Here is a 144,179-nt window from a genome sequence, read left to right on the forward strand (position 1 = left end):
TGAACCCAGGCTGTCCAGCCTCAGGACCCCAAACATGCCGCCATCCTGGAATGGACTCCTATATTCCATCCCTCCGGGTGTGCTGTCCCCCGCCCCCGTCCATCCCTCTGAGCCAGGACCTGCCTTCTCCTGCAGTCTTCCCGAGTCCTGTTCTGCCCTAGAAATCCCTTCTTAGGCGACTCCAGTTCCCTGAGGCAGTTCCCTGGTGGATGCGCTGTCCACCTCCCATACACCTTCCTGCTGTCCTCCGTCACCCGGCCTTGCCTGGGGAGGCAGCCTCCCTCTGTTTTGCCAGCTTGAGAGACCCACCCCACCACCTCTACAAAGTGAGCCTTTGCCTCTTGCTGTCAGCATCTGGTCCCCTCTCCTGTCCCTCTGCCTTGCACACATCAAAAGTAATTGACTGTAAAGACAGGGAGGCCTCAGTCCTGGGCCCCAGGCACTCCCCTGATGCCCAAAGAGAGCACAGGTGCAGGGTTTCCTTCTCCCTGAATTAACCCTCCCTGGTGGCTCTGCGCTTTCCTTTGTCCTGCATGGCCAGCACTTCTCTCGCCTGTGTCGTGTGTGTGTGTGTGTGTGTGTGTGTTGTGTGTGTGTGTGTGTGTGTGTGTGTGTGTGTGTCCCTGATACAGACTCCTGCTCCATCTCCCCATGCCCAATGACCAGCACAGTGTGCTGGGCAGAGGAGGGGGAGAGGATCAGCAGACGGAGAGCAAGGCCTATAGAAGGACCCAGTTTCGTTTCCCTGACACTCATTCCCACACAATTCTGTTTCAGCTCCAACTCCGCAGAGTGGGGTGGGGTGGGGGGACACTGAGGAAGTGGTCGAGGGGTGGCAGGAGGCACTTCCTTTCACAGAAATCTTTGGGGCAGAAGCTAAGGGTCATGACGTCTTCATCCTGCAACATAGTCTGTTTCGTAGTCTACAGACACCTATCTTCTGTGTTCTCTGTTTTCTCCTCACCTTTCTACGTAGACTTGTGAACTGCTTTCCCTTCTGTGTTCAGAACTGGAAGCGGTCCCAGGACTCAGGCACGTGTCCACCCTCATTCACTTCCTCTCTCTGTATCTATCATGCTCCCCTGGGCCGGGCCTGGACCTGACTCAGCACAGCGTCATCACCCACTCTAACTTTCTCACTGGCCAGGAAACCTGAGCAGCAATGACGTTCCCAAACCATTATAGTTGGCAGCCTGTCACTCCCAACAATGAAATGTCTCAGGGCAAACAGGAAAAGATTAATATTAAACACGCTAAACGTAGAGGTTTCTGTACACAGGTATGTTTCCTACCCACCTCATGTTCTCTGGGCTCCAGGAATTGAGAGGGTACTGGACCATATGCTGGTGGGCAGCTTCATGTCACAGGGTCAGCAGAATCTCAGCATGATCCACACTGGATCTGAAGCCATCATAATGTCCCAGCAACATCTCTTTTCCTGAAAAAAGGGTTAAATATTATTGTCACTCATAATCTCCTCCCTGAATCAAGTGGAAAGTTTTTTTTTTCTTTGTAAATTTTATTTAATCCTTATGTCACCTAAGCCTCCCCCACCTATGGCTCATCTCTATTGCCATGGTAGAGACGAGCAAAGACGCAACTCAGATGATGATGAGTTTTGAGTGTCTGCTAAAGAGATCAAACTGTTTAGAAAGATCACAGACTACCCTGAAGAGAGAGTATTGAGAGCAAAACTTAATACTGGGGCTCAGCGGTAGCATACTTGCCTGGCATGTGTGAGGCACTGGGTTTGAACCTCAGCACCACATATAAATAAAATCAAGATCAACAACAACTAAAAAAAATATTTAAAAAAACCTTAATACTGAAGATGAGAAAACTGAGACCTGGAGAAGAAAAGTAGATTCCTCAGACGCAGCCAGCCTGCCTGTGCCTTGCCAGCTTTAGAAACCCACCCCATCACCACTACTGTGATCAGGTTGGGCATGGCAGGGCGGGGTGAGAACCTCCAGTCCCCCAGCACTGGCAGAGGCCCAGCGCTCCCCACAGCAGCTCCAAGCACCCCGATGGCCCCGGAGGTGGGCCCAAGCCACTTGGAAGCTTGTTTGCCTTCAGGTGAGTCTGTGATGTTGTCTTTTCCCCAGCTGATGAGCTCTAGAAACTTTATGTCTGAGGAGCAGAGATTGGGCTTCTTGATTTCTCTGGACTGCGGGGAAAAATTAAGTCCCATTTGTCCTCTTGATGATATCCATTGAGGATTCTTCAATGTGAGACTGTGAAACTGCTTTTGATGAGGTTTCACCTCTCTTGACTCACAGCCACATCTCTCCATTGCCAAAATTCGACTTTCCTCCATCTGTAATGAACATCTGGGGCTCCACCAGAGAATATTATATTTAAAAAATAGCACTGCTTCTCTGTGGTGTGGGGACATGGAAACCCCGTCTCAGGAGCCAGGTGTCAGAGCTTAGGTGGAGAGAAGGGAGTGCCTGGAGGAACTCTCAGACCCCTCATGGAGTTTCTGAACCTGTGTCCACGGTTTTCAGTAATGATCGTTCAACTTTCTTGGAAGAGCCCCCTGTCCCTGCTCTCTGTCCATGTGGGGTTACAACTGACCCACATGGACTCCCTCCTACTCAGGCATGGGCACAGGGCCGGCCCCGTGTGGTCCATTAATGCCATGAACCTTACTAGCCCAGGTGAGTGCATGAGAGCGACACCATTACTGCAGCTCTGGGACCTCTGCGGCGGCTACTGAGGAACAAAGTGCTCTTGTTCAGCTGGGCTTGTTGATAACACAAACAGGAGCCCAGACTGCCAGTCCCTTCACCCACGTGGGAGTGTCCCAGGTAGCAGAGATCAGAGACGGACGACGGCGGGCTCCCGTGGATCGCATCTGGGCATCTGGTTCTGACTGGGCCTTCATCTGGGAAGTACCTCCCTACATTTCATACATTGTGAAAGTCACATCATTTTTTTTTTCATTTTTTTTCAGGGTAAACCTATTTGAGTTGGGTCTCCATTGTCTACCAACCAAAAGAAACCCAACGTATACCCCCAATGGGACGCCGAGTGGATGCCTAAAGAGAACAGGGTTTCCGTGAAAAAGCAGGAACAGTCCTTTGGGCAGCTGTGGTTCTGCTGGTTCCCGAGAAGAGGAGAGTCAACCCCACCCAAAGGGCCAGGGTGCTCTGGAGGCAGGAGAGGAGAGCTCATCCTGGCTGACGTCTAGTCCCCACCCACCTAACATTCCACTGGGTTTCAGTGTGACAATGTGAAACTGCTTTTGATGAGGTTTCACCCCTCTGACTCCCACAATGCTTTCCAGGTCCCCAGAATAAGGCTTAATTTAGAGGTACCCCAAAATGCCTGAAATTGGAGTTCCTCAGCCACCTTTCTCTATTGCTAAAATCTGAATCTCCTCCAACTGTCATGGACATGTGGGGCTCAGAGTCCGCCCTTCCCTCCAACTACCGAAGCTAAGTTCTCACGTAACAGCAACTACACTACAAGACCCGCGGTGGAAAACACTCAGGAAGCCTCCAAATCAGTACTGGGTTGAAGAGGAGAGAAAGCATATTTGGACTGAGGCTAGAGGGATGGACAGAGTTGGGAGCTGAGGAAGTGTTTCATGGATGAGATGAAATTTGAGATTGGGCTTAGAGAATCATTATCTCTATTTATTTTAATTTTGTATTTGAATAAAAAAAAAAAAGAGAGACTTTGGCCCATTCCACTGGGGGGAAAATCATACGAAGCAAATAACCAGTTCAATAGAAGTCGTAAATCTGAAAAGCGACTGGATCCTCCTTCTTAAGGTTGCTCAGAACCTCTGGGCATTCCCGCCAGCCTGGTTTAGCCTGCTCACGGGACTGTCACCCCCACCCCAGTGCTCCTCTCAGGAGGTAAGGCCCACAGGCGCCATGCCCCTTGCCTCACTTCTCCTGGGCCACCTTCCAGGGCACTTCCCGGGCTCTTCCCTCTTGCCTGAGGTGGCTCCCCTCCTCAAGCAGGGTCAACCCTGGTCACTTTCTTTCAGGGAGCTCTGACACAGCTTGAAAGTCAGGGTTTCCAGAGATGAGACAGATCAGAGGCTGATCTGCCCACAGCACCCTGTGGTTGGCTCAAGAGCTCGGGCGTTCCATGCGCAGCGGAAACGTGTGCACTCCACAAGCAACAGAAAGTCAGCCTCATCTTGTTCCACAGGCCAGCGACACACAGGGCCACGGAGCCCAGCCCTGGGCCTTCTAGAAAACCCTGCCAGGCTCTAGGCATACCCACTGGGGTCCTCAGCACGGCAGACAAGGTTGAGGCCACTGGAAACTCAGCAGCAGGAGCCAGACAGAACCACAGAGCTGGAAGTCAGACGCTGAGCCAAGACAGAGCCGCCCCAGAGCAGCTTTCCTGTTTGCTGCCGTCGGTTATAAATCTGCACCCTGCTTACCGCCTCAGACACAGGGACACGGGGTTCACATGGGCATGTGTCTAGAAGGACTATACCACTGTCTCACCACCAGGCGAAGGCGGCCTGTCTGACATAAGACAATATTTCACACTCATTAAGAACCTGCCCCCAACCTGAAGGACACTCACAATGTCCCTCAGCTTGGTTTTCCAAATAACCTCACGCACAGTTCTGCATTTTGACAGGAGGGGAGAGAATCTTCCTTACTGCAGAAAAGAAAGAAGAAAACTACCCAGGAGAATTTTTCTCTCACCAAGCAGGCCCCTCCCCGAAGACCTTCCCAACGAGGATTTTCCTCTGATAAACAATGATTCCCGGGAAACAAGGAAAAGCAGAAGACCTTAAATTACTCGCTATCTCGTGACATGAACTTAGAGCATAGGTATGTCCACGTGGAAAGAGTAGGCACAAACACCTGGAAAGCAAGACGGAGGGGCACAGCTTCCACACTGGGGGGAGGGGGTGGGGCAAGAGGATATTTCAGAGGTTGTGACACTTAAAACAAGCCAAGTGACAGGTAGGAGGTGGCTACCCTGAAAGGAGAGGGTCATTCAAGGCAGACAGAAGAGCATGGCGTGCCACCTGCCACGCCCTGCCACCTGCCACGCTGGGGCTCAGCTTGCTTTGACATTTTCTACAGTTATTCAATTATAGATTGTTTCCCCCAACTAGAATACAAATCCCCAGAGGTGGAGACTTTATTTTGTTCTCTACTGTATCTCCAGTACCTAGAACATTCGTGGCACAGAGGAACAATCAATAAATACTTTCCAGATGTAGGCCTGGTGAACAGGCCTGAGAACTGAGGCTGGGTGGTCAGGCAGGAGAGCCCCTGCTGGCCCCTGTGTGCTATGCTGATGAGCCAGGGCTTTATCTGGGAGATCTAGAGCAGTGCTCACAAACTGGCAGCCTGTGGGTCCTGTTTTAGACTTTCCTACTCATACCTTATCACCTGCCTGTTTCAAGTATGTAGATGAGTTTGTGACCTGAAGCCTGCGTTCAGAATGTCTGGCTTGAAAGTGATAGTGAGCCTCCAAAACACCCTCCTAATGAGTCAGGCCTTCCAGAATATATTTATATCCTCTCATGGGAAGCTGAGCTCTTTGTGGTCCCCACCTGCAAGGGAAGGGACAATGATAACTCACAAGAAGCCAACCATCCCATAAGAAATCTGACTGCCCTGGGACCTCCATGCTGTGGGGAGGCCCAAGCCAACCATGTGGAGAACCACATACAGAAAGAACATGATGCCGGCCAGTTCCCAAGTGTCTGGCCATCTCGTCTGATGTCCCACATGTGAAGCCCATCCTGGACACCCAGGCCAGACTCCACCTAACTGCTGCCATATGCAGTTGTGGTAGGAGAGATTCCAAGAGAGACCTATTCAGCTGAGCCATTCAACCCACAGAACTATGATAAATAGTAATAAATTGCTTTAAAGCACTGCATTTTGGGTGGTTTGTTATATAGCAGTTGATAATCAAAACACTTAAAAATTAGATACATGATGCAGTGTCTTTAAGCTTCAATTTCCTCACCTTTCAAATAAGGGTAACAATAGGACTGATCACAGAGATTATTGAAATACATATTAGATCCCAACTGGAATATACACGGCCTTGAAAGTGGAACAAGTACTATAGATAAATCCTAAGTGCTCAATAATTGCTAATCACCATTTCTCGATGGTTCTCATTATGATTGTGGTTGAAGCTGGCCCATTGGGTGTATCTCTCAAAACTAAGATGCATAAAAGGGAGAAGAGGAGAGAAAATTCCAGAGAGGTATGGAGGAGCAGATCAGGCTTAAGGGGAGTGTACATGGGGAATTAGCTTCTCAATGGGGTATGAACATCTCAATCTCCCAAGTTTGGGGGGCCAGGCAACTGGCTGTTGACTCCATCTCAGTGTTCTGCAATAAGAATTTTGGACGCTCCTCCCAATACACAATTTCTTATTTCATAAGTCACTCAAAATACGTATGGAGCACAGATTGCCTATGGCAGGCATTGTTCTGGGTGCCAGAGACAAAGCAGCAAATAAAGATCCCTGCCCTCAAAGCAGCCTCCATTCTACGCCAGGGAAGAAAAAACAAATGATTAAAATATATAGTCTGGTAGATGGTGATAAGGAAAAAATAAGCAAGGCTGATGGTGATTGTGGGGTGGAGGAAATGGGGTTGTGATTCTAAGTAGGTTTAGGAATTCCTCTCTGACCCAGCAGAAAGGAAGAGGTACCTGAGTAGGAAGGTCACGATAATGCACATAGGAGAATCTAAACAAAAAGGAAGCTGGTGCATCAACAGGGGCACATACTGTCTATCATTCTGTTGTGTATTTTCTGTTTGCTTGGTTCCTTTTTTATCCTATTGTGCTCTATTTCTCTTTTAAAACTCCTTTACATTATTTTTGGAACAAGGCAAGACAATGTATTAATCAGGTTAAACCATGTTAGGGAACAGTTGCAAAACCTCTTCCGTTTAACCTAGTGACGGTGTACCTGTTGTTGACATGGGGTTCATGGTGGGTGGCCTTCACTCAGGGATCCTGGCTGCCTGTGACCTCCCCGTCCCTGGTGCCAGTCACAGAAGCAGGGAGGAGGAAGGGGGAAAGTCGGTACCAGCTCTTAAATGTTTCTGTTGGAAGGGGCACAAGTCATCAACTCTCCTAGTACTTCAAGGGCTGAACAGGTGTTTATGACCCTCCTCATGTCTGGAAGAAAGAGGAAGTAGATGTTGAGTAAGTTCATGTCCACCACGAGGAGGCAGGCGGACAAATAGAAATGACACTTAATAATAAATGATAGAAAATGGGCTGTAGAAAGACAGATAATGGGTTGGTGATAGGTGCTAGATACATGAACTGAGGCTTAGAAATAGTATATAATTTTCCACTTAGCCAAGCACATGTCAAAAATATTTGAAAAGAAAAATTGTGTGAACATCTGCAGATTTAGGGGATCCTAGAATCAATCATCCACAGATTCTGAGGAATGACTGCACTTTTATTTATCAATTAATGTACCGAAATATTCTAAAGGATGCATTATAACATTACTGGTGAACAGCCAGATGAAGTGGTTCAAAGCTGAGGCCAGAAAGAGTTCCCAGTGCAGAAGCTCCTGTCCCATGAGGTAGGAACGCGTCACCCTGGGGCAGGTGGATGCTGTTGGCACTCTGTCATTGTTACTTAGGCATGACTGACTACATCCTTGGCCACGAACTCCACCTCCAGCTCCCCTTCCGCCCCAGAGGTCCGGGGAAGGGCTGAAAGTCCCCACCTGCTGGTCAGGCCTTGGTGCTCCTGGCAAACAGCCCCCACCCTGAAGTCATCTAGGGCTCAGGGACCAGTCATCTCATCAGCTCCCAAGGGACACTCATCGCTCTGGTGATGGCATGGGTTTCAGGAGTTGTGTGCCACAAACCAGGAAAAAAATCAAATATTTATTTTATGATATCACATTTATCTTTCTCAGGCTACTTTTATTCCAGAGTATCCAAAACTTTTAGCTCAATGTGGAAACAATGATTAAATTTCAAGAACTGGACACTAAAGGGAATAGGAGACATCTGAAAGAAACACATGTCCTCAATGTTTTAAAAGTTGTTCAATTGAATTGATTCTGGACATCAATATCTGAATGATTTTTATAAAGTTTGCTTCTTTGTTTCACAGAGTTGAGAATTAAACCCAGGGCCTTGTGCACACTGAGTAAACACTACTACTGACTTTCAACCCAAGCCCTGAATGATTTTTTAATAGGTGGTGTGTGCATGGTTTTACTTTGTGTGTTGTAGAGATCTGAATTATATATAAATACACAGATCTATGTATGTGCATACACAGATTATGTATCTATAATATATATCTGTAATCTGTTTTTCAAAAAGATTTGAGTTTTTCATAACTCATTGAACAGCAAAACCTAAATTTACGTACAGTATTTAAATCAGGGTATTTACAGTGTTTTTCCCACTAGCATAAATATTTACATAACAGTCCAAATGGGAATTTTGATATCAGTTTGATCCTAGAGAGCTGATCCAGATTGGCAGTATTACACCATACGCAAGATAGACACAATACACTGAATGTGTTCCCACCAAAATTCATATTTTGAAGACCATCTTTAGGTCATGAGATCAGAGCCCTCATGAAGGGATCAGAGGCCTACTAGCTCGCCTGCTTCTTGCAGTGTGAGAACACAGTAATAAATCAGCTTCTACAGCCAAGGAGAGCCCTCCCTAGGAACCAACCCTACTGGTGCAATGTCTGTCGACTGACTGGCAGAACTGTGAGAAGTAGATATTAGTTGTGTAAGCTCCCCAGTTTGTGGAATTCTGTTCCAGAAGTCTTAGCTAAGGCATCACTTTGTGTATCAATCCAAACCCAGAAAGTGCAGAAGGAAAAAGGACTTTATTTGGGGTCTTGGGAATTGTAATTTGGAAGACACCGGTGCAGCAAGTTCTGAATTGGTTTTCCAAAGAAGACAGAGAAAGTGGAAGCTTAAGTAGAAAAGTGATTTATGGTAAAAATCCCTTTGTAGGAAACTTCCATTGCAATGTTGAGGAAGAACAGTGTCTAGCTGGGTGCTGTGGCACACACCTGTAATCCCAGCTGCTTGAGAGGTTGAGGCAAGAGGATCACAAATTCAAAGCCAGCCTCAGCAACTAAGCAAGGCCCTAAGAAACTCAGAGAGACCCTGTTTCTAAGTAAATACAATTTTTAAAAAAAGTGTGTGTGTGTGTGTGTGTGTGTGTGTGTGTGTGTGTGTGTCTGCGTGCTGGGGATGTGGCTCAGTGGTTAAATGCTGCTGGGTTCAATCCCTGGTACCAAAAAACAAAAACAAACAAACAAAATGGTGTCTAATGATTGAAAGAAGACAAAGAATGTATAAACAAAATGGAAATGTCCATGAGCCAGCTGAGAGTCTGAGAGCCTCTTGGCCTCTGGGCACACACAATCTGGTCAGTTTGATCTTTCCAGACAGCCCCAGTAACAGACTGGAGGTGACCAAAGCACCCTTCCAGGTGGCAGCTGGTGACTGCTCCCTCCATTTTCAGAAGCTCTTGAAGCCTGCTTTTATCATGATCTTTCCTTTCATTTTCACATCCAGTCTGTGATGAAAACGTTTTAAAATTCTGAAACACATTCGGCCCCAGAGGCTTGAAGCAGGCATTGTGACCTAGATTTTTATCATCTTTCCTGCTGATAAAATTGTTCAGACATTGAGCGCTGGGGAGCCCCCCCCCCCACCCCTGGTAATGACGTTCTGCTTCCCTGCCAGTCTGAGATGGGGTGTGGTTATTCTTCCTCCTCTCTGTCAGTGAAGCTTCACTTTTCCCAAATGTCTTTCTCTCTCACTTATTTATCTTCCTCTAGAGAGAGACCCTCTTAGTCACCTGGCAAGCACTGCCTCCTCTCTCCTCTGGCCGCTGGCCTATAACACTCTCCTATATGTGGACATAAAAGCTCGTGCCTCTGCGCGGGTTCTGTTTGCATCTGAGCTGGTGTAGAAGTGTGGGCCTCCATAGGTGCTGCCTCTTCATTTCCTCCTCAGACAATCGGTGATTTATTGCCCGAGAGGCTGAGGCAAGGTTGAGAAGAGTCAGATAAAAGTTCTGTCTTCCAGATGTCTCTTTGAGCACTTGTCGTGCAACATCAAAGGGAGGTTTCCTGTGCCTGGTGCCCACAGAGGAAGCCAGGACTCACAGTGTATCGTCATAAACTGAGAGGTTTAAACCTGTTGGGGAGTGACAGAGCCCTTTGTAAAATTGATGAAAGACTCTGGTGAGCATAAGATTCCTAGGAAAGGCTCCAAGAAAAATAAGAATAAATTCAAAATTTTGCATCTTATTTCACGTTTCTCAGTGTTTCATCTGCCAAACATCATCCTGAACTTGTACTTCTCCAAGGGGCCCTGGGAGGTACAGCAGATCCTGGAGCACACTGCACTTGCTACCTCTGGGCTTCTGAGGAAGAAAGTCCTCCCAACTCCTACCCTTCCCTGACGATATCCATCACCACAGGGTCATTGCCTGGTGAACTCCTATTCATCCTTCAAGACCCAGTTCAAAACACAATTCCTTTCCAGGAGAATCAAGCCCTCCTTGCTTCTTAGCCTTGAATCATGCCACTACTAGAATACTTACGCATGACTTTATATTAGTAGCTGTTTATTTGCATGTCTTTTGTCCCTCTTCACCAGGCTATGGGGTTCCTGAGATTAGGAACTCTTTTAAATTGTAATGTGACACTTCAACATCTTGGCCTGAAGCATCTGCCTTGGTCTTGGGGAAACGCAGGACACGTGGGTCAGAAGTTTTAGCTGAACTCTCACATCTTTTGGCATGATTCTTGGCCTTTGCTCGCTCAGGACCCTCACGGGACTAGTGGGGAGGGGGAGAGTTGGACCTATTAAAACAGTCCAATTAAATGTTAGAATAGAGGCAGGTTGGGAGGTGAAGAGGATCAGAACGACTTTCTTAAATGCGCTTTAGGCAGTGTGAAAGTCATGGGATATTTTCTTGCAAGGCAAGCGTCCACGCACAGATGGGTGTCTGCAAGGACCTGTCTGAGCAATGCATGTGAAAGGGGAAAGCTGGCCCAGACCAAGGCTGTGGCAGGGAGCCTGAAGGACTCAGCTGGGGCTGCATCCTGAAGGAAAGCGGACCAGACCTGACCCACCCAGCCGGCCCCAAGCCCTCTTAGAACTCTGTCTTATTGCACACTGAAGTCTTTGAAGGACAGGGTTGAGCGACGGTGGAAAAGTTTTGCAATGGGTCAGGAAATAAAAGGTTTGCTCTTGAGGCCTTTTTTGAACTTAGGGCAATGAGTCAGTGACTAACAGTCTACAATTATTATTAGATTCCATAGAGAAAGGCCCTGGGACCTACATGACACATAGAGAAAGTCACCAGATTACAGATTTTGGGGGAATTAACTCACCTAATTGGCAGCAGAAGTTTGTGCCCCTGAAATTCCTCTTAGAGCTATGAAATGCAGGAGCCATCGATGTTCCTCAGTGACCATCCTGGAGATGATAAATCATTTCATTAAGTTCCATTTGATGGATTCTCTTTTAGTCATACGTCTCCTTTCCATAAATATTGCAGAATGGAAATAAAAAATGCACAGCCACTTTTCAAACATGAAACAATGGGTGATTTCTTCATCAGAAATAACGATCTGTGAATCACTGTGTAGAGTCACCAGGGGATCCACTAAAAGTGGTTGAGTTAGCACTGGGCTCACTTCTGGAATCATGGGAAAAGGCTAAATTTTCAAAAATAGCCAGCAGAAATGGCTGTAAATGAATCTGTATAAAGTAAAGAAAATAAATTCTGTAAAATGCCCAGTTTTATTTCATACATTAATTAGGGAGTCAACAATGTGCTAGACCCAGTCCAGGGTAGGCAGTATGATGGTGTGGCTAATTTTTCAGTTATTTCTGAACAATTTGATAAGCTCAGTTGCTCTGAGCACAGAGACAGGCCAGATTTAATGGAGCCCAGGTGGGCTCACGGGACCCTCGTGAATGGTGTTCTGGGGCTCTGGGGGGAGATCAGAGACTCTCGGCAGAGGAGAAGAGCCACAGCTTCCATTCTCTGCTGGTGCCGCCAGTTGTTTTTTTAAGGTACAGCCTCTTTGATCTGATGCATATTAGCATTTCATGCTCCCTCAAATCAATATTCTTTTTCATGTGGGGATTCTGAGTCATTTTTGTACTTCCTCTTCTAAAGTTCCATAAACCCCAATAAATAAGAATTCTGATTGCCTGCTCTTGGGGAGAGCAAACTTCACTGTAGTATAAAAACTGCTCACTCTGGCTGCTGCCTGGTTCCTAGAATCTGATGGTGCAGAATTCCCAAGCCTTCAGGTTAGGAGATGTGGCAGCCCTGATCCACCAATCCTGCCCATGAAATAAATACTCACTTCACTGGGAAAATCACCCCTTTGAAAAGAGGACCCACATTCTCACTGAAGGATTAATTCCCCGCTCTACACACTTTTTTCTAAATTGGATGTTTTCTCCTTAAACACTTTCTTCAGACTCCCAATACCCCACACTAGACATTTATCTTCTTTTAGAATTTTCCATTAAGAATCTTTTTTCTCTATTGTGTGCCTATAGGACTATGTGAAACAATTTCCATCCTTATGTACAACTATAATGCACTTATAAAAAATGTGGAAAAAAAAAGAAATTTGGTTCCCATAATCTGTTCAGAGAGCATTTTTTTCCCCCAAAAGCACTACTAGGAAATATAATTTTGGAACTTTTCTGATATTGAATTTTTTAAAAAAATAATACTCAGTGTAACTCTCTGCCCCAAGAAAGTATGGAGTAAAAAGTTAGTGCATTTCTGAGTTCTAGCTCTCACTGGGGTCTTATTTTGAATACAAATTAAGAACTTTATGGGACAAGTTCCTCTGACCCAATGCCAGAAAGATGCTGTGAATGGTCCACCTGAGGAATTCAAGAATGCAGTCTGCTGGACTCTGAATACCACCCCAAACACTTTAAGTCCACAGAAAGGCTACTAACCACTCTGAGAGCGTGAGCAGAGCGCCTACCACATCAGTCAGGCCTGGGATGCATTCTCAAGGATTGTGGGCCAAAGATGGATGGTCTCTGGAGATGAAATATGCACCACACAGGAGAACCTTCTGCAGGGTTGGATCCAGAACACTCCAAGGAGCAGTCAGGACTCTTGCAAAAGCAGCTGGACCCTGGGAGCTGGGAAAGGAACAAAGGATTAGCCAGGTCTTTGTTTAGGGAAAACAGGTGAGCTTCCTGCAAAAACCCCCATCAGTATCCATGAAGAAAAAGGAACACAAATCATCTTTAACTGTCTGCCAGATTCAGAGAATCTGGAGCCTCCCCAGGACAGCACCAGGCAAGGAAGAATTTTGTCCTTTGCCTCTCTTCTCCCTACTCCAACTCTAGAGGTGTCTGAAGCTTAGTTAGCAAGTGAGGGGACCAGGACTGGAAAAGGAGCGAGAGGTGCCGGCCTGCTACCTGTCACCAGGCTCCTCAGTTCTCCCCCTGGGATTAGAGTAGCTCAATGCAAAGGAAATGGAAGTTTTGCTTATTGTCTGGGACTGAGCATTCTAAATGGGGAATTGGGACTGTCTGTAACTTAAAGAAGGCAGAGCAATAACGAAGCCTGCCTAACTTTTAATCTAGAAGCCACGGAAGAACTAGTCTCACTGAGGAACTAGTAAACAAACTTGCTGTTTTGATTACACTTTTAGTCCTGCTTATTAAGTATACTACTTAAACGTAAGAATTCACAACTTTCATAAGAGGTGGCAGCTGAGAACTTTTCAAAATTTCCTTCGGTTGCTTACTAGCGTTCACCTTTACTCCCAGAAAAGGGGTCGTTTGGTGAAGTTCAGGATTTAATTCCTTAAGAGCTAAGAAGGTGAGTGGCCTCCAGAGGATTGTCCCAGATGTAGCACTTCCCGACTTTTTACTAAAATACCTACAGAGTTATAGGAAAATGTATATAGATTTGTATCTCCCTGGATTCCAGCATCAGTTTATCTGCCATTCTCAGTAACAGATGTATATTATCTATATAGTGTCCCCTTACCACCATCTATATGGCTAGGAATAATTTAAACAGAGACTACATGGAAGAAAGGAATTAGTTGTAACATACCTTGTAACTCACCCATTTTCTATGGGCTCACATAGAGTCAGTGCTATTTGGCACCTTTGTCATGCAGGCTGCTTTTTGAGATTGCCAACCACCTTTACACATCTGTTAGAGCATAGAAAACACCTGGAAGGGAGCATATGATACACTTCCTTCTGGGAGGTAGAGAGCAGCGCATAGTGGAATCAAAATTTTTCTCATACTACATTGATTCAGAATAATCAATTGATTTAGGCAATCCAATAAGGAAAGATACTGTTCAGAGGAAAGCATCAGTGGAAGAGTATTGGGAAAAGGTATAGGTCTGGGAGCTTAGCCACACTGTAATTGTAAAAAGAGAATTTGATACTAATAGACAAAAAGAAAGGCCTAACAATATAAACACTCAAAATGTTAAAATAACTGATTCTGAGTGTATCTTCTCTCTTAACAAGAGTTAAGAGGAGTGTTTAATGTTCTGCAGAGGAAGGTAAGGAAAGAGTATCATGAAGATGCAGATACAAAATACATCGGCAGAAATTAAGCCCCAAACAATGTCTCAGGAAATTGTGAAATACATACACACTGGCTTCCTACTGAAGCACTCCCGAGACAGAAAGGCTAATCGAAGAAGGACCCAAAAAATCTGTAGAGACAATGACGTGCTCACCATGCTCCTGGGCATGACGGAAGGCTGTTTTCCAGATTCTCTTGCATTTGGTCAGGACTGTGTCACTAACTTTAGCATTGATATGTGTCAATAATGTGTCATTCTATACTTGAGGGAGTTACAGCAAGGGAGTCTTTCCTTGCCCTCTCTCCCTTTTCGGGTGGGTTTGTGAGTCCTTGTGTTCCAGATGGCATAATCTTAAGACTAATGAGAAGGGTCAGCTGCTGATATTAGACTTCACGCAAGTGAGAAATAGATTTCATCGTGATATTCCACCAAGGCTTCGGATTTGATTACTTATAGCCCACCTAAGCTGACTAATACAGAACCAAAAACAAAATAGCAGATTTAAAAACCGAGTTGATTTACTCAAAGAATGTGATTGAGGATGGTTGAATATTAGACAATCTATCTGGTGCAACAATAACTCTTATGTAATTCATTACACAAGACAGATAATACCAAAATTGCTAACTCAGTAGATGCTCAAAAAGCATTTGATAAAATCTAACATAGATGCCAGACTAAGGAAAAAAGCTTTTAGTAAAATAATCAAAATATCTATCTTAAACTAACAGCGATTACTCTTAATAATGAACCATTATAATATTTCCTATATTTATAGTTACTAACAAGAAAAGGATGTCGGCTAATACCAGTAATACTTGCCATTATGAGCAGTGGAATCCCTGGTAAATGTAAAAAGAGACGTGAATGGAACCAAGGGTTATCGAGGATAATAATAACAATAAATATGAGAAATAAACAACACAAATTACAGCACCTCAAAGAAGCTTTTAAAACTTCAAAAAGTGCCAACGATGGTACACACCTGCAATCCTAGCTACTTGGGAGGCTGAGACAGGAGAATAGCAAGTTTAAGGCCAGCCTCAGCAACTTAGTGACACCTTGTCGCAAAATAAAAAATAAAAAGGGCTGGAGGTATAACTCAGTGGTGGATCATTCTTGGGTTCAATCCACAGTGCCCTCCCCAAAAAGAAAAAAAAAAAAAAAAGACCAGTAAAAGGAGACATACCATAATCCTGGATAAAAAGATTCAATATTGTTTAACATAAACATTCTCCACATACTGATTTATATATGTTCAAAAGTCCAAAGGAAATCCTGGGGAATTTAGACAAAGTATTTCTCAATATATTCATTCTGATAGCAACTCCATTGCAGGAGGATCCAATTATTAACATACTTGACTCCACTCTGTCTCTCCATTGCCTGCCCCTTTCTAAGTTGATCTTTCCCTCAGTTTAATTCAAGGATCCATAGGTCTGAAAGATAAATATCCTGCAACACTTCCTTGGTGTCCAAAAGACTGTGACCAGGCCCAGGACAATGTCCACCCAGATTTCCACCTGACTAGAATCTCTAGCTATGCAAGCCCATTCAACTTTCATCTTGTCCTTCCAGGAGTAAACTCAAGGAAACTGCGGAGCCCACCAAGACAGTTCTTAGCCCTGTCTTCCCAGTTGTGGACAGAAGGCTGTGCCCTAATCTGAGAAGAGAGTTTCAGGCTATGCCAGTGTCTAAGTTATTGTATTTTGTAAAGCAGTAGTTTGCCAAAAGTGACTCCATTTTTAGAACAAATGCCATGGTACAATGACTCTATACTTTGTTAATTCAAATAAACAGTCATCATCTTTCCAAGTACAACCATAAGGCACAAATTGATAAATAACTTTTTTGGGCCAACTTATCAAACTAAATCAGGAGCACCTGGACACATGGCAGTCCCACATCAGAAACACCAGACACAGCAACTTACAAATATCTCCCCAACATAAACCCCTCATTTACGACCCATAAAAACGAGGACTACTCCTGCAAGATGGACATGGTAGCACTGTGACCCCCATCATCTGGTCACTCCTCATGACCCTTGCCCAGGAAAATCACCACATTGAAAAACCCCCAGTTACCTGTCTCCTGGCTTCGGCTCAGTGTTGTTCCTTCTGTCCATGACGACATGCATAGCCTGCTCCAAACTGACACCTAAGCTCATACTCTGAAACTGCTATGTCTGAACCTTCGCCATAGCAACTCTGCAGAGCTGGCTGGTTTAAACTCTTATCTAACCACCTCTTGTTCTTGGCACAACATCTTGTAAACCTGAGGCCACCTTAACCCAGATATACCATTGTGTAAAGCATGTGTGATCTGAGTGTTAATAGAATTTAAGATTGCAACGGAAGAAAAGAACTTGAGATTTTCCAGTTTACATCTATCAGATGACCCATGAATACTTGGTGAATAGTGACCAACGATCATGGTGTAGCTTGGTGAATAGTGACCAACGATCATGGTGTAGCTTGTGAAGTCATTGCTATTCAATACATCTGACATTGTGGAAAGACACAAATGTGTTTGGTCTGTTAGTATTGGTTACTAACACCAATGTGGCTGCAGTGAGAATCAATTCCTTTCCTACCATCAATTTTTCCATCCTGCTTTCTTATAGGGCAAGTGGCCAAATCTAGTCTGTTGGGATCTCCAGAGTCAGGCCTCTGGCACAGAACTTGAGTAAAGTAAAACTTCTGTAACACCATTTTTAAGGGAGATAATTAAATGAAGACATTAAGAGTGAGCATTGGCTCAGAAAAAAATATCAATTGAATAAAAGAGAAAACCCTGAAACTGAGCTATAAAAATGGAGCAATCAGCATAGAAGTGAGCCACAGAGAGCAGACTTCCTACAATGGAGTTTGGGCACATCCACATTATGCCCTCTTACATGATTGAGGACTTATTTTTGAGATTTGCCCCAATTTGAAAAAACTCCCAGATGAATTGCATAGTCTGGAAATATGGGGGGCAAAAAAAACTTAGGATGTCAGAAATGCATAACATGATTACAGATAGTGGTCTGTCTTAAATCATTTATTGCCATAAAATATAGAAATATGTATTATAAAGTTAAAATTATCAAAACTCACACATGCACAAACTGTACGTGCTACTAATAAGCTGAGAGAAACGTAGACAGATGTAAAGATGCTGCATTAAGTCATTCATAATGGCATAAAATGAACTGTAGAACATATTGTGCTACTGTAATAACTTTGTAGCCACCTCTGGTTGTATTAAAACACTGAGACTTCTAAGTACATGCTCTTAAATGGTGTCAATAACCACATCCTAGGTAAATGACTTCTTTGAACCATTCTTGGGCTAAAACTTTTGTTTGTATTTTACTATTTAATCTACTTGTCAAAAAAGAAAAACGAAGATTTGGTAGTCCAGAGTATGTGATTTCAAACCAGAAGTGATATCAACTGTGTTGCAAACAAATAATCTAAAGACTAATTTTGAAAGTAATGTTTCAAGTGGTGTATAATGCAGGCTATGAATATATGCCTCAACGGGATGTGGGCTGGGATAAAATCTATGGTGATGTCATCATACCTCATTCAGAAAAGCTGAGCGAAACTGAAATGGTTTAGATGAAACAAGTATGGCCCTTACACAAGGAAAATAAGACAATCAAGAAGCGGTCTACTTTTTGACTGAACCCTGGACCAAAAAAAAAAAAAAAAAAAGTCTAGAAGGGCTGGCAACTGGGGAAATTTGACTATGGACTGCATATCAGTTATTATATAATTATTAATTTTCTTAGGTGTGATATTGGTATTATGGTCATGTAGATGAAAGTCCTTTTCCTATAAGAAAATACACACTGAAGTATTTAGGGTACTAAGTCATGATGTTCTTTCAACTGGTTCACCCCTAAATGTACACTATATACACAATACATATTTATGTAATATACAGACATATGCACACATTTAGACATACATATATAAAAATATTCATGGAAAACAAAAATGTTAACTGGTGAATCTGGGTTAAGGTACATGAGTGTTCAAACATTCTATGGATCTGAAATTTCTTAAGGTATGAAACTGGAGAAAAGTATGTGAAGTTTTTAATAACAATCCTTACAAAATGTAGTTTAAAAAGTTTATATTTCTTTAATATCCTGTGATTTTAAGCAGATTTATTCAGCTAGGTTAGCAAATACAAGTTTGTATCTATTTAAAGTTTGTGCCTATGTATTCAAATTAGGCCCACATCTAAAACTGGAAAATTGATAAGCAGCATTAAAAAGGTAGCACAAGAATTAGAGATGCAGAATCCAAAGAGGCTGCTGCTAGGGAGCAGGAATGCTTGGTGGGGAGGGGGGCATGAGCAATGGGCAGCAGCAGAGTGAAGAAGTGCTGTTTCTCAGAACACACCTTGTAGAACTAATTCTTTGAATGGTCTGCACGTAGAACCTCTAAAACCCTCCATTAAAAGAACTTTTACTTTGTATCCTTGTCCTTTCTAATCCTTCAGTTTGGGAAATTTAATGTAGTTTTAATGCTTTACCTAACATTGAACTAGAAATAAAATGAGGTTGGCCACTGGGGGACACTGAAAACCCATTAAACACACACACACACACACACACACACACACACACACACACACACACAACCAGGTTGAGTACTCCTTACAAAAAGCTCAGGACCAGAAATGATTCAGATTTTAGAGATTTTCTGATTCTGGGAATATTTATGTTTACTGAGTGGACATCCCTAACCTGAAAATCCCAAAACCAAAGGCTCCAAAAATGGTATAGGGCTCCAAAGTTTTGGATTTTGGTTTAGTGATACTCAACCTGAACAGTTTTGCTTCTTGCCAGACACAAATCTACTAATGGTAAGAATTTTCCAATGTATAACTAATTAGAACAAATAAAAAAGTTTTCACTCAAGTTACTTTTTTCCCCTTCATGTAGTTATATTCTGAGATGAAAAAATAAACCCCAAATTACAAAATGTTCTACTCTATTTAGATATAGAAAAGTTAAAAATTAGTAGTTTGCACCTAATAAAAGCACACACATACATCCTACTGTAGATTCAAAGCTATCATTTTAGGGTTTGAAAAGTAAGACTGGGGCTATATGGGAACAGATGCTTATGTGAAGAATAATCTGCAGGGGCTGCCACATGAGCAACAGTTAAAGAATGCTGTTATAATTAGCTTCAAAAGTGTCAAAACCTTTAATCTATGTTCAGAGCTTAGTAATACATTTGAGCATTTTCTTTCAAAGGATGGAAGAGCCAGTAAAATTAATAAAGACAAGTGTTCAGATTTATTTGGAAATTCACAGTTTCTAATGGCACTACAGCTCCTGTAGTTACAAACTGAAAGTCCTCTTTCTACAACAGATGGTGTGACTTCCCACTCTGCCTCTGTTCTCATCTGGACCTTTTTTCAAGGGCTTCTTTACAATCTGGCCCTCTTGCTCTGAATGGCTAATTGTGCAGACTGGACAAAAACAATTTAATCTCCTAAAACATACTGTTAACCTAAAGCAGCAACTTAAAGAAACAAAAAAGGCTTTAAATAAGTCACATTACAAACAATACCCCAAGAAAGGTATCAAACAAGTTTAAAAACAGTTATTACTAAAAGTGCTCAATAAGTTATAACTTAAATCTCACAATACAAAAGGTCAATTCTCTCCCTTTCAAAAAGAAACGTGTTCCACTTTCACTAGTTATACAGGCACACACTATGAAATCACTTTATTCAAATACAGTCACTGCCAATTATTTTTTAAAAGAAAAAAACACAAATGAAGACAAACATATTGACATAACACAAACATATCTCTGCACCTTGTGGCCAATACAAAGCAAATATCAAGGAATCACAATCCCCCAGACTTGACCAGCCAGATTCGTGGGACAAACCCACTGGCAGCTCTGTGTGCGTGCGTAGGTGTGTGCACAGACGGTGACCATGCCTTAATGCACTTGAATTCAGCTGCCAAATCTGCAGTTTCTCATATATTTGTACAAATGGAAAACAGTGATGTGAAAGTTTGGAGGATTAGTGTTATTGTAATATCTAATGAAATCTTCACAAGTAGTTGTGTTTAAAGGCAAATTTATAAAAACATTTGCAAATACTAGTAGTTTGCATGAAAAGAACTTGTTGCTTTTTTTCCCCCTCATTGAGTTTAGTAACTATGGAAAAAGGAATCCAGTCCAAATAAGATAAATGAAAATAACGTCAAGAGCATCACTATTTACCTAAAAGAATAGACTTAAAGTTCCAGCAAGTGTTTATTTCCAGTGAGTTTGCACAACAGACCTAGCTGGCAAGTCTTTAGGCTCTTCACACTGTCTGACCCACACTGCTGAGCTTCAGGCACAGACCACCCCAAAACCTTGTAGTGTTTGCAGCTTCAAAAACCTAAAAAGTTATAAAAGAAATCAAATGACAGAAAAAGTTCTCCCTCCTCTTCCAGTGGCATTATAAATAGACAAAAGGCACATAAATATGGGGAAGGTGCAAGAAATAGGAACAAAGCTAGAGGAAGAGGTTTAGGCTTTCATTCCTATCCCACCCAAGGAACTGGGCTTCCAAATTAATTTGTCCCAGTAATTAATCTGTGAAAAAACATCTTTATAAAATGTTTACCATTGTCCTTGTAGGAAGTGATCAGCCTTGTAAAACTGTAGCTCATTAACGAAGATTGACACAATCCCATCTATTTTTTAAAAAGGCAGAAACCATAATTTCTGAATACTTTTCCCAATGTTTCCTCCCCCCAACCCTTCAAATACCACAGACTGTTCTTCAAAGAACAACAACAAAAAAAGTCTTCAGTATGAAAAGTTTGATTAATTTAGATATGTCCCGAAACTGCTGTAACCCCAAATGTTCCCACGGCGAGCTCCTTGTTTCCTTTGATTATGTCGTGCAGGCTCGGCAATGATCCTGACTTAGTCTGTATGAGAGTCTTTATCAATTTCCCTTGGTCTTGGACTTTAGACCGCCTTCGTTTTAAAGCCCTCTTCTCAGTTTTTGTCTTTTGGGACTGTCCATTGCACAGACTTGTACAAGCTGAAATGCCACAAAAATAGGACTCTTCTGACTGTGATGAAGTTTCTGAGCTTCCCTCAGAGGGAGGGCCCTTATAAGAAGAGTGATAAACTTCTCCCATATTAGAAAAATCTCTCTGGTTCGTAAAAGGCCTTCTTCCTTTTATGTCTCCATTGGCGATAGGGTGCAATGGATCTGCAGGTTTTATGGTCTCAATTTTTTCAGTTTTATACTTGCAGCGTTTCTTCTATAACACAAATGAAAGGATAGGAATTAGACCGCCAACAGTTACCTTATTAAACACTAGAAGAGCAAGCTAATGGAGGAAAGTGCCACCACCTGGTGAAAAGTAAAACAATATTTTTTATGCACACACACACGTTGTGTATAGATATTATCATTACCTTCCCATTTTATAAATACTACTCAATCAAAAAATTTTAATTGCTTATCTGCCACCGGTGAATACAGATTTAGGGAGTGACAACTAACATCTGAATATCTACTATGTGCCTGATATTTCACATATATCTTACTTACTTGTTTATCCTTGGTTCCTAAATGAGAAAACCCAGGTTCAGAGATTTGGCTCCTGCCCAAGTTACACAGCGATGCCCAAGTTACACAGTGATGCCTAAGTTGGAATTGAATCTTAAGCTATTTGATTCGAAAACCCAAGTTCTTTCACCCAGAGCCAATACTGCCAATCAAAATGAATAGATTTTCTAACCAAAAAATTCTAAATGCATTCTGAGTTTTGCCACCTATCTAAAGGGTCACTGAGAAATCAAAACCTCTTCAGTTTTGTTTTCTCAGAAGATGGGGATATTGGTCTGGGCACATAGCTCCATGGTAGTGCTTACTTAGCATTCTCAAGGCCCTGAGTTCAACCCAGGTTCAACCCAGTGGTATTATCATAATCAACTTTAAGCTGATGCGAGGATGAAGGCACAGTGACACAATGTGCCTGACAAGCCTCCAATGCTCAGGAAACAATGACCACACAGGGAGTAGCCAACTTTTCCTGTAAAGTTTTAAGCTTTGCAAGACTCATACCATCACTCTTACATATTCTTTTTTTATTTTATAGTCCTTTAAAAATAAGAAAATGCTTCTTGGCTCCCAACTTCAGGCCACAATGGCCTGAAGCACATTCAAACCATAGATAGTTTGCTGACCTCTGTAAACATTTATTTACACTATTACCATAAATGAAAATAAACAGTAAGTTAGGGACCACCTAAAGGCTATGTTAAACCTTTCAATCTATTTCTTCATTTACTATTACAAAAGTCACCAATAAATTTCAAAAGAAACAATATTACCTTTTTTTCTGGAGAGAACTTGAGGGGCTCTACAATGTACAAATCATTTGGGTCCACTACAAGAAAAGAAAAGAAAAGCAGTTATGAAATTTAAAAGGTGGGTCATGCTATGATTAAACCCTAAAAAATATATCATTCCTTAGTGATTACTTTATTAAAAAGAACCAGTGGATTTATATTTAAACCAGGTTAACTATATATTTATGCATTTAAAAAGTCAAAAGAAGCAAGGCAGGAGAAGGTATCATTCTTATTATGGATGTGGTCAAATTATTTGAAGGTAACAGCCTTCAAATTAAGTTTTTAATTAATAACTGGCTATCAATCAGCAAAGAAAGGATACTTCTCTGGGGCCAGCCCCTCTTACCTGATAAAAAATATAACGTAAGTGGTAAGCTAATACCAAACCAACAGAGCATTTTAAATTTTCCTGAAAAGACTAAACTACACTATGTCACAAAGGTGGGTTAAAAATGTGCAATAAGCGTTGTGACCATGTATAGAAGCTAGTTAGAGGAACCTATATACAAAAAGAGATTCAAGAAATATTGTTCTAATTATCACTACTAATTATAACTCCAAAATCTAACAGCTTGAACATGCATCACATATATATATGAATATGAATGTGTGTGTGTGTGTATCTCCAAGCAATAGATAAACACTTCTAAGTTTATAGTAAATAAATTAGATCTAACTTTTAGATTGAAGTTTCTAAAATTTCATTATTCAAAGCACATTCAAGTTACTCCTAATCCACCTCTATAGTGATAAGCATACATATAAGGTAAGTCCTATTCAATCAGTTAAACCAATTTAGGACCTGACAGAGACAACTAATTTATAAGAAACAAATTCACTGTAAATCTTCTACTGATTGATGTCTAATAATGGTCATTATATTCCTAAGATCAAACTCTCCACTGAATGCAAGTAAATATGACGGGCAAAACAAACAAACAAAACCACTAAAAGCAATGAATAGCTGCCAAGACAGTAAGTACTACCTCTGGGCCAAAAGTAAAGGAAAACTAAGAGCCCAGATAGCCAAGTGGAATACAAGTCATTTTTGTCCTGAGGGCATTTGCCAATACACAAATACATGAACTTTGGTTCTGATGGTATCACAAACAAATGAAACAGAAATCAGATCCCTGGGCCAAATGGAAGTAGTAGTCGTGAGTAGTAAGGTGGGAATAAAAAGGACCATATCTTCAGTTAAAGAATGAATTTGCAGTTTGGATGGGAAGTTCTCAATACCTGGTAGCCCAACAAACTTCAAGCCATGAATATAAAGCAAATACAAACACGTTACCTCTTAAATTAGCCTGACAAATCATTTTTCAAATTGGAGTAGCGCACCAAAAACAACCAAATACATGAACACATGTGATCAAGAGCCTACATAGATAATTTAATGAACAGATTCTCAAATATTTAATGTTAGAATTGGCACAAACAGATGGTAAAGAAGCTTATGCTTACTATATTTAAATTAAAAAAGCCTGAAAACACCCACAGGAAATATAAAAGAAGAAAAAAAACTAAGATATTTTTAATGACGCACTAAAAGAACTCGTAGAAAAATGCAAATGTAGTAACAGAAATTAAAAACTCAATGAATGAATGTAAAGATTGTGTGGCCTGCAAGTCAGATCAGGAAAAGAAAACAAAAGACAAGTAAAAACAAAATACAGCTAGAAAGGCAAAAAGATGGAAAGTTTACATGACAAGACAAGATGTGGGGAGAAGTGCTAGTACATTTGATTAAAAATCTGAGGAGAAAAGAGAATGGGATAGACATAATATTTGGGGGCGGGGGGATGACTGAGAACTTCCCAGTACTGATAAAGGACAACAGCAGTTCAGAGAAACAAAGAGCCCACTAACTCTCAAATACGATTAAAGGGGAAAAATGGAGATTAGTATTTCAGAGGTTTAAGGGGGAAATGATGATAAATGGAAGACCTTAGGGAAAAAGGAGTGAAGTCCAAAGAACTTAGTAAATATGTATGTAAATTTAAATAAATATTTAATGTAAAGCGCACCCAAAACAATGGAATTAAAATACACAAAACAAACATAAATCAAGCTGGAGAAAAGTAAGTTTTACAAATCTTTGTACTGTTCAGAATGAGGTAAAGATATTAATTATAGACTTTGGTATCTGTCATTTCTAGGGTAATCAATAAAGAACAAAAACTGTACAATTTCCAACCTAATGGCAGAAAAAGGGAAACAGTCTGCTTCTTTCTCATCACCATACCATAATGAAGGAAGAAGGGGGAGCAGAAAGAACAGGAAACAGACAAAAAGGGGAGCACCTTCATACTAATGCATTCTCATGTTTAGAATAAATGAACAGATTCTTGAAATTTGTAATTTAAAATGATGAGAAAAACCTCACTCCTATACACTGAGCTAAAGGTCCAAAACTCTTGTTACAAAGAAAATTCTATCTTCTCCAAAAAAAAGAGAGAAAATTCTAGAACCACATAACTTTACTGATTCAAAAAGAAATACTTTTAATCTTAAACTCTTTCTGAGAATAGTCTTACCCATCTAATGTTTATAAGCCTTACATACCAAAACCATACACTTTAAACACATATCAAAAGAAAGCAAGAATAAATTTCAGACAGACCAGACTTTTTAAAAAATATTTTTTTTAGTTGTCAATAGACCTTTATTTAATTGATTTACTTACATATTGTATGTGGTGCTGAAGATTGAACCCAGTGCCTCACAATGCTAGGCAAGTGCTCTATCACTAAGTTACAGTCCCAGCACCTAAAGCAGACTTTAGATAAAAGTAATGCATTCTTTCTCAGGAATAAAGAAGAGCATTACATAATGATAAAGGGGTCAAAATTCTGAGAGAGAAAGATCCTTTGTGTGTATGCACTTAATGACAGTATCAAAAGACGTGAGGCAAAACTGGTAGAAATGTAAAGAGAAATGAAGAAATCCACTATTACAGAGAGACAGAGAGACTTTACACCACACCTTTATCAGAAATAGATCTGGCAGACATAAATTTAGTAAGGACATAATGGAACTCAATTGTACCAAAATCTTTTATTTCTACCTACCTGCAAAGCACATACAGCTACAGATACCAACAGAGATGTACTGTTCCTTCCCAAAGTAATCTGTAGAGTCAAAGTAACCTTAACCAAAAGCTTAATACTGTCTTTTTAATGAAAATAATCGGTGATTCCCCCCCCCCCCCCGCCCTGGGGATTGAACTTAGGGGCCTTCAAACACTGAGCTACAACCCCAGCCCTTTTTTGTTTTTTATTTAGAGACAGATTCTGAGATAAGTTGCTGAGGCTGGCTTTGAACTCATGATCCTTCTGCCTCAGCATCTGCAGCTGCTAGGATGACAGGCATGCGCTACTGTGCCCGGCTTAAATGGTGATTCTAAATTTCATGGAAATTCAGAGAGCCATTAATGGCCAAGAAACCTGAGCTAACTGAATTCCATGTAAAATTGGTACCACACTACACCAAACACAAAATACCAATTTCAGGCAAATTAAAGATCTAAAAATCAAAGATAAATATTTAGAACCTTAAGACTACCATCCATAAACGTGAAGTTAAAAAAAAAAAGTTTAAGAGATAAAGAAGTTAATTCCATAAGGTAAAAAAATTCAGATTTGATTATAATAAACTTTAAGAGCTTCCCTGTCTCATTTAATATAACAAGAGTTTAAAAAAAAAAAAAAAGTGGCACATGCTTGTAATCCCAGCTACTTGGGTGGATGAGGTAAAAGTATCACAAGTTTGAGGCCAGCAATTTAGGCCCTGTCTCAAAATCCAAACCAAGGTGGGGCGGGAACAAGATAAGTCTCAGAGTAAAATATGATACCTACTACATATCTGACTGACCAACACACAGAATCCAAATCCTAAAAATAAATAAAAGCCAGTCAGAAAAAGGCAAACAATCCAGTAAAAGAATTGGTAAAAATTTTAAAAGGCCCAAGAAAACCAAATAATCAAAAGGCTTAAGATGCTCAATTTCTTCAGTGATCAGGTAAATACAAATTACAACTGCAAAGAAGTTAACAAACACTTTAAAATTTAACAATTTCAAGTGTTAGTAAGAATGTAAAACAACAAAAATTCTCAGTACTGGTAAAAGCATAAGCTAACAGGATCACTTTGGAAAAATTTGCCATTATCTCATAATTTGCCAAGAAACATACAGTACAACCCACAATTTTATATCTATGTAGTATTCCTAGGGAAACTCAAGCAACTGCATTTTTTTCCCTCTGGGTCAGAAAACACACTCAGGCTTTATTTAATATAGTTGTTAATATATGTGTCTGCCTGATACCCTTTCTCCTCCTCCTCCTCTTCTTTTTTTACATGAGTTCTCTTATTATTTATTTATTTATTATTATTATTTTTTAACCTAGTGCCTCACAATGCTAGGCAAGCGCTCTATCATTAAACCACAGTCCCAGCGCCTAGAATCTATGTAGTATTCCTAGGGAAACTCAAGCAACTGCATTCTTTTTTTTTTCCCCCTGGGTCAGAACACATTCTCAGGCTTAATATAGGTTAACATTTGTGTCTGCCTGAAACCCTTTCTCCTCCTCTTTTTATTTTATTTTTCCCACGAGCTCTCTTATTATTTTGACCCAGTACCTCACAATGCTAGGCAAGCGCTCTATCACTAAGCCACAGTCCCAGCGCCTAGAGCAGACTTTAGATAAAGGTGTATTAAGAATTGTAAAGCAACTTCATTCTAATATGCAAACATAGAAAACATAACATAGCAGCATTATCTATAATAGCCCAAACCATACAAAATAGTAGAATGGATACCCTGTGATTTAATCAGTTACTGAAATACTAAATAATACCGGAAATGGAATGCTATCATATATGAGCTGTACAAATACAATGTAGAATGAAGGGGACCCCCCCAAAAAAAGTACACTTGATATAACTTCATTTATCAAAAGTGCTGGGTTGGGGACATAGCTCAGTGGCAGAGTGCTTTCTTAGACAATTTGAGGCCTTGGATTTGATCCCCAGTAGTGGAAGAAAAAAAGCAAAAACCTCAAAGCCAGGCAAAGATCAGATTAATTATTGAGGAATCCAAATGCTGATGGTAAAGCTATTAAGAAAATGAAAAATATGATTATTTCAAAAGTCAAGAAACTAGTTACCTCTGGGAGAAGGAATCTCAAGGATGCTAGCTAGCCATGTGCTATTTCTTGATCAGGGTAATAGTCACACTTTATAATGTTCACTTTATAATCATTCAATGCGTTGTATGTTAGTTTTACAAACTTTTATGTATTTCTCATACTTCTCAATAAAAATGTGGTTTGAAATAAAAGTAACTTTGGTTGTTAAGGCTGGGTCAACAAAAGAAATAGTTAAATATCAAAGTGTCGGGGCTGGGGCTATGGCTCAGTGGTAGAGCACTTGCCTAGCACAGGTGAGGCACTGGGCTCAATCCTCAGCACCACATAAAAAATAAATAAATAAAATAAAGTTATAAAAAATATATTTTTAAAAAGTCAAAAATGTAAATCTGAGGAAGACAAAAAAAAGACACTAAAAGGTTTCATTCAAACAGGTGAAGTAATATGTGAATTAACTAGTCAATAGCAGATTCAGGATTAAAGTTAATCTCCTACCTACTGGATTCAACTTTTTTTAAGCCAAGATAACATCATTGCTTAAAATAGAAGTAATTCTATTACCAGAAGCAAAGGCTCCTCTATTTGGCTTTAAGAATTAGACACACACACAGAAAAAAAAAAAAAAAAAAAGCCAGAGTTTCACTTAAGACTTTACAAAAAAGGAAAATAGCACAATATATTTCCTAACTGCATGAATACACCTAAAATTTGCATAAATTCCCACCAGAATGGCTACAAGACACAAAATACTAAACATTTACTGGAATGTGGAACAAGGGGACTGGCAGACGGAAGGGAAAATTCACAAAGCACTCTGGAAGACCGAGAAAGTAGTTACTAAAGCTGAAGACATGCATACCCTGCTCCCCACCATGCATATACACAGCAGAAATGCACACATGTATTTGCCAAAAGATAGCGCAAAATGTAAATGAAAAATGTGTGGTCAATTTCTGTAATAGAAAACCTCACAGCAATGAGAATAAACAACTATACTCAATGGCACAGTGAAGCTCATAATAGTTAGAAGTCAAATACTAGCTACCTAGGGAGGAAAAACACAAAGAAGGTTTTGAGGTGCCTCTTAATCTCATATGGTTTACACAACACAAGTGTGTTGAGTTTGTGAAAATAGGTCAAGATATACTTAAAAAAAGAAAAAAAAAGACATATTAACCAAAAGAAAAAAAGGTGGGGAGGAGAGGGAAGCAAGCATGAAGAAAAAAGAGATTTACTGGCCCTAAGTAAATACACACATAATGGTTAAGCCTGGAAAGCATTATCATAATAATAAACTAATAAAGCTCATGAATGAGTACTTGAACAAGTCAATCAACTAACATGCTGCTCAGTTACTAAAATCCTAACGAAAGGCAGAATGGCCAATGATTAAGAAAGCACTCCTAACTGTAATATATAATTAATTGGTTATTTTAATATTGGTATGAAGACAAGTTTCTACGTTTCTTAATAGGCACTAATTATGAAGTAATAAAACAGGAAAACAGCCACTCAATATACATCCATTCACTTAAATGTAAGTATTTACTGAATGTTAGATAGAACCCAATTATAGACTCAGGCTATAAAGACAAAAGATCAGCTTTTCTTTTAGAAAGTGCCTCGTAGTCCTAAACTAGAGACAAAAGGGGTCCTACCTGTACAGGAAGAGAGGCAGATAAGCACAGGATGCTATGGGAGCACATTCTGGTCTCCATATCTGTTGAACTTTCTCAAACATCCCTTTCTAAAAAGAAATACTTCTAAACAGGAGCATGTGCAAACAAAACTACCAGTTGCTAATTAAATAAACCAGGCCCCCCCCCCACCCTTTGGGTTTTTAAAGAACAAAGAGATATGTGAAAGTATGATAAAGTGGTTTTGACACAGCACAAACACAAAGGTTACTTGTATTCATTTTTGGTTGCAGGTGGTCATGAACACATTGACATTATATATGCCAGAAGCAGCTAGTCTCTTATTTACATATACATATTACATAGTCACAACAATCTACCTTCTTTGCCAGTTAACTGTAAAGACTTGGATCTGATGAGTGGAAATGAAGTTCTTCTTTTCAAATTCATATCATCGTAGGAAGAGAAACACCTAACACATTAAGAAAAATTAATATTGGGCACAATGAGTACACTACAGACATAATTTTCTTTGTATTTGAGGTTAAATAGAAGCTACTGAGAACTGCACATACTACATGGGACTAAGTCTAAATTAATATACCAATTATTGCTTAGGTTAAAAAATTGTTTAGGTTAAAAAATTCTTGTCTAAAAGTTATTATATTAAAAAATTAGTAAAGTTAAAAAAAAAGTTATTATATTGAAATATCTATTCTCCTCCTCCTTTGAATTCCATTTCTGAGTACCCTTCTCAACCAAAATATTTCAAGGGTTTTATGCATTTACTATTAGTGTTTTTCTCCATTATTAAGTCTATAAAGCTATCCAGGCACAGGACTATCTCAATGCCCTCAATGAGGTTTTCAACATTTTGGTTTTAACATAATCATATGGAGAAAGAAATTACCTTAGGGTCCCTTCATTTGCTGAAAATTTTTCAAAAATATAAAAAATACAATGAAAATTGTGAAATATAATGCTGGTATTACCTTTTAGGGCTTGGATATTGATTACTTTTAGGAAGTTTTGACATATAATCTCCATCAAATTGAGAAGTGTTTCGACAACGTTGCATACAAAGCATTAGTCCCAATACAACACAGAGAACCAAAGATATGACAAGATAGCTTTGTCGATCTGAAACCTGAGATGAGAAGAGGGTTAAAGAATAATAATTATAATAATAAATCATATTATGAATAATATAGTGTAAAACTCAAAGAAGAAATTATTTGTTTTTCAATGTGCTTTCAAACTATGAATGCAGGGTGTTCTCTGAAAATGAACTATTAAAATAATGGTTGTTTGTTTTCTGCTTTCTCCCCATCCAATTCTTTGTCTGAATACCGTAAACTTATGGAATAGTTTTAAAAACAGTACAATGAAAGAATTATGTCTTTCATCTGTGTTCAACTATCATTAACATTTTGTTACAATTGGTTTATCCTTTCATTTGCACTATCTCTTTCTCAGGGAAGGCAGGGGGACCAAACAACATGTGGGGTTTTTTTTTGTTGTTGTTGTTGTTTTTTTATCCAGTCTTTCCCATCATATAAAACAGAATCACTAGTCATCTAGGTATTTAAGCCCAAAACCTGGAGATTATCCTTAGTTCCTTGTCCTCACATACCAATATTTTAGCAAGGTTTATTACTTTTCCATATCTTAAATATACCCTGAATTCAATAACGACACACCCTTCTCTACTTCAAGACAACATCACCTCACTCAAATTACTGTAACTGGCTCTTAACTGATTTCCTCTCCATGCTGCAACAAGTGGGGAGTTTCTTCCACATGTCAAACAATAATCCATACCATTTCTTTACTTACCACTTTCCAATGAATTGCAATGAGAATAAATTTCAAACTCTAACTTACCTACAAAGTTTCACACAACCAACAAGCAGGTTCCTGCCAACATCCTGAATCCATTTCTTAGCCTCACTTTTCTCAGTCACTCTGCTCCAGCCACCAGCTTTCTTTCTGCCCTCAAATACATCACACTGTTTATAATAATAAACCATATTATAGTTTATAATAACCATATAAATATATTATGGTTTATAAACCATATTATGGGTTCTTTGCCCTAGTTCCACTAGTACAGACTGCTAAATATTTTGAGCTCTCAGTTCTAAGGCCACTTTCTAAGACTTCCAAGAACAGCCTAGCTAAAACAGCATGCTCTACAACTATCACCACCCTACACGCCTACATTTCATTCTTTTCACAGCCCCTGTCACAGAGATTTATCATCTGTTTACATATTTACCATTTGTATTCTACTCCTTCACCAGAAAGTAAACCCTGTGAGGCCAGAAAGTACTGCATCAACACAGCACTGTGCAGCTAATGCTGTTTACATACATTGATCATTCAATAAATAGTTGTTAAATCAACCAAGTTTTGCTTTATTGAACAACTTTATAAACCTTTTTGAATTGAAGTATGTGTTTTGACCATGTTGAAAAGTGTTTGAGAAGTGTTTCAACAACACTGCAAACAAAGCATCAGTCCCAACACAACAGAGAACCAAAGATATGACAAGATCACTCTGTCAATCTGTTACTCTCATTTTTATAAAAGGCCTGCCAGAATAGTCCTATTACTGATAGTATCTAAATCACAAAAGCCATGTTTTACAAAAATTTTGATAATTGATGTAGTCCCAAAACTCTGAATGCTCTATTTTGATGTCTGAAAAAGTTCTGCATGACAGTTTTGTCTGGTTAAAGTTTTTAGTTCTCATGTTCATGTTTATAAGCTTGTATTTATAATATCCACATGGTGTACTGTGTCTTACAAGAGCAGCAATAATAATTACCTCCCGTTTTAATTCTGCTACTGTTGTTGATAAGTTTGAAACAAGTTGTGTCATGTTGGTCAGTTGTGCCTGTAGCAACTGGATGGCCTCAGTTTGCCGCTGATCCTATAATAAAATATTAAGTATTATTTTTCCTAGTTTGTAATTAAGTAATTATAAATTCAAATAAAACTTATAATCTGGAAAAAATGCCAAGTTCTTCTAAAAAAACATACTAATAAGGTCTTAATAGATATTATAAACTTTGACCAAAGAACACTTCAAGAATCTGGGACTGTGTTCAACCATCTCCCTCAAAAACACTTTTTGTCAACTCACTGCTGCAATGTCAACTACTGTGTGACATTAACAAATCACTTTTCAACACATGTGGGCTCCATATGTATAAAGCAGCATGTAATACAAATTATCAATGTCAAATGTGTTTTTAAAGCAAAATGGTAGCAGAATGATATGCTGAAGTATCTTTGAAGAATGTTTCTGGATACAAAGTAAACTCAAAGAGATTTTAAAATTTCCTTATATCACACCAATGAAAAAAATTCATCAGGGGCTGGGGATGTGGCTCAAGCGGTATCGCGCTCGCCTGGCATGCGTGTGGCCGCGGTTTGATCCTCAGCCGATGGATCAAAACGATGTTGTGTCCACCAAAAACTGAAAAATAAAATATTTAAATTCTCTCTCCTTTCTCTCTAAAAAAAAAAAAAGAAAGAAAGAAAAGAAAAAGAAAAAATTCATCAAAATTACCTATCTTTCCATAGTTCTGAATTTCAGAAACTTTCATCATTAACAAGTATGTTTTTAATAAAATAAGTTTGCAACCATATTTTAGGAAATTATGTATCACATAGTTAAGAATCTTTGCTAGGTAGACTGTATAGAAAATTTGAAGCTATTAATAATATGGGGAGGAGGAAAAGAAGGCAGGAAGAAATCAAGGAAATCTAAAACTCTAATTTATGCCTAATGCATCTACAAACCAGACATTATTCTAGACCTAAATTTTTCAAATTGGTTTTAAGTCTTAGCTGTATATGTGGGGGAGAGGAATGTATAAATAACAGGTTTCACATTCTTTGCTGTGATCCACTGTGGTAACTTCTATCCTATTTTTTTTTTAATGCTAAGGTGATTCATTAAATCATTTATTTTGAATTCTGACACCGATAAGTTCAAGACAGTTATAAACATGTAAAGGCCAAACTCTAAAATTTAATAAGATAGTTAATAGTTCGAAGCAAGATTTACTTCCAATGGTTTTAAACAGTAAAATCGCTGAAAAGTACTTATGTAAGTTTGTGAGATGCAAGATATAGCTGTTACAAATTAAGCAAAAAGAAAATGTCAGAAGAGAAATCACTGTATTAAAATTAATGAATACCTAGGGACATACTATGTTCATGGGTCAGAAAACTTAATGTTAACATGTCAATTCACCAGCTGGATGCAGAGGGAAGCTGAGAAAAGGAAGATTACAAGTTCTCGGCAAGCCTCAGCAACTTAGTAATAAGGCCCTCAGAAATTTAGTGGGGATGTCTCAAAAAATAAAAAGGCTGGGAATGCAGCTTAGTGGTAAAGTACCCCTGGGTGAAATTTCCAATATGTCTAAAAAAAAAAAAAAAGTCAATTCTCTAAGTTAATCTATAAATGCAACACATTTTCAGTCAAGATACAAAGAGTCTGTTTTGATTTCTTAAGAAACTGACAAGCTGATTCTAAAACTCCATACAGTAATATAAAAAATTTAAAAGTCAAAACAATCTAAGAGAAAAAAACTTGGTGGTATAAGCATAAAGACAGATATCAATAGAATAGGAATAAAAACCAGAAAGTGACCCAAATATATATGGTGAATTGATTTTTATCAAAAGTGCAAGAATATTCAGTATAGAAAGGATAGACTTTTCAGCAAATGCTGCTAGAACAAATGGATATTCCATTCCATCCCTTTTCCCAAAAAAGGAAAATATAAATATAATATAAAATATAATACCTACATAAAATTTAACTAAAATGAATCATAAACACAATGTAAAACTAAAAATTATCAAACTTCTAAATGGAAAGAAAACTATCGTGCGTCTGCCTTGGGCAAAGATTTCATAGAACAACATGAAAACTGATAAATTAGACTTCAACAAATCAAAATCTGCTCCTCAAACCATGCTGTGGAAAATGAGAAAATTAGTAATGGACTTGGAGAAGATATTTGAAAGCATCTCTCTGACAAATAACTTATATTAAGATGTAAAAAACTCTCAAATTTCAAAAAACCAATAAGGGAAGAATACAATTACAATGTGCTGTGAACAGAAGGCAAGAGGCAACTGACTGAACAGCAGCTTGCATTCTCCTTGCCTCACCACCCCTTAATAAAACCAAATATCCTTGGAAGTAAGTTTTCCAAGTACAACACTTCTTTATTGTGATAACACACACACATCATACTTGAAGGTACAACACTGTATCCCCTTAAAATCAACAGTATAGGAGAGTGACCACTATCATCAGTCCTACTCTATTACTTCATAGCTCTAGCCAAGAAAGAAAAAAATAAAATGGTGTAAAAATTAAAACAAGAAATTAACCTGTTCTTATCTGTAGTCAATAAGATTATCTACATAGAAAACCATGAAAGGGGACTGGGGTTGTGGCTCAGTGGTAATGTGCTTGCATAGCATGCGTGAGGCACTGGATTCAATTCTCAGTACACATACAAATTAAAAATAAATAAATAAAGGTCCATCAACAACTAAAAAATATTTAAAAGAAAAAAAAAAAAGAAAGAAAAGAAAACCATGAAAGATTTTAGGGTTTAACACAGTTGCAGAAAAGCTCACCAGACACAAAATATAATATGTTATGCTTAAGAACATTTTCTCCATAGGAGATAATTATTCTAATGGCTAGATACCTCCTCAAATGCTACATCACATTCAGGCTTAAAAGGGGAAAAATGAACCAACACTACTTATGCTTTTCACCTGTTATAGGCTATACAATTCAATGGGTATTTGTACAGGAAGAAGGAAAAAAACCAACCTGTTCCTCTGCTATTCTTGAAGTATTCTGAAGTTTTACTATTGTTTTATTGAAAGCCTTCTGCATTTCTTCCATCTGTTTTCGGTACCTACAGAGTAGGAACTGGTTTAAGTTTAATTTCTTCTTCATTTATTACTGGAAGGGTGCTTCTAATTTTGATATATGACATAAATCCATTTTCGTAAAATAACTCTTATTCAAGCTTATGCAATACAGGAAAACTTACAAAGATATAAAAAAGAGGTTTTTGAGGTACTGACTGGCTCCCTAAACATCAAGTCTATATGCATCTCATTGCTATATAACATTTAATGATTTCTGTGGTTTCCTTGGGGTGCAGCAGGCATAAAGTAACTAAGTGGGTAGGCACACACACAACACACAATTTGTCTATCAATTATATGTATAAATTAGGGAGAATTCCCCTTTAGGATACAAGGACCACTTTACTGACATATCATCAGTAGCATTTCAATGTAATAGGAGCAAGAAAATGTGGTATTTTAAGAACTCTGGACCCCTGGTGCCTAGGTGACTGCATGATGTTAGAGAAGCCCTGAGAACATTGAACAAAGAAGGGATAAAAAAAAAGAAAACAGGACTGGGTTATAGTTCAGCTGGGTTTGATTCTCAGCACCACATACAAGTAAAGGTCCATCAACAACTAAGAAATATTGAGGCGGGGGGGGGGGGGGGGAGGGAGAGAAAGAGAAAACAAGGAGAACCGTGCCTGAGTCTTAATCACTGTGTAAGTATATTCGCAATGCCTCTGACACTTAGGAGTACAAGGGCATAAATTGTTACAATTAGAACTGGGATTCTATGACCTGTATAAAAGAGTACAGATTGCAAATGTTGCCTAATCATCCAGTTCAGTCCATTTTTGTGTTATGTATGTAACATCTTAAATGATACCTGGTCATGTCCCACTAAGAGGTTTAAGGCCTATATATTTTTTCCCATGTACTCTCTGGAAATCAAACAGTAAAAGAGGCTGAAGTTAAGCAGTGGGAGAAGAAAGGAGTAAGTGAACTTAGGTGTAGTGATGTGTGACTGTAGTTCCAGTTACTCAGGAGGTTAAGGCTAAAGAATCACTTTTGCTCAGGAGTTTCAGATTAGCATAGCAACACAGTAAGACTCATAAAAAAGGAAAAGAAAGAAAAAAGAAAAGAGTACATATATATAATGGAAAAACTGAACATAGGTGACACAAACTTGTTACAAGCCTAATAATAAAGGTGTGTGTCACTGAGTAGTACTTCTAAAACTTAATAAAATAAATTAAGCCACTGATCAGCACCCACAGATCAAACTCTGCTACTAAATTTACCACGTGAAATGGGTTAATTCACAATAAACTTACCTTTGGCTAAGCTCCTCCAGATAGCGACCACTAAGAGACATGTTAACTTCTAAGGCTTTAATACGATTATTAAGTCTCATAAATACTGACTCCTTTTGGTTTGATCCATGTACAAGATTTCCATTAGCATATCCTAGATCTGTAGAGTTTTGTAATTCAGCATAGAAATCTGTAGCTGTCCTCTGTAACCCTTTCAAAAGGGCATCTTCTGGAGACTGTTCTTCCTCTTTTACTTCAGGCAATGAAGAAGAATCTACAACAGGAGTCAAAGTTTGCTTTGGTGTGTCGGCTGTGTTCATTTTGGTTTCCCCATCTTCACTCTCAGGCACAATGGCTGTGTTTATAGGTGGAACTACTGTTTCAGATAGCTTTGTAATAATTGGCAAGGAGGCCATATCTTCTTTTACAATATTATCCATTACCTCATTAACTTTATTTGTTTCATAGCTAAGAGATGGCTTTTCTATGTTACTAAAGCTCTCAGACTTCTTTTCTGATTCATCATCAACCTCAATAGAACTCTCTTGGGGAATCACTTGTGATGGTGTATGCCCTGCCTCACGTTTAACAGATTCAGACATTTCCATTTTAGATAATGAATTGATTTCTGGAGTAATATCTAAGGGAAGAGACTGAGAAAGAGTTTGAGGATGGCTTGGTTCAAGTTCAATCACACCCTCAGTGTGATTCATCAAATCACCTTGTTGCATACTACTTAAGTCATCAAGAACAGCAGTTTCAGCTTCCCTTTCCATACTCTTAGTGTCCAATTCTCCACTTGGAGGTTGCAATACTGAAACATCTACTGATTCTTCAGGAAGCAGGAAGGATGGTGGAGCTGACATAAGATAATCTTTTTCTTTGCTCACTGCAGTTCTGCTGCGCTGTCGATAAAGCGCAATTCCAACTGAACACCATTTATATACATATTCCGAAAAACTAGAAATACAACAAATTGTGGTCAGTTCACTGCAAAATATTTGTGTCTCTGACTCAAACCAGGGTGATGATTCATCTTCTTGTTCGCCACTGCCCAGAAGGGTCACTGTAGATGGACCTGACTCCTCTTCTTCCTCTTGAACTAGTTGTACAATGGGACTCTCTTTTGGAGTTTCAGGTGTTGAAGACTCTGTGTCATATACATGTACTTCAGTGGTTACATACCTAAAATATATATATAGAAGAATTACAAATCACTTTAATTAGAAATCTAAAGCTAAAATATGTTTAAGGAATATAGATGTAACAGACATAATGTAAAGGGAGGTCTAAAAGTATAGAAGAAATTAAAACATTTGGATTATATTTTCTCCATCAAATAATTTCATTATAAAAAATATTGCTCAGGGGTTGGGGATATAGCTCAGTTGGTAGAGTGCCTGCCTTGCATGCATAAGGCCCTGGGTTCAATCCCCAGCACCATACACACACACACACACACACACACACACACACACACACACACACACAAACATATATCTTAGAAATGGTAGCAGAAAGTCTACTTGATCAGCCAGGTGACTCAAACCATCATATTACACTGGACTTTTTAATCTGTTTAAGAATTGTCTATGAGCACCTTCCATTCCCTGAATGTACAGTGTACCTTTCTTTCCATAAAAGCTGACCAAATCTTTATAAGCTTTACTACCCTCTACAGATGAGAAATTAAGCTACTGAAGAGCTAAAACTATAACCCAGAATTCTTAATATTTATAAATGCACTTTGGGCTTATCTTCAAAAGACAAATTTCTCACAGACAAATAAATGTTCTATAGATAAAGAATGAAATTATCTGCTTTAGGGAGAATAAATACTTCTAGGCAAAATGATAATAATACCATCTGGGCCAATTTTTTATTATTAAAAGCCAAAAGGCAAATAATAGCTTAATAAAAATCCTGGCTTATCATACACTAATACAGTACCACTAACTTATGTACTTCATTGAGCTCTGGAATATGTCCGTGGTGTGGAGAGAAGAAAGATAATTTTGGTGAGAACAGGGTTATAAATTATAATGCCTATGGTTCCTTCCAAGATAAAAACAAGTATTTTCTGGAGGTAGCCTTACAGTACAAATGGTACATTCTAAAAAAAAAATATAAAGTAACCTGAACACCACATTAAAAAAAAAAAAAAAAAAAAAAAAAACCTACCAAAAAAACCCAGTTACTTTCACACACAAATTTTCCTACTTTAAAAAATTATTACCAAACTTCAAATAAAGACTAATATCACAATAGCAAAGGTACTAAAATACCTAAAAAGTGGATTTTCATTTTGTTGACAGTGAAACAGTAAATGGAAATGGAAAAAATGAAAACATCATTATGCCAGGCTTCTCTAAATAGAAAGATGTTTACAGTCAAACACACATGCACAGAGTTACTAATAACATTTTTTTACATATTCATGTGGTACACTGCCTATTATCTACAAAATAAATTGTGACAGAAGGAGGAATTTCTGAAGGAAGAAGAAAACTGAAGTGAATCTGGTAAAAATATGTTGCTATATACTACTATATACTCTTATTTAGAGCTATACTTAAAAAAAAAAAAAAAACTCAGAAATTCTGTGAGTCAGTTTTTCCTAACAACTCAATAGTAACATCCTATCATGGATTCTTACATTTTCATCAAAGAATTGCTATATAATCATTAAAAACAATTTAAGTTATAGAAAAATGAGGAAATATTTTTTAAAAAATTAGGCAAAGATATTATTAGAAAACTCTGTAAAATAAAGTGAAACTGCTACATTAGCCCAATGTGATTAAATTTTCAAAAACATTCTATGTGTGTGTGTATAAACTTAGATTTAGTTTCGAAAAATAAGACATGCATGTGTTTATTAATTAAAGAAGGCTAGTTACAAAATCAAGAATAGCAATCTCAGGGCTGGGGTTGTGGCTCAGTGGTGGAGCGCTTGCCTAGCATGTATGAGGCACTGGGTTTGATTCTCATCACCACATATAAATAAATAAAATAAAGGTCCATTGACAACTAAAAAAAAAATTTTTTTTAAACAATAAAAAGAATTGCAATCATAGCTCGACATAATTAGAATTACCAAGAAAGTCTCCCTCCCTGGTAGATTCCTTAGGTTCTTCTAGGAATCAATAACACATATGCTATGTTTTCTTTCTAATCACCCAATAAGCATCTTCAATTGTTTACAGGATTGACATAGGAGAAAGTAAATTTCTCACTATGCTCTTTAAAGCACAAAAATCTTATTTCTGAATCAGTGTAGTACTTAGGATTTCAAAGCACACCCCGTGCAGTTCTCATTACCTACTACCTTGAACTATTTCAAGTTCAAATCTTTTCTTAAGTAGGACTTTCAAAGTTTTATAGGGAGTATAAAGAAATATACATAAATTAAATCTACAATAACCACACCAAATTATCCAAATCAATATAATATCACTACCTATTACAGATAAGTATAATTATCAAAACTGTTATCATATCTGATAAAAAATTAAAATTGAGTATATTTTGTTACATCTATATACAACCCTGACCAAAGTGCTCCACCACAACTTGGGGAAAGACCTATATAACTGAATTTGTGCAACAAATACATAATTCAAGAACCATTGCTCTAGGTAATTTATAGCTTTCTAAGGATACCACATATACATAATCATTGCTTTTAATAAAAACGGGCCTTCAAAATTTATCCTCAAGTTTACATTTGCACAATTATTCACAATAACGAAGTACTATTTTCTCAATAAAGACTCGAGTTGTGAATAATATATCCAAGTAAAAAGCATATGGTCTGGAATGAAGTGTATTCCTGGTACACACATACACTAAGACAAGAAGGAACGTAACATGCGAAGTTCTAAGTGGCTGCAGAACATCTGTCCTATGACCCACTTCATACACAAATCACAAGCTGCTGTACCAGTTCACTTAGCTCTCCATTTTAACAGAACTCTATTAATGTTGCAAGAGAACTTACTCAGGTGATGGAACAGGAGCTGAAACAGGAGCTGAGTCAGGCATTTTAGGTGCAGCTGTGGCAGTGGCATTCTCAGATATACTTTTATTTCCTATTTTAAGAAAGATGCCCATGTTGAGTTCAATTTTTAAAAGCTGTGCCAAGAAAATATTTTACTTTAACAAATAAAGAACTTTAGTTTCTTGGGGGAGAAGGAAAAGAAGTCAAATACATTTGCTACTGCAGACTTTTTAAAAATCTCTTTTAGAAAGAAATGATCATACAAGATCACAACTATAAGCAAAGCATATCATTTAACTTCTGGTAACTAAAGCAAATCTGATTATTATAAATTTTACATGATCTTGATTAATATGCCTTCTGACATCTAAAAGAATTATTAAAGGCAATGAAAGGAAATAAATGGGCTATTTTTAGTATTTGGAGCTAACAATTTTTTAAAAAACATGAAAGCATGATTGCTTCTTTTTGCTAATAATATTCTTACTTACTATTCCATAAGGAAAAAAATGTCTTTCTATATATGTTATATACAAGAAAAGCAAACCTGAACTGCTAACAGGGCATCAAAATCTCAGTGAAGAGATGGGATAAAACCACAGCTCAGACATTAAAAAACAAACAAACAAACAAAAAAACCCCACCAACTGATGAATTCTGTACAGATGAGATCCTTTTGTAAAAAAAGAATTTGCGACATTCAAATAAACAATATACAAGATTTTTAAGTTCCTTAGGGTCATTTCTATATTTCTATAGGAAATTCGAAATTTCTTGGTTTATCCCTGGATTTTCCTAACTAGAAGGAACCATAAAGTGCCATCTATTTTAAAGACCCAAAAAATGATTAGGTACCTTCTGTCATGTCTTCAGTTTTTGCTCCCAGAATATTAGCAGCAATATTCACCATATTTAGAATGGCATCTAAAACAAAATTCAATCAGAAAAAAATACCAATACATCTAGGTATTCCCATATAAATTAATATCAGATAATTAAAGAACTATTATAATGGTCTTTTGCTTGCTTTCTTTCTTGACTAGTTACCTTTTTATTTACTGTTTAAGTCCAATGTAGGACCCAAATAAATTTCAGCCAAAAGCATATACATAAATTTGAATTTTGATATTCAGGAAGAATTTTAAACTTAAATTGTTATAAAGCCACCTCAAACTTTTTACCAAAACACTTAAAACACTTCTTTGGCACATTACAAAATTCAAGTATGAACCAATATACAGTCTATATTGAGACAGGGAGGAAATGTGATCAAATTCATATTTCAAAATTCAAAATTTATTTTCTTTAAATGGATTCTATACTTTTAAACAAAAGCAAACAAACAAACAAACAAAAAAAAACTTAAAGAAACTAAAGCTTTTCCTGAATGGGTGGCTACCATAGGTAAAAATGAAATGGGGAGATTATTATCCAAAGCAAAGTGGAAAAAGTTTTAGTATTTTTAACTATGCATACAGTAGCTATTTGTAATATGGTTAAATTCCAAATTGACACTTTATAAAATTCAAATTTCTTTCATGATTTTAAAATTCATTGGCCAAAATAACAATGTTTCATGTATAATTTAAAGCACACTAGGTTTTTTTGTAATTAGGATGGGGCAAATTAATTAAAATCAAAGTCATAAAACTGAGTATAGCAGGTGAACCAATTTGCATAGTTGGTAATTCTGTTTTTTTCCAGGGGGATATTACGATAATGACATTTAGAAAACTCTGTAACATAAAGTTACTGCTATGTTAGCCCAATGCGATTACATTTTCAATAAATATTCTATATGTGGAACAAACTTCCATTTTAATATATTTAAATATATTTAAACATGAAGACCACAAAATGGCAGAACTCCATAACAAGCTGATACTGTAAACAGGAGGCTTCCTTGCAGTAATGTGACCTAACGTCAAGGAAAATTAACTTCTACCCCAATCCTTGAAGTTCTTTTAGAAGTTAATTCTTCAGTATCAGGTACTTCTCTCCTATTAAAATACTAAGATTTGGTAGGGGCTATTTATCAAGCCTCGTAGTTATTTCCATTTTATTTAGTCTTCTTTCCTAGATGAGATTCATAAGGTTTTCAACACTTTCAAAGAAAACCAGAGATGTCACTCTCCTGTAATCCTAGCTACTGAGAAGACTTTGTCTCAAAATAGAAAATAAAAAGGGTTGGGGATGTGGCTCAGTAGCAGAGCACACCTGGGTTCAATCCCCAGTATATCCGCAACAACAAAAACCCAAAAGATGTGAAAAGTAGGAAAGGATATAAAGGAAGAAATCTAGCACATTAAGAAGGCTGGAAGCAGGCTGGGTGTGGCTCAGTGACATAGTGCTCAACTGGCATGCGTGAGGCACTGGGTTCAATCCTCAGCACCACATAGAAATAAATAAATAAATGTACTGTGTCCATCTACAACTTAAAAAAAAGAAAATTATATATAAATATAAAAGAAGGCTGGAAGCAATCTCCTCACTGTCACATGATCTGATGATTCTGTAAATACATTTATGCTATAAGAGAAAAGTAGAAGAGACCTTAAAGACTTTAATAAAAGATGATTACTATTTATTAGTTTTGATCTTAACATAACTGGGATTCTACAGTCAACAAAGTAGTGATACTTGTTTCCAATTATTAGTATAACACAAAAGCTTGACATTTGCCATTTTTAAATGCTTAAATGGCATTTTTTTAAAAAATATTTTTTTTAGTTGTTGATGGACCTTTATTTTGTTTATTTATAGTACGTGGTGCTGAGAATTGAACCAGTGCCTCACACATGCTAGGCAGGCGCTCCACCTGTATGAGCTACAACCCCAGCCCTTAATGGCATTTTTATATGTCTTTGCCCTTCAAGCTGGCAAACTGGTAAACAGAAAAGCAGCCCTAGTCCTTACTTGGGCTGAGGAGATGCCTTAGCGTAAGATAATGATAGGAATGAAAACTCCACATCTCCTCACAGATCAAGATAGTAAAGAGTGGGAGCTTACTCCCTTGTAAACCCACTTTTTAACCCATATGTTTTATTTTTCTTTTTAGATTTACATGACAGTAGAGTATATTTTGACATATTACACATACATGGAGTATAACTTCCCAATGTTGTGGATAAGCATTCTGATTCGTTTTATTGTTTTTCCCATTCCCTCCCTTCCCTTCATTCCCTTTGTCTGATCCAAGGAACTTCTCTTCTCCACCCCACCCCCACATTGTATGTTAGCATCTAGCCTATCAGAACTTCTGCTTTTGGTATAAACCCACTTTTAAGCCAATCAATATTGTACTACCAGATATGATCCCCTACTCATACTGAGGCGTGAAGTTCTGTCAAAGCTGAATGTTTCATAAAACCAAATTTTGAAATCAGTCTGTGCTCACTCTCTTGTGCTTCCCTAAGAGTTCAAATTTTGGGGGTCGTATTATCTAAAAATTTAATAAAAGAACACAGGTTTTAATCTGTATAAAGAAATTAGCTTTGGAGTATTATTTTTAATATAAATTTTAATACTCACCCTATAATAAAAAATATTTACACTATCCACCCTTTAGAATATTATTTATCACCATCATTTCAGGGTATCAGAAACAAAACAAAAATTTGGCAAATTTCTACTTTCTCAGTCCAGTTAACCTAAAGAAATAATTTACCTGTGTTTACAGAACACTGCCTAACAGTCTTTTTGTTGTTTTTTTTTTTTTGTCTTTTTTGAAAGAAGCAGCATTGTGAATGTTCTATTCTGATCATTATCAACTTGGAGCCAAATACACAACAGCTTGTCATCAAAGTCTTTAGAGTAGATTACAGTAGTAACTTCAGACTGTTAAAATGGATAACCACCCCTAATTTCTCTTGGAACGGTCAACTCCACTGACTTATTCATCCCATCTCTTTCCTACAGGAATAAAATACTCCTAGAAATGTTTGTACCTTAACTATTACTCAGTCTCCAGCATACAAAGACTCTTTTTGATAGAGAAAACAAATTCCTGTCCAAGATGCTGAAGAGTTTATTTGCTACAGCACAAGCCAAACCAACAACAACAACAAAAAATCTAATATGTTTAGTTATTTGGGGTTTTTTTAATATTTATTTTTTAGTTGTAGTTGGACACAATACCTTTTTTTATGTGGTACTGAGGATCGAACCTAGAGCCTTGCATGTGCTAGGCGAGTGTTCTACCACTGAGCCCCAGCCCCATGTGTAGTTATTATTTGAACTCATCTTCCCTAAAGCCTAGTTTCATTTCTTCTTTTTCTTCTAGAATTCTCTATCTGTAGTTCTAGAATATATGTGAATTCCTGGGGCAGGGGGGACCCATATATATGCATTCATAAAAAAAAAATACTTAAAAATTCCTTGACTTGAAGCAAAAACTACACTTTATCTTAATCTTATACCTGGAAATTTCTATTTTTAGTAGAATTGGCAATTTTAACAAAATGCACACCACATATCTATAGAAAAGGCAGACTTTCATCAATGTAGAAGCCATCTGGCAAACCACATGACAAAGCACAAAGAATGCAGAGTAATATGTAGAATTCTTATTGACGTAAAAGATTTAAATATTTTAATTCAAGAATGCAAACAAAAGAATCAGACAGAGAAGGTGACAGAATTGCATATACACAAGCCAAGAACGCTTGCTCTAAGACAGTAGTTACTCCATTTTTAGCAGTTAAATAAAAAGCATGATATCCACACTATCTAAATATGCAGTATATATGCTTTTTTATATCCATGTCTCATCAGAATCAAAAGTTCTAACTACAGATTAAGCATCCCTAATTCAAAAATCTGAAACCCAAAATCCAAAATAATCCAAAATTTTTGAGTGCTGACAGGATACCACAAACAGAAAACTTCACATGACCCCAAGTGCTGGCTGGGTCTCAGTCAAAACATGGGCACCCTACAGATACTCTATATAATTATCTTCACGAAACAAATGTATTTTGGGTTTAAATTTGGATCCCATCTCCAAGACATCTCATTATACATGTGTAAATATTCCAAAATCTAAATCTGAAACACTTCTAGCTCCATGCAGGGATACTTAAGCTCCTAAACTTACAACAGAAGGAAAAAGGAGTTTCTAAATGTGGTATATTACACAATTGAATATTACTCAGCCATCAAGAAGAATGAAATTATGGCATTTGCCAGTAAATAGATGGAACTGGAGGCTATTATGCTAAGTGAAATAAGCCAATCTGGGAAAAAACCAAAGGTGGAATGTTCTGATAGGCAGATGCTAATACAATGGGGGGAGGGAACAGAAGTTCACTGGATTAGACAAGGAAATGAAAGGAAGGGGGTGGGAATAGGATGGACAATACAATGAACTGGACATAACTTTCCTATGTTCATATATGAATACACAGCCAGTGTAACTCCACATGTGTACAACCACAAGAATGGGAAGTTATATTCCATGTATGTGTAATATGTCAAAATACGTTCTACTGTCATGTATAACTTTAAAAAAAATTAAAAAAAAAAAAGAAAAAAGGAGTTTCTATTAAGATTAAAATCATAGAATTCTATCTTGTATAGAAATCAAGTACATGTTAAAAACAAGAAGAAATAAAATAGTTTCAAAACAGTCCCATTTAAAACTAACACAGCAATATTGAACTTGGACATCTTTGTGCCAGAGACAAGCCCACTAGCCTAAGTCCATGCTCATTATTTACTTCTTAAGTGACATCACCTAGGAGGCTGTATGTAGTTAAGTCGCTCAGAACAGTCTCAAGTTCTTCAGAGAATACTACAAAGACACAAGTGTAGAAGGCAGCAGTGCTGGATTAGGTGTGACAGTTTCATGAAAACATAGTTTAATTCTCAAATTCCTGCTGCCTCTCTTGCTCTGAACCTTTAAGAGATAGAGATCATTTTAAATCCCATTTTTCATGCTTATGCTCAGCTAACCACCTTCCACCCATCTGTCTCACTACACAAATGCTCTCAACCATAGCACACTGGGAGGTAAATGAACTGACTTTTCAGAGATCCATTTAAAAAAAAGGGTTATCAAGAAACACACTAGTAAAGAGAAAGATCTAAAAAGCAGAATCTCAGTAAGATTCTGTTTAATAATTAAAATAATACATTGGTCAAAGAAATAATTACAAATAGGGCAATGTCTTCTACTGACATACAGTTAGGTGTTAATAACATACAGGATTCAATCTCTCATAGGAAAAAAAGAATTTAAAACCCAGAATATCAACATATTTTTGGAATGTGACCCACATCTACCTTAGGGAGGTTAAGTAATTCTAAGGTACTCTCACTTTTTGTCTGGTAACCACCAGAAGCTAAAGATCTTTTAGATTGGAGCTATTTTCTAACTCATTTAAAAAATGATAATTACTTAGGTGACTACTTAAACATCAGTAATTTACTCAAGTGACAGAAAAATGACTATTATGACAAATATGACAAATTTAAGAATGCAAAAAAAAAATGAATGTCCACACAGATAATATAGTTTTTCACTCCTAAAAACACTATATAGCAATAAACAAGACACTTATTTAAGTAATTACTAAGATCTAAAAAGTCAGAATACTAAAAATAAAGTAAAAATATACTGATAGATTTGAAATAGTTAAATATTACATGAAAACCTTCACCTCCTGTAAGTATTTTTAACACTGCTATCTCCATGCCTAAACAAATTCTAATGAAGTTCACAACCCTCTATGGAGAAGAGAAAAAGAGATGGGAAGAAAAGGAAAGAAGATAAGATGAAAAGAAAGAAAAGGGACTCTAACTAGATACACACAGCTGTTTTTAAAATGTCTACCCACATATATGCACTGGTGACTGAATATCCAAAAAAGTTTTAAAGTCAGTATTGACACCAAGATGAGTATTCAAGCCATTCAGTTCACTAATGAGTAAAAAGGAGCTAGTCCTGTATCTTACTAAAACTTACTTTTATTAAATTTGGTTATTAATATCCAATAGAAAATTCCTTCCAGTTAGTTTTATATTCTTCAAGAATAATCAAAACTAATATTAGAATATACCTACCCACATCCTAACAATAATACAATATTATTATTTGCCAGCTGGACAAAGGCCTTTCCAGTAATCTCCTTAGGTGGCCTATCACTAGGTCCACATACCACTTTGGAATGAAAACAGTCTAAACGACTAGGTATTTTAGTCATTTCTTTGATTTACAAAGAATAATTACTGCACTTGTTGGTGTGTGTGTGTGTAAAATTATTATTATACCATAGCTCATTATTAATATGAATAGGAATAGACTTTATATTTTGTAAAATCTCCCCTTTTTTCACCCATTCCTATTTCATTTTCCTTAAAACTACTTTTCAAAAGCTAGTATCTTTGATTTCAACTCAAAAGTTCAAAATTCAGAATAGAATAACCCTAAACTATACCAGAAAAATCTATGTCAGAATGAAAAAAATAATAATAAGAAACACTTTAATAGAATGAATACCCAAAATTACTCACTTGTAGCAGAACCAAGAAGATTTTTTGAAGATTTATCTTCCACAGTATTATAATCCAATGGGTAATCTGTTAAGGAGAAAATGAAAGTAATTATGCTAAGAACTAGTTACAATATGTTTAAAAACTCATATCCTGTTAAAATAAACAGACATTTAAAACATCCCGTGATATGCTGATTATATATCTAAAACATATTTACAAAACAAAGATGAGATTCAGAAGCCATTTAACAATGTCAGCCAAGGAAAACAGTAGTAATGCTTACTGAATTTTCATTCTTTATAAGATTTCATTTGCATTTTCAATATACTTTACTAACCCTTAGCCAATACCTTAATTTCTTTTATGGGAAAATGATAGAAGACAAGATTTAGATTATTCAAGCTATGTGTCTTCTTCTAGGCTCAGGGCAAATCAAAGAAATTAATGCTCAACTGAACTGTTTCAATCACCTGGTGTGTTTAGCATCTTTTGGGCCTGGCATAATGATATAATCATAATTTATAGCACTGATATGCTGCAAGAGAATTCCAGTAACAACTGACTGAAACTTGGAAAACAACATGATTTATAAAGCAATCATATTAGAAGATAAGTTTATGAAAAAATTAATGGGGATAAAAACAATAAAAGAAACTAGTGACACACCAGTCATTGATTTAAGTAACATCACCTATTACTATTAGATTATAAAAGTAAAAAGATAATCCTAATAGTTACCTATTTAAAAATCACCTACCATAGTCCTCATCAAATAGTTCTTGACGTTCTGACTGATACTGGGAATCAGCAATTTCTTCATATTCTTCCACCATGCTAGTGCCAAATACCCTAATAACAATTTCGTTAAAAATTTTCATTAAAACAAGAGTTATTAAGACTCATCTCTTCAAAATCTATGATAAATAGCAACTCTAGTAATGTTTTACTTCTGGACTTCAAAATATTGGCTATTTCTTGCATTTCAGTCATCAACTACTTCCATTAAAATGTGAACCTGAGGGCTGGGGATGTGGCTCAAGCGGTAGCGCGCTCGCCTGGCATGCATGTGGCCCAGGTTTGATCCTCACTGCCACATACAAAGATGTTGGGTCCGCTGAAAACTAAAAAATAAATATTAAAAAATTCTCTCTCTCTCCCTCTTTAAAAAAAAATTCTCTCTCTTTCTAAAAAGAAAAAAAAAAGGTAAATCTGAAGGGATGGGGCTGTAGCTCAGTGGTCAAGTGCTTGCCTAGTGTGTATGAGGCACTGGGTTCTATCCTCAGCACCACATTAAAAAAAAAAAAAAAGATACTGTATGTTCATCTACAAATAAATATTTTTTTAAAAATATAAATCTGATATATTTTAGGTACTTAGAAACACAGTGACAAAGCTTTTCATTGTGGTAAAATTTCAAGTAAGTTAAATCAAACATGTAAATAAAGTTTATTCTTTAACAGAATATTTTTTACATTTTTCCAAAACACATTCAAGATAAAGGTTAACTGCATCTATTTCTATGACAACTTTCACGTGAGAGAAAATTATTTCTTCACTTTTAAATATATTAAGATTTTTATGTATTACTAAACAACAACAATAAAAACAACAAAACAAAACAAAAAAAAAACACTAAGTAAATGCATTTTGTTCTGCCTTACCTTATAAGGCTTAATGGACAAAAGTGCTCTGACCCAAAATGTGATACCAATTCAACCTAAAAAATAAAAGCACATGAAATGGGAAGCCTGCAAAGTGCTTGTAAGAGTAACAATATACTCATTTTTTTCATTATAAAATTTCTAAAAATAAAGTCCTCATTTCCCCAAAATCAATACTTTGAAAGTATTTTTTAATAATGCATTAACATGTCACGCCATGTTATTCAATATCGCAAAAGAGAAGGTTGCTAACCTTTATGTACTTGATGAACATCTGAAGCAAGAGAAAGGAAAAGAAAAAGAAATCAGTTCCAAAGTCTAGATAACATGCTATAAGCAATTGCAAGTATTTGTAAATCATACTGTATAATTAAAGTACAGAAAGCAATGTACCGTGATGGATAACATTGTAGTACTCTTAATTCTTTGCAGAAATCAAAGCAATGATTTAAAATTTTACCATTACAACTAGAAAGTATACTATGTAGCAATAAAATTAACTTTAGCTTAATAAGTTGAATAACAACCTAAATCCATTGTTGCTATTTTGTTAAAAGCATTCTGAAATCAATTAATACTCTAAAAAGTCTTATATTACTTCAAATATCATCTTGTATCACTTTAAATATTATACTTATGTATCATGTATATAGCTACGGATAAATTTGCATATCAAAACACAGATATTTTAGTATATTATGAAATATTATTTACACTTGTCTGATAGTGTATGCAATATGTTTCAGGGCAAAAGCATTAGATAATCTGTTATTTCAAGTATAACTTACAGAAGCAGAAGACATGTATCAATTCACTTTTAAAATATAAGTTATTAAAAATAATTTGTAAATTTGGATTTAACTCTTTTAGGATAAGGGGAAAATTAGATACACATATATAACTACATAATGAAAATCAGAGTCAATTCTGATTGCCTGAACCTTTCTATCAACTTTTTTTAATAAAATGAATCATCAAAATGCTCTATAGTCTCTTACCATACAAAGGATAAGGCAGGAATTTATCATTCAACTTTTAATGCTGCCAATAAATTCTTCCATTATTAATAAGTAGATATTATACAGAATGATCCTCAGACAATTTGATAACATTTTTACTTCCAAAATTAAATATAATTCTATCTCCTGGCAAATGATTTTTCACAGCATAGAAAGCGTGTTTATATAAGAAGATCTTTAAATAATCATTTCAGTACTCATTTTAAAAGGAACTGAAGGTGTTCATTTTTCTGAACTCTTGATTATTAACTGGAAATATCAATTATTTGATATTTAGCAACTTTTATACTAAAACTAGGAATACTACAAGTTTACCCATTTTATAGAATTCAACTTAATACATGCTTTAAAAAGAGACAGTAAAATCCCAGAAGACAAAATTAACTGTAAGTTCTCAAATTTAAAGAAGAAAGGACAGGAATTAGAACTTCTGCCATTTAAGATCATATTATTAACACAATGGTATTTTAAGGTGTGCCATTTTTAAAGGAAAGCCGGGCAGGAAGGAAAGGAGTAGAAATATCCCCTATTTCATCCAAATCCAGTTTAAGAGTGATAATTCTACTTGATCATTTGGTGAAGGAAGCAGAGGGAACACTGAATATCAAGTTATCTTTATTTGAAACTGGTGTCTGCACACAGACTGTTTCACATAAATACACAAAAAATGCAAAAGCCAAAATAGTGTCAAATAATTGGTTATTAAAATTGAAACAATCTAAGAATCATATTTCAAAAAGATTTAAGATTTGCTTTAAAGACTTTAGTGACAGCAATAATTGCCAGGCATGGTGGCACATGCTTGTAATCCCGGAGGCTGAGGCAGTAGGATTGAGAGTTCAAAACCAACCTCAGCAAAAGGGAGGTGCTAAGCAACTCAGTGAGACCCTGTCTCTAAATAAAATACATATTAGGGCTGGAAAGGTGGCTCAGTGGTTAAGTGCCCCTGAGCTCAATCTATAGTACCAAAAAAAAGACTTTAGTGACAGCAATCGATATGAGCTTCTAAATAGAATACTCTAAAGATGACATTTTTATATAAAGTCAAAAGAAATTAAGAGCTACAATTTAGAATTTTTTTTTCAGAATCACAAATAAAAAGTTGGTCTGGGTTTCCAGTAATACAAAAGGAAAGTAGCAGCATTTGTCTCATAAAACAAAACATCCAAGTAAAAACTATTTTATTAAAGGGTATGCTGCAGTAAATGTCCTCTTAATAAAGTGAATAAAATATGACTAATATTTTCATATGGAACACGGCCTTATATACATAAACATTACCTTCACATATTTTGCATACATCTGTTCATCTAAAGGGAAACTCTGGACATTCCGCTCATCTCTACCATGGAAAGTACCCAGCTTAATCCATTTATTTGTGGGATATCTAGAAAACACAAAAATAAATGTCCTGTTCATTTTCTTCTTCTCTAGGTGATATATACAAACTTAATAGAGTTAATAATAAATAAATAAATAATCCTACTAACAAATAGAAAGGAAGACAAGGAAAAGACAAAAGCAGGACAATCATTGCTCCTTAGGGTTCAGAAGGGCTGTTGAGATTTTAAAACAGAAAGGAGCCAAGAGTTTGTCTTGGAAGGAGGAGGTTGCCTCAACTTCCCAAGTAGCTGGGATTACAGGCATGTTACATTGCACCCAGCTGAAACATTTTTTATACTGGTGATTAAAAGAAGTAACATAATATAAAGAATTGGGAAAAGAACAGCATTCCCGCACAAGCATTCTCTTTACATATTGACAATTGTGTGATGAAATACTGATGACAGAAAGCAAATCAGGAAGGAAAAAAAAATCTTTTAATATCATACATAGCTGAACCTTTTTTAAAAAAATTTTGTAATTGTAGATAGATAGAATGTCTTTATTTTATTTGCTTATTTTTGTGTGGTGCTGAGAATCAAACCCAGTGCCTCACACATGCTCTGCAAGTGCTCTGCCACTGAGCTACAGCCCCAGCTCCACATAGCTTAACCTTTTAAAGGAAATCTAACATAAAAAGTATAAAAGCATTTATTTTTATTTTTAGTTCTTATTTATTTATTTTTATTTTTTATTGTGTAGATGGACACAATACCTTTATTTTTTTTTTTATGTGGTGCTGAGGATGGAAGCTCATGTGTGCGAAGCAAGTGCTCTACCCCCCTCAAAATAATGATTTCTCTTTTCTCACCTTTAGAAAGAACATACTTTGTAAGAGCTAGATATATCCATCTGACATATAATAAAACTGCAGCTTAGAGAAAAGGAAGTGATGTGAGCAAGGTTAAGAACAGAAAAACAGATGGAATTCTCAAAAAGTTTTGAGGACTGATTTCAAAAACTGTACATACGAAATGCTGACTATAAGGTAAGAGAAGAAATGCCATGGAAAATCTTTAATGATCAATGACAGAAGAATAAATGATAGCATCTTACCTGACATATCATGGGCACTCAAATGTATATATGGAATACTACCTCCACTGAGGGGGAAATACTAGTATTCATTAAAAATGGTATGTTTAAAAGAAAGGTATTCTCAGGATATAAGAAGCAATAAGTAAATATATTTTCTAGTAGAATAAATAAATGCATAGGAAAGAATGTAAAAAATGCTAACAGTGGTTATCTTTGCTTATGAGGGAATAACATTCTTTTCCAAATTCTTTATATTATGGTCCTTCTTTCAACCATACAAGTATAAAAAAGGTTTTAGCTGGGTACAATGTAACATGCCTGTAATCTCAGCTACCTGGGAAGTTGAGTCAAGAGGACCAAAAAGTCCAAGGCCGGCCTGGGAAACACAATGAGGCATTGGCCTAGAACGACAAGGACCTGGGTTCGATCCCCAGAATTCACCTCCAACCCCACATATAAAAGGTTTAAAAATATTCTTCACAAAAAATATACCTCATGATATGAAATGAAACATACTTTCTAAAAACTTTTAAAGAAATGCTTGAAAGCAATGGAGCATAATGATTAAAAGTAAAGACTTTAAAAAGTCACATAATCCTAGGTTTTCATCTTGGTTTTCCAATTAACAAGTCATGCGGCCTGGGCAAGCTACTCAAAACTCCCCTAATTCTGTTTCCTAACTTTATAAGGGAATAATTTGGCTGTGATGTAACTATATATGAGCTAATAAAAGGAAAGTGATTAAGAAAAGTCTACAACTATTATTACAAACTGACATTAAAACCAAAATGACTAAAGTCAAAAGTGACCCATTTTAAAATTTTTACTCCAAAGATCCAACACAGACCCTATAGAAACCAGCTCTAGAACTTACCTGTCGCTGATAGAAACCAAAAAGTCTTTAGGAGTAGAAGAAAATAATTCATAATTTGCAATGTCAAGCTGTTTTACTTGAATTGGCTCACAAAGTTCAATAACAAACCTTCAAAAAGAACAAGACAATTATTTAAATGGTTAAAATATTAGTTCATATTAAACATGGCATAACATTTTGTATAAACTAGATATCCATTAAAAATTACTATACCTTAATGGAGGAGGAGGATTTATAATTCAAGTTATCTGTAAGGGAATGCCTCTTTCACAAAGAATATCAGTAGTGAGGAAAAAAAAACTATAAAAATAAGATACTGACTTTGTCCCATCATATTTTTTAAGAAAAGATATTTTTTTAATGACAAAGCACATTGCCAGAGAAAGAATGACTTTCTTTGTCAGTGATTGTATAAACTGACTAGTTTAGAGGATAATTTGACATATATTGTCTTAAAAGTATCAAAGCCTTTGATTTAGCAATACCCTCTTAAAATCTTAATGCATTAAGTTTTCAATTCTGTGAATATGTCAATGAAATTGACACAGGTACTTTAAAATAGGTTGGAAATCATAACCTAGAGCTTACATACTCTTTTATATATTTTCTTGTATACATATGTAGTACAATACATATATTTCCAAGTGCTCTAATTATTTACCTAAGTTATCATAGGTGGCATATTTGTTGCTCAACTTGAGTTTTTATGTGTTCCAGATCTGGGAAGATGAAACCTAATAGGTTAAGAAGGATGTCTGCCCTTATATTTACATTTTGCTTTATCAAAATGCAGTGTATAAAAGCAATGGTGGTGGGGGGTGGGGGTGTCAGTTAATCTATCTGACTCCCAAACCTCAATTTCCCACAGCACCACAATATCACAGGATGGCTTCATTGATAACATAAATTAACATAAATGATGGTCCACACCCAGACAAAGAAATAGCCAGTATCCAATAAGACCAGCTATAAATTACACGTAACAGAAGCCTGGCCTATAACTGTTATAGGGAAAGATGGTTTGAGAGGGAGAAATTATAAAAAAGTGCAAGAAAACTTTTGGGAGTAATGAATATGTCCATTATCTTTTTTTTAATTTTTAATTTTTGTAGTTGTACACAATAACTTTATTTTATCCATTTATTTTTATGTGGTGCTGAGGATTGAACCCAGCCTGGGCCTTGCATGCGCGAGGCGAGTACTCTACCACTGAGCCATAACCCCAGCCCAGTATGTTCATTATCTTTACCGTGGTGATATTTTCACAGATGTATAAATGTATAAAACTATACAATTTGACATGTTGCACTTTATTGTATGTCAACTAAACCTCAATTATGCTGTTTTTTTAAAAAATAAAGTTAGTATAACTTAGTCTCAGAGCATGTGCTTAGAATATGCAAGGCCCTAGGTTCAATTCCCAGCACTGAATGATGCTAGAGATTGATTGTTTGACATGGAAAGATGCCCATAAGTATTGCCACTTAGGAAAAAAGTACAAATATGACTCTATGTGCATAGAATACAACTGTATGTAGCATGGTACTTGGGGAAGAGAAATGCTCGTGACACTTAGTATTCTAATTTGCTTTAACAAACTATATATTTTGGTTCCAAAACCTGAACATTTTCTACAGCACCAATCACATGATGAAGGGAAGAACTAAAGGAAATCAGACTCAGACTTTTATTATTTACCTTGGATAAAATAAATCTATGAGTATTAAGAAGAAAACAAAAAGCTAATTGCCCTTCACTCCTTATTTTTTTTTAATATACAATGTTCCTCATCTCTAAGAAGACATAACTTACATTAATATCAGATAAAATAAGCTTTCAGATAAACACATCACCAAGTATACAATGCTGATTCACTTGGAACACATAAGAATTCTAAAATTTGTATGTAACTGATAAATCGCTTCAAAGTATGTAAAATACTAATATAAAACTAATTACTCTGCATTAAAATTGATTTTAAAATGCCTTTCAATATCTTTCTGCCTCATCTCTCATGTTTTCTTAAAATAGAGAATGCAGTATGAAATTAGTAGAACTTTGTATAAAATCAATAAGTTAAACAATTTCAATTATACTTAACTATTTACGACTCAGTTTTAAAAGATTACATTAAAGTTACAGAGCTGAATATTAACAAGTAGCTTCATAAAACACCATGAATCAAAATTTAGGATAAAATTAAGAAAAATTTATAACCTTAAATATGTACATTAGAAATTTCTTTAAAAATTGAAGTTCAACAGACTAAATTTAAACAATGTAGTGAAATGAAAGTTTTATGCAGAAATTCATGAAAGAGAGAACAAAGATATAATGAAGTGAATTGATAAAGCCAAAACAGATACATTTCTATGGAGATTAAAGGAGGTGGCATTAAAAAAAATTAGGAATTTTTTTAAACACAAAAAAATCTCTGATGCAGAAGAGATTTTAAATAAGAGAATTCTGAAAACAACTTTATTTCAAAACTTTGAAAATAGAAAACAAATTTACACAAAAAAATATAATTTACCAAAAATAGCACAAAAGGAAAGAAAATAAAGTCTTCCCAAATTTTCAAACAATTATTAAGATAGTGCATGCACAAGCTTACTAATACTTGCAAAAAGATCATAAACAATACAAATATCCAATAAGTGAGGCCCAGTTAAATATCACTCAAACCATAAAAAAGACTATTGATGTATTATAATTTTATATTATAGTGGGAGTCACTGTTACATATTCGCACACACTATATATAAAATTTGGTCAATTTTGTACTCTAGTACCTCCCAGCTTTCTCTCCTCTTCCCCTGTCCCCTTCCTCTACTGATCTTCCTTCTATTTTAATGAGAGCTGCCCCCCACCTTGTTTTTTTCTAGCTTTTTTATCTTTATTTTCCATGTGAAACAAAAACAACCCTTGACTTTCTGAGTAAGGCTCATTTTCCTACTTGAGGAAAATCGCCACCATAATTCTGATCTACTAGAATGAATGAACTAATTAATTGTGTGTGTGTATATATTTAACTTAAGGAGACACTTCTCAAACCCTGAAGATTGTGACTACATAGACACAGAATACTAAGAAAAAATATGCTACTTTTAAAGCACTGTGAATCCTTCACCTGCCATTTCCTATGAATCCTTCCTTTTCTAAGAAGCTCCCTTGCAGTTATACATCTTCTAATACCCTTTCAGCAATACATTTTATATCATTTCATAACTGTTTAACAAAATCTGGTTTTCTTTTACCTCCTTAAAAGGAAAGGCATTTTGTCCTCAATTTTGCAGGGTACCAACATTAATCATAAATACTTATTAAATGATTATAAGTCAATCTAAACTTTGATATAAAAGATTAACATATACAGAATGTACTTTTAAAAATTTTGTATTCCTTACCAAATTTTAGTGCTGCAAGGATTCAACATATAAAGGTCCATGTTTTCTATGAGAATAGCAGATGTACTCTATTTCAAAACAAGGAAATGGAATCTATTACTTATGGAAAAATAATTTTTAAAAAGTATTTCAATTCTTAAGTGTTCTAAGTGTTTCTGTATTTTTAGATCTTACAATATACGTAAGACTGAAACATACACTTGGGAAGGAAAAACATAAAAGGGGCTAAAATCTACTAGTTAGGACTACAGTTAAATTATCTTTGAAACAACCCATTTTAAAATTCAATGTCTATTACTGTAAAGGAAATAAATTTCTATTAGCTATTTTCTTTTAAAATTTCTTTTTCATACTCAGGATTGAACTCAGGGGTGCTTAACCACTGAGCCACATCCCCAGTCCTTTTTTATATTTTATTTAGAGTTAGGGTCTTGCTGAGTTCCTAAGTGCCTCACTAAATTGCTGAGGCTGGCTTTGAACTCACAATCCTCCTGCTTCAGTCTCCCAAATAGTCCCCAGCATACTAATGCCTATATTTTATTAATAAAGTGAGTAGTCTATACTTATAAGAAAGAAAATTTATTCTTAAGTACCTTGGCTTCTGGATTAGCTGCCAAAATTTTGGCACCACATTCTACTGAGGCATAATTATTTCGATTTTTCTGGACTTTTTTGGTGGCATGTGGCCCTCCATTGGAAGATGGATGCAATGACTGACCTACAGACAAACCTTATTAGAAATATATGATGATTATAATTGAAAACACCCCCAGCAATACAATGATCTCAAAAGCAACAGACTGTCTTCTAGAGAAGGACAGGTTTTAATGCTTAAAATAATATTTTAAAAATCTGTAAGAAATTCAAAATAGCTTTAAAATACCCCAATAGCTTTAAAATAATACCAGTAAACAAAGTAACTACAAAAATGCAAGTGTTACTTGATTTATACCTAAATACTATAAGTCAGAAAATGAAGTATGTCCATTACAATAAAAGCTTTTGGCATATATATTATTCTACCCAAGGATGAATGTTATCTTTCTGTGTGTAACAATTTTTAACTGAGATTCAATCTACAAAATCGAGGGGGAAAAAAGTAAAAGTAATACTTTGCATACATGGTTTAAAGTTTTCTGACTCTGAACTTTCTATGCCTCAATTTTCCTCTTGAAAACTGAGATGAAAATCACTGCTGTTTTCCTTATTGATCCTCAGGTAATAATTTATGAATGGCTTTTAATTAAGATTAAAACTGTTTATAATTGTAAATGGCATGGTAGCAGCAATTTTGTAAATTTCTCTTTTAAAATGTTTTCTAAAATAAGTTTTGTTTTGCCAATTAAAAAAGAGAAAAGCTATGTAAACCACTCAATTAAATTTAAAAAAATTAATAAAAGAATATCAGTGCTTCCTTACTTTTTTCTTTTTCTACTTCCATAACTTTCTTCTTCCATTCATCAAATGTTGGTATATCTTCTGGATCTTTGGGATTTGCTACAGATGTAGGGTCAGTTTCTCCTGGTTTTGTAACATCAGCACTCTAGGAAATACCAAAAAATAAACAGACTTCAACCTTCAAAGACTAGACTAATAAATAATAAAAGTAAAAACAAATGTTTCTGTCAAAAGTCTAACTTTGTAATGAATAACATTAATAGAAAAGTTTCAATTTATTTAAAAGCTGAATTTCTCTTAAAAGAACTGTAATAATTTCTATCTATGTACCACAATACCACAAGATATTTTCCTTCACATGTTAGTGATATAAGCATAGGTTGTTTTATAAAAATTGTAATATATCCTGAGCAAACATTACTCATACACAAAGTGTAGAAATTAATAAATTTATACCTATAGTGCATATATGTTAAAATCTAAATTAAAAAACATTTATTAAAGGAAACTAATTTTAGATGGATTATATATAGTTTCTACAAAATTCATAGTAGGCACTTTCTATTCAAAAATTTAAACTTAGATTTAAAAATCTAAATATTTAAAAAACTATTTCACAATTTAAAAGTAGAAAAATATCTTTATGACTCAGGGTGGGAAAAAGATTAACAAATACAGAATGCATTTTTAAAAAGCTGACACATTTGACTAGATTAAAAATTTAAGAATTTAAAACATCTTAAGACCATAAATTACATGAAAATAATAAGCCAAAAACTGAGAGAAGTATGTGCAACACATTTAGCCAACAAAGGATTACTGCCAACGCCTAAGAATGCTTACAAATCAATATAAGGGAACACAATAAAAGCAATAAATTCAGCAAGAAAAATACAATCAGAGTAATAATAACTGAATGCAAATGAAAACCAGAGATACAGAAATTATACCAATCTAATGGAGAAAAAAGTGAGTTATTGTGTGGGAAGTCATGGCTTGTCTGTCGAATAATGGGAAATCTATCAGAATGCTGAAGTGATTAGAAACAATTCAAATATGCATTAAATGAAGAATGGACAAATTATAGTAGTAGAATAGCTGTAAAAAAGTACTGAAAGCAAAGAATCTCAAGAATAATGTTGAATAAAATGCTACTTAAGGCAAGAATTCATATTTCAAAATATGCCAAATTAATAGTATGTATTGTTTATGGCTAACTAGAAAGCTCTAAAATAAAATTTCAAAAATCCAACAAATTGAAGATAATAGTTCTATCTGATGAGGAGGGAAGGGTATACAATCTGTGATTTTTTTTTTTTTAAACTGAATAATGTGTATGTAGCTGTTTGTTATTAAATCGTTTTTATATTCTTAAGACTATGCTTAATGTGGTTATCAGTGGTCCTAAAACTGAAACTCTTCATCCTGAAGTATAGTTAAAGTGTAAAAGCAAATTCACTGAAAATTTATGAAAAGATAAAGAGAATAAAGAACATCTGAAATTAAAAGGTAATGAATGCAGATGGGGTGTGCTACAGTTTGAATTGTTCTTTAACTGCACTTGTTTATCATCCCCAATCCCTTTTTATTTTTGAGACAGGATCTTACTAAATTGGGCTTAGGGCAAGTTTCTAAGTTGCTGAGGCTGGTCTCGATCTTGCTAGTCTCAATCTGACAGTCCTCTTGCCTCAGCCTCCCGAGTTGTTGGGATTACAGGCGTATGCCAGCACACCTGGTTGAAGATTCTTAAATTTAATAGTCATAACTTCTACATAGTTGAGAAACTGCTTAAATAAAGTCTTTCCTTATGTGGCAACAAATAGTTGATGGTGGCAGAAAACTCATTAAATTATATATAACCAAAGAGTCCACACATAGAACAATGTACATACAAATACTGTACTGGAACCAGGCATGGTGGCACAAGCCTATAATCGGAGCTACTCAGGAAGCTGGGAGTTGATGATTTCAAGTTTGAGGCTAGCATGAGCAACTTAGCTAAAAAAAAAAAAAAAAGGGCCAGGGACATGGCTCAATGGTAGCATGCCCCTGAGTTCAAACCACTTGCTCTCAGGAAGCACAGTTCATGTCAGTTCCACAACTATCATTAACTATTTTATCGCCCTAATTTTGAGACAAATATGGTTAGCAAATTATTATAAGAGTAGCTAACAACAAGAATGCACTTTATAATAAAGTAAGAGATAGTGAAAGTTGTATACCAACCTCATTTTTTAAATGATCTGAAGCACTCAATGGAGATTTTGGATCGTTGCTACCTTGTTCATTTGGTGAAACTTTTGATTCAAATTCTGATTTTGTTATCTTTCCTTTGCCATGTGAAGATGACACATTTTCTATATGTTGGCCAACAAGGCTATTTGAAACCAAAAAATAAATAAATAAATAAAACAAATTATAGCTGGATAACAAAGTTTTAAACAATCTAAATGCCATAATTATTGCATTCAAACCAAGAAAAGAACAAAGATATCACCTCTCTCTCAATCATAAAGTCAAATTAAATATGCACCAAAGTCCATTCAGACAGCACTGTCATCATTATGGTCATTCCAAGGACAAACAACTGTTCCCACCTACCTTTCAGGTGGACTGACAAAGGAAGGCTGTTCCACTGTTGCATCTGCATCCAAGGCCTCACCAACTTCACAGTCAGTTTCAGATTGCTCAGTTTCACTTGCCTTGGCTATCGGGATAGTACCAGCTTTATCTATTTCACTATAAGAAACAACAAAGACAATTTTTAGCTTCATCTAATGAAGCTAAATTAAAAAGGAAAAAACCTATCAGTGAACTCCAAAACATAATGAAAAAATAACTTTACAATTCTCCAGAATGTGTTTCCAAGAATTCACTTAAGTCATGTAATGTCAACTACTAATAAATGTTCCTAGCAAAACATTATAGGTTAGTATTTGGTGTTATAAAAAATAAGATTTTTAAGCTGGGCGCAGTGGCACATGCCGATAATCCCAGCAGCTCGGGAGGCTGAGTCAGGAAGATCCTGAGAGTTCAAAGCCAGTCTCAGCAAAAGTGAGGTGGTAAGGAACTCAGTGAGACCCTGTCTCTAAATGTACAAAATAGGGCTGGGGATGTGGCTCAGTGGCCAAGTCTCCCTGAATTTAATCCCCAGTACCCACCTCAAAAAAAAATTTTTTTTAATTATTTATTCTAAATGTATCCTCTTTAAAGTTAAATTTGCCTGTTACATATACTAATTCTACTAACATTTCCTGTTAGTATATTAATACTACTAACATTAGTTGTTATCTATACCATCAAAATCATCTGTTATCTCAAGATATATCACTGAAGTTCTGAGGCATTTTTAGAATTTCCCTTTAAAAATATACACCCTAATATTTCCCTTGCCTCACCTATTTCACTGAAGTCATAGCTAATATATTGGAAAAATAGGATTTAGTGTTCAGGAATACAATATCTAGCCTAACGTTGTTTCTGAAATAAGAATTTAAATTTCTTTATTTTATAATTTATGTAAATAATGTCATTATTTCTCAATACGTTTTCTGTTCCCTTGTGCCTTACTGGGGAAAATCCCTAAACAATAATTGTAACATCTCTGTGTATAACTCCCTGGGCCTGTCCCTTGCATTCCTGAGGAAGACAGATTTTTTTTTTTTTTTTAAACACCAGGGATTAAACCCAGGGGCACTCAACCACTGAGCCACATCTCCAGCCATTTTTGTAGTTTATTTAGTGACACAGTCTTGCTGAGCTGCTTAGGGCCTTGCTAAGTTACTGGCTTTGAACTTGCAATCCTCTTGCCTCAGCTGCTAGGATTACAGGTGTGCATCACTGTGCCAAGCCAGAAGACAGGTATTTAAAAAATGGCTGCAATGAAAACTAGTAGTGAGGCTACTGATGATGACGATGATGATGATGATGATATTAGCTGAAATATGTATTCTTACTATGTATCAGACATTCCTCAATATCAACCGATTTAATAAAGAAAATGTTTAATATGGTATAAAGAGAATTGTTTTGTTTTTTGGAATACTGCTGGAAAGAGTCAGAAGGAATACATAACTGATGTTCTAAATTAAAGATCACTTATTCTTAAATATTCTGAGTATTTAATATTAAATTTCAAAAAGGTAGCTCTTCACACACCAACAAAACTATAAATGGAATGTCAGGGATTCTTGAATAGAAACTAATAATTGGTACGAGTTTTGGATAATTATAGGGAATTTTATTCAAATAAGCACTATGTTTTCTAAGTAGAACCTCACTTGGCCTACACTAGGCAGAGCTTCATGGCTGGGATCTAATCCACTTCACTGTATTAAGCAGCCAAATAAACAAATTCATTATAAGATAATTACATTCAAAACAAACACAAAATGCAGGTATCAAAAATTAGTTCTGCTAAACAGTTGAAATTTCAAACTGGAGTATCAAGTTGCCATATCCTATTAAATGATTTTTCCAAATTAACTAAGGAGATTTTTTTTTCTTCTTCTTTATAATGACTTACTCAAGCTTTGAGACTGGAGTGATTTCTGAGGTAGATGAGCTGGAAATATTTTCAGCATCTTCACTGTTCCCAACTGCACTGGAAGTATCTTCATGCAAATCAACTGCAGGGAGTGTCTCAACCACAGGTGGATTTAACTTTCCTGACTCTGTATGCTGTTTAAAAAGCCAGTTACATTAAATGTTGAGATTAACAAATTATCTCTTTTGCTGAGCAAGAGTTTACAAAAACGGAAAGCTAAAAAACAACCATAAAAGAATGTCCACTAAAGCACTTGTATAAAAATCCTGTCTTCCAACATTACAACCCTAAGGAATATAGTTTATATTAAAATACAGGCACAACAACACACATTTTTCATAAATTTGCATAAAGCGCTTATCTCTTTCTCCCTTCCTACTTCCGATTTTGTATTAGGGCCTATAACAGGCTGGGGATATAGCTCAGTTGGTAGAGTGCTTGCCTTGCATGTACAAGGCCCTGGGTTCAATCCCCAGCACCACACACACTCACACACACACAAAAAAAAAACCGCCAAAGTGTATTAGGACCTACAAATATTTCCTCTTACTACAATTAATGAATGCTAGCAACAACTAAGAAATATATTTAAATATACAAAACAGTAAAACAAAAAGTACTTGTCCCCAAGCAGTTTAGGAGCTAGTGTCTGTCAATACAACAACAATATGGCTGTACAAAGCTACACATGATTCTTACTGTTCCTTCATAGTCCTAAATGCCCTAGGTCACACACCTCTCAAAAACATAATCTGAAATATACCTGATCATATTTGAAAATTTCTATAGCACCCCTTGCCCTACCACCAATCCTAAAAAGAATTAGCTTGCTCCATGCCACCTTGTTTTCTGTAGAGTCTTTATCACAGTATCTAAAAGATCTCAAATGCCATTATTTATTTTCCCCCTTCCTGAACTATACTGTGCCTGTGTAAGGACTATATTCACTTGATTACTGACAATTCTAGTATCTAGCATTAAAGTATCTAGCATACAGTTTGCATTCAAATGCTCAATAAGTGATCAACAAATGAGAAATTCATGCTCAATTCAAGGAAAAGAAACTATGAACTACTAAGGATTGAAAGAGATAGGTCTTAAAGAAAAGGAAGGTCAGTACAGGAGCAAAAACAAAACACAAGGCACAGAATCAGGAGAATATAAATTATAATCATTTGAATAATTACAAGGAAAAATTCACAAAGGAATATAAGTGATTTGCATAATTATTGTTGAGAAAAGAACTATTACATTAATATCAAACACTGCATTATCATATCAACGTGCATCAATATTTTTAAAAAATGAGCTAGTTCACGTTTTTTTTTTAATCCTAAATTCAATGTGTATTTTATGCTTCAGTAAATCAGTATGAACTAGCCATATTCCAAGCACTCAACAGCCACATGTGGGTAACAACTATTCTACTATATTATAGCACAGGTACAGAAGATATAAACATTGGTAAGTATCCGAGCAAGAGCACACCAGAAAACAAATAATGGGAAGACTGTTGAAGCCAGTCATATAATTGGAAGGGTTACAGGTAACACTTTCTTATTCCTTTTCACAAAACTTTGGCAAATGTCTTCCAAAATCAAATAAAGTGAAACTCACTTTATCTCCTTTATATAACCCGGTAAATTTAAAGAGTACTGGCTATATTAAAAAAAGGAATTTTTCCTAATTCTAAGCTGAAAATATATTATTTTAAATTAAGAGACAGTTTTTCCTTCGTCTCTCTGCCTCTGTTCCTACAACCATTACTGATATTAAATGATTTCCAGTTGCCTCAAAATTCTGATAGGCCTACAGTGTGTTCATTCCAGTTTTTAATCTTTTATAAAGTTTGATGGAATGAAATACCCAATGAGATAAAAAGAAAAATACATTCTAGAGTATTATGCTAGTTTATATTCCACATAAATGGAAATATGGGTGTCAAAATACTCTGTTCAACACACACTTACTTTCTTTTGTTGTAAATAAAGCAGTTTAGAAAAAAAATCTTATATATGAAAATCTGAAGAGACATTGTAGACATTATTATGAACCAATATAGAACCTAAGAAGAAATAAGGAATTACATTCAAATTTTACTTCAAAGAGACTAGTCATATTTATTAAATCTGTAAACTTTATTTTATCAAAAGCAGTACTATTAGCAGATAACTAACATTAAGTTCCATTACATGGTACTTCAAAATTAAAAAAATAACAATACAAATATGGTGAACAGAGGTATGCTATCTTCTGAAGTAGTTGAAAAGGCAAATTATTAAAAATCAAAGCAACATAGCTTACTTGTACATCCACAATATAGTCATCTTTTAATTTATTTTCTTCTGGAGGAATGGGCAAATTTGAACCCAATTTTCCCAATAATTCTGCATTAGTAGGTCCCTCTCTTTCATCCTATGTACAACAAAGAAAAAAAGACTGATAAAATTGCTTCATATAACACTTAATAAAGACCACTGCTTTCTATATGCTAAAACCAAAAAACTGACCTTTATACATTTGACTCTACTTACTTTTATTTCTTTGCATACTTACTGTGTACTTTCCTATATCTCCTTTCTCATCAATACACTTAAAATGTACAATACACAAAAAACCTCATTTGATTGCTTAATAAGCACTTTACACCTACCCAGTGGTAAAACACAGAAAACTGTGATAAATATCCGACAAATGAAGGCACCCATAGTTTTTTTGTCTTTTTACTCACATTCAAGTTAGAACTTCTAATACCTTTGTGTCTTTAAATATACCTTCTAGAGTATAAATACCTGAGTCAATCTGGCACAAATATATAAATGTTTGCTGAAAGAGTAGTTTCCCTCCTCAGTACCTTTTCAGTGTATATAGATATGCTTTTTTTTTTCTTTCCTTTGGTACCAGGGATTAAATTCAGGGGCACTCGCCATTGAGCCACATCTTAAGCCCAATTATGTATTTTATTTAGAAACAGGGTTCTCACTGAACTCCTTAGCACCTTGCTTTTCTGAGGCTGGCTTTGAACTCACGATCCTCCTGCCTCAGCTTCCTCGGCCACTGGGATTATAGGCATGCAACGCCATGCCCAGCTCAGTGCTTTGATTAAATTCATTTTTATATTTTGTCTCCAAATATCCCATCAGAGATTAGACTTAAGTCTTATAAGACTGTGGGGAAAAGGATAAAATTATAGTTTCTTTTGAGAAGTATTTAGCAAGTCTTCAAAATTTTAAATATTCCATCCAGAAATATATTTCACATAACTTAAAAACTTAATATGTTTCAACTATCAAGCCAAAAAAAAAAAAAAAAACTCTAGGCATGTAAACGTAATTGTAAATCTGTGTGTTGACACACACAAGCACTGTGCATATCGCGTGCACACATACAGCTGAGAAACAATGCAGAAGCCCATTAGTAAGGAAATGATTAATAGAGTATGGTTTATCTGTGAGATGGAATGAAAATGCAGTCATTTAGAAGAACAAGTCAACGTGAAAAGGTGACATGTGAAGGAGGATGCTAGTCAATTTGCAGAATATTTATGTGACACTTAATGGAAATAAAATATTAGTTGTATGCATATATAAAGGTATATCTATACAAACAGAAAAAAAATCTGAACATGTTCATGAGAAACAGTAAACTGAAGTTCCTTTGGGGAGAAGAATGATATGTAAACACGAATATTCTGTAAACAATATAAATTTAAAATACACTGAAGTTGGAGGCAAAAGCAAATAGTCAATATTCATCTTTTATCATATAAAATGGTGAAACTTGAGATCATATTGGTTTCTTTGGATTCTATCTATTTACTGTACTTAGCTACAGAAAAGAAACTACAGTTGCCAACTACAAATTATCCTTGTTATACTCATTTCTGACAGTTTTTCATTTATAAGATTGGGGTACCTTTAGAAACCCTTTAAGTATTTGGGCAATAAAAAGAGAGCACTAGGGCTGGGGCTGTAGCTCAGTGATAGAGCACTTGCCTCACAAGTGGGAAGCACTAGGTTCAACCCTCAGCACCACATAAAAATAAACTAATAAACAAAGATATTTTGTCCACCTACAACTAAAAAAAACTTTAAAAAAAAGATAGCACTAGTTTTTAGTTCTCTGAACATACACTCTTTTTTCTCCTTACTATAGGACCAAGAATGATCATGAAATTCCAAATACAAGCAACAAGTATCTATAAATCTCTGAGCTACCTTAATCCAAAAACCTGAGCAACTTCCCTATATTAAAGCAAGAAAAAATATAAATTTCCACCAAAAATTGTGGCAAAGTATTTTTGAAGTGACTTTTATTCTAAATGTTTGGAGACAGTCCTAGAAAGCTGAGTACACAAATTATAATGTCAACTTTACTTAAAGTACCTTTTTCTGAAATTGTATGTCTTCATTTTCTAGTGCACAGTTGTCATCTTGAGAGTAATATGATGAAGCTGAAGCTGAAGAACTCTCTTTACAACATACACGCCAGCTGGGAAGCCTGGAAAACAACGAGAGAGAGAGAGAGAGAGAGAGAGAGAAATATTAAGTCAACAGAGTCCCTATATGGGCTAAATTTGAGGTAATAAACAGGCTCCCATTCCAACACCCTTAAAAACTTAACAATTTAAAGATGAAGAATACCCTAAGAAAAGTACAAACATGAGATCATATTGGTTTCTTTGTAAGATGCCATTATCAACATTCCAAGTAAGATGCCATTGAATCCTACAAAGGTACAAAAGAAAAGACTCCGAGCTGGGGTTGCAGCTCAGTAGAGCGCTCACCTAGCACATGCGAAGCCCTGGGTTTGATACTCAGCACCACATAAAAATAAATGAATAAAATAAAGGTATTATGCCAACAGCTAAAAAATAAATATTAAAAAAAAAGATTTCACAGAAACAGTATGTGGTAATTATCATCCTATCAAGGAAGGAAAGTCAAAGAGTTAACCTACTCAGAAAGTTCAAGATGCCAATAATATTCTAAATTTTGCCAGATATTTAAGAATAAATAACTTCAAAAGTTATCTAACATGTTTCAAAGCATAGAAGCAAAGCTTACAAATTATTCTTATACAGAGAACAGTGTATAAAAATTTAACAAATAGTGCAAGTTAACATTACCTATGAAATAAAATGCAAAACTTCTAAAGAAAACAATTAAAAAATATCTGGGAATATACCAAGGAGAAATATACCACTGCTGGATTAAGTGGTTTACCTCTGATATTCAAAACTGGTTTGATAAAATAAAATCTATTTCTTTAGTTTGCTATGCATATCAAGAAAAATGTCTTATGATTAGTCCACTAAAAGACATCTGATTATATATCCATCAAGCGTCTTTAAATCAATAATAAAGTATGTGTATATTTAGTATGGGAAACATACATAAAACACAATCCTAAAAGTCAATATGATATTTAGTGAAGAAACCTAAAAACATACCTATATAGGTCTGAAACAAGACAAAAATATTCATATAATATTACATAATATAAGGACAAAGAAGATGTCAAATGGAAAAGTTACAAAGTAAAATTATTGAGTTACAAATAATGAGTTTACCTGCATTAATTGCAGATAACGAGTTAATAGAAGTGGAAAATTCCAAAGAATTGCCTACATAGGGAAGTTCTAAATGTAAAATTTAAGTCCTGGATATAGAATTAATACATTAACAGACTCTCAGTAGAAACATCACCAACAATTATAAATGTGATATTAGAAGAGTCTCCATTTACAATAGAAAAATAAAATACCAAGAAACAAATAGCAAGAAATCTTCTACTTCAAAGAACTGTTTGAAATTGCTGGTATTTGATAGTTGTTTTACTTGAAAAGAATGTCAATTTCACACAATTCAAAATAAGGAACATTTGGAAAACCATATACTGAAGATATAAAAAGGGCAACTTTTTATGTAAAAAGCAAGCCAGAAACTGTCAAAAAGATTCTGATATGAGGGAACTAGACCTACATGAAACAATAATAACAGCAATATGGTACTGAGATGAGAGAGAAAGAAAGGGAAAGCCCAGGGGGCTCTAGAAAGAGAAATCCCAGAGTGACAGCTGTAAACAGGAATGCAGGGCAACCAGTCTAGATGGGAGCTACCAGAAGCTCTGTAAGAGCCTTGCTGCTTTAAAAAGATATAAATGACAGCACTACTGAGAGATCTTTCAAAGTCTAGAATATACACTGGATAATATTCTTTATTATATGTTTTAATTAAATAGAAAACAAACAATAAAACAAGTCAAATATTAGTTCTAGGAAAAGTAAAAAAAAAGTGTAGAAAAGGAAAAATGATTATAGTAGAGTTCTACTACCTGGTTCAACTGTAAACAGCAAGTATTATCTAAATCAAATTAGGATAGAACTCTATAGCAGCATATAGTTAATAGAATCACCTGTAGTACTTTGGTAAATACCAAAAAAATCAGCTAGGAAATGAAAGCAGTTTCGTTGAAAAGACAAAATGAGGAAAAGGGGAACAGCTTCATGGTTGTATAGGGAAAAGGCAGGGGGCTTAGAACCAGACCTTTTACTTTTAGAACTGTTGACTTTTTTTTTTTAATTTGTGGATCATTTTAATACTGATTTTTAATGAAATGAACACAAGTCAGGACATTTGAACTTTGGCTATAAAATTAACAATTTTAGGTAGCAGAATACAACAGTCATTAATATGCCATTATGTAAAAATGTGAGTATGTAACAGATGTGATTCTGCAATCTGTATTTGGGGTAGAAATGGGAGTTCAAAACCCAATTGAGTCAAATGTATGAAAGATGATTTATCATGAGCTCTGTAATGTTTTGAACAATCAATTAAAAAAATTAACAATTTTATAATGCTTCCTAACAGGTCAGACAGACAGGCAGGCAGACACACACACACACACACACACACACACACACGCTTCCTTTAACAGGAAAACAGTAATGACGCCTTAAAAATATGAAAAAACAACTTTAAGTGTAAATCCAAAAGTAAATCAAATGCAATGTTTTAAACTCCATAATTATCGCAAATGAACTTATCTACTGATGAGGGTTCACTGTTTGCTTTTTAAGCCTCGAGCTGGTTGGCCCCCAAATGGTATAAAGGACATCCCTTGCGGACTGGAGGAAGGAGACCCAGATGTGTACACTGGTTCTGTGGTATGATCAGGACAGGCTGTCATCTGAAACAAAGTTTCACCCTCTCTCCTGCTCCAATAATCTACCATATCCTTCCAAGCTTCATAAAACTCCAATCTACAAATCAAAGGGGAGCTCTGGAGTTGTACTTCAAAGTTTTCACCAAAGAAGCTCACAATCCAGTAAAGAGGCCTCAACGCCTGTGCTCTTTTTGTCATGTCTGTTTTGGATCAACTGGCAAGAGACTCCAAACTACAGACTGAAGAAAACGAATAGTAAAAACTGACTTGACTGACTAACCATGTGCCTGCAAATTCCAGTGGCAAGAGGAAAGTAAAAAGAGAAGAACAATCATACACATGGTGGAATATTATTCAGCCATAAAAGGGTGAAATCCTGTCATTTGTGGCACATGGATGGAATTGGAGGACATCGCGTCAAGAGAAATAAGCCAGGGACAGAAAGACAAATGGCATATATTCTTACTCACATGTGGATGCTAAAGAATGTTTTTATAGAATTATAGAGTAAAACTGGTGTTACCAGAGGCAGGAGGGAAATAGGTTTGGGATAGATTGCTCAATAGGTAAAAAGTTAGGTAGATGGAATAAGTAGAACCATGACTTTTTAAACTATGAATACATTAAAACTAAAAATAACAAAGGGAAAGAGCAAGCTACATATTAATTTAGTGAAATGCTACAATGTGTACAAGTTTCTCTGGAAGAATCTTTTTTAAAAAATAACACCTTAGTCGGGCTCAGTAGCACCAGAAACTACATCAAGATCATGGCAATCTGTGAGCCCTGACATCTTCCTTTGACTCAAAATAAGTGGCCACTCCTATATAACTTAATGGTGATTTGTTCATATATATTTTTTCTTGTACTTAAAAAGTAAATTCCTCAAGAACCAATTCATAATAACTGTATCACTCCCTAAATAAATCAAAACTTGCAAAGATAATGTGCTTAATAAATATGAAATAAATAAATAGTTTTCTGTGGGGAACTGTCCTGTAGCACACAGCAGAAAGGAAATACAGCCATCTTTTTTCCTCTCCCATCACTATCACCACCACTACCATTACTACTCTCCCTCCACACCATACCCCTGCCACAAGCACAAACATTAAAAAAGAAAAAGAATCTGGAAGCTAGGAGAATATTTACCCTTTTCACCAATTCTTCCTCATAAACGAGGCATGAACTCACCATTCATACAGAAAGGTGTTAACTTACAGAATATTTGTAACAAAAGATCTTATTTTAAAACTCACATTTGAGTACCGTTTAGGATACCAAAATTTCACACTTCTGGGTTGAAATAAGTCACTTTCCACCAGGATCATAATTATAGAGATAAGGCAAAGACCTAAGGAGGTGTTTGACATTTCAAGAAAATATATTCAATCATGACAATTTACTAATAGGCCTAGCAAGAGAATTAAAAGAACAAGGACTAGAGTTACACAGTCTATACAATCTTAGCCAATTTCTGAAACAAATATTTCTGTGTGTCTATTTCTTCACAATAATATTGGCTACTTCATGGAACTGTTTTTGAGAATTTGATGAGCAGCTTAAAATTGCTTAGAACTGTGGACAGCACATTGTAAACACAAGACATTAGTCATTATAATGTTTATTGAAAAGAAAAACATTTTTGGATTTTAAGAGAAGGGAAGAAAATAGGTGATACTATTTCCTGAGAATACAGTGACAAAAAGCTAACAAACCAAACATACATACACAGTGAGAATAATCAACTTAAGTAGACTGCTTTTAGTTAAAATACACTATTTTCTGCAGCAGCTTTAGGCTCACAGCAAAATTGTATACAAGGTAAAGACAGTTCCCAGATTCCCTCTGCCCCTACATATGTGTGGCCTTCCCCATGATCAATATTCCTTACCAGAGTAGTATATCCATTACAAGTGATGAACATACATGGATACATCATTATCCCCAAGTATCCACAGTTCACAGGGTTCTCTCTTAGTGGTGTACATTCCTATGGATTTGAAGAATGTACAATGATATGTATTTACCATCACAGTATTATACATAATAGTTTAATTGCCCTAAAAATCCTCTGTGCTACAACCATTAATCTTTTTACTGTCTAAATAGTTTTGCCTTTCCAGACTGTCAAAAGATTAGAATCAAATACATGTAGTATTGTCAAATTCTATTTTTCACTTAGTAACACACATTTACACTTCTTCCATGTCTTTTCATGGCTTGACAGCTCACTTCTATTTAGCCCCAAATAATATTCCATTGTCTGATATACTTAAAAACGAAGTTTTACTTCTAAACTACAACACTGAATAAATGGTTCATTTAAAAATCCCTTTTAGAAGATTTCTATCTGTTTGTACATGACTACTACATCAGTTGATTATCTTTGTCCAAAACTGGCTTTTGCTTTGACATGAACAGAAATACACTAAGGAATTTAAGTCAGTTAGGTAGTTAGGATAGTACCCCAAACATGGAATTGGCTGTTTCTCTCCTCCCTCCCCTGCTTTCTGGGCTACCAGGAATAAGCAGCTTTCCTTCCTCATGCTCCTCCACCATGATTTTCTGCCTCATCTCAGACCCAGAGCAACGAAACTAGCCAACTATGGACTGAACTTCTAAAACCATGTTTTAAAATCATGCATCCTAAATAAACTTCCTTTAAGCTGTACTTGTCAGGTATTTTGGTCAGTGACAAAAAGCTTACAAACCAAACATACCACTTATGATATTTTAGTTATCAACTTCAGTAAATGTTACACTGACACAATATTTTATTATACCTTTTCTATGGCGATTTTGTCAAATAATTCAATTGTGTTGGATTATTAGACAAAATAGAATCCTCTTTCCTCCAGTGTGTCTCTTCAGCATCCTTTAGGTTGGAATAGTACATGGCTTACTTTATGTGATCCTCACATTTTTCAAAGATACAGTCCCTTTTCTTATTAAATAGTAATGGTCCTAACATGCAGATTGTCTGATGTTTCACCAGGACCAGAATAAAGTTATCTACTCTGGGCCAGAGTCCTTCCATAAGTAATGTGTTTTTCTCAGGTCATTACACCCAAAATCATATGATATCCATCTCAGCAGTTCCAATTTACTTTTAGGTACACTTCTCAAGAAAAATGAAAACTGCCCATAAAATGTTTGTGTTAGAATATTCCCAGCAGTTCGTATTCTAATAGCCAAAAACTAGAGAAGGCAGTATATAAACAAACTGAAGTATATTCATAGAATCTATCACTGCTTGGTAATAAAAAGAAACTAACTAATGGCAAAGGAAATGAGAATAAATCTCAGAAACATTACAATGAATAGAAGAAGTCAGATGCATGAATAAAGACCATATTTAATTTAGATGTAGTTCCAAAACTGGCAAAACTAATCCATGGTGATAAAAATCAGATCAATGGCTGCCTTTAGGAGATTGTTGGAAAAGGGACATAAAAGAATATACTTGGGTGATAAAAATGTTTTATATCTTGATGGCATGTAGGTTACATTCCTCTGCATTTTCAAAATGGATCAACCTTCTGATGAACATGTGGGCATTACACTGTATGCAAATTATCTAAATTTAAAGATACAGGAAATGAAAGTCAATATTCACCAGTAATTTTCAAATAGAAAATAGACTATTAGCAACAATGGGGCTGGGATTGTGGCTCAGCAGTAGAGCGCTTGCCTGACACATGCAAGGCCCTGGGTTCAATCCTCAGCACCACTTAAAAATAATAAACAAAATAAAGGTATTGTATCCAACTACAACTAAAAAAAATATTTTTTTAAAGTAACAATGAAGGCTATAAAATAATTTAGAAATTAACCTAAGAAAACACATAACCATGAACAAAAATTTTAATACTTGTAAGATTATTAAAAGAAGACAAATAAATGAAAGATATATTATGTTCATGGGTGGGTTGATGTAACAAAAATGTAAGACATCAATTCTCCCCAAAGTACTTCATCATCTCAAATATCACTGTCAAAATACATGCAGCAGCCTACTGGTATAAATATTATATGGAAAAAAAATGGTCCAAGAATACCTAAATAAAAAACAACAACAATAAAGGCATGTGATCCACCTTCTAGATAATCAAGATTTAAAAACCATTGTAATTAGACTATCATAACAGGATAGCAAAAGATAGGCAGCTGGAACACAGTACTTCCAACTGAAAATTGGCAAAAAGACTTTCCTTAGAGGTAGCCTACCAGACTCAGCAAAACTTACTGAATGAATGGATGGATGGATGGATGGATGGATGGATGGATGGATGGATGGATGGATGATTATCAAGCCTTTCTGAAGGCATCCGACACCTCATTAACTGTTTAGAATTCAGTTTGACAATTATTTTAGAAACTTAAGTAAAAAATGTGTGAAGTAGAAGAAAGGAGAAAGAATGAAATTAACAGTTTATAGCAGTCATCTCTCCTTAAGAACAATTTGCTTTCCATGGTTTGTTACCCAAGGTCTGAAAATACTAAATGAAAAATTCCAGAAATAAACAATTCATAAATTGTTGTTCATCATTCTGAATTAGCATGATGAAATCAACCACTGTCTCGTCTCTGTTCTGAATAGACAAGAATCACTCCATGTGCAGAGTATGCACAATATATATTCCTCCAGCCCTACTAGCTCTAAGAGTTATCAGATCCAGTGTAGTAGGATCTCAGTGCTCCTGTTCAAATAACTTTGGGTTTACTAAACAATGGCCCCAAGTGCTATTTTGGATATGTCAAAGAGAAGCTGTGAAGTGTTACTTTTAAGTGAATAAGTGAAAGTTCTTAAAAGGAAAGAAAAAAACTAACTTGCTAAGATCTACAGTAAGAATAAAATCTTCTAACTATGAAACTGTGAAGCAAAAAGAATTGTTTGCTAATTATGCTGTTGCATCTCAAACAACAAATATTGCAGCCATATAGTAGTATAAGTTCTTAGTTAAGATGGAAAAGTCACTCAATTATATGGTTCAGCACTATCAGAAGTTTTTCAGGCTTCTACCGGAGTCTTAGAACTTATCACCACAGACAAGGGAGGACTACTGTAAATTTATGTAAAACTGAAAACATATAAACAAAACATTATTATTTCCAAAGAAAACACACATCTAAATAAATGCACAGAAGGCTGACTGGAAGAACATTCACTGTTTATAACCAAGTTATAACTAAATACCAAAGATAAGGGTAAAAGAGTAAGATTGACGACAGGAAGATAAGAGTGGTTAACAGAAAACAGCAAAAGAAGGAATCCACATAGAAGGTAGCATGGTCTACTTTTACAAATAAGGAAACTAAAGCTCAGAAATTAAGTAACTTGCCCCAAATCACTGTTTTTGACTGTACACTTAGATTTTTCTCTTTCCAAAGCCTATGATCTTTCTGTATTGCTATATTTCATGCTTAATAATTTTTCAACAGATAAAAGCTAAGAAAACAACACTAATCCATTCACTAGAGAATTGGTGGTATTAGTGAAGGCCATTTACAGCGTTAAGACAAAATTACAAGAACTATTCTCACAAAGGAAGAGCAGCGATGTACAAAAATCAAAGTAGTGCTTTACTATTATGATAGTCAAAGTGATAAACACAATGGCTGTATAGTGTAGTAGCTAGAAGAATAGACTTCAGAGTCAAAAGACTCAAGGTTTATTTTCAGGTCCCCCTCTTATTATTTATATGGTCTTGATCTAGTTATATGATCTTGGAAAAGTTATAAGGTCTATATGCCACAATACTAACACTGTAAAATGAAGTTACTATGAGAAAATAAATGCATGTGCTCTGCTTAGCCTGACATAGAATATGCACTCAAATGTTAGTTGTTTTCATCCATGACCCCTTCTATTTACTTTCACTTACCAAATTTCAGAGCAGTATATACTTACAAGGCTCAACTTCTTCTTTTTCTACTTAGTGCTCAATCTGATGAAATCTCACTTCTGCCCTCATGATTATGAAGAAAGGTATATGGTGGGGCAAAATGTGCCTTTGACTACTGCTTCCACTTGAAATCACCTCCTTCTTTGGCATGTCAAATAATATACCTCTGCTTTCATCTCTCTGACTCTGCTGCTTTCTACTCACTATTTAAACTCTGACGTTCCTGGGTTCTGTTCTGAGTCTTGCCTTTATAATTGACTTGAGAGATCCAGCTCTCACAGTTCTTAGCTGATGGCTATTAAAGATAGCCCTTATTATCTTCTCCAGAGTGATCCATTTCTTCAAACCCTTTGTTGAAAGCCTATATCCATGTTGAGAATGAATAAATCTCATATAAAGGTTGGATTTCTCTTTCTTCATGTTCCAAGACATCTCAAAAATCTCAAAGACAACCAAATCCAAAGTTGAACACATAATCTTGTTCTTTCCAATTCTCCTCCTCCAATATTCTTGAACCCACCATGTGGTACTGTTACACATTCAGTTCTCAAATTAAAAATCTGAAAAACATCTGTGACTTCTCCTTTTTCTTCAACTCATTTACTTCAAATTTCTTTTCTCAAACTTCATTATGGCCACCTTAACTCAAACCCTCACTTTTTATCTACAGCAACCTTCTAATAGATCTCCCTAATTCCTATCTTATATCTCTTCAAATCAATCCTTCACACCATTGCCAAAAATCTAACACTGAATTATCAGACTGTCATTCCCCTGGCTTAAGAACTTTTATACACTTTTATACACCTATACTTGACAAAATTGAAGCTTCTCTCCCCATGATATTTAAAACTCTCTAAACTTCTGCAACCATGTTAAGCTTTGTATTTCCTGCCCCTCAGTGTCCTTACTGTATGTATCAATGATGCAGAACCATCAGTACCTGCATCTTGAACACAAACCACAACATCTTTGCTTCCAAATCTTTGGCTCGTGCTGTTCCTTCTTCCAAGAACATTCTGCCCCTGTTCCAGTTCCCCACCATTCAAAACCTGGTTAAATTCTTATCATTCTTTTCTTTGAAGGCCAAGTACTAGGTTAGGGACAAACTTTCCTGATTTCAACAAGCTGTGGTTTGGTGGCCCCCACCTCCAAAGTGTCATAGCTCTTGGGCTTTCTCTATCTGAGCACTTACTACATACACTTTATTTTTCTCTCTCACACAAGATTGAGCACCTTTAAGGCAGGGATTTTCTGTCCTCTTCTCAGCAGTGATCCATGGCTCTTACTCTGATTATGGACTGGAAAAACTTCTGTAACATCTTAGAGAAGAGCCCAGTAATCAGAGAATTTGTGGTCAAGGAACTAAACTGGGCAATGAAGTATTGCTTCTTAAGTCTAAATTCAGATCTAAGCCCTGATACAGAAACAGTGTCAACCATTCAATTTAGGGAAGTGTAGCTAAAGAAATCATAGTTTTTTTGAACATTATTGATTAGAAATTTGAAAAAAACTTACAGTAATTCTACAGAGATATGAAGAGACTTATGAGAAATAGGTGAAAAACAGAAAGCCACTTTGATCAAACATGTGTAATAAAGCAAGACCAAGAGATGACTGGGCCTCCAGCCCCTTTGCTAAATAACCACGTTTTTTCTTTCAATTACAATGTTTTTTTTTTTTTTTCAAGAAGATATTCTTAATCTAGTAACAGTTGCACTGAGGATTAAACCTAGGGATGCTCTACTACTCAGCTATATTTCTGTCCCTTTTTAATTTTTATCTGAGATAGGCTCTTGCTAAGTTGCCAAGGCCACCTTGACCTTCCGATTCTCTTGCCTCAGACTCCCAAGTCACTGGGATTACAGGTATGGGCCATCATGCCTGGCAGTTTGGGGGCTCTTTTAAAATTATTTCTCTTCTGCTTATCTACCTGCTACTAGGAAAGAGGACTGAGGGTCCCCTTCTCCTTTCAGTTTTTATTCTATTATACTGCCTCAGCAATCTAGAGTTAAATCACATGGAACTATACAGTTAAGCTGAAAAAAGGCTCTTTAATATTTGCTTCTAAGGAAACCTTTGAATTTCAGTAGTTCTGACTTAATATTCATTCTGATGTGGGACTGGTCTTGGATTTTTTTTTTTTTTGTGGGGGTACCAGGGATTGAACTCGAGAGTGCTCAACCGCTGAGCCACGTTCCCAGCCCTTTTTTGTATTTTATTTAGAGATGTGGTCTTGCTGAGTTGCTGAGGCTGGCTTTGAACTGGTGATCCTCCTTCCTGTCTCAAGTCTCCTGAGCCACTGTGATTGCAGGTGTGCGTCACTGTGCCCAGTTTGGTCTTGGATTCTCTCAGTTTAAATACCCTATGTACCAAATTGTGTTGGAGGACTGATTACTAAATTGGCCTGTAATTTCAATAACCCAAACTGGGGGAAGCATTTGCTGAACACTGAAGTATGCTCAGTTTTTAATAACTTACCCTACGATTAAAATCTGGTAAATACAACTTGTCCCAAAGCTACTAGAAATAATCACATACCAAACTTTCTTGAAATAGTGTATTTCAATAAATTGTGTAAGGTGTATTTATTCTATAAAACTTAAGTCACTTTCGCTATGTTAATTTTTGATTCAAAACTGCAAAGACAGTCTCCAAATAAATTAGTACCAGGCTAACAGGTTAGCCAGGCCAAAGCAGAAAGTCTGCATAAGGAAAAGTGGAATATATAGCTATAAAACTAGGTATGAACCACACTGCAGGCCTTTAACATCAGGGTTTAAATTTTCATCCTTTAGGCAAAAGGGAGCATTTGAAAAATGCTTATCTGGGACTGACATAATCAAAGTTGACTGTTAATAAGACAAATCTTGTAGCACTGTATACAAGTATGAAGCTTGAAATATGCAAGTATGAGGCCACTTACCATTTTTAAACTCAAGTATTCTTTTTCTTTCCATACAAATGTGTGAGAACTCATGCCTACCAGCTCTCCAAATACCTTTTATTTCCACTTTCAATCAACAACTTCCCTTTGTTGAACACAAGATTATTTTACACAGTTTTCAAGCTCTTCAGCCTTAGCGAAGACCTTTTTATACTGATGACATTCAAATGACCTCCTTCAACCTCTGTCCATCTTTGTTTTTCAACTTCCTCCTTCCTTTCAGGGTTTTACTTTGCTTGGCACTTTATTTCAATTATCTGCAGAAGCTCAATGTTCTATCTCAGAAGTAAAACATTCTATTTCAAAAATGATACGCTCTATAAAGACAACTCCAACCCAAATCATATCTGAACACAGGCCTGCATTTGTATATGTCTTTTATGATGTCTCCAGTCGGATATTCCACTCACCTCCCACTATCAGATCTTCCCATCTCAAATCCTTTGCCAACTCTTCCAATTCTTTTTTGAATACTATCAATTCTTCTAGTTGTACGAGTAAGAAACAGACTTTTATTCTTAAGCTTATTTCATAAATTCCTAATTTTAGATTCTAGAATTGAGTATTTCAACTATAGTACACTCCAAGAAAGCAAGTACTTTTTCTATTGTCAACCAGAATCCTGCATAGGATGCAACACACAGAATTTCAGTAAAAATCCCTCGACACTGAGTTGAATGACAGTAGGTGCTGAACAAGGGCTAGTTAGAGGCAAACTAAAACCCAGTTCTTTTGAATTCTAGCCCAATGCCATATCGATTGTACCACATTCCCAGCTTGCCAATCTATCACCAAACCAAGATTATTTACTTCCTTAAAATCTGTTTGATGCACCCTCTTCACTCCTACTGCCAAGTCCTTGTTACAACAAATCTCAATTACTGCTTTTAAATCAACATGCCTTATATACAGAGATATGATAAATGGTGGTATAAAGGTGTATTAAGAATTATATGCAAAAAAATGAGAGCTCATGTATAATAATTTGGTATGAACATACTTTATATACAGACTTACAAAAAACTGTGCTGTGAATGGATAATCATGAATGTAATGCGCTCCACTATTGTCATGTATATAAGAAATAAATTTTTTAAAAAAAGAAAAAAATAATAAGATAACAATTCCCAAAAACAAACTGACTTAAACTAACATAAAAAGGAATTGAAAATCTGAAGATATCTATAATAAGAGAGTGAACAAATAATCAAAAATAATAATAAATGACATCTAGTAGAGAAGTTAAGAAGTGAAACTATATTAGTAGAAAATATTGCTTTCTGTGTAGAAATCTATAGAACTTTTACAATAAAAATACTGCACCATGTTTTCAGGATACAAGAACAATAAATGTAAAGTAATTTCAAAAAATAAATAAATAAATATCATTCCTGCATTCTTCTCTGAAATACCCCTGGCACAATGATGTCAAAACACTACTTCTCTTGCTGGATCTTGATCACCCAGTTCCATGAATTACCTTAAGAATCCGTCATAACATCCAAAATACATTTTTCCTCAGGCTTGTCTGCTTACTACTACTCCCACCCACATCAAGTACATTATTTTTTATTCAGAACTTACTTTCTCATTGATAATTAAGTGCCATCTACCCACTGCAGGCAGGTGCACACACACACAGAAATACCTGCTATTTATATTAGCAGCACCAGTATATCTTATTTTAGCTCACAAAACACCTGCTCCCACAGAAGCAGAGTTTATGAATCACATACATAATTTTCCTTAAAAACCAAGTCCAGCTCTAATTTTTCCTTTCTTTAAATACCTATCATACAATTCAGCTTTTTGTATTGTTCCCAAACATCCTAATTAGATCTTTTAGAATGATGTATAAAAAGGTCTGAGTTCATTTAATATATGAATTTATGGATTCATATTTCTCAATTCTGATGCCTAAGCCATCCTACTTCTACAACAAACTGCCAAAGTACCCAGAGTGAACAAATAATAAGACCTTATATAACAGTACTTGCTATAAGCAAGGCATCATTCTAAGCACTTTATATATTTCCTCTCAGTATATTTCAAACACTACATAACAATACAAAATTAGCTTAGGACCAATGAGCAATGTTAATGCTCTAAAACATTTTCTAACAAAGCTAGGTATCAGTTTTATATAAAATGTGAAATTGTTTTAATTAGCAAATAAAGTCCTGGGACTGGAGGTTTATGTAGTTCAGTGATAGAGCACTTGGCTCAAATGTGGGAGGCCCTGAGGTCAAATGCCAGGAAAGAGAGAGAAGGGAAGGGAAGAAGGAAGGAAAAAACGAAGGAAGGAAAGAAAGAGGAGGAAAGTCCTAAAAGAAAACAAAACCTTCTTTCAAAAAAAAAAAAAAATCATGTCTTTATGTAGCATATCCCATGGGATTAACATTCTTACACAGCAAATACTCAAAACAACTTCCAATTCCCTTGTGACACGTGCAATTCTACTTTCTGAAATTACTTTAAAATATTATCTTGAAGAACAAAACAAGAAACATACAACAGGCACTAAAGAGCAATCTAAAAAAAGATATAAATAATTAAATTTCAATACACAGCATTTTGTTTCTTTCCAGTTGTATATAAACCACTAAAAACAGTTTAGGATATACATGTTTCTACCTGAAGACAAGTTTCTCCTCTTTGCATCATAAGTACAAAAATATTAGTTATACACATCAACTAATTTTTCTACCCAAATTGAGAAAAGTGAAAGAACAATTTATGCATCATGAACCGCCAAAAGATTAAATAACCAATTCTCAAAAGTAAGTTAAGGAGTGGGGATGTGGCTCAAGTGGTAGTGCACTCGCCTGGCATGCGTGGGGAGCTGGGTTCGATCCTCAGCACCACATAAAAATAAAATAAAGATGTTGTGTCTACCAAAAACTAAAAAATAAATATTAAAAAATTCTCTCTCTTTAAAAAAAAAGTAAGTAAAGAACTGAATCTTTTTTCTTTTTCATTATCTGCCAATCCTATAACTGCTTTCATTCCAACATATCTTCAAATGTTTAATAACCTAAAGGAGCAATATGGACTGCATCCAGCTCTTTTAAAAATAATTCAATGGTTATTATAAAGAACCGTCACTCTTTTTTTTGGATAAGAGTGCAAAAGCTTTACAGGAAGATGTTCTGTGCTTCAGAGACTGTTTCCTATGAAGGCAGTCTGGCTTCATCTAACTTATCTGAAGGGATCTGACACCCTTATCTGTGACCCAACATCTCTTGTAAGTACCAAATGCTTTCTTTGGAATGTATATCTTGGAGCAAAGATAAACTTTCCCCAAGGTCTTTCAACATTAAGTTTTCCAAAAAAAGAAAGAGAAAGAGACCAATTACATAAAAAAGTCATCAAATGATTTGAAAGGGTTATTTTATTCTTTTTAACAGTTATTATTTTATTCAGAAAATAGGTTCTTTTAAAAGCAAAATATTTCTCCAGATTAAAGACAGAATAAGAATTTTAAAATTTTCTATTCATCCTCTCAAGAAAAAAAATCAGCTTACAATAACTACTAGTTTCTTATTTTTCTGCTAAGAATGCATATTAACAAAAGAACAAGAAACCAGCAAAATTATCTGAGGAATAAAGGAGTACCAAACTATAATCAAAACTAAGAAATAAACCTCTTTAGTCAGCAGTCAGAAGAAAACATACTTCTAAGGTCAGAAAGGTCAACACCTTGATCTAAACATCTGTTAACCCTCTCCTGGTATGACCACTTCCTAGAGTTAGAGTTACCTGCCCTCAAAAATCTGTCCCTTCCAATCCATTCTACCCTCCATAGCAATCCAATTAAACAATCAGTGTGTCCCTCATTCTCGTCCTCTACTATTTTAACTACTTCACTCTGTTCATCAGCTGCCAGGTTAAAATCAGAGTTCATCTATAAGATAAACAAATCCCTTCAATACCAAAAAGTAGGGCAGGGGTTGTAGCTCAGTGGTACAGCACTAGCCTGGCATGTGTGAGGCACTGGGTTCGATTCTCAGAACCGAATATTATAAATAAATAAAATAAAGATCCATTGACAACTAAAAAAATTTAAAAAAAAAAAAACCCAAAACCTAATTGTGGCCTCCTTTCCATCTCTCTCCAGAGCTACATTCCAGATAACATACCAATAGGAATATTCTCTCTTCATGAAACAAAATTCTCCCATTTTGAACTATCCATCCTGATAGCCACTTATGGATGAGAATTAAGGCTCACAGAAGTCCCTTACACAAAGACATACAAATAGTGATAAAACCATAGCTAGAGTACAAATTCTTCCTTTGTTATCTCTAAAGTCCTTGTGAAAGTACTTCTATTATACTTTTCAAATGCGAACTGTTTAAATGTCAAGCTCTTCCAATTAGTACAAGTATGAATTTCTCCAAGATGATCCTTTAGGGTGCAAGAAAAGATTCATTTAGTCTAAAAAAAAATTAAACTTAGTACTGAGATGAGTACAAAGATTCATACTTGGTCTGACGGTCAGCTGCACACACATCAGGAACACCAGGAAAGAGTAGAAGCTTCACAAGCTAATGGGTTTACTTGTAGCATGCCAAAATATACTATGATTTGTGTGCGCTCATGTAAGTAGACATAGGGATCATTTAGTTTTAACCAAACTGACCCTCATAAATTCTCTGCAATGGTTACAAAGATAAAATAATACAAGTATAAGCCAACAAGAAATGACAAGGCTAGATGCCTAGCCTGTATAAGTTATTCCTCATCTACATTATGAATGTAGGTCAATCACATAGCACTCGCTAAAAATTATTTCTACTTTGGGTTTAGGGATGTAGCTCAGTGGTACAGCACTTGCCTGACACCTGTGAGTCCCTAGGTGTAATCCCCAGCCACACACACAAGTCACAACTTTAATGAAAACAAAAGGTACTATTAACAGAAGGTATAAATTATTTTCTCTCTCATCTTTCTTAAAACATCTAACTTGTGTAGTTTATCATGTATGCTAACACACTAATGTCATATTAACACATGTATGTAATTTATAAACAATTAAGCACATTAAAGTTACACCTACAAGGTTTTACTAACTAGGGAACACACTCAGAATATCCACTGATTAAAGTACAGATCACATCCTTATCTTCTTCATGGTCATGATAAACCTTTCTAGTCTTTCCAAGAATGAGAGGGTATGATGAATAATGGCACCCACAGATTGCATCCCAATCCCTAAACATACAATAAAATACATTTACAGTAAATACATAATACAGTAAAAGAGACTTTGCAGATGTCATTAAATTAAGGATTTTTGAAATGGGGAGCTCAATCTGGATTGTCTGGGTGGACCCAATTTTATCATAAGAGTCATTATAATAAGAGGGAAGGAGAGGTGGATCATCAGTCATTAAATATGAGGACTGAAGCAATAGGTTCAAGTCGTATAAGGAAAGAGACAAAAATGCAGCCAGCTCCAGAGGCTGAAAAAGTCAAAGAAATTCTCTTCTCAGAGTTTCCAGAATGAACCAGCCCTGCCAACAACTTAACTTTAACCTGGTGAAACTGAATTTGGACTTCTGACCCCAGAACTATAAAATAATATGTATGTGCTGTTTTGAGTCTCTAAATTTATAGTAATTTGTTACAGCAGTAATAGAAAACTAATGGAGGACTCTTGGAATATGGGACTTTCTGTATTTAAAAGAAAAAAAACTGGTCATCTATCTTTAGGTTTTTCAATGCTCATAAACATTTGGTACACAATAAGCATAAAAAAATCTCTTTGTTGAATGATTTTATAATGAAATATATAGATAAGATATTCTCACTGTTTTACAAAAAATCTGTCATATGTGTTACTTCATTTCCTTCCCTGCGTAGTATGAATGGCATTCTGAGAATATAAGAACTAAGGTTTAAAGGAGTTTTGTAATGTGTCCAAGAACATGTATCTAGTAAGTGATGGCTCCATATCTTCAACATAGGCCTTCTGATTTATGGTCAAAAGATCACAGTAATCAGGAGCCTGTATTATGAGTCAGGCTGCTTAGATTCAAATCTAAACTACAAAATGTAATAGCTGCTTAACCCTAACCAAGTTACTTAACCTCTCTACTTACTCATCTGTAAAATGCAAAATGAAGTTAATAATACCTACCTTATAGGGTTATTAAGATTAAAGATGCTAAAATGTATAAAGTATACATTACATGCCGGACACAGAGACAGCTGACTATCATTCCTCTGTGCTGCAGCTACAGTGCATTTATATCTAGAATACTAATAATTAGGAATCATACCAAGTATACAAAAGAAAAAATAGCAACTGGAATGAATAATGAGACCGAAGTATGATGTTTCTATGGAGGCAATTTAAGATGAACAGACAAAAGTAGAAGGGACACATAAACAAATCTATACAATTAGGACATAAATAAAAATAACAAGATAACAGCAAAAGTGATAGATAAAGAAGAAACCTTAGAAACTAGAGTATTATAGTATAAACTTGCAACACTACACTCAATCTATAAAAGAGAAATAATTCACAAAATTTGAGGACAATTTCTGAATGATAAAAATGGCTACTAAGAAGAGCTCACCAACTTTTATCTAATCTTACAAAGATTTTATTTAGATACCTATTTCTGTTAGGGAGGATATGGATGTAGGGAAATGACAAACCAGATCAAGACTGTTAGACCTCTGTTTAAGTCAGTGATATCATTTCGATTTTCCAAGGAAAAAGGGTTTGAAAAGAATGAAATAGACATACACCACTCCTCTTACTCAATCTCATTCATTCATCATCACCATTCCAAATAACTCAAGCCTAAATATTCTATTTCAATGCCTTTTAACAGTTTTGCTAAAGAAAAAATTAAAATGTACTTAGATTGGCAGTTCAAACAAATCCCAAAATATTAACCCAAGTGTTTCTTCAGCTAAACTTTTCACTCTTTACTTGAACCCTCAACATACACTTTTCATTTTGTGAGTCAACAAACTTAATAGATCTGACTACTAGGCTACCTGATCTTTTCCCCTGACAGGTAGGTCATGACCTCCTCACTACTGCTGATGAAAAAAAAAGAGGAAAAAATGCATGAGATTAAACTAAATAGCACAGTCCCCAACAATAGAAACATGACTAATTTTAAATTTACAAATGATTTCAAGAACCACATTCTAATGTTTGATTTCATTTCCACCACTGAATTGGAAAAAAAAAAAAAAACAGTGATACTGGTGCCTATTAAATTCAAATGAAAAGTGTACCCTCTACTTTTATCAGTTATTTCAGGAAGTGCTGGTGAAGTAAAACCTGGTCTAAGGATGGGCATGATCAAGGAGAAAGTTGTTTGCAGAAACAACTAAGCAATCCCCAGAAAGAGGTGGAAATAAGCACAAGGTTTCAGTATCTCACCCACTAATTTAAAATTTGTAAGTAGATTCATCTTTTAGAGACACTTCTTGGTATCCAACATAATACTAAAAATAGAAAAACGGGAAAATGGCACTGGCTTTATTAAAGAGGTTCAAAATGAAAGATGAGGTCAACCTTTTTGTTCTCTAAAACTTCTATCATCCTTCTAACCCAAACTCAGGAGAGCAACAACTACCCCTCCGAGCTCTGGGCTCCGCCAGGTACCCATAGACGTGCAAACACTGCTGGTGCTCTGCAGCCCTCAGCCAAACAGGAACCCTAGTTTACGGGGATTTTAATAAGAAAGAGCAAATTCCTATGACCGAGAAAACACCTTTTCGCTCACAAAATGTCACACTTCCCTTTTAAAGGAAAGAAAAGTCCCTGGAAGAATTTCTTCAGAGAAGAATGACTTTTCCAAGCCTAATGATGGCAGCACCCTTGGACCCACAGCTCCAGGGGCTCCCCCTCAAAATGCCCCTCGTTGTTGCAGACGTACGGAGCGCCGCGGAGCTGCGGGGACAAAGCCGTCCTCCCGTGGCCGAAAGCCACCGCACGCACTCCGTCCGCGCAGCCTGCCCCGAGCCAACTGAGCGAGCGCCCCAAGTTTCCGAGCGGCGGCCCCACGTGCGACCCGCCAGGAGAAGGCAGGTGCGGACGCCGGTGCGCGTCGCGCGGGCCTGGGGACCCCGCACATCCGCCACTCGGCACACCTGAGGCGCCCGCTCCGCCCACCGGGCCTCCCCGCTCCGCTCCACCGAGGCTCCGCGCCCAGCGCTGCCCGCCGCGCGGGGCGGGCGCGGACCTCGGTCTGTCCCCAGCTCCGGAGACCCGCACCCCGAGAGCCTGCGTGACCCGGGGGTGTGACTGAGCCGCCCCCTCCCCACCAGAGCTCCGCGCGGCCCCCGCTCCTCACCAGACCAGGGAGCACAGGGAGAGGCAGGAGGCCAGGGCCAGGGCCCGCTGGTACTTCTTCATCTTCTCCTCCTTCTTCCCCCTGCCAGAAGGCGGCACATCCTCCCGGCAGCCGCCACTGCCGAGGCCAAGATGGAGGAGCCGGAGCAGCAGCGCGAGCACGGGCGCGAGAGCGCGAAGGGCCGCGGCGCCGGGGGAGCCGCTGCGCGGCGGCTCGAGTCTCCTCCGCGGGGCCCACGGCGGCGCCACCAGACGCGCTTCACAGGCGGACTCCGGGGACTGCCGCTGCTGCTGCGGACGACGGTTCGCCCGCGCCCGCCCTCTCCAGCCGCCGCCGCCGCCACTGCCGCCCCATAGCCCCCCCGCCCGCCCCGGCCTGCGCTCCGTGCTGCCGGCGACCAACGGCCGCCGCGTAGTCGCCGCTCAACAGCCAATCGCTGGCGGGGCCGCGACACCTCACACTCCGCTGAGCTGGAAGGAGACGCGTCACCCGCGTCCCGCGGAGCCCGCACCCCCACCAGCCTCCGCGCGGGCCACGCCCCCTAGCCGGCCCGGCCTCGCTGCCCGAGGAACAGGACACAAAGCTGAGTCGCCGCCCCCCCACCAGGTCTCGCCCACTCGCTGGCGCGCGTTCAGGAAGTCCCGTGACGCCCGGCCTTCCGCCGCGCGGCGCCCGCCCCCTCGCACTCTCTTCCCTAGTCCGCGCAAGGCCTCCTGGGAGTTGTAGTCGGCCTTCCAGAACCCTCTGTCCCTGTCGCTCCTGGAATCCAGGATTTCAATACAGGAATCTATAGTTTAGCTTCTCACAGCTTTGGAATTGTTACACTCGCTTTTCCTCTCGGGGGCACATTTTTGTGATCAGCCTAGAACGACTCGGGGAGGGGCCGAAGAAAGCGGCACTAATGAAATTTAAAAGGCAGTTTTCCGAAGCCAAGGGGCCGGCCCCCAAGTCAGATGCTGATTGGCAGATGGAAAGGGGCGTGCCGAGATCTTCTCTCATCTGATTGGCCGGGGTGGAGAATCTGGCTTTTCCTCCAAGCCTTGGTGAAAATTTACCTCCCGCCAGATGCGGCAGATACAGCAGCAGGGGTGGTCTTCGTTTCGTTGGTTTCGAGCTGTGGGCTCGCTGCTGTGGGGTCAAGGGCACCTGCTGTCCCTGTCAGGGGAGTGAGTCACTCTCACACGCTCCAGATTCTGGGGTTCACCCAAGGCCGTCGGGTCTACCTACCGACTGCTGTAGTCTGGGGCAAAAAAGTGAGCGCCACTCCACACTAAGTAACCTGCAGCTGTCCACCCCGGCTCTGGAAGCTAGACCTTGAGTCCGAAACTCCAAGATCTGGACCGCTTCTCTTCCCCAGCGCCTCTTACATAGCTTTCTTTTCCTGGAAGGTCGCTAACTGTAGAGTCGGGGGCACTACCTTCCACTCTAGGGAGAAACCACTTGGCCTCTCCTTTGGAAGCGATGGCACTCTTTACAAACTCTCACTAGGAGAAAGTTGGTCGTTACTGAGACATATTTCTTTCATTAGGTATATACAAGTATAACTCTGTGTGTTTCCCTTTTCGTCTTTGTTGTTGGAAGACTTAGAACTACCCTCCCTAGGTCATTTCCAGACAAGTTGGTGGGAAGGATACAAACTGGAGGTGTGAGGCAGAGGCTACAGTTATTTGTGCCTTGAAACATGCCATAATGTTTAGTGTGAAAAATTTCTAACGAGGTGTTCCTTGTTCTTGAAAAAAAAACCTTCATTAAAATGCCAGATTAACATATAGTTTTGAGCCATGGAATTTCTTCGTGAACCTTATGTGTAGCTGTTACTATAAGCCCAGGGAACTTAAGGGTGGGACCTACTCTATAATTCTTGGAAATAACTCAATTGGTTGCTAGAGCAATTCTTCCAAGTATGGTAATTTGGTTTTTAGAGGAGTTCACCCTAACCTATTTTTTCTGTCAATGATTAGATAATTTGATGTCATTCTTACTATATGACAGTAAAAACCTTCCATCTCTAGTTACCACTGTAGGAAGCAAGTATTTACCTAAAGAGCAGTATCAAATGATTAACATGCAAGTTAAAAAGCAGGTAGAAGTAATAGAAGGATGAGAATTATTAGACGTTCGCTATCATGTTGGGCACACTTTTCTTCCAACTCTAGGAACTGTGCTGTTCAGTAGGGAACAGGTGAGTCCCAGCCAATCCTTAATTAATTCAGAGCCAAAGAAGTTTTATTAGAATTCATGTGCATCTCAAGCCTGGAAAGTTCCTCTCCCATCTCCTATCCTCATCCCAAACTCAGCCCATCAACTTTTAAAAATATATATTTTTACTTTTAATTGACACATGGTAATTGTACATATTTACGGGATACATTATGGCATTTCAATACATGCATACAACGTGTAATGATCAGATTGGGGTAACTAGCATATCTATCATCTTGGAACTTTATCATTTCTTGGTGTTGGGAACATTCAAAATCCTCTCTACTAGCTAATGTTCAATTAATTATTGTCAACCATGATTATCCTATTGTGGAAAACAAGTAATTCCTCGAATCCGATTATATTCTCCTCCTCCATCCCTCCTTCCATCATACCCTTCGCAGGCTCTAGTAACCACTATTCTAAACTGAGTTATTTTGACTTTCACATATAAATGAGAAGAACATGTGGTATTTGTCTGTGCCTGATTTATTTCACTTAACATAATGTCCTCCAGGTCCATTGATGTTGCTGCAGATAATAGAATTTCATTCTTTTGTGTGGCTGAGTGACACTCCATTGTGTGTGAGTGTGTATGTGTGTGTGTGTGTGTGTGTGTGTGTGTGTGTGTGTGTGTGTGTATTACATTTGCTTTATCCACTTATCTGCTGATAGACACCTACATTGATTCTCTGTCTTGGACATCATGAATAGAGCTGCAATAAACCTGCAAATTCAAATGTTTCTTCAACATACTGATTTCAATTCCTTTGGATATATGATCAGTAGGGGATTGCTGAATCATATAGTAGTTTTATTTCTAGTTTTTAAGGAAGCCACACACTATTTTCCTACCAACAGTGTATTAGAGGTTCCCTTTCTCTAGATCCTCACCCATATTTTTCATTTTTTTTATAATAGTCATTTTAACTGGAGTTAGAGTGTGAATTATTGTAGTTTTGGTTTGAATTTCCCTGATGATTCATTATATTGAGCATTTTTTTCATATACTTGTACAGTTGTATATCCTTTTTTGAAAAATGTCTATCCAGGTCTTTTGCACATTTTTAATTGGATTACTTGGGGATTTTGTTTTTGCTGTTGCATTGTTTGAGCTCTTTGTATGTTCTAGAAATTAATCCCTTGACAGATAAATAGTTTGCAAATATTTTTTCCCATTTTGAAGGTTGTCTCTTAATCAACTCTGTTGATTGTTTCTTTTGCTGTACAGAAGCTATTTAGCTTGATGTAATTCTATTTGTCAATTTTTCCTTTTGTTGCTAGTGGTTTTAGGGTTGTATCTTTAAAGAAAAAAAAAATCTTTGCCCAGACCAATGACCTGAAGCATTTACCCTATATTTTTCCCAGTACTTTCAGGTGTTTGACCCATTTTGAATAGCCTACTTCCTTCTCTTCCACCAAGTCCCTGCAATGATCTTTTGGATCATACAACTAATAGATAAATTTTCATTTATTTATTTCCTCCTTTCTTCATTTTTTTCTGTAATTAGAGGATTTTGTTGCTGTTTGCAAATGGAGCTTTATTAACACCCTTGTGTTAAGGTTGCCATTCAATTTTAGCTCTATTTCAATCAGTAAATATCCTTTTTTTTTTCCTTTTTGCTAGTTTCATGTTCATGGCTTCATGTTAAGGCTTACTCCTTCAGTCCTATAAACTTTTTCATTTTTCTCTTTGGTACTTTATAATGTCAGTTCTCAACTCTGCTGTTGGTTCCCAGGTCTATATTCCACTTCTTTTCAAGTAATTCCTGAACATATCACTTATTCTACTATCACTTGCAACTTTACCTGCATAAAATAAAACTCCCCTGTAAATTAGTTTCTTTACCTAGCTTTCTATTGTTTTCATTCTTCCTTGTTCTAAGACCTCACATAGTGAGAATAAGAGAAGTTCCATTTCAAAACTGGTAGAAAAATATATTTTTTTCTACATGGCTGGTAAATGTGTAGGAAAAAATAAAGAGAAAAATTGTGTTATAATTCAATAGATATAGAGAAATACCACCATACTTAAAAGTAAAACACATGCCAAAGAATGGCAAGAAAGAATGTAGAAAAATCAAAACGTGCATAATCTTCCAGACTGAGGCTAAGTAACCACAATCTAACACCTCTTAACTGTTCTACAATGATCCTCAACTTGGGGCAGTGTGTCCTCCAGGCTTCAGACACTAGTAGTGTCTGAAAAGTTTTGATTGTCTCACCTGGGCAGTGTCTCTAGCATCTAGTGAGTGGAGACAATTAGGCAACTATACACAATGACAAAAAACCATTTGATCCCAAAAGCCAAAAGTGCCAAGGTAGAGAGACTCTGACATAATGGAATCTCTCAAATCAATAAAATCTACAACCACTGACCACACACATGATAATTCATGTTCCTGCAGATCCTTGGACTATTCTGGTGTTCATAAAGAACTCACCTGCATAATGAACATGAGTCCTCCCATTCCTTAAAAGGTTAACTACACAGAAACTCTGGGAAGCTCAAGTCTCTTCCTGATAAAGATCAGAAACTCGTTTTCTGATGGAGAGAAAGAACAAGCAGATCTCACAGAAGGAGCCAATACCTTCTGGCCATCTCCTTTATCCTTCATCTCATATACAAATCATAGTTAAGAAACCCCCCAAAAAGAACTCTTTCATGGGTAAGGTGGTGGTATTTATTAAGCAAGGTTTGGTATATTTTGATTTAGTTGAAAAATTATCTGTTCTGTTCAAAATTACAAAATACTGAGATAGTATGAATATAAGAAGGATCTTAGAAATAGCTGTTGCCCAGTGACACGAGATGTTTCCAAAGCAAAAGCCAGTTAGAACAGAAATATCCTGGAAATCAGTAGGGGTGGTGGGAATGCCATGGAATTGAGAATAGATTAATAGACAAAAGGGGGAAATGTGACAGCACTAAAATTTTTGTCTACACATAAATATAGTATAAATAGAACTTTTCTATTTTTCCCCACCTCATTTTTTCTCTATGCTATGTAAGTATGTGTATAGAATAGATAATCCCTTTCTTACAGCAGTCTAAATTAGCTTGCCAGGCTGTGAACATAGTCCCTTAGGGACAGAGACTTCACAGAGTACCATGCTGGCTTGTACATTTCTATTTACATTGCAAATAACAAAAGGTAGGATTTCTGCTTATCAATGTATTTAGTAATCCAAAATCTAATCTTCTCTCATGGGGTTAGCATGCAAGTGTTTTGAAGATGCCCAAATTTAATTGGAATCAACTAGATGAAAGGAATGATCACCTATGAGTGATGGCGAAGGAAAAATCAAAGATGGTCCAATTTTGAGACATATATCCTTACATGAATAACAGAGTCCGGAGTTCCAGGTATCTTGGTTCATTTTGTGCTACTGTGACAATACCTAAGACTGGGTGTTTTTATAAATTAATTTATTTTTCATGGTTCTAGAGGCTCCGAAGCCTGAGGTTGAGGGGTACATTCCCTTGCTGTGTCATAACATGGTAGAAGAAATTACATGGAGGGAGGGAGGGAAAAAGAGGGAGGCCGAACTCACACTCTTATCAGGAACCCACTTTTGCAATCACCTTTCAAAGGTCCCATACTTCGATATTGTTTCACCAGGGATTAATTTCCAACACATGGACCTTAAACCATATAGCACTTGGTTTGCAGGAAAGGAGATTAGTTTGATTCTAGAAACACAGTATGAAGTTTCTGGTGGACATTCCTCTCAAGAATTTACAGATATAAGATTCCAAATAGGGAGAGAAAGGTAGCAACTGAAGATAACATATGGGGGCTCCAATTGTTATATCCTTTTCACCTTGGGCCCTCTGTACAGTGGTTTCAGATAAAGCTTCCTCACATATTACCTTTATCTTGTCCTTGCTTTGATGCAGAAATCTCCTGTGAGTCTTAAACATCGGTGGAATAAAGTCCTGCCCCCTTGGCCTGGCACCCAAAGCCTTCCATCCTCCAACCCAGCTGATGGTTCAAGCATTAGCCACCATTTTTTCCTTTCACGACTCAACCTTCTCATCAGAACACATTGCTTGCCATGTCCTGAAATATCTATGCCCTTCTGATACTATTTTCACTTAATGTTAATCTGTCTATGTTCTGTTTCCCCGAGCAGGGCCCCCAAGAAATTATTTTTTAACTTAACTATTCGTTTGAATTGTCTAATCATACTGAACTAGAATCTGCTTTATAACTTAAATTCCTAGAAACAGCAAGCCCTTAAGTTGGGGCAAGTATATGCCACTGACTAGTTTCAACCCACTAGTCAGGTGTCACTTCCTCACAAATTGCCAATTTCACTTTTTAGCACAACACTGTTTGATTTGTGTCTGACTGGATTTTTCTGGGTTCCAGTTGCTCTTATATAACTTGGAGAAATAAAAGCGTTCAACGGATATTTATTGAGACTTTCTTGTATGTGAGGTACTAAGTCAAATATTTCCCTCCAAGAAATTTTCAATGTTTCGATCTTCCAGACTGTACCCTTTTAGTGGTTTAGCAAAGCCTGAGGATTTCTTCCCAGAATGTTTATAAAAGTAGAAAACCAATTATATTGAAATACAGTTATTAAAATTTTTCAAAGCAAATCTGTAATATAGTAAATGTGCTTTTTTTATGAATGCATAAATAACAGAGTCCAGTATCAAGTCTGATAACTTCAATTATTTCAAAGTAGTGATGCATGTAAAATATATTTCAGGATATCTACAATATGCTTAAAGTGAAATGAAAATATCTGCTATTTCTATTGGAAACAAAGTTATAGTAGTACTGCTAGTACTACCACAGTTTGTTACCTACATTCATAATAAAGTGAAACCCTAAATTTCAGTAGAGGTTAATGAAGATAAAGATGTAACTGTTTTGTCAGCCAAGTTCATGGGCCAGTAAATTATCTTCATTGATTCCAGATTAAGAAGCTCTGCACTAGAGCAATTGTTTTTAACCTGAGGGTCAAGAGATTAGTTTTAAGGGAGTCTAGCAGCACTTTTTAAAATGAAAAGGACTTTGGACACAGTGGCACATGCCTGTCATATAGCCACTCAGGAGATTGAGGCAGGAGGATCCCAAGTTCCAGGGCAACTTAAACAACTTAGTGAGGCCCTCTCTCAAAACATAAAAAGGGCTGGAGGTGTAATTCAGTGGTAAAGTGATCCTGGGGTTAAATCCCCAATACCAAAAATTAATAAAAGGTAAAAATCATCATTTTAAAAACATTAAATTATGTGTCAATAAGAGGAAGTATTTTTTTTCCTGGTACTCTTATTTCAGAGAGAAAAGGAGAGGGTGTTGGGGGGAGAATATTATATATGTACAAGCAACTGGGTTGCAGTGTATAATATCTGTCACAATGGGAGTTGGACTCAAAGTAAATTGAAAGCCATTGCACTAGGAGAAATGAGATACATCAGACATATGAAATAAATGTATCAAAGATATAAATAGTGGTTGTCAAAATTTTAAAGGAAATTAATTTTAAAGGAAAAGGAAATTATTTTTTGTTTTAGAAAATTATCAGGAAAGATTTCTAAAGGTGGAAATATATTTCAGGTGGACTTTCAAAGATGAACATGATTTTCAGAGACAGGAGGAAAAGCTTTCTTAGGTACAGGGAACATACACTCTAGGTCTAATTAAGACTTGTTTTAACAATCCATACCACATGACTTCTAATTTTAGTTTACCTAATACTTCTCTGGTATTCTGTGTTTGAAATAAACAATGATGTTGTACTCTAATCAAATAGACAGGTATTTTTGAATACTTACATAAAATACTTTACCTTAGGTCATGGGAAGATTTGAAAGTCTTAGAGATTCCATCTTCTATGAAGCAAGGCACTCAAGGACCTTAAAAAAACATATGTACAAGCACAAAGCAATCACAGCAAGTTAAAAATAATTAAATTTGGATGACGATAATACATTCATTTGACATGTGCAATTGCTTTTACTCACAAACCCATAAAACAACAGGAAAGTGTTGTGGGTATTTTTTTAATTTTTTTTAAGGATGGAAGATCAGATGTGGAACTATAATAAAGGAATCTGTCAAGAACAATAACAATGACAAAAAAAAGATTTCTTGAGCTATGAAAGCAGAAATTTAAAATCTCAATTAAAGATTTAGAAGACAAAGTAGAAGAAATTATCCATAAAGGACCAATCCAGGAGGCCCACTGTACTTAAACTAGAAAGAGAAAACGGGTGAGGGAATGGATGTCTTTCAAAACGTCTTTCTAGAGTTGGACATAAGTTCCTAAATTAAAAGTGTCCTTGCGTAAATGCCAGCACAGTGGATAAAGAATGACTGACCCTGTGGTAGGTACATGACTGTAAAATTTGAGAACACTGGAATCAAAGACAAGATCACAGACTAATTTTGGAGTCAGGAAAAATATTAAAACATACCCAAATATCAGGAATCAGAACAGTTTCAGACTTCTCAACATTCACACAGGAAATTGAAAGACAGTGGAGCAACCTCTCCCAAACTCTGAAGGAAGATTATGTCTAACCAAGAACTCTGTGTTCAACCAAACTATCATCAAATGTCAGGGACAGTGACATTGTCAAACAGGTAAGACCTCAAGAATTTTACCTGATGTGGACCATCCCTCATGAAAGGACATTTTGCTCTATCAAAGCAAGGGAGAAAACCAAAAAAGAGGAAGCTGTGTGATACAGGAAATAGGAAGTCCAACAGAGGAAAGAGGTAAAGGAAGTACCTAGTGTTCAGAGGAGTCCCAGCCAGCTTGAGGAGTCATTTAGAGAATTGGGAAGAGTTAGTAGAACAATGAAAAGCACTGTCTTAGTTGGGCTGCTAAAACAAAATACCATAAGCCTGGTGGCTTATGAATAGTGAAAATTCTTCGGCATCTTCTTGCTGTGTCCTCACATGGCAGAAGAAATGGTCTCTCTTGGGCCTCTTATAAGTGCACAAATCCCAGGTGTGGGGGCTCTGCCTCTTGACCTAATTACCTCCCAATGACCCAACTCCAAATATTATCCTCTTGAAGAGTAGGAGTTTAATATATAATTTATATTAAATTTAACTTTAAATTTGGGAAAGATACAAATTCCATAACAGAAACACTTAGAGAAAAAAAAATTTGGAAACAGCTCTGCAGGAAAGGCTCATCTGTGAAAAGCATTTATATAATCTTATAAATCCTCATATAATATAGAAAGGATTTTAGGTGTCTATTGGAGGTCATAGGTCAGGAGAAAGCAAAAAGAACAATTCCTTAGCTTCTGTTGCAGGAAGTCAGTAATGCCTAAAATGTGAAAAGTTAAAACAAGGAACAATAATGCATGCTTTTAGAACAGAAGTAAATATCAAAATAATTGACTAAGAGGTGGAAGCAGTCATTTTTTAAACAGAGAGCAATGAAAGGACAATGGTAGGGAGCTTTTTCATAACCTTGTTAGAATCATTTGGTTCTTACATGTGCATAGAACTTTGAACTTGAACTTTTCATTTAAAATGGTACATTTATCAAGATGCTTTTGATCTGTGGCATAATAATTCATACTTTTCACAGTTTTTTCCCAATTAATTCTGTACTTTGATAGAGAATATGTGGAACAAGGAAACTATCTGCTATGATGTATGGATTTTGCAATTCTTCCATTCACTGAATGGAAGACTTCAAAATCTGAAGAGAATGTAATAATATACAGCCTTTTGAAAAAGAAGTAGAGATGTGAAGGAAATGGAGAACATTTTGCTAAAGATTATTTTTCTATTTTAGAATATCAAAGTGTTATTAGGATACTCCCTGCAGTACCTACATTCAGAACCATTTATTTAACATTTAAAATGTAAAATTGCCTAAAAATTTCTCCTTCCCTCTGTTATTTATATGTCTATGTCATAACCATATAATGGTTCTACAAAGTTAAGCATTTACCTGGATAATTGAGGAAAATTTACTTTGCCTTAGTTATTCAGTCATTATCCTGGCTTGAGGCCTGAGCTGTGAAGATTACTATATGGATCAAGTAATTTCTTCTCTTCATTTCGCATGGGAGATAATGTGATATTAAAGGCTGTCAATCTATAAATTTTTAAAGAATCCGTGTGAGTGGATATTCAAGGTCAACTGGTATGACGGGCCATTGCAGTTTTCTTCCATTATACAACTTTCATTTAGTTACACTTAAATGACTCAGGCAGTGGAATTGAATTCATCGGGAAAGCTGTTCCACAGGAAAACATTAAGCATTAATTACCTCACATCACCAAATAATTAAAAGGAGTAACAAGGATGCCCCTGAGAGGTGGGTCAGTAGCTGTGGAAAATAAAGCAATTTTATAGAAAGTTTTTGCAGGCCAGCTCAAAAGGCACTCCTCCACTGAGCCTTTCCTCCTAGCAGAGCCTCCCCAAGAAGCCCTTCACTTTGTGAACTTCTATAATATGGTTTATCACATTCTAGCATGAGAGTTAGTGTGTCCTGATAGGATGGGAAATGTGCCTTACTTCATCTCCACATCCCACACAGCACTTAGCATTGTTCCTGGTGGGAAGGGGGCATTCAATCAAGCCTATATTGATAATGATGATGGTGATTTATGAAGCGGCATGTTGCAATTTCTTGAGCATCTTCTGTAGGTGGAGTTAGGGCTTTTATGTGCATTCTTTCAGTTTAAACTTAAACAAAAAAAAGATACCACAAGTAAGCAATGCAATCTTCATGATGTTATTTGTGAGATAGAGTATTAAAATGCAAGTTTTGAAACATTTTGGCCTTCATTAGGACCATCAATAGTTATAGTTCCATTTTCCAAGATAAAATTGAAAAGCAAAATTGCACTCTAGTTTGGAAGAAAAATAAAATATTTTTCAAGAATAGGGAAGGGAAAGAAAGTCATTTGTAATATCTCTAGGCAGAATTTAATATTTGAATTCCAGATTATCTTTAAAATAATTTTGATTAATTTTAAACATTGCATGTTTTTAATTTTACCTTTTTCCAGAGCCTAATTATGGGCTGGAAATGTAATACAATGCATTTGTCTGTATAATTGCAATTAACTATGTCCACTTTTCACTCATAGGCTCCCATTTGCTGGAAACATCTTGATAAATGGGCAGAATATTTTGAATTAATTTATTTTTACTGTATTTATCTGTAATGTTGACAAAGTAGATTTAATGTGTTGATTTACCTAATCAGCTGTGCTGTTTTTTCCTTTTATGGTACAAGTAATCTTGAGTATTTTCATTCCTCCTTTGTTAATTGCAAATTTTCCTAAATTTCTCCAAATTTGCCTTAAAATAGAATCCCCTATAAAACAGTTTTCTAAGACCCCCCCCCCCAGAACCACAGAATCAGTATCTTCAGGAGAATGACTCTGAAATCTGTATTTAATTAACAGTAGCTTTTTATTTTTATTTTTTTTTTAAAGAAAGAGGGAGAAAGAGGGAGAGAGAGAGAGAGAGAGAGAGAGAATTTTAATATTTATTTTTCAGTATTTGGCGGACACAGCATCTTTGTATGTGGTGCTGAGGATCGAACCCGGGCCGCACGCATGCCAGGCGAGCGCGCTACCACTTGAGCCACATCCCCAGCCCACAGTAGCTTTTTAAAAAACACATTTTTTTAGCTGTAGATGGACACAGTGCCTTGTTTTATTTATTTATTTTCATTTTTATGTGGTGCTATGGATCAAACCCAGTGCCTCACATGCGCTAGGTGAGTGCTCTACCACTGAGCTACAACCCCAGCCCTAGCAGTGGCTTTTGTTATTGGATACATTTGGAAACTATTCTACAACACTCTTCCATAGCTCCATTTATATTACAGGGCTTGGTCCTCAGCTTAGCACTATTGGAAGGCAGTGGAAATCTTGAAGAGGCCGAGTCTTGTGAGAGATCTTAGGTCATGGTGTGGTGGGGGTGCCCTTCCAGTGGATATTGGAATCCTGGGCCCTCTTCTGCCTTTCTCTTTGCTTCGCAGCTGTCAGGAGGTGAGCAGCTTGCCTCCATCATGCACTCCTTGCCATGACATTCTGCCTCTCCACAGGCCCCAAAGATATAAGGCCTACAAACTGTGGATGGAGATGTTGGAAACCATGAGCCAAAAGAAACCCTTTAATTTTTAAGTTGAGTATCTGAGGCAGTTTGTTATAGTAATGGAAAGCTGACTGACAGCAGTGGCCATTCCAGCATTTTGGGTGTAAGTTTCTCTAAATTGAAAAGAAAAAAAATGTCTTTAAAATATTGAATTAGAGCTTGTGAGGTCTTGGCAAGTTTCAACAACACTAACAGCTGCAGGATAAATGCCAGATAGAGTGAGAGCCAATCAGCATTTAAGAAAATCAGTGAAAATGGGCTTCTCTAAGATATGTGATCAGGACTGGAAGGTGACATTTCATTTTCATCTCTTCTCTCCAGTTACTCTCTCTGATATGCCACCTCTTCTTCAGCCCGCTCAGACATGCCGACTCTGTTCGGCCTCTTCACCGAGACATGCACGCGCACACGGTACTTTTTCAAAGTCTGCTGAATTTTATCAAGAGCATCATATATGACTTCAGTGCTGATGTGTTTTCATGGTGGAAATGAACTCTTGCCTGACGACAGGCAAGTGCTACGGGTGTTCAGAGGACCAGGGGAGGAATGGGAAAAGCTGAGCTGTTTAAAGGTGGGCCTAGGGCTGGATCTTAAAGGACAGCATGTTCTCCCTACCAGAAGGGACACATGGTGCTCGTGGCAGGCTCCCAAACCATTGTGAAGTGAGCCCCGTTGACTGGGAATAGAAAGAAAATCAATTTACCTTGAGAAGAGGTGACACATGTGTCAGGGGGTTGTAGGGGCAAGGCTGAAGGACATAATTGGGGCAGGTTTACAGAAGGCCTTGAAAGCCCTGCCAGGCTCCCCTGCTCTGCCCGTCCCCATCCCCACCAGTACCCCTCTCCTTCTTGTGCTGGGACAACACTCCCTGGACTGGTTCCAACAAGGAATCAGTCCAAATTCTCAGCTTGAATCTTGAGAAAAACACCTAATTCATCTCCCACCTCCCGAAGACTAATGGGTGGTGAGTGCGCTGCAGAGGTGCTGATTTGCCTGACAGGCGAACAGTCGACTCAGAGAACCAGAAACCCCCAGGAGCCTTCCTCTGAGGTGGTCAGAGCACTCAGATGTCATGCTTTCCGTCTTAATATCCTCAGGACATTAGGAATCCTGTCCAGGTGAAAGGATCCGGGTGGAGAGGGAAGGAGGGAGAATATGAACAAGGGATGAAACGGAAAATGCACTGTCAGGAAGCAGACCCTGGGCTCTTCCTTTTGCACCAGAAATGACTGGGGAGAGCTGAGGCTAGAGAGAAATGCTTCTTCCTTAGCACAAGTGCTTCGTTCTTCACGTGTTTCTCTCAACATCCCAACAGCATTCAGGAGAACATAAAAGGACAAGTGCACCAAGCAATGACACCATGGAGGGCTACGGTCGGCAAGAGAAAGGGCCAGGTCTGCACTCCAACTCTTAGAAACCTCACTGGCCAGAAGAGACCTGAGTGATGGACTCTAAAGACACTGATGTCCCCAGGAAGGGAACACACAAAAATGAACTTAGCTCTATTATTTGGGCAATGTGTTTAGAGATGATCGATTTTTATTTTGCTCTTTAATAATTTACTTGATACTTATACTTGATTAAAAATACCAATGGGTTTCCATCCTACCATAATAAACCTTGAAAGAACTCTCCACTGGGGAAAAGGATATTTTAGAGGGAGCTGGCAAGTAGCCTGCTGATCAGGACACGCTGTGCAGAAGAGACCTTTATCTTTAGGTTGCACATGGCTACATGACCCTCTGGTATCACCAGCACACAGAGCTTCTCCAAAACACAGCTGCCTTCAAACATGCTATTTAGGGCTTTCAGTGAGCAAATAAAATTCCTAGGGCAGGGAGCCAACCCACAGCTGCAGACCCTGCAATTGAAACCTGCTGCGTCTTACCTTTCAGAAATGCAGTGATCTTGCTTACACTGCAAAAGTCAAACACACACACGTGCATAGACACACCAATATGGAAGGAGCAGGAGGTTTGCTTTATTCTCTATTCCTTCTATGCAAAGTACTTAATTTTTGTTCATGAAATTCGAATTAACAAAGAAATAACATTTTTCTTCCCAGACTCAACCCCATCTCTAAATGTCGATGCTGCTCATTGATGGATGCAGTGGAAGAAACATGACCCATGGTGTCAGGAAAGAGCCAGGCTGGAATGCCAGAAGCCAGCTCCATTCTCCTCTGATGTGATCTTAGTAAGGCTCTTAATCCCTCAAGTCTGCAAAATAAGAATGGTGACAGTTCTCTGGAGATGAAGTGAGGCCCAAATGAGATAAAAGCGGCATCTAGCAGAGGCCTGGACACAAAGTAGGCTTCTAGTGAGCCGGAGTTAAACCAGTGGGCAAGAAGAAAGCAAGAGAATTTTGAAAAATATCCACAAAGACTATTTTTAGTCCTTAAAGTAGTTCTGCTCATTGAAGAACATGTTTGGTGTTGTACCTGTTAGTCTGAAGATTAATAGTAAGTTCCCTTGTACGTTTTTCTCAACAATGAACATTTTGATATTCCTGACTGAAATCTGCACACAACATTAGATATGAATATTATTGTTTAAGTCCACATTTCTTCCTTTCATGCAGACATTTCCAAGACCTCTTCCTATAATATACCTTCTGATTTACTCCTAAGCATTCAGTAATTACTTTTTCAAATTTCATTAATGAGGAGAAAAATGTGCTTCAGTTGTATGAACTACGGCCATACCTTTAAAATACTTCAAGATGAGAGAGAACAATTGAACCGATGATGCTTATGTTTTAGAATGTCTAAGTGTCTAAATTCTCCTTGGGGCATTAGAGGAAGCAAGCACTCACTTCATGTTAACCATGAAAGATGAGCTGAAAGTGCAGAGGCAGGTGAGGGCTCAGGTGGAGCTGATGTTTCCTCCTGCTCAGCCCACTCACTATGACTCTGCAGGTGGGGTTCTCACTGAGGTCACCATGAATCACCAGAGGAAGATACACCCGCAGCGAGCAGAGTCTTCCTGGCCTGAGTATCTTCCTCCTGCTGAATGTGAAGAAGGGGGAAGCTGAATCTTGAAGACATACCCACAGGTGCTCTTGAGGATGTGCTCAGAAGTATGAGCTTCCTGTGACATAGTTCTTTCTGTCTACAAAGAAGGAAACTGGAGAACAGCAATAATCACACCTAAAGTCAAATCCAATTTTTAACACAGAAGCCATAACAATTTAGCACTGAAACTGGGGAAAGGGTCTATGATTCCAGATACATGAGTCAGTTTTCTAATACTTGTGTACTTCACTTCCCCATATGCAAAAGAGTGGCAATGCTTATGAAGTAGGCTTTTATTATTTGTTTCTGTCCATCAGGACTAGTGACCCTGCATCCTTCCTGGGGTGTGTCTGTGTTTTTAGTTTTTACCTAAACTAGTTCAAGTTAAGATTCTGACCCTTGAAATTAAAGAACCCTGGTTTATAACAGACGACTAATCCCTCTTGTGAATGGCGCACCATGGATATTTTACATAACAGAGTTGGATAAATTGTTTTATTTATTTAATCAGCTTCTAGAAAATTAGAAATGACAGCAATGCAGTTGTTGACTCAACTTGACAGGCTGCATAAGCTCATAAAAGGAATAACTGACTCTTTGTTAGCATCTGACTTCCCTGTGAAATCTAAGTTTTAAAGTTATTACAGACATAATTATTTCCTAGTCATCAAACCCAGTGACCATTTTCTTCCTTTTCTTGGGTTCCAAGTTAATTTCCCCTGCCTTGTTTGTAATGAGAGCCCTTTCTGTTCCTTGGGAGATTCTATCTCATCAATTAGAACTCATCTTTTGTCTCTTCAACCTCCATCTCCACAGCTGTCTTCCATCTGCTCACACAATATCCCTTTTTCTTCCTTGTATAATAGGAAAAAGAGTGGGTGGAAAGCTCCCTCACACCTCTGTTCTCCTCATGAAACAAAGATAAACTATATCCATCCTCTGAAATGAACCTCTGAAAAGAAAGAGAGGCTCAATAACAGCCGTCAAGAACAGAGCTGATAGAGCTTTATCAGTTCCAGTGATACAATGTTGTGAAGTGATTTATTGTCCAGTTTGTGCTGTAACTTGCTCCTCTGTAAAATGGGAAAATAACACTCCTACTTAAAATGACCCTTGTGAGGAGATTATATGTGCCTGTGTTTAGCAGAACTTCAGATACCCAGCTGACCTTATTACCACCCTCTCCACTTCTTGTCTATCTTTTTCCTCCGTATACTGGGCTCTGTCTCTTCTCATCTCACTGTGCAAGTCACCAATTCTAACAGTAAACCTCATCCTTCTTAGTTCTCCGAGGCCTGCCTTCAGCATTTGGCTTAGTGGTTCACCATCTCCATTTTGAATCTCCCTCTTCCTTTGGCTTTCCTGGGTCTCTTTCCAGCTCTCTGCATCTTTCCTTGCCTGGTGACTAGCTCTTTTTCTTCTTCCATGGGAGGCTTTAGTGCAGTTGACTCAATTTTCTTCCTCAGTGGAAAGCAGGGGCATGAAGCAGTGGAATCCAGAACCCAAGTGTGGATGGTGTGTATTGGGCACGGTTAGGTTTGGGCCACAGTTCTCACCAAAGAAGCCAGCTTCTGCTTGGTGCTCGAGGATGCCATGGAGTCAAGGGCTAAAAGAGGTTGCAGAAGAAGGACAAGGATAAGTCTTCCCCCATTCAATAGCCAATATTATCAGACTTACTCCTGGGTCAAACTACAATGAAATGTTATAAAGATTTGAATTTCATCATCTGTCCAGTAAAATCTCAGATGCACCTAAGCGTTAGACTTGTACAATCTTTTCTTTAGGTTACTTTGACACCATAGTATTTAGTAACATAATTGCTGCAAAGTGAATACACACCTTATTTCTTGAGTCTGTGCCATGATCTGCCATCCTCTTGCATTACAAATTGCCCTTCTGTGGCCCATTGCTTCTGTTATTTTCCAGAGTTCTCTCTGTAATTTCATTTTCCTGAATATTTTATCACAATCTTGATTATTATCTCCCTAAAATCCCTTGAAAATCAGAACATATAAAACCCCACATCTTTGAGAGCATATCCAGAGCAGGCAAGGATCTCCATTCTTGTGGGTGGTCTGTTGTTTGAGGAACGAGGCCTGAAGCATCTTGTCAGGTGATTAGAATAATTATTCAGCCTTTGTTCAAACTTGCGTTCTCGTGTTTCTGAATTAATGTCCATCCTGATATAGTTAACTAATAAAGATCCCCTTGCCTCCTTGGTCTTTGGTGTGAACTTTTTCTTCCTGAAACATCTTCTAAGGGGTTGGTGGTCTGCTTTCTGCAATCTCCCTTGAGATATGCCTTTTTCATCTTTGAAGCCCAATGTCTTTCTTGAGGTAGATACTTAAGAAGGGTTGGATGTTCCAGGCAGAAGCAGGGAAACATGCTATGGGATTCTGGAAGGGAAAAAATAAAACAGAAGCCTGCTCCTATTGTAACCAAGACTAGTGGTCTACTGAAAGTCAGACGTAGGGGGATTGTGAGTAAAAAGCCCCTGAGTAATCTCTTCTTCTTCTTCTTTATAGCAGTTCAGCAGAGCAAAGCATCTCCTTCTCATCACTTCCCTCTCCCGGCCCAGGTGCTCTGTGCGTTGAATACGAGAAAGAGACAGTGTCTACATTTCCAATTCTCGTTATCTCATTTGAACATTTATACCACCGAGTGAGACAGCTAAATTAGATATAACCCCATTTCAAAACAAAAAATATTAAAAATGTAAACAGGTCACCAAAATTCCGCAAGATTATTTTTTGGTAGAAGTTGAAAACTGGGTCTCCAGATTCATATTCAATCATGTGAAATTGCCACTATCATAGATTTTTAGGGTGTTACTCTACATTAGGTGTATCCATAGATTCCAGGCCACCAACTCTACTGCTAAGGAGAAAACTTTCTAGTAAGTAGACGGGCTTACCTGGTGTATTTATTCTACATCTCAATAATTGCCTTATGAGCCACAAAAAATAATAATTGCCTTATGATTTTCCTAAAAATTTTAGGTTAACCTGTTTTAATAAAGTTTGTGCATCTAAACCCCACAGCAGCAATTCAATCCCCCAAATAGGTAACCTCATGGTTGGATGTATTCTGGTTTGGAATTCCTACCTGAAAGACATAGACCTCTCTAGTAGACTACACATAGCCCCTTGTGGGTAGAGAAATGTCTTCCGAGTCTATATCCTTAGCTCCCTTGCACTCTGCCTGGCACATGCTATATTTTAATGATGATTTCAGTCTTTTGCTGAGATCTGTTCTCTAGAGACCCATCTGCCAACTACCTAAGCAACTCGAAGCTTGGAGTTTTATTGTTGCCTATAATCCTGGAGCCCAAATATAAGATAATCATAATTTAACACAGAAGAACCTAAGAGAGATTCAGTGGCAAATTTGGGGGCATTAGAGTAGAACATCAAGAAAAGTTTAATGTCTAGCAAAGATCATGGCCACAGATACCTTAGGCCCAACTCGGACTAGACAACATGAAAGACATCTAACGCCACAATAATCTAGGGAAGTGCCTGCTGATGGGGAAATATGAAAGAAAAGACAGGCCTATGGCAACTGGCAGCCTCTGAGATTGCTATGTATTTTTCTTCCCAAAAGGAAATAGGAAGCTTAGAGAAGATTCTGGTTCCTTGGAGTCTGTCCTCTCACGTGAGAACCACTGCTTGGGAGGCAAGGAGAACCCTGAATTAGCAGCATGTAGTCCAGATTCTACCCCAAAGGCTTGTGGCCAGGGATGGGTTAATAGCCTCTTCTCAGGTTTAACATTTTCATCAAAAGCATCCTGTTCTTTCCTCTTACCTCAGCAGAGACTGCTTCCTACTTGTCCTGAGTCCAGACCTGCTTTGCTGCGATCCCTGCCTGTCTGGGAAGCTTAGCTCAGATTGGGACCACTTGCTTTTGGTACAAACAAGGCCAAGCTATTTGTCTAAACAAGCCTAGTGGAATGGGCAACTCTGTTAAGCCCTTGGGTGGGGGTTTGTTACTTGGGAAAAATGTAATTTATCTACGTCCATTTTTTCAATGGATGTTTGACCTGTTTATGTAGCTATTTCACCTAGTAATTCAGTCTAGTCTAATCATGCCCACTATAGTTAGAGCCAAGGTATGGAATATTCTCTTGCAGTTGCCTTGAATTGTCTTTTTAACTTCAGGCTGAACTAATCTTCTCAGATGGACATTTAGAACCAAGAAAGAGATACAGAGGTTATTGTGACTAGGTTAAATCTGGTTGGGATGGCTTCATGGCCATCCACTTATTGATTTATCAAACACATTGCTGTGTACCTACTAGCATCCCCCACACGCTAGGCACTATAGTAGACAAGGGATTCAGAGTTGAAGGTGTGGCTGCCGCCTTTGGGGTGTACAGCTTGTGGGAGGCTGCAGGAGGCAGTGGTAAGAACCACAGACTATACTTTCACTCTGCCCCTGCTCTGCAAAACATGTGCAAACGCCAAGTTTCATTTTCCATATCTACAAATGGAAATGAGAGTCCTACTTCCCCAAGATGGCGTGAGAATTAATAAGGTATAGTACCTGGGACGTGGTGAGTGCTTAATAGAGGGCATCTGTTTCTGTTGTCATCATTGTCCTGGGGACAGCCAAGTGAGTCAGTGTGACAGTACTAGATGTGACATGTGAGAGCAGAGGAGGAATTACAAGAGCACACAGTCTGGGGTGGCGAGGAGGACGAGGATTTACAGGAGGAAGGATGGATACCAAGTTGGCCCAAGAAAAGCAGCCAGAAGTCAGAATTGGGATGAGCATTGTAGAAAGAGAAAAATCGCAGGTGCAAAAGTCAAGGGTGAGAACCGACAGACACTGAAGAAGATGCAGGTAGTTCAGTATGTCTGGGTCTTGGGACACTTGTGGGGAAGCGATGAGAGAGCTAGAGGAAGGGAGGGACTGTGCTATCATCCATGCAGTGGCCACAGGCCCTGTCCTGCTGCACCTGAGCACTGCCCTCCCCATCTAAGTATCAGAGGATCCCATGGTCTTTAGGGACCATCTCTAAGATCAGCCTTAGGTTTTAGAGATATCAGCTGGTTTTTCTGCTTCTTCTCCTGCCAGCCACTGTAGATGTGCACAGAGAGGAGCGTGACTCTGAGGTCATCTCCAGGAGTCTCCCTGAGAAATGTGACCCACCTCCACCAGAAGGCTAGTGTGTAAGCTGATTCAATTCCAGAGAGTGTTACTATGGGTAGAAGGAGGTCCACAGCCAAGGGTGAGCTAGAAGAGGAAAGGAAGCAGCCTTTAGTGTTCAACTATTGCAGGACCATCCGTCTAGGCCAGTGTCTTCTGTCTGTCTGTCTCTCTCTCTCTGTAATGGCTTTGACCTATTTTGGAAGGAGAAGCGTTAAGCTTGCTGCTGTGTCCTATAGGCAATTTCAATTAAATCAAAGTTGGTAAATGCTGCCAGGTACAGTGGCACACACCTGGAATTCTAGTGACATGGAAGGCTGAAGCCAACCTCAGAAACTTAGCAAGAATCTGTCTCAAAATTAATAAAAAATAAAAAGGTCTGGGTATAGTGGTAGAGTGTTCCTGGGTTCAATCCCCAGTACCAAAAAAAAAAAAATTAAAGTTGATAGGTACTTTTTGAACATATATTTGTATTAACAACTAAAAACCATGGACCACAGGGTGCATGCTTTTTCTGGTACATATCCTTTTGGTATTAGGCCTGGCCAATGTGGGTCAGAAAAGTCCATGTCACGGGTGAGCATGATGTCATTCCACTTGTGAGCTTAATTCACATGAGTCTTATCAATGGGAGGAATATTGATTGGCCTTGAAAGCTTCGAGAGGTACAGTATGACCAGGTATTGCGTGGCAACCTCAGCTAATGCTGAAGGGATCAAAGTTTAGGCAGCCATTCAACTTAGCTCTGGGCATATCAGGAAAACCCTGATCTTCCCTCTGAGTAGGTAATGGTCTTCTCGAAGCTCTTGGGAAGGAGACACTGTCTGCCACACAGACTGTGAAGAGCCAAAGGATGCCTGCAAGTGCAGGGTACGGTTTTATCATTATTATTGGCTTACCACCTTGTCTTTGCAGGAAAATTGTGCTGAGAGAAGTTTTCTGGTCGTTTTGACATTCACCTCTGGTCAGGCTCTCGCTCCTTCGTTTCTTCCCATGTGGACAGGTGTTAAGCCCATCTAGCCATGCGCTCGCTCTCCCTCGTGCGGCCTGAGCATCCTGACATTTGATTCTGCTCATATTACGCCCCTGCGGGCCTTGGCTCTTTCCCTTCTTCCCCACTTCTCCAAATCTGACCCTTTTGTGAGGCCTAACTCGGGCTTCCCCTCACCTGGCACCCACCACATCAACAATGTCTGTCGAGACCCTACGTACAGGCAGGCACTATGGATACAGCCCTGGAAAAGGACTCTGTGCCAATTTTGAGAAGAACATAGTCTAGTTCAGCAGCTTTCATAATTCCTCGGTGGTGATAAAGTAAGAAATGCACTCTATGTCACCATCCACTACACACATACATTTGTGTGTACATGTTTAAAATTACATATGTATAAAAGTTTCATGGTATCTTCCTTTTCATTGTAAACTATGCCGGTGTGATTTCACAGTCCACACTGAGTCTTGACTTACAACTTAAAATACTGATCTTGCTGAGATAGACAGGGAACAGTTTGCACTATTGTGTCAGAAGCAGATACTGTTCTTCCCTCCATTGTTTCCACTGTATCTGTGGGGCTCGGGGACCCAGCCAGTGAAAGGCTCCCTGACCTGTATGTCTTTGTACCTTTCTCTGACCCTCATCCTTGATACAGGACCCTCCACAGAGAATTAAATAAATACGTTATTGTTGATGAGAGCAACGTGTAACTGTCAATGACTGTGCTACGTTAGGTGCTCCGAGATCTGTGGAAGGATTAGATGTGTGAGAGATTAACTGGGGTCAGTGCCTGTGAAGGACAAAGGGGCTGGAACACTAGGAGGTGGGGAGGAGGACTCCAGACCATGATGCAGGCCTGAGGAGCCAGGGGAGGAGAGAGAGGTTAGGAAGAACCTTGGGCTGCAGCACAGTTGCCAAACTGATAGGATGTCCTCAAACCAAAGTCACCTATTGCAAGTGTCCCTGTCTTACAGGAATGTCCCTGCCTTAATCATCCCTCCACAGTTCATCAGCAGCTGGGGGCAGCCTGTAGGAAGTGTGGCCTCAGCACCAACATGATGGGGATTCAGAAGGGCAGCAGCTGGACTGTCCATCAAAACAGCTCCCTGAAGAGGTCTGGTGGTTCATGTTCAAGGCCACCACCCAAACTAAGTAATAGTGCTGTGGTAGGCTCGGTTTTCCTTTCAACTAGGAACAAGTATTAAAATATAACAAAATTCTAGGTGTGTAAGTCATCTTCCTGTTGTACCATGGTGGGCTCTTCCCCGGTGGCCTCTGAGGCTGTAGACATCAGGTCCTCTCTCTAGCTGTCCTGCCATGGGAGGAGCTTTGGGAGTTCTTTTGGTATCATTATTCCAGGGGAAGAGGTTCATGCTCAAGACAATAGGTGAAGAACGACCCTTTGTGTAGGACCAGGGAGTCCTACACAAAATGCTCTTGTTTGAGGTGCCCCAGAAAGTGAGGTATTGGGAAGTGGTGGAAATTTTAAGAGGCGAGGATTAGTGAGAGATCTTTAAGTGACTGGGGGTTGTCCTTTTGAAGGAGAGAGTGGGACCCCAGCTCCCCACTCCTACTCTCTATCTTTTGCTTCTTGGCAATTAGATGAGCAGTTTGGCTCTAGCATGTTCTCCCACCCTGATGTGCTGTGGGACCAATCATTCGGGAACTGGAACCTCTGTGAGCCCAAACAAACTTTTCTCTTTTTAAATTGATTGTCTTAAGTATTTATTATAGTAATAGAGAGCTGACTAATACCAAGAAGTTAGACAACCCCCTACCCAGAAATGTAAAATGAATTATTTTCAAGGACAGATACAAGTGCTGTGGCCTTGGGGAGCATCAGGAGGTCAGTGGGTCCTTCTGGGGCCTGTCTTCACTGACATTCCCTCCTAGGAAGCAGTCCTCTGAACAGACATCAGGACATGTGAACCAAGTTTGGGCCTTATGGCCGCATTCTACAGAGGCCATGGTTTTCTGGGATGGAAAGCATAGATTTGGCTCCTGGATTTTGGGGGTGGTCACTGCCTCTCCTCCTCCTCCTCCTCCCTTCTCTGCCAAAAGTGGAGTTTAAGGGCCAGAGAGAATAATGAGAAAGTAACCAAGTGGATCTGCCCTTTGGGAGGACACCCATGGGGGTGGTGGGCTGAGGTGGGCCAAGGCCACTCTAGCTCTAGAAACAGGCGGAGGGGGGGAGGTAGCAACAGTGTCAGCAAACAACCCTGTGGTTTCATAAAGATAGTTAAAAAATAATAGAATTTCCTCAAGAAAAAGGAAGGGGAAGCTGTGGCCCATGGATGTTAACGGAAACGGCTAAACAACTTTCTTTAGCAACTTAACATTCCGTGATGTTTCTACCCGGTTCAGCCTGCAACTTCAGAGAGCTGTGAGGAGCAGGACTGTGAGCAGTACCACCATTTATCCAACACACTCCAGGACCAGGCATCACTCATTTGCCTGTATGGGTTCTTTTAATTCTCACAGATCTCAGGGTAGCCATCTTATTTTCATCCTCCTATTACAGATGATTGAAGGAAATTGAAGCAAAGAAGTTAAGTCATTTGCTAAAGGACAAAATACCACCAAGGGGTGGAACTGGTCAGAACCCAGACATTGTTTCTAGGGAGCGGTCTGCATGATGCCTTTCTGCCTCTTCAGCAGTCTGTGTCCCAGGAAAAGAAAGAGTGTCCGGAAGAAAATGATCAGAAACACAAGGGCTTCAGTTGACCCCGGGGCTGGACTGACTCCCCAGCACTGCCGCAGCCAGGCACTGCCACCTCAGTCTTCCGGACTGGAGTTTGGCACCTCCTGCCTGCTCACTGATCAGGTGACAGTGATACATTCAGGCCTTTGCCAGCCAGCATCCCGACACAGGTACCAAAGTCCAGGCCTCCAGCAGGGTGTTACGCCAACCCTGACGGAGACCACAGCTCAGAGGGCGCCTACTTCCTGCACAGCTTCCCTGGCCTCAGAGGGTTGGCTAGGCCCTGGCTGCCTCTCCACCTCTGTAGTCGGTCTTGTGCTAAGCCCTTTGAAACATCTGTCACCAACGTGAGTGAGGGGTGGATGAAGAATGTCAGGGTGGGAGAACGTGGGAGCCGTGTTCACGTGGAGCCTCAGGGGACCAGAGGAAAGGAGAGCTGAAGTCCACACCACGGCTTCCAGTGACCAGTGGGCCCCAGAGTCACCTGATTTCACTCCAGAGTCGCCACTTCAGGAGATCCAGGATGGGGTCCAGAGACGTGGATGTCCAACAAGTTCCTAGGAAACGCCACGGATGTTGTGCTAGGAACACACTGTGAGAACCACCCGTCCACACAAACCAGGGGACCCCTGCCTGCTCTCCAGCACCCGGCCACTGCTCCCTGTTCCTCTGAAATTCTTTTTGGAGTAGAGCAGCTGGGCAGCTGAGGCACTACGGGGCGTACCTGGAGTCAGTCCCTGGACTGGACCCTTCACCTCATTTTATGGCTATGTAGTCTTGGCCAGATTACTTGACCTCTCTGCCCAGAGTTTCCACCATAACAAATACTAACATTTTCTGAGAGTTCACTCTGTAGTAGTTACTATTTATTTGTTGGTTCCTACAAGATTACAGGGAAATTGAGGCACAGAGAGAAACAATAATGGGAAATACTTTATAAGCTCACTGTGGGGATTAAATGAGATAATCGACACTAAACATTAGTTTGAGCATCTAAGTGTCATTTGCTCTTTCTGAGAGAACAAGAACCTGTAGAAGGCCTTCTCCTTTCTATTGAGACTTTTAAGGCTTTGCCTAAAAGGACGAACCATGCTTACTTCTGAGTCCTTTGGGGGGGGGGAGGTGGGGGGATCATGTCACTTATTTAAGCCCTACAAGCCAGGAAGGGTGATGGTCCATGTCTATGATCTCAGCTACTGGGTAGGCTGAGGTAGGAGGATCACAAGTTCAAGGCCAGCCTTGGCACCTTAATGAGACCTTGACTTAAAATAGCTCAGTGGTAGAGCACCACTGGGTTCAATCCCAGTATTTTAAAAAAAGTCCTCCTACAAGAGATGGTCTCCTCTCTTGCAGACTTTCTGTCTCCAAAGAGTTGCTGCAAGTTCTAGAGGTGAGAATGGGGGAGGTGTGGGGAGGCAGACTGTCTAATCGCCATGGTGTGCATGCGCTTGGTTAAGCAGGGCATCCTGTATGAGACCTGACGGGCAGCTCCAGAGAATGCAGGCAGTTTGCAAGCTCACCAGACCAAAAGAGGAAAGGGAGAGAGAGGAGAGAATACCCCCCAACCCCGAGCCGTGCCAGCACATTCCAGCTTGATTGACACTTAGTGATGCCTTTGTTTTTCTCCCAGAGCTGGCAGTAAGGGATGGGGCCCAGGCCACAGCTTTTTCAGACCTTCACATAGTTTGAGCTTTCTTTTCACAGATGAGGGCAGAGGGCTGGTAAACCTGGGCTGAATGTGAAGACTAATTATTTTTTTTACACAATACCTTCATTTTATTTATTTATTTTTATGTGGTACTGAGGATTGAACCCCGTGCCTCACATGTGAGAGGTGAGCCACAGCCCCAGCCCCACTAATTATTATTTAATCACCATCATTAAAGCTGATGACTAAACCTTCAGAACTTTCTGGCTATCAGCAAGATATTCTGAGAAGCAGAATCTTCATCCAATTCCAACCTGGGCTTTCTTTCACCTCCCGTCTCAGCTGGCTCTGAGCCTCTGTCCCCACACCTGCCCCAGCTTTGAACAGCAAATACTACTCAGGCCTCGCTACCTACCTCCCCTGGATGGTTCCTGGATCCTCTCTCCCACCTCCACCCCTCACCAAGCCTGGATTAGGTGTCCTAAAACCAGCCTCGTGGCCCAGTTCCCACACGTTTCAGGATGACTGGTTTAGCTGTCTGCCTCCTCCCTCCAGCAAGGAGTTACAAGCTTCTCATTCATCTTTGATTTTCAATGCCAAGCATGGTGGCAGGCTGCCAAGAGGCCATCGCTACACCTTTCCTGGTGGATATATTGTGCGTGCCGCACTACCTTCTCCCTTCTGTTGACTGCTCTGGGCCTCCACACATGCAAGACCTATTTCTACATCCAAAGAGAACAGGGGGAGGCAGGAGACACTCACCGCGTCCTTTGGCTTAGCTGTGGTAAACCCTGGGATGAAAGTGTATTTGACGTGCTCCAACTTAAGCCACTGGTGGATTAAGCGAACAAACAAAAGATGTGTGCTCACTGTGAACCGGTCCAGAGTGGATGGGTGAATGAGAGGTGGGCCTCACCAGAGCCAAAGCACTTACCCAGAGGGCCTTCAGGAAGGGCTGGTGCCTTTCGCCACCCACCCGGGGGATCCCAGCTGATGCTCCCATAATAAAAGCAGGTCAATAAGAGAAAGGTGTAGCAAATTTGTTTAACAAAAAAGTTTTAAGTGAACTGGGAGCCTGCAAAAATAAGGACCCAAAGGCCCAGAGAAAATTACCCATTTTTATGCTTAGGTTTGATAAAGGACAGACCGTGTGTGTGGAAATGGGATCAGATAAAAGTGGTGTCACCTGAAAGTCACAGAACAGGGAGAAACCCTGTCCAGCCTGTCTGCTCTGAGTCTTCCTGCCTTTGTGTGTGTGTGTGTAATGTGGCCCTCCATTTTTCCAGGCATATTCCACTTTTCTGAAATTAAGATCTTAAATCTTATCAGATCAGGTCAATGAGAGTTGATTAATTTTTTTTGGTCAGTTCATACAGAAATATAGGGGAAAATCCCAGTAATATTTATACATTTTATGGATAGCTTTGGGGTAGAGAATTTCTGGTTTTTATGATCTTTGGGATCATAATAATATAGAAATAATAAAGAAATCTTTGGGGAAAAGGGAATTCTTATTTCAAGGCTGTGCGTTGGGGGAGAATGGAGAGTAGTAGGGAGAGGGGCAGGAAAGGGGCAGAAAGAAACTGTCCTTCATTGGAAGTACTTGGCATGCCGAAGTGCCATGCTTCGGGTGTCATTTCCCCATCCCCCCCACGGGACACCTCATTCCTCCTCCAGTAGCAACTCTGAGGAGAGAAGCAGGTGTTCTGGAAGACCAGCTTTCCAGAGAGCCTTGGCCTTTAGGAATGTCAGGGCTGGTCAGGCTGAGCATTAAAGGACTTGCCTCTGCCTCCAGATGAGGTCGATGCTGGTCTGGACCTGAGCTGTAGAGATCTGGGCTCGATCTCTCTAGCAGGAAACCTCTCTGTACCTGTTTCTTAGCCCTCATAATTGCAGACTTCCTCTTCTACTTCCATTCATCGGTCCCAAAATGCACCATTCCTAAGAACAAGGAGAGATGACTCTTTGGGTAGCCAGGGGCACATTTCCTTGCAACTGGACAAACACCTCAAAAGGTGTGTTCCCATAGTTCCGTGGGGTCCCTTTCTGTAGCAGACAGGCAATGAGGAGAGTGTTCAGGGTCTGGGGAGCCAGAGTCATTGGCCCAGGGCGAGGGTGCCTAGTGAGCCTGTGGTCCTGGGGACCCCATGGCTCAGGGCTCCTGGGGACCCATCAGTGCTTCCTAATCCAGTCTGTTTTGCATTCTCCCTTTATCACTGCTTTTGTGGGTGTGTGGACTTCTTAAAGGGAAGATATGCTCCTTGAGGGTAGGCTCTGTGTTCTGGAGCCTCCTATATTTTATCACAGAGACTTGGGTGGAGTGGATAGGAGGAAACACTGGCTGAAATGATACAAACTTCAAGAAAGAAACTGGGCACCACGATCTAGGCCTGTCTATTGCCCCTAAATTTAGGAGAAGTACCTTTAAATATAGTCTCCTGCTCTTATTATTTTTTATACTAAATTTCTAAGTGAAAACGTGTGCAAAACCTCTATAATATAGAAACGGGCTGCAACATCAACAACAGCGAGTTTAATCTGCTCTGGAAACACATAAAATCTTTCAGAAGGCTGCTGGGAATTCTCCCCTTCTTCTTCCCAAAGGCTGCAGAGTTAAGCAAGGTCAGAATGCCTCATTATTTTGGAGTGAAATTTGGTCCTTCCAAGCATTACTCTTTGGTGAGCAAGACAGCACAAGGGAATCTCACCCCTGGGCCCAATTCTTCTTCTTTTTTTAAATTTCCTTTTTTAAATGCAAATACTAAAATCAGCTTTGTTTTCCTTTAATACTTCTATCTACATTGTGAAAAGATGACATTTTCATCACCGAAGATAAAAGAAGATAAAACAGTTGTCGTTAAATATTTTTTACCTTTTTACACTGGACAGGATGGCCGGCACTGTCCTGTTACTCTTGGGGAGGGGCAGAGGAGCAGGAGCCCACAGAGGCTGGTTTCTGTCCACTTTGGAAACAACCTTCTGCCAGTTCTAGCCAATGGTCTGCTTTGGAGGTTAGTGAGTTCTGCACACTGCAGGCATTTTCAAAATAGTAACTTAGTTTTCTTTTATTTTACTATTTATTTATTTGTGGTACTAGAAATTGAACCCCAGCCCTTTCAATTTTTTTTTCTTTTAATTTTGAGACAGGCCTTCACTAAGTTGCTGAGGTTTTCTTTAAACTTGTGATCCTCCTGCCTCCGCCTCCCAAGATGCTAGGGTTAGAGGTGTGCACCATCCTGCCCGGCTCTGACTCACTTGTCAAAGAGGTCATAACACGCACGGGGTTGATATTTTAAAGGAACACAGAAGATGTATTATGAAAAGTTTCTCTCCTTCTCTACTCCCTCCTGTTGTCCCTGACACTGTTTTTCCTTCTGAAGAGACGACCTTATCTTCTCATATTTGACCAAAGGCCAAACACCTCTGCATGGAACACTGTACGAGGTCCCTGGGGAGGACCCTCCCATCCTCATATCTCCTCCTTTAAATTTGCAGGTCGTGATTCTGGGGATATTTTCTTTCTATTTTGATCACATAGTACACATTTTCTGAAGACTGATGACCTGACTGGAAATCTAGGGCCTGTTCTGAGCAGCCCTGGTGGCCGGAGGCAGGGTGCCACAGTCTCAGGGTAGATACCCGGGGGGAGCCGGAGAAGAGCTTTTGCCACCGAGGTCCTTCTCCTCGTGGGAAGCTGAAGACAGGAAGGGAAGGCAGGGCGCCTGGACCCGGGACCAGAGCTTGGGGAGGGGAGGAGGCAGGTGGGAGTGGAGTGGATGCAATGGTGAACTGGGACTGCTGGCCGCTCCAGACGGCGGCCTTTCTTGCCCACTGGGAACCCCAGGTCTCCGCTTGTCTTTATCCCCAGCTGTTTCCTGCCTTCTTCAGGCTTCTGGAAGGCTTCTAATATCTGTTGTCAAGAGAAAACGTGGATGTGTAACCGATGTGATTCTGCAATCTGTATACGGGGGAAGAATGGGAGTTCATAACCCACTTGAATCCAATGTATGAAATATGATATGTCAAGAGCTTTGTAATGTTTGAACAACTAATAATAAAAAAAGGAAAAAAAAAGAGCCCAAAGCGTGGTTCATCCCCTGCCGTGCAAGTGACATGTGACTGCATCCATGGGGCCTCATTCCTGTATGATGGAACCCAGGGCACTTTTCACCTTGGAGCTAGTAATCTGACCCTGACAGATGAATTTGGCCACAGCCTTCAAGGACCCACAGCCTTCAAGGGCACCCAGACCCAACAAATCCAGGTGGCACCCGCCCGATTTCAGGAGGTGACTGTTTCCCTAGCACAAAAGGAGGGGAGTGAAAAAACAGGGCTTTCAAGCAGGACCTTGGGCAAGAGGCTGGTTTCAGAGGGAAGATAAACAATAAAACCATTTCATTATTATCACCATTTCATTGGCCATTATTCACTTTAAAGGCCAAGAAGTCAATAGTTATAAAACATAAATTGAAGAAACAATCTATATTTTCATATCAGCAATAATAGCAAAGCATATGGCAAGCAGAATCGGACAGTCCTTAAGGGTTTTCTTATCCAAGGCCAACTCAAGGGGCAGATTACAACGCAGTGCTAAGATGGGGAGGGAAGGCTTAGTGTCAGTTTCTCAAGTATCTTGTCACATGTGAGGCACCCTTCAATGCTCAGTTTAGGGACCTTGGCCTTGGGAATGTCTGGAGGTGGCCTTGGGAATGTCTGGCATTATGAGCATATCTCCAGGTTCCTGACATTAGACCCAGCATCCTAGCCTCTCTGCTACTGTTACCCATAAAAGTATCAGGAACCAACGTAATGCAGTGATGAGCTAACTGGCACGTATGCTCTTATTTTCACCCCATACTCACCAAGTAGGAACTCAGCAACCTCGTTTCGCAGATGAGGAAGCTGAGGTTTAGAGAGGTTAACCACTTTCTTAAGGTCACGCAGCCAGCAAGTGAGGGGTCAAGGCACAGACCCAGACCACCAGACCTCTCTGATGCTGCTGTTAACTCTTGCTCAACTATAAGAAGCCAATCTAGAGGAAGAGAGGGAAACATGGTAGGGCGATTTCCAAAGATGGAGTTTAGGAAAGAAGGGAGGGAACAATTAGCAAAGGGAAATCAAATGGAAGATCAAGTGACATTTAAAAAGTCAATTGATGGGAATGAATCAAATAACCCTACAACGGGGAGAAAAGCCCCAGACCTGCTCTCTTTTGTGGTACGGTAGGGGGTGTGCCTTAGAACCCTGCTGGTCTGGCCACCCCCCTCCCCCTGGCCAGGGTAGAGCCAAGAAGGTCCGTGTGCTTGTTGTGGAACCAGGCCCCAGGCCCAGTCCTGTAACCCATCCCCAGAACTCGGGGTGTCAGGCTCCGAGTCTGCCCAGAGGGTTTTGTGATTCCATCGCTCTGTGTCCAGAATTAAAACTACAGAAAAGCCAGAGAGACGTTAAAGGGTCCCATTGTCCCTGCTGGGTGGAGCCAGAGTCAACTCCTGTTCTGCTTCAATGACCTTGAGCTATCGCTTTCCTAATCAATGGGGAGCAGGATGGTGTTTCCACCCACAGGGCACCTCGAGGCGAGGATTAACGGGCGCTAGGACACTTAGAAAAGATACGGACAATTGTTATTATTAATCCCGGGCTGGGCTCGTCCAACAGGCTCTGCATTGTCTAGGTTAGGGAGAGCCTTGGATCACTTACCTTTAAGAACCATAATCAGTTCTAAAGGCCGGAGACTGTGCCTGCTCAGAGTTTCCTGTTGAGGATCAGTGAGTGCTGTGGTTGCTCAAGGAAACACAGTAGGTAACAGCCTCCAAGACCTGGGCCACCTGAGAACATGACTGCTGACATCGTCTTAGGGAACCTGGGGACAGAAAGCAGAAGGGGAGTGGATTCTGGTCCTTCACATGCGGGTGCAGGAGTGGGCTGGTGGGTGCCGACTTTTCTGTTTCTCTTGATCTTGGGCTTCAGTCCAGGACTTTTGCTGATTCTTGCAGGTACTTCATTCTTCAGCCTGCTCATAAGTCTTTAAAGTTATTTTTAGGATTCTGAGCATTTTTGAAATCCTTGCTCTGTCCTACACACTGGGGATACACTGGAGAAAAAGATGACTTCCTCCCCAAAGGAGTGATTGTCATGGGGGGACAGAGAAGGAGAGCAGGCCAACACATGCCACAGCAAACAGAGCAGCAGGACACAGATGAGAGCCAAGTCCATCCCGTCAGCAGGAGCTTCCAGGGAGAAGTGGCATCTGATCTAGTTCAAGGACAAATAGATACAGCCAGGTGGATGGGGGGCGGGGGAAGGAAGGGAACAGGCACTTCTGGGATCTGTGGGTAAAGCTGGATCAGAGAGGAGTGGCCAGCCCTGGTCTGGACCCGTGGGCCATGCTAAGTGACCCGGGGTGGACTGGGGAAACAAGGAGCCAGGAAGGTATTTTAACAGGCAATGGCCTTATTAGAACTGTGATTTCAATTACATTTAAAAATAATAGTAATAGTGTATTAGCCAGCTTTATGTCACTATGACCAAAATATCCGGCAAGTAGAGCTGAGAGGAGAAAAAGATTATTTTGGCTCATGGTTTCAGAGATTTAGTTCATGGTGGGCCAACTGCGTTATTCTGAGCCCAAAGTGAGGTAGTCTGTCATGGCAGAAGACCAGGGCAGGGGAGGAGGGGCACAGAGGGAGGCCTCAGGGAAGATGCACCTTCCAGGGCCGCCCATATGAGCCACCTCCTCCAGCCACGTCCCCCCCCCCCCCACTGCCTGCAGTTACCACCTGGACAGTCCATTCCGACTGGGATGGGCTCATCAGGTCACAGCTCTCAGCGTCCGGTCATTTCACCTCTGAGTATTCCTGCTTTAACAAAGGAGAGGCGTTAATACTTGTGGAGCACTTATAATAAGCCAAGCATGTTTCAGCACTTTTCTTGATATAACACATTTTGGTCTTGTGCTCTAGTAAGTTGTGGGGTCAGGGTACAATCCCCCTCAGGCTGCCACCAGGGACCTTGTGTTCAGCCACTAAGCTATAGACGGATCTTTTTTTTTTAACTTTTTTAAATTTATTTTTTGTTGTAGATGGACACCACACAATGCATTTATTTTTATGTGGTGCTGAGGATTAAATCCCTAGCCCATGCTAGGCGAGTCTCTACCACTGAGCCACAATCCCAGCCCCTATAAACGTTTCTTACATTGTTCTTTCTCAGTAATAAATACTAATTGTTTAAAAAGAATTTTTTTAGTTGTTAATGAACCTTTATTTATTTGTTTATGTGCGATGCTAAGAATCGAGCCCAGTGCCTCACACATGCTAGGTAAATGCTCCACACTGAGCCCAAACCCCAGGCCACATGAATACTCATTCTTATTGCTTATCTTTTCCTTATGGTTTTGTTCTTTTTTGGGGGGTGGGGTGGGCTGGGTGTTACTGGAAATTGAACCCAGGGAGCTTAGCCACTGAGCTATATCCCCAGCCCTTTTTATTTTTTGAGACAGGTTCTTACTGATTTGTTGAGGCTGGCCTCGAATTTGTTATCCTCCTTAGTTGCTGGGATTGCAGGTGTATGCCATGGCACCTGCTCCTAGCTGTTTTTCAGTTTTAAGCCAGTGTACTCCATCAATTTTCACAAACAAGAGCTCTGACTTAGTGAAAAACTCTAGATTTCAATTAAATAAGGTCTAGGGGTTTATAAACCACAAAGAATGCAAAGAAAATTCCTTATGGACTAGACTTTGGCTTTTGCTTTTCTGTGACAGTTGTGTGGTCCCTCAATGAAGAAAACTGGCAGAAATTTTGCTTTGTTTCAATCCTGACCTCTGGAGTCTGTAGCAATCCCTAATTTTTAGATCTATTTCTCTTTAAAGGGCTATGAGACAGTAAAATAATTTTATCTCACTTAGAGGTAGTTGTTTCGAATCAAATTCCCAGTTAACAGGAAGCACAATTCAGAAAAATCAAATCTGAGCATCAATTTTTTAAAAAAAAATTAAAGGTTTCTTTCATTCTTAGACAGCAAATCTTATGTCTTCAGGAAGCTCCAGATTGTACATAGCTCCTGAGATATGCTTACAAATATAAAATATCACTTTCGTTCAATCAATCAACTAAAATTAACTGAACACCTGCTATGTGGCAGGTGCCATGCTAGTTAGCAACAGAGACAAATTAAGTTTCAGCTTCTCCCTTCAAGCCTAGTGGAGGATCTCAACATCACTGATGTTCTTTCAATGTAAGTGTTTATTGTCATCTCTTTGGACACCACTATTTCCTCCCAGCTCTCTGCTTGTAGGTATTCTATAACAATTTTCCTCTTGAAATCCTCAGGTCTGGGAAAGCCACGCTCATTCAGAGGAAGGAGATGTGACTTCTGACCAGCTGCGTGGTGAAGCCAGCTCGTCTGCATTTCATCACTTCCCCTTACTTTCCCACTGGACTGACAGATGACGAGGCGTCCTCTGGCCTGTGCTACTGGAAGCCCACTGGGGAGTTATGGAATGGTGGCCATTTTATAAGCGGAAAAGTGAAGAATTTTTATTTCAAACCAGGAAAAAAATCATTATTACATTAAGCATTGAAAACAGAAACATAAATAAAAGAAATGTCAGGCTTTTTTAAATAGAATTTCTAAAAAGCCCATCTATTTGGCCCAGGCCAACCCAAGGCCTTCTCCAGGTGGACTGATTCTGCCTTAGGGTGGTGGAGGTTGTAGAAGCCAAGCGCAGTGTTTGAGGACCAGCTGTCCCGGGGACAAAGCTGGTGTACACGGAATTCACCGGGTCTCAGATGCCCTTCACCCTTCCAGCTATGGGTCTGGAGGAAGAGGTGAGCAGACACTGAACTGTGATCAGAGAGGACTGGACCAAAGAGCTTCGCCCTTGTCGCGTTTTTCAGGAGAGCCCCTTTCTCATTCCTGAGGGGTGAACGGTGAGGAGGTGGGGCTTGGGGTTAAACTGACACGTATTTCCTCGACTCGACTCTACTTTTCTCTCTTCCCTTTCTTCTCTCCCTGTCCCTACCGCTCCTCGGTGCCTGACTTCCTGCTGCTCCCCTCCAGTCGTGTTACACTGACCTCCTTTCCATGCTCCCAGGAGCTGACAAACCGGTTGTTCGATGTCACCTTTACCTCCACAGCCATCACCAACCTGAGTGACAAGTCAACCTCTTGAACTGGAAAGACAGGATGTGCCTTTTACCGGGGAAAACAAGGGCAGCCTTTTCAAAGACAGATGCCTATCTCAGCTGCTCCTAAAGGCAGCATCTCCTTCAGACTTTCTGAGGATATTGGTTACAGCATTTTTATGTAGGGCAGCACTCGGACACCCTGATTTATAGGATGAAGGCTTAGTCATCTGTGCCCCACCAGTGTCCAACAGGGGCCTTGCCTGCTCGGCCTGCCCACCCACTTTGGAAACTCTCCCTCCCTCCCACCACCCCTCGTTATGAAGTCCCTATTTAGCCCATCCGAATGGTCGTAACTGGTTGCTTATTGATAGGATACATTCCCATGTATCCCAGGCCACATGCCTTCTGGATTTTAGGACTTGGATCCAAAGTGGCCAAAGGATAGAGGGTTTAAAGCTTGGAAGGTGCCTGTAGTCAGTTTTTTTTTTTTTTTTTTAAACCAGGTGAAAATGGGCAGTCACCAACAGGAGAAAGAGAAAGCCAACACCCATGCTGGGAGCCGTGGGGACGCCTGTCATCCCGGCGACTCAGGAGGCAGGGCCCAGGCAGAAGGATCGCAAGTCCCAGGCCAGCTTGGGCAATTCGCCAAGACCATGTCCCAAAGTAAAGTCAGAAAAGGGCTGGAGATGTGGCTCAGCGGTAGAGTGCCCGCTGGGAGCATGTTCAAGGCCCCGAGCTCAATCCCCAGAACCATAAAATGTAAAAGATGATCAATAAATAAAAAGAAGTAAAAGACAATGGAGGGAAAGATGGAGACAGAGCCCTCACCCCCAGGTCCCGCGCAGGGCTCCCTGGGCCCTGCTGCGTCCCTGAACCTCTGGCCCACCCTCCAATGCACAGGTGCTGTTTTCCTAAGGTATGACTCGGGTTCCTGGGGCTTGCCATGGAAAGGATTTCTGACTCTTCACGGAGTGTGTTCACAGAATAACGAGTGAGTGGCTTTTCGCGGGCTAACAGACCTTGGAAAGCCCTGTGGGTACTCATTCCAGATCACAGCAGCCAAGGAGAGAGTGGTCTTATCCTTACCGCCCTCAGCAAGATTTCCTAACGTCCCTTGGTTAGTTACCAGAGGAGGAGAGAAAAACATGGAAACTGTAACATCTTGAATCTCTCCTTCCTTAAAAGTCCTGCTGCCTTCTGTTCCTAGTCTTGATGATCTTCCATTTCTCATGTAAAAACAGTGTGGTTTGAAATCTTTACCTCTCCCCTCTTTCCACAGTTCACATCATCTGAAATCTATTTCTATTCCTCAACCTTTGGAGTTTTTCTTAAGATCACACATATCATTGTCCCCCGGGGTAAGACAGATCACTCTCTGGAGAGCGGGAGAGGCTGGCTCATGGTGAAAGGGTGTGTAGATGAGGCTCCTCTCCAGCAACATTTACTGAGGGCCCGTGTGTGAGAGCCTTGTGGACAGTGCTGAGGGCCACATCACCAACGCGTTACAGCTGACCTCCTCAGAGAAGGTGGGTCATGTAGAGGAAGCACAGTCTAAACCACCGTGAAATCCCATTTGTCTGAAGTTGAAAAGAGCCTCTCAGCCTTATTTTTTTCATTGATTCATTCTCTGCTCACTTGTTCAACAAATATTTTTGAGTTTCTGTTTTGCGTCAGGTCCTGCTCTGGCTCTGGGTTTACAGAGTTCAACAAAGCCTCTGTTTTCTTGTGGGTGAAGACAGGGAAAAGCTAGTTAACAATTAACTAATAGTTTCGATCTGTTTTAGATAGTGACAACCGCTAAGACTGCTAATAGAAAAACCTAGAATTTTACCCCCCATCTAGTTCTTATTTTACAATAGTTCCTATGTTCTCCCTTGAGACCTTACCAGCAGCTATGATTTCCAGTTAGGGGACTCACAGTCCGTCTAGGAGCTCTGGGGAGGTTGTGTCAACACTCAGGACTGATGGCTCTAGCAGCTTATGCCCGTATCTACAAATGCCAACATCGTACTCAACAAAGCTGCCCTCCAGGAAGTATGAGCCTGAGATGCCAAACAGAGAGCTTCTGATGTTTCCAGGAAAAATAAAGGGTTGCTGGAGTGCTCAGTGGACATCCGAGGGCTATCTATGGGGAATTCACTTGAGTATAAGCCTAACTTTCTCCACCTGAAGCTTTGGAGTAATCACATACACAATATCGTCCTGATAGTTTAAACCCACAGAAAAGAGCCCGTAGTCAGCCCCCTCCACACTGGAGACCTCAGACAACTAGTGTCTCCTGGTTTTATTAGGAACCTTCGAGCTTGATTCTTGCTGGAATATGGAGACATCACTTGGGCAGCGTGGACCTCTGTTCTGAGGATTGACATTAGCTTCTCAGTCCCCCTGACATCACGTCAAACGAAATTCTCAGGCTGAAGAGATCCGGACCCCACCGACGGTGTGAACTTAGACCACCTGGGTGAATGACAGCTGCCTTTTTAATTTTGTGCTTCTTTTCTGTGTCACCACGGACTGAGCCCATGGCTCATGCGAGGTATGATGTCTAGCAGACCTCAGCCCGTGAGTGCCAGCCAGAAGGGACATTTTCTCTTCTCTCTCCACTAGTGCTAACAAGGAGCCCAGCAGGGTGTTACTATTTGGGTTTTTCCCGTCCCTTTCCATGTGGTGAGTTCATTTCCCATTTGCCTTTGCCATAGGGCTGCCGTCTCTGGTGCCTTACCTTTATGTAAGGATATCCGGAGAAGTCCCTCATCTTGGGCATTTTTCTTTATTAGTTCATAATATATGGCACATAGTTTTTGGTGGCATGTTAGACTGGGGGATACCTGGTAATCAACTGGAAAGCAGGGGACCTCAGGCGTGTAGAGGGGTGTGAACAGGCCCCTCTGCAGGGGAGAAAAGTCACTGAGAAGGGATAAGGAAGCAAACAAGAAGGTGAAATCCATCAGTCAAAAAAGAAGAGGATCTGACTTGACTGATAAACATTCTGATTATTATCAGTTGCAGGGAGATTTAGAGTCTGAATGGGGATAAGATAGGGCACTAGCAAGACCCGTACCTCAGGGTGGCATGTCAAAAACCAAGACTGCCAGGAGTCTATAAAGTGTAACTAAGGCTCAGTGCCTGTGGCTTCCTCTTCTTTCCCTGGAAAGGAGGGCATCTGGCGGCCTTGGTCTTTTAACTAATAGTTTCGAGCTATTTTTTGGGGGCTCCCTTACTACATGTAAATTCCATTAAGGGCTTTGGTCTCCCTCACGATGTCTTCCAGTGTCTATATCTGTACCTGACTCATGGCAGAGAATGCGTGCCAGGTCCTGGGACAGAACCTCAGCCATCAAGTGGCATTTTGGCCTGATCCTGTTTCCAAGCCCAAACAAAACAGTCAGAGGTTCCAGAGACACTAGAAGTAGGAGCCCTGTGGATTGTGAAGCCAAGTGGGTCAGGACGAGGAGCCGATGTGCAGGAGGCCTGGAGCAGGCAGCGGGAAGGGACCTGCAGGAGCACTCTGGGCAGGGGACAGCCTTGGCCTCTTGGTTGCTGCAGCCTCTGGTGTGGCTGAGCTGAAGCCAGGGAAAGAGCCAGTGTGGAGTGAGCAGAGAGGTTCCAGGTCACGGGAACAGATGCATGTTTAAAATGCTGTCAATGGGACTTTTTTATTTTTAAGAGAGAGAGAGAGAGAGAGAGAGAGAGAGTTTTAATATTTATTTTTTAGTTTGCAGTGGACACAACATCTTTATTTGTATGTGGTGCTGAGGATCGAACCCAGCGCCCTGCGCATGCCAGGCGAGTGCGTTACCGCTTGAGCCACCTCCCCAGCCCCGTCAATGGGATTCTTAAACCACAAAAATATTTTACAAAACTTCTTATCTAACAAGCAACTCATAGAAATTGAGTCAGTTTCTAGGCCCTCTGCCTGGATATATCATTTTAGATTAGTGCTTTGGATCTTGACATAAAAAGAGGAGATGGCGTGATCTGCCTCGTCTTCCTGGAAGTCCCCGTCCCACTGGTGCTGGCCTGGGAAACTCCTTCAGGAGGTAACTGCTGGTTGTGCAGTTTTTGTCATACTGGGGAGGATTCCCAAAGCATGTGCACATACCCCTGCTATGACACGTATCCTATGGCAGGGTAATGCATTGTCTGTCTCTGTCATTAGACTGCAAGCCCCTGTGGAGAAGTTTTATGTAGAACTCACCTTTTTAATCCCACCAGAAAGCATGGTGACTGATATATATGAGGAGCTCAAATATTGATTGAATGAATGAGAGCAAATGTCCAGTCTGGCTGAGATAGCTTCTTGCTCATCCTGAACTCCTTCTAAAAATAGAACTTCAAAATCATTTCTGATTTTTAAAATGATTTCAAACTTATCTCTAACTTGTCAGTCCTTAATAAATTACCTGGTTGATTCTAGTCTAATGGTCTACCTGATGTCCAATATGAACTCCTGCTCTTGATGCTTCCAAGTACCCCTGTTCCACATATGCTTCTCTACTTTGAGTTCCAGGTGCTTATCAGAGCTCCAGAATTGAGGGCTACTGCGGGAAGCCACCCATGAATCACTTGAGGATCTTCTCTCAACGTGGTAGTCAGGGAGATTTAGATTTTGCATTGCAAACTATCTGTGGCTCTCCCTCAGCCATAGATTGCCCAAAGCATGTGACCTTCATCTCCACTCTACTGGGAAGATACTTCATAGTAGCTACAGAGATGGGCGTAACCCCTTGGGAACTGGACAGCTTACCTTTAACCTTTTTTGGTGAAGAACATTGTATGGAAGGCCTTTGATGTTTCCTGATATAAATAAAGCAGACTTGGACTCCATTTTGCCAGAGTCTAGAAGCTGGGTCTGTCTGATGGGCTTGCCCTTCCTGTCCCCACTTTTGAAACTATTTTCTGTGTCCTGTGGTTTTATTCAGCATTCTATTTTTCCCAACTTTTAGTTCTCCGCCAGCCCATTCCACGGAGGGGAACCCCATTTCCACCACCCGCACTGGATGTGGGCATGATCACTGGCCTGTACTCCACCCTATCTCCCAAGACTTGTTTATTCTCAGGGTGATAATTTGCCAGCACCCAGTTCCCTCCAGCCCCTCCTTGAATTCTCATTGCAAAGACATGACACATTCCAATGAACCCGAGTAGCTGACAGGCTGTGAGAACAGAGGTTCTGCCTGCAGCAGCATGTGGTATTTCCCAGCCTGGGAAAACCCAACACAAAGAATCTCATCTTTGTTGGGTTTGTGGCCAGCTGTGTCCCTCAGAAGGTAGAGGACCTCAAGGTGGAAATTGCTACTTTGGACTTTAACAGGGATTTTATGGTTGGTCAATATAAAGTCTTAGATATTATATTGTTCCCAAGAAGTGGGTCTTCACAGAGTAAAGGCAGAGTAAGATAGCGGGAGGAGCCCCAGCTACACATTCAGAAGCATCTAAGTTCACTTCCCAACTCAGTGTGAACCTGGGCAAGGTATCTAACCTTTGGAGATCCACTGTCCTGGTTCACATTACAGGGATGAAACCTATTTTGTAGGCTTGTTATAAGGAGAGCATGTGAATTCACTAACAGTGTTAACTAGAGAGTATAGGAAATGAAGACCCTTCAAAGTTAAGTAACTCAAACAAAGCTACACAGTTGTAAAGCATCATGATTTTGGTTTTATCCCTGTGTCAACTGATGTGATATGCGTTATCTCTTGTTTATCAGAAGCTCTAATTAATGGTTATATGACTTTATAATTCAAGAAGAAAATTAATTATTTGATAAACAGCCCTTACTTGATAGCAATATTTGAAAATAACAACATGAAATGGTGTACTACTTAAAGAGGTTTTTGGCATTCTGCAGAAGTTATCTTGGTCTCTTTACCAAGTCAATGCCAAAAGAGTTGAGGTACCATTAAAGATTAAAGGAGGCAAAAACACACTATGTCAACTTTAACTTGATTTGGCATGAACAAGCTGGTTATGAAACATGTTGGCGAATTTGAATATGGACTAAGTGGTGATAGTACAGAATTGTTATTTATTATTAGGGAAGGTAATGGCATTATCTATCTATTGGAGCTATAAATTTAGCTATTTAGTATAAAAGGTCAGAATGTCTTTATTTAAAAAGTGATTTGGCCAAGCATGATAGGCAAAGGAACTATGGCAATGAACGTATTGACGAGTCTGACTCCAGGGGGACGATACACAGGTGCTTTGTACTATTTTTCCTACTTCCCTGTGTATGTAAATGTTTTCATAATATATTTTAAAGATGAGATCTTTTGGAATCCTTGCTCTAAAGAGGGGATTCTGGAGTTGAGCCATGGAGTCTGCTTCCTGACCCCATTCTTTCCAACAACTTGTATCAAAGATGGAGAGAAAGAAGACCAGGTGATTGAACATGGAAGGACTAGTGAGTGTCAGGATCTAGATTCAGAAAGATGGTGGCTATCTGGAATGCAGCTAGAGAACCCTAGAAGAAATACAGGGTCATGCATAGGGTTTTCAAAAAAAATTTAGCAGTAGGAAGGAAGCTGTCAGAAAGGAAATTCTCACTAGAATAATAAAAAATCTTAGTTGGTGGCAGGTCAGTGTGGGACAATGGATGGGACTTGGCTGCTGGGAAAGAGTGCCACTTCAGCCTTGTTCCAGGCAGTGGGGGATCCAGGACCTGGAGGTTGAGAGTCCCATGGCCACATCTGGCCAGGCTACATTTGGAGTTTCCGATTTCATTCTAGCTGTCACACTGGGTTGGGTTCAAAGAGGATGAGAGGAGCTATATCAATCAATGGCCAAAGAACCAAAGAACAAAAACAACAAGAAGGATATGAGAGGCCATCATCAAGGGTTTTGTGCAAGAGGCGCTAGTCCCACACAGGCAGGGCCATAAAAAGGAAACAGCTGTGCCTGTATCAATCAAATGAAGAATTTTTGTAGAAGTACCCCAGGGAAGGATGGCATGTATCAAATGGAAAGCATCCTATAAAACATTGTTGCTTTCATTTAATGACAGGAGAACAATGCTACATTTGGTGAAAAGAGAGAGGGAAAGAAAGAGAAAGTGCATTGAAAGTGTAAAATATTACAAAAGCAGTAAATATTTGTTTCTAGGAGTGGGTACTAGCATTTAGGTGGCAAAACTTCAAAGGGCCAGAGATAAAATGTATTCTTGGAACTGGAAACTTGCTTGAACTTTGTAGTAGTCAAGGACCATGGTGTTTGTCAGGAAGACAGTTACATTGATAGTTTTTTGGGTTTCCATTTCCAAAGCTAGATTAGCTTTCTGGCAACTTTAAAATTAAAGTTTTTTTTTTCATCCTGTTCTGTGTTTGAGTCAATAAAACATTCAAATGGTTCAGAATTCAAAGAGCAAATAAGGGAACATTCTGCAAAACCCTCTCTGCCAATTTCTGCCCTCCAGCCATTTAGTGTCATTCTGTAGAGCAAACTAGTGTTACAAAAATCTCTTGTTCATCTTCCTCTTTATGCATTTTTCTCAAGATGAGAAACTTTCTCAAGATGAGAAACAAGGAAATAAGGGTTTCCTGAAATTCTGGCTATGTGACATCCCACAGGATAATCCTATTCATGATTAAGTCAGGGATGACCCCAAGAGGTTTAGGGAGAAGTTTTCCCTGAAATAGCAGACACATGCTGGAGCCTATTTTGCTTTTCTGCACTCCCTTGGCCAGGTAGTTAAATGTCATGTTGAAGGCTTTGCAAAGAACAAGAGAAAGCATTCTGTGTGGATAAATATGGCTATTTCTCCTTTGATCATTTTTCCTGATAAGGTTACACAATTGCTTTTTTGTTCCTGTCCAGAGAGCTGGACAGTTAGTGATATAGAAAGTGTTATCTCTGTAGTCACTGGTGTTCATTTTGTAACTCACGAGCAGAGAAATCCCCTCCTTAAAGGCCGAATCCTAATACCTCCTAAACAAACCCTCTGTAGCCTCACGGTCCCACATTTAGGGATCTCAGTTTGTATTTTTTCATATTGCTTCTAGGTCTAGGAATTGACTATTCTTCATTTGAAATGTCTCTCAAGTATAAGCTGCATGTCTCCTGCAGGGATTGGTGTAAGGGTGCTATGGTTCTTGTTCTCATTTAGTTTTGTTTTTTTTTTTCTCAAAAGTTAACATGCATGAAATAGGGATGATATTTAATAAAGTGCCAAATTAAGATGGCTTTGAGAAGAACATGGTTGAAACAGGATTCGTCATCCCAGTTTTCTCTAGGGGTTAGTTTAATGTTATCCATTCCTAAAGTTTCTAATTTAACTTGATTCTTAAGGAATTTGTTATAGGTTTATTAATAGAAACATGGCCTAAGCTGCTTCTTCCCCTTGCCAATATTATATACTGCTGGGCAAGGCTCTTTTCACCCCTAAGACCTCCCTCAACCTGAGTAGCTTCACCTCAATAAGACTTAGGAGGAAATGGTTCTGTCAAACTTAGCACACTTGGGTTACATGGAGTTGTGTAGTTTCTCGACATATTCTGGATAATGGGCAGCTCCAGAGTGGAATGTCACTAGCCCCGGAGCCAACAGGCCCCCAACAGGCTTCCCCTGAACCTCCCTCCCTCCTGTCTTCTCTGAAAGCTGCAGCATGGCTTTCCCCAAGTTCAGCATTTCTGTCCATTCCTAGCAGTAAAGAGTGATGGCCTAACTTCTTCCTACTCAACTCCAACTCCTAAAGGCTGGAGTGTCTCCTCATGTCCCAATAGTGCCACAGGCTGGTCACCAAGCCTTCATACATGTGCTTTGGGAGACATTTAATATCTAACTATAATACTCTGTCTTCATACTAGAGAACTCTAGGACATTATTCTTTTTGATGGGATGTTGGAAATTTGCTGATGCTCTAGGTGTAACAATCACAGTGAGATTTAGGAAGCATTTTATCTCACTATGCACACAACATTCAGCTTACTGCAAAAGCTCTAAATAATTGTATCTGAGGCACATATTTTCCCTAATGCATGGGTCGATACTCTAAATTCTTTCACTGGATATATTGATTTATAAAAACAAAGGAAAAGAATTCTCAAAAAACAAAAGAAGTGCTGCTAGCTGGGCTGTGAATCTGGTGATCTGAAATGATACCAGAATCTGTGGGCCCCGTTATGGACACCAGCTGAACTGAAAGCAAGTATCAGCACACAAGGAATATAGGGAATAAAACAAGTTTTCTGTTTGGGTTGGTTTGTTTTTGTGCAAGAATTGAGGTCAGTTTAGGCGAGAGGTCATTTGTTTGGGATTTCTGAAGTCCATTCTTCAAGTACAGTTGGCACAGAGGTTGGTTCTCACATGTTGGTTCTCACATGTTGGTCCAGTTGGTTCTCACATGTTGGTCCAGTTAGTCAGGATTTGGAATTTCAAAAGGCCGTTGCCTCCTAAGGAACAGAGAGACCTTTTTTATAGGAACATCCTGAAGCCGGGCAGGGAACACATAAATTTTGTAAGCCTAGACCTTTTGCTCTCTGACACTATAGACACAGTGACCAGGACAGATATAGAGACTCACATCCCCAAAGTAATCACACCCTGAACCACAGCCGTTGGGGTGGACTTGAAGGCCCAAAGAACAGACGAACAGCTGATCTCTGCAGCGCTGCAGGTGATGTGAGGAGGGCCAGGCGAGGCGTGGGTCCCCCAGCAAGGGCCACAACTGCCAATCACTTGCCATTCTCCAGGCACTGCCTCATAGTGTCCACTGTCATCTATCAGACTTAACTGACAGAAATAAGGACAGAAGGACGGCTTCTCTCTCTCTCCTTTGTCTTAATAGTATAAATTCTTAAGGGGCCTCTGACCTGAAGAAAGGGGCCAAGGAACTTCCATAGAAAATCAATGTCTTAGAAACACCAGGATGTCATCTGTCACAGCATGGATAAGATCTAAACCAAATAAAAAGAGATCCTTTCCAAGTTCTATTGCAATCGATGAATCTTTATAATCACACACATCAAATTGTTTTGTCTTTAGGAGAAATGAGTGAGAATGTGGCCAGAGCTGAACACCAGCAACTCCTAGGAAGGAAAAGCTAAGTCCCTTTTTTCAGAGTAGGAGGGAATCAGGGGAGAGGAACACTGTGGAGACTGGCTGGGCAAGGTTATTTCTCTGAGTTGAGGTCAGGACTCCCCCCACTCACTGTGTCATTGTCTTGCCCCAGGGTCCTTTCTGGACATGAGAGAATGTTGATTCTTCTCAAGAGCTTTGTAGGCATCTGACAGCATCCCGTAGAAGACAGCTGTCCTGGGGCCCAGAATGGGCAGTTTGCAGGGAACGCTCTCTGGAGGTTGAAGCGAGGAGGAGGAAGAACAGGGCTGCTTAGATTCCACTATTAAGGAAACTCAGAATAACCACCAAGCACTTCTCCCACCTTATGAGACAGATTCAAAACTCTTATGTTCTGAATTGAGTCTGTTTTTTAATGGAACCATCTTATCCCCAACAACATTTAAGCTTTCACAGATCTTGTCAAAGAGGCCAAAAGTAGTACCTAGAAATAAAACCCTTAGGAATCATTGCCAATTAAATTAAAAATGAAGATAAAACATATCTGGAGCTGTAATATTAGTCAAAGGTAAAAGAGCTTTTGATTCTCAGGAGACTTTTCAGGGACACAAGCATAGTTCTGTTCTCTGAAAAAATAACCATGATCTTACAAAAAGCTACAGCACGGAAAGAAAGCATTCTGCAATTCCAAAGGAGACTCCGTTTTTGGCATAATTTATTTTTAGAGATCTTTAAAATCCTTATCATCCTGACCTCTTCTCCAAATACGATTTCCTTTGTGAAAAGTTGGTTAGCATTCAACTTCTGCAGAAGATACACTGCCTGAAGGAAAGTACAATAATGTGGGAAATAACACCTTCCCTCTGGGAATCCTTGAATGACCCTGAGAATTGGAGTCCTGAATTCTCTGGAACAAGCTCCTTGGTCAAGCCAGATGAGAGCTAGACATAGCATAGGGTCACAAATCTAGAATCCAGTTTAGTCTCATGAAGTGAGTGAAGAGGAAACAGTGGTCCAGGGGGACAGGCACAGATGGGCTAAGGACCAGATCTTAGTTCTAACTTAGTGCTCTTTGTATCATATCACACTACTGTGCCAGATGGTAGGTGTAAATCAGGCGGTTGACATCAATGACGATGTTTATAAAGAGCAAGAGCCTGTGGTGTCATGAGACTCTGGAGTTGAGCCAGAGAAAAATGCACCCAGAAGAAAACCCACAGCACTTCTGAGATATGTTCTTTCAATTTATTTAGTTCTCATTAAGAAGTACTAGTAACATATAAAGTTAGGTGATCCAGAAAAAATGAGCTAGACAATCGCTGGCATACTGTGCACTGGACGAGCTGGCCGCTCAGTGTCCATAGCATGTGGCCAGGGAGCACAGCCAGGTGGGCGACAGCTCCGGCAACAGGCTGTGCTGCTGTAATACTGACGTCCAAGCTGAACAAAGCTGTGGGCCCGGGCAGTGCCAGCAGTCTTTCTGGGCTGGTTAAAGGTGAAGGTTTCTGGTGTTGTCTAGCTCTCCTGCGACAAGAAGCTTCTCTGGTTTTGAAAGTAGAAACATGGAGACCAAACCCACACACAAATAGAGCCAACAGGAGGTCCACAAGCTTCAGCTTCTAGTCAATTCTGCAACCACTGTTCCTGCAGCTCCATCTCCCAGGTTGCTGTCCTACGTTGCACTCTGTGGGCAAGAGCCACTCCACAGCTAGCTCCTCTATTGCTAATTGAAGTTCATTCTCAGGGCTAAGGAATTAGTGAAAAGCATCATGTTACACTGTCCTCTAAGATCAGAAAATAAACGTTCTTGCTGACGGAAGGACAGGTGTGTGTGTGTGTGTGTGTGTGTGTGTGTGTGAGAGAGAGAGAGAGAGAGAGAGAGAGAGAGAGAGAGAGAGAGAGATTGATTTAGTCCTTTATAAGGCAGGTCTGAAAAAATCCAGGACCAAGGGAACCCCTGAGTGAGGGTGTGACTGACACAGATAACCCTGAAAGCTACTCTAGCTAGCTGTGCACGCTTATCACCTGGTGTCCTCTTTATGAGGTGGTCACAGTCCAGATAACAGCCGAGTGGGGAGCTTCCATTGGGTGGATGTTCTCAGCTCTAGGCTCTTCATTCCACTTTGGCCACATAAGAGCCAGGAAGTCAGCCAACATTTCTGAATACCTAAGAAGTGGTTCAGAGGGACTTGGCAGCCCTGCTCTGTGCTAGAAGGCAGTGAACGGCTCCACACACATCAGCTCTTACTTGGGTCTCTGGTCCTCTTTTTTTGGCATCCCCTCAAGAAATCATGTCACTCCTGTGATTTTCTTTCTAAATGGATTCTCAGTTCAGTTCTGCCTCGAATCCCTGGGAACCTCCCAGGATAGAGCTTAGACTTTCTCCTCTACGTAAAGTCATCGTGATTCTCTTTACTGCCTGTGTTGAATGGAAGAGCAGCTTCAGGTGGCTTCAGTTAATTTGGGAGTAAATTAATTTGGGAGCTTATTTGGGAATAGAGAGCTTGGGCTACTCCATACCCTTGAAATATGCTGCCCCCAAGAACAGCCCACTCCTATCTTCACCAACCCATGGCTGGTTTCTCCAAAGGATGAGTCTTAGGTCTGAAGCCTGAGAGTGAGCCACCACCCTTGTTTCTGTTAACAATAAGTGAACACTGGGGAGCACTGGGGAGCTCTGGGAGAAGGTGGGTGTTTTAGGGAGGCTGTGGGACAAAATTTGCAGGGCCTTTGAGGGGCCATTCCAGGGGTGTGGAGGTGTAGTTCCCTGTACACTTAGGCTAGTACCTTCGGGATTGCCATGGAGGGACTCACTATAGAACTTACTATGGAAACTGGTCAAAGCGTGTGCTGTGGAGACAGCGTGGGAAAGAGCATGATGTGGAGAGGGGCGGGAGGTGTCTAGGAAGGGACAGATGGGTGGAGTGCGAGGGAGGAGGCCAAATCCTCCCAGTGTGTCACAAGGCAACGTGTGACAGAGAAAGTGATAGAGAATGTTCAGAAAATTTAGAAATTATCTTAGGAATTAAATCTTCCACTCTACCACCCTGGGCATGGTATATCTCACCTTGAAAATTCTCTGAAAAGAGACTAACCTGTTGCCATGTTCTCATGGGAAGGTTTAGGTTCAGTCTGGGATCCGCATTGATGAAGATTCATCATTCTGATTGGAAGAAGCAAGAATGCACATGAGTCCACTGGCCAGAGCTTGAGGAATGGGAACTTGTCTTTGCACATCTTAAAACAGATGATCTCTGGACCCCAGCACCTGTTAGCCTGGTGATCAGACCACTTTGCAGCAGTGAGATGACTGGGGGAAGAACACCCATTCTCAAGGTCTTTTATTTAGTGATATTTTCATGGGTTTTGAGAAAACTTTCATTTAAAAATATTTTATTCCACTGTCAAAACTCATATGATCCGAAAATAGGACTAAGGAAAGAATCCTCTAATTCCAGAGAAAAAAAATAACACACTTACAGATCACTAATTTATCCTTAAAGAGAGAAAGTTTTGGTTAGAACCTTCTATGTCTCAGTATGGGGGAGAAATTAAATATTACCATATAGCCTAAATAGCTTTTCATTTGTTTTAACGTAGGGGAGCTCTCTTTTTGCTTTCAACCCTCTACCTCATGGCAGTCAACAGACAAGTTTTTCAGTAAAATAACTGAATCCTTCTTCATTGTCCAATAATTAAATACAAAAAAACCCTTTTTTTAAAACTAAAAAACTAGAATTTTGACTGGATGTCATTTCTGTTCCATATGGTGGTGTTAAGAAATCACCAAATAACAACCAAACAGACATAAAGGATTTTAGTTACTGAAAAGTGGCAGACTCAGGACAGGTTGTGCATCATCTCCCGTATCTTCTGAATCAGATGTGACATCTACTTGGAGGCTTTATGTTGAGTTCTGCCTGAGTTCTCAAAGGACTCTCCTATCCTTTATGCTTTTCTTGTGAAGGTATAAAGAAAGATCATACTTTCCCCACAATAGTTCAATAATTGTCCAAGAACAAATAAAAGGTGAAATAATGTTATTTAGTCTGGTTTAACAAGAAAATGAAACCATTCCCTAAACATGTGATGACTCTGCTCCTCAGTTCACAATCCTGTATCCCGAACAAATACAACCAGAACGAAAGCCATATCCCAAGGCCAATCTTTGGCTTACCTTTGGCTCACAAAATTCTCAAAGGATAGTTTCAGATACTCTGGATTGATCACAGCTCCTGGTTGTACCTGAGGAGGAAAGTCCCACTTAGAACACTGGAGAACTACGTTCTGATGGAAATAAATGATGTCTCACTTTAGCAAACTCAAGTTGTATTTGACATCAAAGTCCTTCATGCATCCTTTCAGAGGGTCTCACCCTGTCCTCAAGTCATTGGGTCTTTGTTCTTTCCAGGTTCTGAGACTTGGAAGTTAGATTCCTCAGGATGAGCAAGGCTTCAAGACCTGTTCAGACCACCCTGGTGCATTCTTCAGGTCTCAGGGCCCCTCTCTCACAGAGGCCACGGGCTCCTGGACCACTCTTGGTAATTCTCTGCCTTTGGTTCTGAGGGCTTCCTCTATCAGATGCTCATCAAAGTTTTATTGTATTTCTGTGCTTATTGTCTGGCTACTCTGATAGAATTTCAGCTTCAGGGGACAGAGACCACATCTCTATTTTTGTATTTCCATCTCCCAAACTGCCACTCAAGACATTTTTTGACCCCATTAGTGAAGAAATGAGCCCACTTTGAAGCATACTTGAAATTTTTATGTGTGCCCTTCATACAGGCTAAATCCAATATAAATTTACAGAATTACTGGTTAAAATCATCTTGAGTTTTTTTCAAGTTGATGACTAACACTAGTTAGGACTTTTTCAATATTTCTCCAAAGGGACTGTAGCTCTGACAGTATGTGATCATCACAAGACGTGGGTGCAGGTGTTCAGCCGGCCTCCTCACTGAGTGACCTGCACGATGGGAATTGAGATTCAAACTTGCGACACAGTTGCAAATTACAATGTGTCAAGAACCTCTAGAGGTACCTGAAAGTAGCAAAAATCGGAATATCAGTGTACACAAAGGCCATCACCTACTGTATTGAGTTAGATTGTTCTCCTGTCTCATTAGCTGAGGGGAGGATGCGGGGTGGGCAGTAAAGGCTTTAGTGAGAACCGAAGGACAGTTTCTAGATAATTCTATATAAAAGGGTAGAGAATATGCCAAAGACAGATTTGGCCATTTTCTAAAATTTCATCTATAGTTGTCTCTGCTTGAAGGAAAGATGCAGGCAACTCTACCCCCTCCTGAAGAGCATGACCCCTGTTGTAAAGCCTCTAAGTCCAGCTGGGTATTGCATGTGGGAAGTGGGCTGTAGGGGCTATGCCAGAACAAAGCTGCCAAGGACAGGATGTTTGTTTCTGAAAAGAAAGTATCTGGCGGGGGTGGGGGGTAGGGGCGGGGGCACTCCTATTTATTCTTCCACCCATATTGATTTTCTTTCATTTTAACTGTACAAATTTATGGGTCAGGTGTAATAATTCAATATGTGTATATAGTGTGCAATGATCAAATCAGTGTAGTTAACATTTCCCTCTTCTTAACATCTAATAATTGTACTTATTTATGTAGTACACTGTGATATTTCAACATATGTGGACAACAGATACTGATCAGATCAGGGTAATTAACTGTCCCTTCTCTTTATTGACTTTGGAACCTTCCAGCTTCTCTCTTCTAGTGGTAGTTACAGGAACCCGACTGTGCTGGAGAACACTGGAGCTTATTACTTCTAAGTGTGTTTTGGTATCTGTTATCCAACCTCTCACTGTCCCCCTACCTTTTTGCCCTCTAGTAATTTCTATTATATATTCCAATCAATGTTTTAAAAACACCCATATACAAGAGACAACTTGTCTTTCTGTCTGATTCATTTCACTGAACAGAAAAAATTCCACTTTCATACATTTTGCTGTAAATTGCAGAATAATTTTCCAGGATGGATAAGTACCACCCTTTCTTTATCTTTTCATCCTTTATGGACATCAAGGTGGATTCCTATCATGGCTATTGTGAACAGTGCAGCAATAAGCATGGGTGAGGTGTCTCTTTGGTGTGCTGATATCCTTTCTTTTGGATATGAACCCAGAAGAGGGATAATTGGATTGTTTGATGGTTCCATTTTTGGTTTTCTGAGAAACACGCATACTGTTCTCCATAATGGCTAGTTTACATTCCCAACAATGGTGTATAAACATGCCTTCTTCTCTACATTCTTGATGCATTTATTGTTTTTTGACTTTGCAAATGCCATTCAAACTGGAGAAAGATGATATTCATGGTGGTTTTGACTAGCCTTTCTTTGACAGCTAATAAACTTGAACAGTTCCTTCCCAAATTTGTTAGCCATTTGAACTTTTTTTGAGAAGTGATTATTCATATCCTTTGCCTATTTTTAGTTGGATTATCATCATTTTTAAAAGTTTTTAAATGTATTCTTGATATTAACCCTTTGTCAGATGAGTAGCTTACAAACTTTCCTCCCATTCTGCAGTTTTCTCTTCACTCTCTAATTGTTTCCGTGCTGTGCAGAAGCTTCTTAGTTTGACACAATCTCATTTACTAAGGCTGTTTTGTTTCCTGTGCTTTTGGGGTTTTATCCAAATAATCATTGCTTATATGAATGACTTGAAGTGTTTCCCCTATGTTTTCTTTAGTAATTTCAGTTTTGTGTCTTACCTTTAGTCCTGATCTACTCTGAGTTTATTTTTGTAGAGTGAGAGAAGGGTCAAGTTTCAGTCTTTAGCATGTGCATATCCAGTTTTCCCAGCACCATCTCTGAAGAGACTATCTTTTCTCCAATGTGTATTTTCCATATCTTTGTGGCAAATCAGCTGGATGTAAATACATGGATTACTCTATTCTTTTCTATTGGTCTGTGCTTCTCTTTTTATGCCAATATTATGCTGTTTTGTTTATTGTAGCTTTGTGGCATGTTTTGAAGTAAGGTAGTAGGATACCGATAGCTTCTATTTGTGTGTGTGTGTGTGTGTGTTCTCTTTCTTTAATCATAGTTTTAAATTTCATTGTAGACATCTTTTACTTCCTTGGTTGAATTTATTTCTGGGCATTTTTTTAGCTATTGTGAATGAAATTCCTTTCATGATTTCTTTTTTAGAAATTGGTGTATAAAAATGCTTCTGATTTTTGTGTGCTTCTTTTTTATTGCAGATGAACACAATACCTTTATTTTGTTTATTTAGTTGTTGTTGTTTTTTTTTTTAATGTGGTGCTGGGGATCCAACCCACTGCTTCACACAGGGTAGGCAAGTGTTCTACCATTGAGCCACAACTCCAGCCCATGTGCTTCTGATATTGCATCCTGCAACTTTACTGAGTTCATCTTTCAGTTCTAACAGTCTTTTGATGGAATTCTTAGGTGTGTGTGTGTGTGTGTGTGTGTGTATATGTGTGTGTGCATGTGTGCGAGTGTGTATGTGTGTGTGTTTGCACGTGTGATCTACAAACAGGGACCATCTGACTTCCTCCCTCCTGTTTGCATGTCTTTCCTTTCTTCTGATTGCCTGATTGCTCTGCTAGTCATTCCAGCATGATGGGAGAGAGCAATGGGAGTGGTGTCCTTGTCTCATCCAGACCTTAGAGGAACTCCAGCTGCTCCCCTCAGCATGCTGGCGCTGAGTTTGTTATACAGGACCATGATTACGAGATGCTTTCCTTCTATACCTTTGTCAAGAGTTTTGTCATGAAATGATGTTGAATGTTTATTGAGTGCTTTTTCTGCATCTATTTTTAGTGATTTTTATCCTTCGTTTTGTTGATGTGATGTATTACACTTATTAACTTATATGTGTTGAATCATCCTTGCATCCCTGGGATAAATTTCACTTGATCATGATGAATGATCTTTTTGATATGCCACTGGATTCAAATTGCTAGTATTTGAGAATTTTTGCATTTATGTTCATTAGAAGTATTGACCTGTAGTTTTGTTTGTTGTTGTTGTTGTTGTTGTTGTTGTGTGTGTGTGTGTCCTTGTTTGATTTCAGCATTAGGCTATACTGGCCTCATAGAATGAGTTTGGAAGAATTCTCTCACTTTCAATTTTTTTGGAATAGTTTGAGATGTATTGATATCAGCTCTTAAAAGTCTGGTATAATTTTCAGCAGTGAAGGAATCTGGTCCTGGACTCTTCTTTATGGGGGTTCTTTTGATTTCTGAGTCAATTTCATCACTCATTACTGTTCTGTTCACTCTTTGTACTCAAGGTTCAATTCGTGCCTGGATGTCCATACCTTTCCAGATTTAGGGGACTTTTCAGTTACTACCTCGCTGAGTGGGCGAGAGACTCTAGAAGCTTGCCTGTTCTCAGTCCCATGGGCTGCCTATGCCTTTGTTTCCCCCTCTGTGCTAGAACACTACCCCCACATGGCATGGGCTTGGGTGCTGGAGTCAAACTGAATCTGTGAGGTTGCAGTCCCTTGTGCTACGATGGAGGCACGTCTGAGGGGTCCCAGGGATCGGGATATGCAAAGATTCCTTACCTTTAGGGCAGTATGAATTCTGACAATAATTCCCTTCTTAAGGTGGTGTCTAGTCTAGCAGCCTGGACCCTGGGATTTGATGGGGAAGACGCTGTCAGTTCCTTGTCCAAATGAAAGCTATAGGGCAGATTTTGGATCACTCCCCTAACTGATTTGCAAGCCCGTGATGCCGGTAGAACTTTCCGGTGGCTAGATTGCTGGTAGCTGTGCTGATGGGGCTTGCGGGCTCTTCAGTTCACCCTCACCTCTGCTGAGGGGGCGTCCTTGGTCCATGCAGGTGTGCCGTGCTCCTCTTTCTATGCTGCTGTTTCAGGGTTCTGGGCCTTACAAGTCCTGGTCTCTCCTTACTGAATTCCAGTGCTCTCCCAGGGTCATCACCTCAGAGTGTAGCTGTCTACCTGTTGTTTTGGTTTTCCTGATGGAGGAGGCCGTGAGTTCTGGGCACCTCTGTTTGCATGTCTTACAATGCCCTATTCATTCTGGAAAAGGCTGAATAGTCTCTTTCTTCCAGGAAACTGTCCTCAGGGTTTACCTTCCCTTCACTCCCACTAGGTCTGTTCTATTTCTTTTCATCATATTTTGTTGTCAATATTTGTTTATCTTTTGGCTTCTTAAAGACAGAGCTTGACTTATTTTTTTTTTCTTCATTGTACTTGAGAAAGTAGGAAGCACATGTTTTGTTCTTCTGTTTCAAGATAATTTTGACTGTTCTGTATCTATTGCATTTTATTATGAATTTTAAGATCTGCTTGCCAATTTCTTAAAAAAATGGCATCTGGGATGTTAAGAGGGACGGCACTGAATCTGTAGATAGATGGGGCAGTATTGCCGTCTTTATAACATTTTAATAAGAGTTCCAATCCATGAACGTGGGTTCTTTCCATTTATTTGGGTCTTATCTTCCTATGATATTTTGTAGTTTTTAATTTCTAGATCTTGTATACCTTATTCCTAAGTATTTTTGATGCTAATGTAAATGAGATTATTTTCTTAATTTCATTTTGGTTGTTCATTGTTAGTATAGAGAAGCAAATCAATGTTTGTGAATTAAACTTGGATCCTGCAATTCTACTGTGCTTATCTATTGGCTCTAACAGTGTGTGTGTTCCCAGGACATTCTAGATATGGGATTCATGTTACCAGAAATAGAAATAGTTTTACTTTTCTCTTTCTTTGCCCTAATTGCCCCAGTAGAACGCACCATACCATATGGACTAGAAACGGCAAGTGTAGACATTCTTGCCTTGTTCCTGGCCTTAGGGGAAATTATCCAGGCTTTCACTATTAAGATCCCCCTTGTTAGGCTGAGGAAGTTCCCTCCTTTTCCCTCCCATACCACTAAGGAAGGAGGCGCTGCTGGTTACAGCCCCTCGGCTGTCCCAACCCTGAAGGATGTTGAGGAGCCACTGTTTGCTGGGGCAGTGGTGCTTCGTGCATGGTTTCTAACACTCTGAGGCTTCCACCAGGGCCCAACAGCAGCAGGGATGAGTGCCTGGGCACCTCTGTGTCGGAGACCTTCCTTTCAGAAGCTGCAGCCAATGTGGGAGCATGGTGTGTGGCAGCACTCCAGTCAGGCTGGCAAGGGCAAAGGTCAAGGACGAGTCTTGAGAAAGAGGACAGCTGTGGAAGCCCCGTGGGAGCCAGTGGCCAAAGCTGGCATGGGCCTGGGGTTGGCACGTTCTACACTGATTCCAGTCCAGACGCCAGGCGGTGCCCACACTGCACTCTGTGGTGCCAGCCAAGGGAAAGCCAACACAGACTGCAACTCCCAGGCGGCCTCCCCAGCAGCATCAGGTGCATTTCCAATTCCCACACAAAACCCTTGTGGACTGCCGCTCTGTTCCCGCCCTGCTGGCCTGAAGCACCTTTGCCATGAACTTGGGGAAGAAGCCTCTCTTGAATCTCCTGTTTTCCTTCCATCCCTTGCTCTCCCTCTGACCCCACGAGTAGCTCTCCCAGCCTCCTTCCCAGGTCCAAGGAGAGTCCCGATATCAGAGTTGAAGAGGTCTTCCCATCCCCGACCCTAAACTTAGCCAGACAGCTGAATTACCTTCAACTCGAGCCTCATCCTGGCCCAGCACTAACCCTGCTCCTTAAATCAACCCAGGTCTCCTCACTCTGAGCTGCGGAGCCTCCGTCAGAAATGGCCTCTTTCTTTAGCAGCTCCGACAGGTGGCAGAGGTTTGTCCTTGCTCCCTCCACACCCCCTTTATGTCCTCTTTTTTCCTGATACTCTTCCCCCACCACCCTCCACCACCAGCTATAGCTACGGTATTGAGTGACACCTCCACTAGCCAGACACTACTGGGGAATCTCCCCAGCTTTTCTTCCCAGGTGCTGGCTACATCATGATAAACCCCAAGACGAAGCTGCTTGTTTCATGATTATAATGGTTGAAGAAGACTCTGTGTGTGTGTGTGTGTGTGTGTGTGTGTGTGTGTGTGTGTGTGGTGTTTGGGAGATGTTAAGAGGGGAAAAGAAGCCCCATAACCTCTGTAAGAGTGCAGTGACTTACAAGCCCAAT

The 144,179-nt window shown here is 38.9% G+C and overlaps 1 protein-coding gene across 4 annotated transcripts; it reads right to left on the minus strand.

The window, feature by feature from the left end:
- Positions 1 to 19,866: 19,866 nt before the first annotated feature.
- Suco (SUN domain containing ossification factor) lies at positions 19,867 to 88,296 on the minus strand. Of its 4 annotated transcripts, XR_003300742.2 has the most exons (25): positions 88,153 to 88,296; positions 68,185 to 68,299; positions 66,104 to 66,214; positions 63,779 to 63,933; positions 61,855 to 61,992; positions 61,480 to 61,630; positions 59,275 to 59,398; positions 58,449 to 58,585; positions 57,856 to 57,923; positions 54,449 to 54,556; positions 52,435 to 52,540; positions 50,388 to 50,408; positions 50,135 to 50,190; positions 49,231 to 49,322; positions 48,492 to 48,557; positions 41,835 to 41,903; positions 40,980 to 41,070; positions 37,001 to 38,164; positions 35,638 to 35,725; positions 32,596 to 32,700; positions 30,758 to 30,912; positions 30,146 to 30,237; positions 29,787 to 29,875; positions 22,958 to 23,013; positions 21,854 to 21,879 (listed from the first exon to the last, which is right to left on the minus strand). XR_003300742.2 is itself a non-coding variant. In XM_026388455.2 (24 exons), the coding sequence occupies exons 1-24, from the start codon at positions 88,212 to 88,214 to the stop codon at positions 21,436 to 21,438; spliced, it is 3,762 nt and encodes a 1,253-aa protein (XP_026244240.1). In that variant the 5' UTR covers positions 88,215 to 88,296; the 3' UTR covers positions 19,867 to 21,435. The 4 variants fall into 4 exon arrangements, 3 of the variants coding, with proteins under 3 accessions (XP_026244240.1, XP_026244242.1, XP_077658733.1); XM_026388455.2 differs by lacking the exon at positions 29,787 to 29,875 and having other exon boundaries at positions 19,867 to 21,879; positions 58,449 to 58,573; XM_026388457.2 differs by lacking the exon at positions 29,787 to 29,875 and having other exon boundaries at positions 19,867 to 21,879.
- Positions 88,297 to 144,179: the final 55,883 nt, after the last annotated feature.

The sequence above is a fragment of the Urocitellus parryii genome, chromosome 9, assembly GCF_045843805.1.
Source record: "Urocitellus parryii isolate mUroPar1 chromosome 9, mUroPar1.hap1, whole genome shotgun sequence".
NCBI lineage: Eukaryota > Metazoa > Chordata > Mammalia > Rodentia > Sciuridae > Urocitellus > Urocitellus parryii.

Bases quoted from the DNA above. Each gene is read 5' to 3' on its own strand.
- Suco (XM_026388457.2), bottom strand. From the start codon at position 88,214: ATGAAGAAGTACCAGCGGGCCCTGGCCCTGGCCTCCTGCCTCTCCCTG. The intron at 58,586-59,274 runs GTAAGGAAGCAC...ATTTCTAATAAG, and splicing joins GGAAGTAGAAAAAGAAAAAA to GTTTGTCTGTAGGTCAGTCA. The intron at 38,165-40,979 runs GTAAGTTCTCTT...TATATATTTTAG, and splicing joins GCTCCTGTTCCATCACCTGA to GTATGTAACCACTGAAGTAC.